This window comes from Neofelis nebulosa, chromosome 12 (assembly GCF_028018385.1).
Source record: "Neofelis nebulosa isolate mNeoNeb1 chromosome 12, mNeoNeb1.pri, whole genome shotgun sequence".
NCBI lineage: Eukaryota > Metazoa > Chordata > Mammalia > Carnivora > Felidae > Neofelis > Neofelis nebulosa.
The window spans coordinates 6,357,598-6,496,633 of record NC_080793.1 but is presented as its reverse complement, the minus strand read 5'-3'; the positions used below and the strand labels follow the sequence as shown (position 1 = coordinate 6,496,633).

Here is a 139,036-nt window from a genome sequence, read left to right as displayed (position 1 = left end):
GCGTAATTACCCATTTGCGTAGCTGAATTACTCTTGTCCCTCCTTTTAGACCAACAGAGTGAAGCGCCAGTTTGGCTTGAGCACATGCCGTGCTGTGGTTCGTGGGCCTGGCCAAAAGGCAGCGGGTTCCCGTTTCGTTTGGGCTTGGGTAATGCGAACATACGGACTGATCCGCGTCCCGTCCTCATTTTTCATACGTTCTCCTGCCTACTTTCATGCACCGAAGCGGAACGGTCTATAACACTCGGAAGGTTCTTTTAACACCGGTACCTGGCATTTTTAATTAGCCTCCTAACTTCAGTGTATGCTTTAAATGGCTTCTGTTTGTTTGTCTGTTTTTAATGTTTATTTTCGAGGGGAGCCAGAGAGTGCGTGGGGGAGGGGCAGAGAGACCGAGAGGGAATCAAGAGAATCTGAAATAGGTTCCAGGCGCTGAGCTGTCAGCACAGAGCCCGACGCGGGCTCGAACGTGCTAACTGCACGATCGTGACCTGAGCCGAAGTCACACGCTTAACCGTCGAGCCGCCCAGGCGCCCCTTTAAATGGTCTCTCACACGCGCCTCTCAGGGTTTCATCCCTTTTAAGTACAACGATCTATTGAGTATCTGTTCCTCGGTATGTGTGTATATGAGCACATAAGGTGCCCTTTTGCAGTGACTGTTGTCACTGCACGTGTGCTGGTTTGCTTTCTTCCGAGAATACTAGCACGGAAGAATCAAGTATTTGATCGGTAGAGTTTCTTAATAAGACAGCCCTGGAAAATTCTAGTGACCGCTTTGTCTTTTTTCCACTTTTCGTGCCCCTGCCCCTTCCACGGCTGCTGTTACACATTTTTGCTTCCTCTTCTTCGTCTTCGTCTTCGTCTTCGTCTTCGTCTTCTTCTTTTTGATCTCCCCCCAGTGCACCCTCACATGTAGTTTACTACTTTTTTAGCTTGTAGAAAAAAAGCTGGGGTCAAAAAATACTCTCTGGACTAGCCAGCAGGTTTTCTTTTCCTTCACCTCTTTACTTGAAGGATGACATCTACATGGGCCAGGTAAGTAGGCGCTGAAACACTTCACTGTGAATGATTAGGAAGATGGATAGATGTGCTGCGGTGACAAGTGTCCCTCCAGAATGAACGTCTACCTGGAACCTCAGAATGTGGCCTTGTCTGGAAATGGGGTGTTCGCAGAAGTGAGTGGTTCAGATTAGGTCATGCTGGCTTAGGATGGGCCCTAATTCCAGCACGACTGGTGTCCTTACAGGAAGAGGGGACACACACACAGAAGGAAGAAGGCCATGTGAAGACAGAACAGAGATTGCGGTGAGGTATCTGTAAACCAGGAAACTCTAGGGCTTGCCAGCAGCCTCCAGAAGCACAGAAGACACGGGGAGGATTTTTTTTCTTAGAGCCTTTCCAGGGAGAACAGCCATGCCCAGGCCTTGATTTTGGACTTGTAGCCTCCAGAACTGTAGGAGTAGAAGTTTCTGTTGTTTTAAGCCGCCCAGTCTGTGGGTATCCTGACAGCAGCTCTCGAAAGTAATCAATATGTAGCAACCTTACTTCAAAACTCTACCTTCGTGGCAATGTGTTATTACTTTGTGTGTGTGTGTGTGCGCGCGCGCGCGCGTGTGTGTGTGTGTGTTTAATTTTTATTTATTTTGAGAGAGAGAGAGAGAATCCGAGTGCAAGCACGGGAGGGGCAGAGAGAGGGGAAGACAACAGAATCCGAAACAGGCCCCAGGATCTGAGCTGTCAGGACAGAGCCCGACCGCGCGGCTCGAACCCACGAGCCATGAGATCATGACCTGAGCTGAAGGTGGACACTCAACTGACTGAGCCACCCAGGGGCCCCACGTTATTACTCTGTTTTTGAGTAATAACTTTCAGAGAACATCTTTAGCAGTTTGACGTAGCGGTGATCCCCGGTACGTAAGTCCAGTCCCTCTCTGTACAAATACTCGAGAACCTGATCACATTAGCCTTCTATGGTGGATTTTCCTTAAGCCAGTGGCTACAGCCCCACTGCACAGACTGCTTTGTGAGGCCCCCTCACCCCCAAGAGTTTCTGAAGAGTTTTGGGAAATTAAGAGAGCATCTTCCTCCTCCGTGCCATGCCCCATCTCAGGGCGGGGCCGTCCCGGTAAACCTCAGACCCTTCCCGGGCAGCCTCCGGAACCGTGATCAGTATGTAAAATGAATGTGGGTAGCCTTGTCTGTCCGGAGTATTGATCAGGGCGGTATAGAAAAGGATGCAGTGTGTTCTTGCAACAGCAGTGTGAGGTCAGACCCGTTACGTGGGCCTTGTGAGCGTTGCAGAGAGCTTGGTCGAGGCAGCGACAGCCCATCCAAGGCAACGCAGAGCGAGACACGAAGGAGCTGGGACGAACGTGACACTGAGGTAGATGCCGTTGGCACGTTCATTGTTGTGTTAAATCTTTTTTTTTTTTTTAAATGGTTATTTATTTTGAAAGAGAGAGAGCAAAGTGAGCAGGGGAGGTACAGAAAGAGGGAGAGACAGAATCCCAAGCAGGCTCCACACTGTCCGCACAGAGCCTGACACAGGGCTCGAACCCACGAACCGTGGGATCATGACCTGAGCCGAAACCATGAGTCGGACGCTTAGCCGACCGAGCCCCCCGGGCACCCCATGTCCCTCTTCAATGTGCCTCCAGGGCTCTAGTATGTGAGACTGCCGTGTTCACAAGACGGTGGACCCTGCTCCAGTGTCCAGTGTTCTAGGCTCACTTGGAAATGAGGTGTTCTACAGAATCTAAGTTTGAAGTGGCGGTGATAGCAGCTTGTTATTAAAGTACCCCCCGTAAGCCAAAGACTGGGCTGAATATTGGATGTTTTTACTCATTGACTCCTCATGACAGCCCTTTGAGGTAAGCGGAAAACAGAACTTGGGTGACAGAATTTGAACCCAAGACCGGGGCTCCTCCCGTCTTCCCCCTTGCACTGGGTGAGCAGCCCTCAGTGACTGTCCCCGAGGAAAGCCCTGGTTGCCAAGACCCCAGATTTCTGTGTTTCTGTGTTTCTGTTTTGCATTCTCTTTCAGCTTTTTGTGGTTTTTCTCTCGTGTATGCTTAGCTGTCACAATTTTGCTTCTTTGAGGAAATTGGACCGCATTCCTTTTGTGAGTTGCTGCCTAAATACAGTGAGCCAAACATTCAGATATTAAGCTTCTTACGGGAATGTTTCCTAGCATTAATAGCAGGCAGGCAAGGGACGGGATGATAGATGGTGTTATTCTTGTTTTTCTCTGGAGTAGAGAAATTGATTGTGGGTGCCTTTTGCTGAAAGGCACTGTTGCTTACCTTTGACATGTGATGTTTCTTTTAATCTGAGGTCCCCGATTTAGATGCTGCTGGAAGCCAGCTAGAAACTGTGAGCAGGCTGGCTCCAGGGGACCCCGGGGGGCACGGCCGGCTGAGGGGCACCTGTTCCTTCTACAGGGGGCTGCTTCTCTGCTTTTGCTGCACTGGAATGTGGCCCAGACATAGTGGGTCTTGTGGGTTTTCTCCCCCCGCCCCCAAGAAAACCTAGAAATTTCGCCTTTTATGTGAAATTAGCCAGCAACTAATTAAAGTTAAAAAACCAAAACCACCATTTTAGCCAAATAGAACACATTTACGGGCCCACACAGTCTCACTGCCAGTTGGTGAGCTGTTTAAAACGAAGTGGCCAGGTAGGTGACCTTGAGCTAGCTCAGTCAAGTGTTACTGTACTTACCCTCTCAAGTTCGGTTCATGAGAACAACTAAACTGAAGCATCATTATTCTACTTGCTTTATATGTGAAAACAATTTAACGTGAAATTGTTGAGGAAGTTAAAGCAAAAACACTGCTTATATCCTGATATTTAGTCCAAAGAACGGGATCGTCCGTAGAAAACAATTATTGTTACAGGGAGGAAAAAAGGAGAAAGCACACCAACATAGTAGTTTTCATTAGGGATTATGAGTGGCTTTTTTTTTTTTTTTTTTTTTTTTTTTTTTTACGTTCATTTGTTTTTGAGAGAGAGAGAGAGTGCTTGAGTGTGTGAGCAGGGGAGGGGCAGAAAGAGAGGGCGACCCAGAATCTGAAGCACACTCCTGTTTCAGATTCTGTGTCTCTCTTTCTCTCTGCCTCTCTCTCTCTAAAATAAACATTAAAAAAAAAATTTTGTTTTTAATAAAAAAAGAAACAGGTGCCCCAAATTCCTGAAGTATCAGGAAATGCAGCTGAATTAGTGTCCGCAAAATGGAATGCCTGACGTCAAGGTTCGGTGAGGATGTAAGGAGGAAGCTCTCCTATACCTTGGAGATCCCTTTGGCAGTTTCTGGCAAATTGAAAATGTGCACATTCTGTGTCCCAGAATGTTCACGCCTGGGCGTACGCATGTACTCCCGATCTCTGCACAGATAGGTGTAAGAAGGCACGTACAGGGATGTTCACGACAGCATCGTGATGGCAAAAGGTTGGAAATTCCCTGAATGTACGCGGATGGGGAAATGGATATACCGATGTTCCTCGACTTACGATCGAGCTATGTCCCGATAAACCCACTGTAAGTTGAAAATGCCTTGATACGCCTACCCTCCTGATCATCAGAGCCTAGCCTGGCCCACCTTCAACTCCCGGAACACTTACATTCGCCTACATGTGGGCAGAATCACCTCACACCGAGCCTGTTTTATACCAAAGTGCCGAATGCCTCGTGTAACGTACCGAATACCGTCCTGAAAGCGACAAACGGAACGGTCGTCCGTGTAGGGGTCGGTTACGCTTGTGACCGCGGGGCTGCCTGAGAGCCGCGGCCGCTGCCACCGCCCAGCATCCCGAGAGAGGATCGTGCACACCTCTAGCCTGGGAAGAGAGCCAAATCCAAACCTCAAAGTCCGGTTTCTACCGCGTATGTATTCCTTCTGCACCATCGAAAGGCCAGAAAATTTGAAGCTGGACCGGTCTTCCTGTGATGTACGTGTGGTGAAATATAAGCCGGTAAAGTGGGACCCGGAGCATGATAAATGTATCAACACAGATGGGTCCTCAAAAACAGTGTTGTCTGAAAATGCAAGTTACAGATGTGCTTCGACGTTATGACACCGTGTATCCAAAGTTTTAAAACAATGATACTGTATGATGTTTACGGATATGGATAGATATATCTAGTAAAGGTACTGTTGTTATTTTTTTTTTAAACGTTTATTTATTTTTGAGAGCCAGAGAGAAACAGAACGAGCAGGGGGGTGGGGGGTGGAGAGACAGGGAGACACAGAATCGGAAGCAGGCTCCAGGCTCGGAGCTGTCAGCACAGAGCCCGATGCGGGGCCGGAACTCGAGCTGTGAGACCATGACCTGAGCCGAAGTCGCACGCCTGATGACTGAGCCACCCAGGCGCCCCCGTAGTAAAAGTACTTTCAAAGGGAGAGCAGGAAGGCACCTAATCAGTTCATGAGCACAGGGAGGGGGGGATGAGAGGGGACGAGGGTTCGACAGAGGGACGAAGGCATTTTTCTTTGTCACCAGTGTTTTATTTTCCCTTCTTCACACCCTCCCTTCCTGTGAATCCAAAGCAGCTGCAACATAGGCATCTAATAAGCCTGGGGAGAGCGGGGGAACTGGGTATTTGTTGTTACTCCTTTTACTTTTCTACAACTAGGAGGATGGGGAGGCCCCGGAGGCCGCAGGCTCGCTTGTCCGGCTGACCGCTGACGCCCAGTGCCCGACACGCGGTGGGGCTTCAGCAGGCGTTTGTCGAATGACGGAATGAGTGCATTTCTGTGTCCCAGTTTTTCTCAAGTGAACACTTGTTGCTAGAAAAGGTATCGTTGCCATGTTGGTTAAAGTAGAAGTTCTCTGGGTCGCCTGGGTGGCTCGGTCGGTTGAGTGTCCAACTTCTGCTCAGGTCATGATCTCGTGGATCATGGGTTCGACTGCTCAGTGCCTGGAGCCTGCCCCTCCCCTGTTCGCGCTTTGTCTCTCTCTCAAAAATAAACAAACATTAAGAAAAAAAATTTTTTTTAAAGTAGGAATTCCCTGAACCTGGGTGGTGGGCTTGTGAGTGCTCAGTCCTACACGCCTGATCTTGTTATGGATGCCACCAAACAGCAAGATTATACATTGTGGCTGTGCTTATACCTTTCTGACATGTGTGCGTGTGTGTGTGTGTGTGTGTGTGTGTGCCTACACACACACACACACAGAAGATTTGAAGCGGGCTCCACGCTGACAGCAACGAGCTCCGATATAGAGCTCGAACTCACAAACCATGAGACCCAGTTGGTTTATTTATTTTTAGTAACCTCTACACCCAGTGTGAGGCTCAAACTCTCCACCCCAAGATCAGGAGTTGTACCTCTTCCAACCCAGCCAGCCGGGCGCTCCTCTAACATGGTATTTGGTTGCTGAGTACCAGTTCAGAGCTCTGATACCTGAAGTACGTGTTTTACATTTTCTTAGATCAAAAGGAAAACTCCGAACCGTTATCATGACTTATCCCTGAGTGGTAAGGTTGCAGCTACTTTTCTACACGGTTCACTTACGTTTTCTCTGACCACGTACAGGCTTTATAATTCCCAATAACTGATGGTAAAGTAGGTGAGGAGCTTCCGGGGTGGCAGGCCTGTGGGGGTGAGGGGGGAGTGGTGGGGAAGCTTTGCGCCCCTTCCTTCCCGCATTTCTTTCATCTGACTCTGAGTTCTAGTCTTTTGTAATAACTCTGTCCTGCGGGGCGCCTGGGTGGCTCAGTTGGCTAAGCGTCCGCCTCTTGATTTCAGCTCAGGTCATGATCTCACGGTTTGTGAGATCGAGCCCTGTGCCGGGTTCTGTGCTGACCATTGAGAGCCTGCTTAGGATTCTGTCTCTCTCTCTCTCTCTGTCCCTCCTTCCTTGCACGTGCTCGCTTGCTCTATCTCCCTCTAAAAACTAAACTGAAAACAATTTTAAAAACCAGTGAACTTGGGGCGCCTGGGTGGCGCAGTCGGTTAAGCGTCCGACTTCAGCCAGGTCACGATCTCGCGGTCTGTGAGTTCGAGCCCCGCGTCGGGCTCTGGGCTGATGGCTCAGAGCCTGGAGCCTGCTTCCGATTCTGTGTCTCCCTCTCTCTCTGACCCTCCCCCGTTCATGCTCTGTCTCTCTCTGTCCCAAAAATAAATAAAAAACGTTAAAAAAAAAAAATTAAAAAAAAAATAAAAACCAGTGAACTAGTGAAGTAACAGTACATTAAATTCCATTAAAATAGATTAGAGGAGGGGCGCCTGGGTGGCGCAGTCGGTTAAGCGTCCGACTTCAGCCAGGTCACGATCTCGCGGTCCGTGAGTTCGAGCCCCGCGTCGGGCTCTGGGCTGATGGCTCGGAGCCTGGAGCCTGTTTCCGATTCTGTGTCTCCCTCTCTCTCTGCCCCTCCCCCGTTCATGCTCTGTCTCTCTGTCCCAAAAATAAATAAATAAAAAAAAAAAAAGTTGAAAAAAAAAATTAAAAAAAAAAAAATAGATTAGAGGAAAATCTCCAAATTCTGAATGGTTTTCACACATTGGTGAAACGGAGGTACCTTTTTTTCCTTTGGCTTTGGCTCTTTTTTTCCCTAATGTAGGGGAAATTTTTATATTTTTAAAAATATATTATTAATTAAAACAGTTGTTTTTAAATTTTAAGTAGGCTCCACACCCAACAGGAGGCTCGTACTCACAACCCCAAGATTGAGAGTCGCACACTCTGCCAGCTGAGCCAGCCAGGCACCCCTGTCATTTATAATTTTTAAAAGTTACATTTGAGTGTAGAAACGATCCTAAGTCTCACTCAAAGGTAAAATAAAAATGATTTTTTGAATATAACGCTTCATTTTCGGAGGCATAGTTTATAGAAAACCAGATTTTCATTTGGGTGAGTACACATTAGAACAGCACAAGTTACAATTACCTTTCGTAAAGCATTTGAAAGAGGGAAATAGTTTTTAGCATGTGACAGGTGACCTTTTCCTTTTTGCTGATCCAAAAGCTTGTCTAACACAAGAGGATGACGGGCGTGGTGAAGAGTCCTCTCTTCTCCCCATCCCTGTGGGCGGGTTCCTCAGACTTAACCACTCTCACCGTCCGTGCGTCCTTCCACGTTTTTCTACATAACTTTAAAGATCTTCGTCTGCACATTCCCCACTTGTAGGTTTCTTTTTTTTCTTTTCTTTTCTTTTCTTTGTTTTTTTTTTTTTTTTTTTGGCATAATCACACTTTATAAAAATCTAAGGTCAGGGGGCTCCTGGGTGGCTCAGTCGGTTAAGTGTCTGACTTCAGCTCTGGTCATGATCTCACGGTTTGTGGGCTCAAGCCCCACGTCGGGCTCTCTGCTGTCAGCACAGAGCCTGGAGCCTGCTTGGGATTCTGTGTCTCCCTCTCTCTCTCTCTCTCTGCCCCTGCCCTGCTCACACTCTGTCTCTGTCTCTCAAAAAGTGAATAAACATTTAAAAAAAAAATTTTTTTTTTTTTACTTTTTAGAAATGTATTTATTTTGAGATAGCATGAGTAGGGGAGAGGCAGAAAGAGAGGGGGAAGAAAGAATCCCCAACAGGCTCCATGCTGTCAACACAGAGCCCGATGCGGGGCTCGAACTCTCATGAACCGCGAGATCATGACCCGAACTGAAGTCAAAAGTCAGATGCCCAACTGACTGAGCCACCCAGGCGCCCTGCCCTGCCTTTTGGTGACTTCTAAGCCAAAGTCCAGCCACAGCGGTGTCTTGTTGTCCTCAGTCCACCGAGCTCCGTGCCAAGGTCCAGAACATCCTTCCCGCTGACATCTGCATGGCCTGTGCCCTCACCACGGTGCCTTCTCAGTGAAGCTCTCCAGGACCACCTTCCTCCAGGTGGCCTGCCCTGCCCCCCACCCAGTGCTGTTTGCTGGTGCACTCCTCACGGACTGATAGACCGTGGCCTTCACAGTGCATGTGTTCTCATCTCCTCTCTCCACTAGACTTGAAGCTCAACAAGGCAGGACTTTCTGTTCACCTCACTCAGTGCTCCATTCTCACAGCCTAGGGCAGTGCCTGTTCAATGAATGAATGGCCTTGGCTCTTTTTTTTTTTTTTTTTTTTTTTTTAATGTTTACTTACTTATTTGCGGGGGGGGGGTGGGGGGTTGCAGGCAGAGAGAGGGAGACAAAGAATCCCAAGCAGGTTTCCACGCTTAGCCCGGAGCCCGATGCGGGGCTTGATCCCACAACCCGAGGATCATGACCTGAGCCAAAATCAAGAGTCAGACTCTTAACCAACTGAACCACCTAGGCACCCCATCTTTTTCTTTATTATATTACAGGCTCGCTTTATTTATTTATTTATTTATTTATTTATTTATTTATTTATTTATTTATTATGTATGTATGTATGTATGTATGTATGTATGTAGGCTCCCTGCCCAACAGGGGGCTTGAACTCACCACCCGATGCGGGGCTTGATCCCACAACCCGAGGATCATGACCTGAGCCAAAATCAAGAGTCAGACTCTTAACCAACTGAACCACCTAGGCACCCCATCTTTTTCTTTATTATATTACAGGCTCGCTTTATTTATTTATTTATTTATTTATTTATTTATTTATTTATTTATTTATTATGTATGTATGTATGTATGTATGTATGTATGTAGGCTCCCTGCCCAACAGGGGGCTTGAACTCACCACCCTGAGATCAAGTGTTTGCTCTACTGAATAAGCCAGCCAAGCGCCCCTCTCTTGCAGTCTTTTCTCAAATGTTGGGATACGCGGGCCTACATCCTTCTTTTTAACCACTATGATAATTCTTCATTGTAAAGAGGACTCAGCATTGATAGAAATCATTTGTTTGCTGACAGAAATTTATACTGCATTTTGACTGCTTGATTTTAGCTATTGTAAACAGAGCTGCTTTGAATATTCTTGTAGAAATATCTTTATATTTCAGCTCTAGTATTTCTGTGGGGGTAGATTCCTAGGCATGGGATTACTTAAATGGAAGGTACCAAAGAGCCCTGTATGTACAAGGTTCTGTCAGTTCACGCTACCGCCAAGTGGCGTGTAAGTGTTTGGTGTTCATTTGCACACGTACGTCACAAGGCATCACGTTGTAGGTCTTAACTTCTACCAACCTGATAAGAGAAAGGTGCCATTTCGTGTTGACTCCAAGCGTGTTTATTGTCTTTTAGTTTCAGACTTTCTCTGTAAGCCAGAAATTTTAGGAAAACTTATTTCAATACGAGTTTACTTCTCGGCGTGTATATACTCTTAAATGCGAGGAAAACTTTGGTGGTGGTAAAAATAAAGGTGTGTGCAAACAGAAAACAGGAAGAAGAGGGGAAACGTATGCATCCATAATCATGCCCTGAAACCGCACATTTTAAAGTGTACTTTTTGGGTAAAGTTTTGGTTTAGAACTTTGATAGCGATACGATGAAGTTTTAATTTTACAAGTAGTTTATTGAAAATAGAGACGACCCATTTAGAATAATCTGAAATAACTCAGAATAATCGGCCGGTGCCACATTTTCTCTAATTGGATCCTCTGTAACAAATTAACTACCCGTTTTTGTAGATTGTTTCTTCATCACTGTCATCAGAGTAATGCTTAGGTCCTTATTTGCTTTAGTGCCTTGGAGATTGTAATTGTGTTTCCACTGATTTCAGATAATAAAAGTCGACTAGGAGAGCAGGAGTTTACAACCAGCCATAGAGATAAGTACCTGAGAACAGTCCTGTGTTTTATGTCCCTGTAAACGTCTTGTGGGTGAACAGTCTTGTTTACCTAACTTGATAAGCAGTTTATTGTGGTTAGGAATATGCCATATTATCATGGTTATGTTTTTTAAAGACGTTCTCATCAAACATACACTGAAATATTAATGGATGAAATGATAGCACATCTAGGATTTGATTCTGTTGAATCCAATCTATTGATTGGAGTGAGATCCTATTTAGATGAGATTGGGGGTGGGGAGAAGTACAGAACAACACAGTGGACCGTGAGTCGATGGTTTGAAATTTCCTATAATAAAAAATGCAAAACAAACAAAAGATAGACTGGTTGGTTGGTTGTAATAAGTATGAGGTGGCCAAAACCATAGGTTGGGGTTTAAACAAACCTGAGTTTGAATACTGGCTCTGTCGCCTCCTGACGTTATGACTTTAAGCAAGTTTTGCCACTCCGAGCCTCTATTTCCTCATCCATAAAACGGACATAATAACACCTGCCTTGTAGTGTTGGCGATAAGAATGAGTGGCGGTAGGGGTGCCCGGGTGGCTCAGTTGGTTGAGTATCTGACTCTTGGTTTCAGCTCTGGTCATAATTTCAGGGTTTGTGGGATCGAGCCCTGTGTCAGGCTCTGTGCTGACAGCGGAGGCCTGCTTGCGATTCCCTGCCCCTCCCTCCATGCTCGCTCATTCTCTCTCTTTCAAAATGAACAGATAAACCTAAAAAAAGAAAAAATGAGTGCTGGTAGATAAAGCTCTTAGCATAGTACTGGCTACAAGGTCAAGTGTTTGCAGTCTCTGAAATCCTTGGGGAAACAGACATTACTGCTGTGTCAGTGCTAACAGAATTAATGGCGGCGGGTGCTTCTGGCTGCCTTAGCTGGAGCACGAGACTCTTGATCTCAGGGTTGTGAGTTCGAGCCCCATGTTGGGTGTAGAGCTTACCTTAAAATCTTACCAGAAAAAAAAGTGTGGTTGTTGAAAGTGTAATTAAATCTTCTTTGTGTCTGATATTGTCATTCTCACCCTACTCTGGCACCCGCCCTGCCTTGTGTCTCCTGTTTGCTTCCTCATCCAGTCGGACTGACCTCACTGCTCCTCCTAGGAGAGTGTCTGGAGGGAGAAATGTCACGATTCTGACTCACTCCTACCTCCTCCCCAGACGCCGGCTGGAGCACTCTGGCATAGGAGTTACGGAACAGATGGGGCATTTGTCCCAGAGTACCCAGGTCTGGAAGGAGCGTTTTTTTTTTGTATCCCTCTGCACTCAGAACTGACTATTGGCAGTTTTTTCTGGGACTGAGTATTTTTCACGTTTGGGGCCTCAGCCATTAGTGGCATCATGTGAATGTTGGTTTATTTACACTGCATCGAATCAAATGAAGTTGAATGAACAATTAGAATGGATGACCTTCCTGGTTCCTTCCAGTTTCAAAGTGTCCATGTGTCTACGGTTTGTATAGTAAAATAGGGTTTGCACAATGCCTTCCACACACACCATATTTGACACAGTGACGCGATAACTTAACACAGATGGGGGTTAGGTTAGGTGCAGGTCGTACAGATGATACTGGCAAATGGTAATACTGAACATTTTTTTTTTTTTTAATTTTTTTTGTGTTTATTTTTGAGAGAGAGAGAGAGGGAGAGAGGAAGAGAGAGAGCATGAGCAGGGGAGGGGCAGAGAGGGGGGAGACACCGAATCGGAAGCAGGCTCCAGTCTTCGAGCTGTCAGCACAGAGCCCGATGCGGGGCTCGAACTCCAAGAACCATGAGATCATGACCTGAGCCGAAGTCTGACGCTTAACTGACTGAGCCCCGCCAGGCGCCCTGATCCTTTGCCCATTTTTAAGTCAGGTTATTCGGGTTTTTTGGGGTTTTTTTTTGTTTTGCTGTTGAGTTGAGTTCCTCATGTATTTTGGGTATTAGCCCAGTATCAGATATATGATTCGCAAATATTTTCTCTCCTTTCAAAATGTTGTCTCTTCACTCTCTTGTTTTCTTTCCTGTGCAGAAGCTTTTCAGTTTGATGCCATCCCCATTTGTCTGTTTTTGCTGTTTTTTTGGTTGCCTGAGCTTTGGGTTTTACCCAATAAGTCATTGCCCAGACCAGCATCAAGAAGTTTTTTCATATGTTTTCTTCTACTAGTAGTTTTACAGTTTATAATCTTACGTTTAAGTCTTCAGTCCATTTTGAACTGATGTGTGTGCATGGAGTGGGAAAGGGTCCGGTTTATTCTTGTGTGTGAAGAGATCTAGTTTTCCCAACGCCATTTGCGGTGGGGACTGTCCTCCACTTGGTCAAAGATCCGTTGGACATACGTGTGTGGATTTATTTCTGGGCCCCTTGGGTCCTGTTCCGTCGGCCTCTGTTTTCGTGCCAGTGTCACACTGTTTGGATCACGGTGGCTTCGCAGTAGACTTTGAAACCAGGCAGTGTGATGCCTCCAGCTTTGTTCTACTCAAGAGTGCTTTGGTTATTTGGGGTCTTCTCTGGTCCCATAGGAGTTTGGGGTTGTTTGGTCTACTTCTATGAAAAATGCCGTTGGCATTTTAGTAGGGTTGACGTTGAATGCGTAAGTTGCTTTGGATAGCATTGACATTTTTACAATCGTAAGTCTTCCGATCCATGAACACAGATTATTTTTCCATTGATTTCTGTCTTCAGTTTCGCTCATCATTGTCTTTATGGTGTTCAGGGTATATATAGATCGCTCACTTCCTTTGCTAAACTTATGCCTAAGTATTTTATTGCTTTTGATGCTTGTAAAATCTTTTTTCTCTCTGTCTCTCAGATGCTTTGTTGCTAGTGTATGGAGATGCCACTGATTTTTTTTTTTTAAGTTTATTTATTTTGAGAGAGACAGAGACAGTATGAGTGGGGGAGGGGCAGAGAGAGAGAGAGAGAGAGACGCCGAGCATCCCAAGTAGGCTCCGAGATGCCAGCACAGAGCCCGATGCGGGGCTCAAATGCACGAACCGTGAGATCGTGACCTGAGCCGAAACCAAGAGTCAGACGCTTGACCAACCTCAGTGCTATTGATTTTTGTATTCTGCAGCTTCAAGGAATTCACGTATTCGTTCTAACAGCGGAAGCTTATTGTTTTCTATATAAAATAGCATGCCGTCTGTAAATAGTGACAGTTTTACATCTTCCTTTGTAGTTCGATGCCTGTTATTTGTTTTTCATGCCTGATCGCTCTGGCCAGGACTGCCAGTACTGTGTTGAATAAGCATGGTAACAGTGGGGAACCTTATTTTGTTCCCGAGCTTAGAGGACAGATCTTCTGCTTTTCACTGTTAAGGATGATGTTAGCTCTGGGCTTGTCATTTATACGGCCTTTTTTATACTGAGGTGCGTTCCTTCTGCACCTGATTTGTTGAGGGTCTTTATCACGAAATGATGTTGTATTTTTGTTGACTACTTTTTCTGCATTTATTGAGGTGATCATAGGATTTTTTTCTCCCTTCATTTTGTTATTGTGATGTATCACATTTATTGATTTGCATATATTCAGCCATCCTTGCAATCCTAGGGGTGAATCCCACTTGCTCATGGCGGATGATCCTTCCGTGTGCTGTTGAGTTCAGTTTGGCGGTCTCGTGTTACGGAGTTTCTCGTCTGCGTTCATCAGGGATATTGGCCTCTACTGTTCTTGTCTTGTAGTGTCCTTATATGGCTTTGGTTTCAGGATAAAGCTGGCCTTGTAAAATGGCTTTGGACATGCTCCTGCCTCTTCGGTTTGTTTGGAAGAAGTTGAGAGGGTTTGCTATTAATTTTGCCTTAACTCTCTTTCCTGTTTGATTGGTCTCCTTACTCATTATTAGTTTGTTCAGATTTTCTCTTTCTTTAGGAGTCAGCCTTGGGAAGTTGTGTGTTTTTAGGAATTTGTCCATTTCTTCTAGGTTGTCCAGTTTGCATTTAATATCATGTCGTGATTACCTTTGCATACTGGGAGGCAGTAGGGTGAAAATGGCTTTCGTGTCAGATCTGTGTTGCAATCCCAGCTTTACCACTGATAGTCTCTGTTGTCTTGGGCCACGATTTCACCCCTGAACCTGTGTCTGCGTCTCTACCGTGGAGCTGCCGCCCTGAATTACACTGGGCTGGGTGAGGATGGGATGCCCTGGGAAAGCCCTCGGCCCGTAACCCGTTTCTCGAAAGGTGTGGAAAATGTGGAGTTATGATGCTGTAACGAATGTTTGAAAGGAAACTTGGAGATTTTAGAGGAGTATTTCTCAAAATGTGGTTTCTGCATTATAAGTAGCCATAGTGTATGTTAAATATGATGATTTGTGTATTTTTACCATAATTTAAAAAATAATGGTACCAGGGGCACCTGGCTGGTTCAGTCGGTTAAGCGTCCGGCTCTTGATTTCGGCTCAGGTCACGATCTCGCAGTTCATGGAATCGAGCCCCGTGTTAGGCTCTGCGCTGATAGCGTGGAGCCCGCTTGGGATGCTCTCCCTCCCTCCCTCTGGCCCTCTTCCACTCGCGCGTGCACACGCACGCTCTCTCTCTAAATAAAAAGCAAAGATAAAATTATTCAAAAACATGTATTTTGTGGCAGTGTTTTATCAAGTGAAATGCTAATATAAAAGTGAGAAAAAACAATAAAGGAATGTAATGTTTAAATAGAAAAATAACTGTTCTAAGCTTGCTATTGAAACATTTTCCCCCAAACACGCAGAAAATATCTTTGGTGGACTGGATGAGTTAAGCATTTTTTTTTTTTTTTTTTAACCAGTCTTCCATTTTGCCACGTAGCATCTAAATGCTGGATAAATTAGAACAAGCATACTTGTAGGACTTAAACCTTCGTGTATAATACACATGCTAAAAAATAGTCATTATTGGCTCATAACTTGGTGAATTTCCACAACGTAAATAAACACACTTGTGCAACCACAAGAGTGTCACCAAGCACTTCCGGAAGCTCCTTCCGACCCCCTCCTGTAGCCACTGAAGTCTCTTCCTCCCAAGGATCCCCCTCACCTGACTCTATTCCCGTAGACAATTGCCCCGTGTTTGAATGGATCGTACCTACGTCGGCCTCGTTTAGCTTAGTGTTCTGTTGTGAGGCTCCGCTCGGGGCAGGAATTTGTTTATTCATTCTGTCTCTGGGGATCCTGCCAGAGCCTGAAACCGCAGTGTCCTGAGGCGTCCGTCATATGGAGTTGAATTGATTTCTCTCCCGTGCATCTAGGACTGTGCTAGTCTTGTGCCTTCGGGAGCATTGAGAAAAGAGGCACTCACATCATTCTCTTAGAATCCTGAAAAAGGATGTGAGCTTTGGCATTTTGGGTTTTGTGGTCGAGCCTTCCAGCGGATGACTTCTAATATCTTCTCTGCTTCTCTTGTCCTCCCTGGGAGTTCCCGTGTGCCGCAGGCTACTCTGTCCCACCCGGGAGTGGGAGTCCAGCGACGTTCTCTAAATGCACAGCTGGCTCCTAGGAAAATTAGGGAAACTCCTAGAGGCCAAAAAAAAAAAAAAAAAAAAAAAGACAGTGGGGGTGGGGAAGCTGCAACCTCTGGAGCCAAAGCCTTGGGTGCAAGGAGGCAGAGGGCGTGGGGTGGTCAGGGTGTGGCTGGAGCTGTGTCCCTCTCCTTAGCCCCTAATATTATAGGACCCTCAGAGCTATAGTCCTTGAATTGATGAGTGGGCTAGGAAACATAACCCTCCTAATGGCAGTAAAGTAAGTGTTTTAGCTATCGTGTAGGGGGTTACAGTTTATGATTTTTTGAAAAAAATGTTAATGTTTATTTATCTTTGAGAGAGTGCAAGCAGGGGAGGGGCAGAGAGAGAGGGAGACACAGAATCCAAAGCGGGCTCCAGGCTCCGAGCCGTCCGCACAGAGCCCGACGCGGGGCCCGAACTCACGAATGGCGAGATCGTGACCCGGGCCGAAGTCCGACGTTCAACCGACCCAGCCACCCAGACGCCCCCAGTTCCTGATTTGAATGCTATAGACTGATCCACAGCCTCTCCTCCGAGGCCTTTGGGGTTTGCGATTTTAGACTCCCTCTGATGTCCGGGAGACCCAAGTCTAGAGAGAAAATTAGCACTCACGCGAAGAAAGAGCCGGCTGTGAAAGCCAACAGAGAACACCGGAAGCAGAATTAGAGCCCCCAGAGCATCTCAGTGGATTGTAACGTAGTTTATGTTTAAAACTGGAAGAGACAAAGGGTAGAACTAAAAAACATGAGCCAGAAGCAAACAGTAACGAAAAGGACTGTGCAGATTGGAGGAAGAACCAAATGCAGGATTTAGAAAAGTGCTCGGCTTAGTGCCTTGCATCTAGAAGCTTCCTAATTAATAACTGTTAGCTTCTGAAGGTGCTCAGATTTAGGCACGTGATTCTCAACATAAAACTCCTGACTTACCCAATATGCACTGTCTTCATGGAGCCTCCGTTTTAGAAGTGTTCCCTAGAGCTTTTGTTCTTTTGGCCTTAAAATGTATTGACTTGGTTGAGATTGGAATCCCAACTTTGAGATGGCTTCAGGCGGCCGTGGTAGCACCTGACCACGTGTCGCAGTTGCAGCAGATCTCAGGGCTGTCCTGTGTCCGAGACATCGCCCTCCACCCGGCTAGTGTCTGGATTCCTGCTGCATAAGGCTTTGCTTCCTGAAACCCCATCGTGTGTGACATCATTTTAGATGCAGATGTTAAAAAATTGTATCGTAGGTCAGAAAAATAATGTCAGGTGTCCTTCATCGCCCCGCAGTGGGAGGAGCCGGGTAGGTGCATAAAACTCTCATAGGAAGATTTATATAAATGAGTGTATTCTCGGAGCACCTTTGGCCACTTTTCCCCTCCCCCCTCCCGTCCCCTCCCCCATCACGTTTTGAGTGCCTCCTGATGCCAGGCCTTGTGCCAGCGGGAAGCTTGTGAGGATGACTAAAACATTGTTCCTCCTTCCCGGGCAGTCACATTCCGCTTGACCACCAAGTCTGCCCCTGGGGCCCTTACAAATGCACGGGGATGAATGGAATCTATTGTATGCCTCTTTCTGCAAAACTGTTGCTATCTTATGAATTTCTGATGAGTCTGCTTCAGCTTTTGGAGCAGGAAGGTATATGTATTGTACATATTGCCAAATACATGGAAACGTGAGCTAGCTAGCTAGATACTGTAGTTTTTCAGGCAATAAATCGGTTAAATAAATCAAGTTAACTTCTCCCTTTGACTCATTCCACCACGGCAAATCTTTCTAGGACGATGTGAGGCATAAGGTTCATCTGAACACCTTTGGATTCTTCAAGGACGGGTACATGGTGGTTAATGTCAGTAGCCTTTCAGTGAATGAACCTGAAGGAGCCACAGACAAGGACACAACCGTAAGTGCCTTCCAGGAGGTCAAGGGCTTTACCCGTTTCTGTGGTGTAGATGAGAGCTTCACCCCCCCCCCCCCACTTAAATATGAAGTATCCCAATGTAGAGAAAATTAAACTTGGGGGCGGGCATCAGATAGTTTTATTTTTTAACACTTAAGTTGTGATTCTTGAATAATTTTTCGTAACTGGGGTTGCTTCTTACAAAATGAATGCTCAGAAGACCAAGAGAAGGCTGGGCCAAAGAAGCGCCTTTTCTGCTCCTTGAGTAAGAGAGGTGTGGATGCCAAAGCTCCGCGTGGACACTTACCTCTGCCCTTTCCACCCCCTCTTAGATTGGATTCAGCCTGGACCGTACAAAGAACGACGGGTTTTCTTCCTACCTGGTGAGCATCCCTTGCGTGACCCGGTTCCCCTCATCACTTTGAGCCCAAGACGCTGGGCGGGAGCCTCCTGCTTTTGTCACTGCTGTGTTCCTGGCGGTGGGGGCTGCTTTGACTCCCTGGCATCTCTGAGCACCCACAGCTGTGTGGTCTGGGGCGGAGCACGGGTCACTTGCTTGCCTTGGTCCTGAAAACTTTCTGTTCTTATTCTGACGTGAGTGAATGAGATGATGTACCCCCGGGGCTTCCTTTCTCAGGATGAAGATGTGAATTACTGTATTTTAAAAAAAAAGTCCATCTCCGTCACCCTTCTAATCCTAGACATCTCCAGAAGCGAGTAAGTAATTGCAGTGTTCCTTCAGTCCCATCCTAGAGGAGACTCAGGGGGAGTTGCGTAGCTACGCTGACGTTCGCGGAGCGTCTACCGGATACTGGGCCGAAGGCGGGACGTCAAGAACATGATGAGGGGGACAGAGGCGCCGCCCCCGAGAAGCGTGCAGATTAATGACGGAGACCCAACGGCAATACACGTGGTCACAGCGATATAGACAGGAAGTTGGGCGGAGAAACGGGACTTAGAGAAGAGGAGGGAAGGCTTCAGGCAACCGTTGGCTCCTTGGCAGGACGGGGGTCTGCTGAGCGGGGAGAAGGGAGGGAATGCACGTTCGGCAGGCCGCGCATAGTGCCCGCTGCCCCTCACGTGCCCTCCCAGAGTTCCCTTTAACATCTTACTTGGTGTTTTACCCCTCGCTCCACTTCCCTTGTGCGCCAGTTCGTTGAACACATGGTAGACACTAAGGGGGAAAATACGTTCATCAGAGCCGTGTGGTCGCTGGGAATGTAAGCTTCGGAGTGAGAATGTCAGGTCCTCATCCGGCTGCTTCCGGCCTCACCACTCTTGCTTGGGCAAGTTATTAACCTCCCCGAGCCCCCATTTCAGCAGGTGTACAAAGCAGACAGTAGAATCCACATCAGGGACCTCGTAAGGACTACCTGAGATGATGGGTTTGGACCCCGGGACAGTGTGTAACACGGGGCACTCAAAGGGCCCTAGCATTCCTTTGAACTTGTTTACTTTTCTCTTATTTGAATTTAGGGTGAGAGTAAGATCTCCACCAGACGCTGGTACCCAGCTACCAAAGATCATCTTCAGCAAGGATGAGAAAGTCCTTGGCCAGAGCCAGGAGCCTGGTGTTGACCCTGTTCCGGCGGGCAACCAGACTCAGCAGAAACAAGGTAAACTGTAAGGTGGAGAAGAGCATTTTCTTTACCACCCTGCTTCGTAGATTCTTCTTTGTCCCCAGGTAAAAACCACACACAGTCATAGCATTATTTCATTTTGGAGCTTGTCCAAAAATAAATAACCATCAAAGAAAAAGGTGGAAACTGGGGGAAAGGAGAAACAGAACAGTAATTTCTCTGACCTTGTTGTGTTAGAATTTTAGTATTTCTGTTTTCTTTTTCTTTTCTTTTCTTTTTTTTTTTTTTTAAAGTTTATTTTTGAGAGAGTGAGAGAGAGCCCTTACACAAGTGAGGAAGGGGCAGAGAGAGAGAAAAACCCAAGCAGGCTATGCACCAGCCCAGAGCCCACTGCGGGGTTCGAACTCAGGAACTGTGAGATCATGACAGTTGAAGTTAGAGCTGAAGTTAGAGGCTTAACCGACTGAGCCATTCAGGTGCCCCCATATTTCTGTTTTCTTCTGAGCTGTTTCCTGGGTGGGTCTAGAACATTTGATTTTTATTTCTCGTAAAAATTCTTTTAATGTTTATTCATTTTTGAGAGACAGAGTGCAAGCGGGGGAGGGCCAGAGAGAGAGGGAGACACGGAATCTGAAGCAGACTCCAGGCTCTGAGCAGTCGCACAGAGCCCAATGCAGGACTCGAACCCATGAACCGTGAGATTGTGACCTGAGCCAAAGTCGGAGGCTTAACCGACTGAGCCACCCAGGCGCCCCTGATGTTTAAAAGTCATAGTCATGTTTGTAATTTCCTAAGCGTCCCTGTTCACTCAACTTTAAGATAGTTCATTCTTACCAGCCATCCCATTATATGGATACTGTAACTTGCTCAAGCTTTCCCCTTAAGGAGACGTGTTTCCATTGTCATGCTATTATAAATATTGCTGCACTGGAGGTTCTTTATTTTAGAACTTTGGTCATTTCTAGAACTTTCTTTAGGATGGGTTCCCTGAACTGGAATATTCGGTTCAAAGGATATGAGTACTGAGAGAATATTGGTACTGTTTTCAGCTCCTTTCCAAATGAGTTGTATGAATTGATACTCCTTTGGGAAAATATATAAGAATAGTGCCCACATCACCTTGTCCTAGCCAGGACTGGGATTTTGGTGTGTGTTTGTTTGTTTTGGACCCAAAGTAAAAGGCAAAAAGGACTCCTGTTTGGGTATTTACTCTTAACTACCGAGGTTGCACTTTTCCTCCATATGTTGATTAACCAGTTTATATTTATTGCCTCTTTTATTAACTGTCAGGTTTATCTGATAGTTTAGTTCTTAAAGAGAACTTACTCTTTATTATTGACACTTTTTTTTCTCAGTGTGTCAAAACTCTAATCCCAATTAAAAGACATACAGAAACGTTGCCTTTGCGTGATGGTGCAGTTTAGTGTCTGCGTACATTTCCTCCTCGTGCTGGTTTCTCATGCTCACGTACACATTCGCTGCACGGAAAGTATCCTTTTCCTATTTTTATTTTGAAACTCTCTCCCTATAGCGAGGTTGAGATCCTGTCTTCCCCATGAAGATATCTTAAATAAAAATAAGGCCCAGATGCCCTCTCTGTTCCATGAAAGAAGCCATTAGCAATCTTAACACTCCCTGCTGTCGGGAGAAAGCATCAATTATGCTACTGTTGTTTGCTATGAATTTTTCCGTATGTGTAAATAGATGTCATACACACACACACACACACACACACACACACACACATATTTTGTTGTTGTTTATTTTGAGAGGGAGAGAGTGTGTGTGTGCATGCAGAAACAGGGGAGGGGCAGAGAGAGAGAGAGGGAGAGAGAGAAGATCCCCAAGCAGGCTCCACGCTGTCAGCACAGAGCCTGATGTGGGGCTGGAACTCAGGAACCATGAGATCGTGACCTAAGCCAAAATCAAGAGTCGGATGTTAACCGACTGAGCCACCCAGGCACCCCGTGTGTACGTATTTTGAAACAATGATCTGTTTTTAAATGTGATTACTTAGAAAATGAGGAAGGTCACTCCGTGTGGCATCTCTGGCAATAACATACACTAGATTATTCAGAGATGAGTTTCCCTGTTGGGACTGAATGTTATCCTTTGTTAGAGAGCATTTATGGGGCGCCTGGGCGGCTCAGTCGGTTAAGCGTCCGACTTCGGCTCAGGTCATGATCTCGTGGTTCGTGAGTTTGAGCCCCGCGTCGGGCTCTGTGCTGACAGCTTGGAGCCTGGAGCCTGCTTTGGATCCTGTGTCTCCCTCTCTCTCTGCCCCTCCCCTACTCGTGCTCTCTCTGTCTCTCAACACTAAATACACCTTAAAAAAAATTAGAGAGCATTTATACGCTCCAATTTGCTGCTTCTGCAATTGAAGAATCGTTTTAGAATCTGAGGAGTTGGCATTCTACAAGATACCATACGGCCTCACCTTGTTTGTTTGATTTATTTGATACTAGACAAGCTAGAGCCTTGTAACGTGAAAGTAATATATCTAAGAGCTGAATCATGCAGTAACATCTTTTAAATGTTTCTGCTTCTAGACGGTGGAAAGTCTAAAAGAAGTACGGTAGATTCCAAGGTAAGAACTGACCACCCACTGCTCAGCTTTTCTGCGTGTATTTGTAGCTGTGTGTACATGTGTGTGGCTGTATATGTAAGTGACTGTAGGCGGGGATACGAATGTGGGTATGAACGTCTAGACATACACGTAAGCAGGTACACACAGGTGCGCGTGCCTACCCCACGGGGCGTTGCTCTCTGTCGGGAGAGCTGTTACTACACTGGAAGAATAAGCATGACAGGTGCCGGGCGCCGGCCTGTGGGAAATAGAAGGTGTGCCTTGAGCAGAGAGGGGGATCTTAGTTAATGTAGGTCCAGACAATAGAGGCTGTTTATTGATGCACCCAAAATAGGAAGTCCTCAGGAGTTCTTGGTCAGGAGAGACTGATACGGACGGTGTTTGGGGCAGACGTTGCCCTGCAAGTAATGTGCAGAGGAGCCTGGGAGTGGGGGAGAGTGGAATCAGGAGGACCCGGAAGAGCGCCCGCCGTGATAACACACGGTGCCCTGACAGCGTCGCGAGGGTCTGCAGCCAGAGCAGAACCTTGGAATGGGAAGCAAGGGCTGGGGGCGAGGCAGGGGAGGGAGGTGTGTATCTTCTACTGTTTGTAGTAGACGAAGAGATAGTAGAAATCGCGGAAGGAAAAACCGGCAGCGTTTGGGTTTGGGGTATCTTGAATTTTCCGCGGGGGGGCACCCGGACGGCAGCGCTTCGTCGGAACCGATGCGTTGAAGGGTGACCGTCATACGGTTAAGTGCACACTTTGAAAAGTTTCGCCCTAAGCGTCCACCTGTGAACCCGCCACCACGATCGAGACCGTGCACCCATTCACGGTCCTGCAGGTTCCTCCTCCCACGCCCGGCAACCGCCGATCCGCCTCTGCAGATCAGTAACGCAGAGCTTTGTAGAAGTGCCTTATGCAGCCCGCGCCCCGGTTGTCGTCTTTGACTCCGCGTGACCGTTTTGAGTTCGGCCATGTTGTTGGCTGTATCCGGAGTCCCTTCCTTTCCGGTGCTGAGAACTTGTCGGTTGCGCCGATGGCAGTAGGCCGGTGGTTTGAAATCGGGAATGGCGTCCAGGTGGTGTGTCGGGGTGTGACCTGGGCAGGCATCCGTAGTCTTGCTGAAGCCGTAAGAGCAGAGATGTGCTCCGGGGTGGGGGTGGGGGTGGGGGCGAGATCGGGAGGGCGGGGGCAGGGAGTAGGGGGTTAGCGGGGAGGCAGAAGAGACGGCAGGGAATAGGAAGTAGGTGAGGAGGAATTCCCATTCTCTGGGAAAGGGGATCTCAGACATCTTGAAAGGATGGTGAGTTTTATTTTCAGAGAGCTTTTGAAGGTCAGCCAACTCCGGATTTTTTTAAAAGGATGTGTTTTTGGTTTCGTTTTTCCACTTCCATTTTTATGAGCATACGTTTTTTGCCAGTGTCCTCCTAAAACAGGCGATTGTGTTTCGTTTTTTGTTTTTTAGGCCACGGGAGAAAAATCCTTTTCTGTTCACAATAGCGATGGGGCAGTTTCTTTCCAGGTATGTATTCTCTTGGAGTCATCTCCGTAGGATTTATCCCTACAGCGTAAATGGGTGAATTTGTGAAGGAAGTTTGAGTTTAGGAATGATAGTTTAGGCATGCTACACATCGGTCACTCGAACGCGGTAGCTCTTTCCCTGGCAAACCTGCAAGGTGGACACGGTTACCCACCGCTTGCCAGATCATGTCTCTGAGAATGAGCCACTTTGTGAGTGTCCAGCGTGAGCGACAGGGTCCAGATTCCAGCCCACATCTGCCCGGCTGTCCCCACACCTCTGCCTCTTTAATCCCGTGCTGCCCCCTGTTCAGAGTGTTCTAGAAGCACAGAATTCTGTACCTAGGAAGACCTGTGGTGATCATGGACGATGCTGGTAGGACTTGAGAGATGAATTCACCGGGGCCCTAGGCCTTGAGTGACCGGCCCAGCGGGTCCCGCTGTTCGGTGCACGAGAGCACGTGTGGCAGCCTGACAGCCTTGGGTGGGGTCCAGCGCCCACTTACTTACTAGGTGGTGACCTCAGACAACTCAGTTAACTCCTGAATCTTGCTCTCCAATCATCTGAAAGTGAAACATGATGGAACCTATCTCATAGAGCTCTTGTAAGTATCATTTTTAAAGATATAAAAGTGCTTTGTGAAACACTATGCAAATAATCTTTTATCGTGAATTTGTAAGAATCGCGGTCTCTTTTCTAAGCAGTTTTCATTGATTGAGGTCTAATTTGCTTCGAGTGAAATGCACAGTGCTTACACACGCAATTTGATCAGTTCTGGCAAAGGCACACACCCATGTAACCCACTTTCTGTTGAGATTTCCGGTATTTTTATCACCTCAGCGCCCCCCATCCCTGCATCCACTGTCCTGATTTCTTTCAGCATAGATCATTTTGCCTCTGTAAACAATTTTATATGTTCTTTAAATTTAGTACCCCCAGGTTTTAGTAGCTAATTGAGAGCCCGTGGACGCTCGTCTGCTCAGAACCCTTGGCGGCTTCCCATCTGCCTCAGAGCAAAAGCCTCGAGCCCTTCCCGGCCTGCAAGGCCACGTGGTCTGGCTGCCGTCTTGTCTGTGACCTCGGCTCCTGTTTTCTGCTCCAGCCGCGGAAGCCACCTTGCTGCTCCCTCCCAGAACCGATCAGGCCCGAGCCTCTGCTGTGGCTGTGCCCCTAGTGGGAATGCTTGTCCCTCAGAATCCACATGATTAATTTCTTCCTCTTTCAAGCCTTTGCTCGAACATGATCATCTCACCAAAGCTTCCTGCGTTCGCCCTGTTTTAAACGCGGCTCCCTTCCTCCCCCTGTCCCTGCAGGCTTCCCCTTAGCACTTCACCTTTTTGCAACCTGCCGTGTACTCTGCTTATTTATTATGCTGATGTTCTGTTGCTCCCGTTAGAAGGTAGCCCTAAGGGAGAGGTTCTTTTAAATCTGTTTTATTACTGATGTATGTAAAGTCCCTAACCTCGGGCCCGGCCCATAATAGGCTGTGTCCATTAGTAATCATGGAGCCGAGTAACTGGGTCCCAGGCGTGGCGCTGAGCGCTTACACGTTGTCGTTACCCCAGTTCATCCTTCCAGCACCTCTGTGAGGTAGGCACTGTTACCATTCCCCTTTTACAGATGAGGAGACTGAGGCTCAGAGAGGTTAAGTAACTTGTCCAAGGGGAGGATTCAAACCCAAGTTTGTCTGACTCCAAGGCCCATGTGTTTAACCACTTTGTTCACTGCCTCCTTAAGAAAATACAAAAGGTACTTTCCTTTTTTCCTTCTCTCATTTTAAAATGCTTGCTAATACAGTAAGCTTTTTGAAATTTCTTTAAGCCGTTTCTTTTAAAATCACCAAGGAAAGAAAACGTGGTGGGATTTACACATTTGTCACTTACTGACGCTCTGTGTCAGGGTGGGTGTCGTGGGGAAGCAGCTCGTGTGATGGTTAAGAACGTTGAGATAACCAGTTTGCAGGGTTCTCGGGATCAATGCGACAGGCAGTGGATGGCCAGTCTGCCTTCTCTCTGGCTTCCCTTCTCCTCGTAAAGAAGTCGGTAGATGACCCCTTGCCTTGCTGTTCGCTAATTTTGGACAAGGCAGTCACTGTGAGCCTTTCTACCCCATCCACGGAGCAGGAATGATAGTTTGTCTGCCTAAAGCAGGAAGGGGACCGTTAGGCCTTATTCCTACTCTAGAATGTACATTCGTGCTTGATTTTGTTTGCGGGTCAGGTGCCTCCTGTGATCGGCCATGATATTTCTGCTGACTTTTTTAGAAATTTCTATTTCTTAGAATCTTCATGGGCATCTTACTTTTGGAACTAAAAGTTACCAAGACGTTAAGAGTTTTCTGGCTACCCTGCGTGGACTAAGACATACACTCTGACGTTGACAGCTGAGCTTGGGAGATGATTTGACAAAGGAACGATTCCAGCTTGAATACCTTCGGTCTCTTATTTCCGTCTTCTCGTCAGATACCTGTTTTTTTCCCTATCCTGTCTAAGTGGACCTTTGTAACCACCAGCGGGGGCCAGAAATAGAACAGTGCCAGCACCCCAGAAACCCCGTGTGACCTTCACATCCCTTCCCAACTGTTAGGAGAGATGTTATAGCCCCGTCAGTTCCTCGCTTCTCCTTATGGTTTATCGTGTATCTGTGTAGCCCTCAAGAACGTATCTTAGGCTTGTAGCAAAATGCTTTTGACCAAGGAGTCGTATTTTCTAATCTTATCTACAAAATGTCTTTGGATTTACGTTAAACTCCGTTTGAACACCTGAAACATGCAAGAAACAGGAAAGTGTGCAAATGTAGAAAATACGGCCTGTGTCCCCGTTGTCTGAAATTACAGGTATACGTTTTAACGAGGGAGTGTTGGTCCTCTGCCTTTTCAAGTAGCAGGCGGGCCTCCTTCCTTTTTCGGGAGTTTTTTGTTTGTTTGTTTTTGTTTTTGTTTTTAACCTAAAAGAGCAAGGCGACACGTCGACTGAAAAGTAGGTACCTGCATCGTAGGTCATCCCTGCGGCCCCCAGCCACACCTCCCACAGCTGGGGAGTCTGTGACAAAACCAGGGTGGTGGGGAGCCGACCGTAGACCCTAGGTAGTGGGCACGCGGGTACTCACCAGCCACTTCCGTCCCCTTTCCTGTCGCCTGGACAGAGACCGAATCGCAGAGGAAGAAAACACCTGTTTGGTCTCTGCCCTGGGGGAATTCGGTTAGGTAACTCGTCTGTCTGTGTGTGTTTCCGCCCTTAGCATCCCTGATCTCTTCCTAAGATTGAAACACGTCGCCGGGGATCTGGGCATATTCTGAAATTTCTGTCCTCTCCACTTACAGTTTTTCTTTAACATCAGCACCGATGACCAGGAAGGCCTCTACAGTCTTTATTTTCACAAATGCTCCGGGAACGAACTGCGGTCTAGCGACGAGCTCTCCTTCAGCCTTGATGTGAGTACTGCGCAGAAGGTGTTCCACGTGGGTTTTGTCAGCCCCGTAAAACGTGAGGCGTTTGTTTCTTTGTAAGAGTGGGTTTTAACAACCCTTGAAACGGAGTCGGAGAAAAAAATGGCCGGAATCTCACCTCTGCAGAGGATTCCTAAGCTAGAAAATACAAAGCAGTTTGGGGTGTTTTTACACTTTACGCCGTGCGTTAGGAGTGTGGCTACCTGCCGGTACTTTCTTCGGCCCGAGTGAAGCAGCTGAGGCGACAGACTGCTGGCTGTGGGGTGATCTGTTCTTGAAAAAGAAAAAATTAATCTCACGTTCGTTGCAGATTGAGATCACAGAGAAGAACCCTGACAGCTACCTCTCGGCGGGAGAGATCCCTCTCCCTAAATTATACATCTCTATGGCCTTTTTCTTTTTCGTTTCTGGGACCATCTGGATTCACATCCTTCGAAAACGACGGTAAATTGTTACTTCCTTGAGCCATCCAGCTTAGAGTATGTTGAGATGTGTGTAATTTCACCTTTTGCTGGCTTCTGTGCCTGGGGGGCATTGGCTCTAGCAACCCTGCCCTCCTCAAAGGGCATCTTCCCTGAAACAGGGAGACTTTGCAGTGTGTGGAGGGGCTTGGCATGCCGTGGTGTTTTCTTCCCTTTGCTTTGTTTATTTCTTTATGTTTAAGATTTGTTTTTAACGTTTTCATTTATTTTTGAGAGAGACAGAGCATGAGCAGGGGACGGGAAGAGAGAGAGGGAGACACAGAATCTGAAGCAGGCTCCAGGTTCTGAGCTGTCAGCACAGAGCCCGACGTGGGGCTCAAACCCACAAACCGTGATCTGACGTTCTGAGCCGAAGTGGGGCACTGAACTGACTGAGCCACCCAGGCGCCCCCCCTCCCTCTTTGCTTTGTTTAAACAGCAGGTCCAAGTATTTTGATGATTCAGGGGCTGTTTGTTCATGAGGAGGAGGAGAGTGGCAGGGAGCCACAGCCTGGCTGAGAGCGTAGCATTACTGCCCGGTGCTCGATATTGCCCGTCTACCGGGCAGAGGTGTTGGCTTCCAGAGACTTGTCACTGGAGGAAAAACTTCAAAGCCCACCTGCCCGGCTCTTGGCCTCTCTTCTGAAACCCGAAGGCTTTATCTGCCTGTACTCGGTTCTTGAAGGGAGCAGCTGCACGTGTGTGTGGGACCAGCGTTTAATTCTGTCTCCTTTCCCCCGAAAAACAGAATAAAATACTACTTTTCAGTTAGAGAACAGTATGAGCATTTGTTACATAAGATCTGTAAACTAAGTAAAGGACGGTATATGCTTATGGCATTGTAACGTGGCGTCATTTAAATTCATAAGATAATTAGGCATCCCAAATACCGAATACCTCTTTCTGTGGAGCATTGGGCAGAAATCGAGACCTCTTCAGTCCCCGGGGGCCTGTCTTCTGGCAGACATGCTCAGCTGGGGTAGTGAGCTCGGGCCGGGGCAGTGCAGGCTCTGGTTTGTTTTAAGATTTGGATTGATGGAAAGAGCCACTCGTCTACTTGTGAAGGACCGTGCATGGTTGTGTTTGGGGTAATCAGTCAGGTGGCCATTCATAAGAAAACAAGAATCTTAACCAATTCAGGCTATAAAAAGGTTTTTCAGTGAAGTGTTGATTCTTCCTTTATTAGAAAAACCAGGACTGGGACCCAGAGACCCAATTCCAGGTGTAAACACAGGCCGCTCCCACCTCTGTGTCTCGCTTCACTCCCTGGGCCACAAAACTGGGACGGGGTCATTGCCCTGCCTTCCTCTGAGTGTCTTAGAACCTTAGGTGTGTTGTGTGATTCCCACCCCCCTTCCCCCCAAATCCTGTGCGCCAGAGGACTTTGCAAATCAGGGCACTATGCAAATGCGAGGTGCATACGAAATACCTGAGCAGACAGGTGCTCAGGGGTATTTCAGTTTCTGTTTATTTAGCGATGAGACCGTCCCTGTCGCTGGTCCGCTTACATGAGATGACGGTGAGTTTTAACTGTGGTCAGAAGAGGCGCACCTGCTGCGCGCAGCACGTGTGTAGTTCACGGCACTTCGCGTGGAAGGGGAGGACAGACAGCCGCTCGCTTTCCAGTGCCTGCTCCCTGCCCAGTCCAGCGCTGGATGCGGGTTCTGTCTGCTCACCTTCCACCTCCTGGAGGTGGGCGATGCCCCATCTTCAGCTGAGGTTACTGGGGGCCGAGAGGGGTGAAGGTTGGCAGGGTAGAACCCGTGTCCGAGCCAAGTTACTGGGGCTCTCTTTCGAGCCTCTTATCCCTCCCGTGTCATCACCGCCCCGGCCGCTGGCGCTTCGAGCAGGATTGCAGGTCGAGGGGGCCGGGGTGTGTGAGCGAGCGGTTCTGCGCTCTGGGTAGGTGTCGTCGCCACGCTGGAGTGGCAGACTCGTCTGGCCTTGACTTCCTTTTTGACCTTGGAGTAGGTAGACGTCGGAAGGGAAAGGACGGGGGGGAAATCGGCCGGAAAGGGAGCGTGCGTCAGTTTGTGACACACCCTCCTTATCGGTCTGTGCCAGGCCCCTGTTCTTCATTTCCCCTTCGTCCCGACCCCCGACCCCTCTCTCGTTCCTTCCCGGCTGCTCCGGTGCACGTGATGTGTGTTGTTGGGCGTGGGTGTGTTTACTGTTCCTGCATGTTTGTGACTTTCGTAAACCATGCCAGCTCTAGATTGCCGTTCGTACCGTTTGTCACGCAGTAGTAGCTGTTTCAAGGCCTAGTCACACTGCCGTGTGTCCGTCCGGTTCGTTCATTTTTGGCTACCCCATAGTGCGCATCCCCACGTTTTACTCACCCATCGCTTTGGTGAGGGACCCCTCCCTCGGCCTCCCCCCCCCCCCCCGCCCCGGGCCCCCCAACCGTGTTGTCATGACCTCCCACCCCCTCCCTGGCCTGTCCCCTTATGGCTCCGTGCAGCCTCTGAGGTGCGCTCCCAGAAGGAGGTGTGCTGGGCAGGGGGTAAAGTCTTCCTTGATTTCGTTAAGCGCCCGCCACCAGATGGCCCGTACCAGCTTCTACTCCTGCCAGCGGTGCAAAGGGTCCCTGTTTCCCCAGACACCACTGGCATCTTATTTTTGGGTATAAACTGGAGCTTCATTCTATTTTGCATTTCTCTGACCACTAGTGACGTGAAATCTCCTTCCGGGGCCTTGTTAACCATCTGGGTTCCCCTCCTTGTGACCGTCTCTATGCTTTGCACATTTTCTTTGGGTTTTCTGTCATTTTCTTGTCGCTTTACATGCGTTTCTTGCATAGTTTGGACATCGATCCTTTGTCTGTCCCAGACATGGCAAATTTCTTCCCCCAGTCTGTTAAACCTACCTGTGGTATTCGTTGTTGAACGGAAGTCTTTCATATTAACGGAGTCAAAGCTGTCTAATCTTGGGCGGGGCTTCTTGGAAGAAGCCTTTTCCTACTCCAGGGTCACAAAGGATGTAAGTTATGTTTGGCAGTGAAATCCATCTGGAGTCCTTCTTTATGTAAATGTGAAGTGGGGACACAGCTGCACACACACAGACGCACGCACACGCACACACAGGATTGGGCGGATTTTCCCCATGCCAGTTATTAAATGGTCCATCCTTCTCCAGCCGGTTGGCTGCCCCTCGTCTGTCGTAGGCCAAGCCTCCATACACGCAGGAATCCGTTTCCAAGCTCTCGGTTCTGTTGGCTTATTTGTCGGACGCTGTACCCCTTCCACACTTTTTGCTGCTGTGGCTTCGCAGAATGTCTTGCTGTCTGAGAGCGTGACTTTCCTCCGTAGCTCTTACTCAAGTCTCCGTGTACTTTCATAGTTTTAAATCTGTCTCCAAAAGCGTCTCGTGTCCCATTAGGTTAGTTCCTAGGGTGAGGTCGGAAAGGGTAGAGGAATTGAATGCCTGGCAGCCCGAAGGTGGGCGAGTACCTGTGTAGGCCTGGTGGTGGGAGCGGGCGCTTCTCCCCACTGGCCGGTCCCAGCCCTGAGGGCGAGGGGACGGGGCACCACCCCGGGGCTCTCCCTTCTGCCCTGCCCCACTCCGGGCCGCAGCCCGCCCCTACAGCTGCGCCCGCACCCCTTCTGCTCTCCCAGGGAGAGCTCTCGCCAGGTCCCTAGATCCCGCCGCCTCGTTCTCGCCTCTCCGGCCTTTCCAGGGTGGTTTCTGGGCACGAGGCTGGCCAGCTGTGTGGATTTCCGTCTTCTCGGGAACTGGAACTCGTCCTGTCTGGCTTCGGTGCCTGACGCTGCTGCGGTCACAACAGAGACCTGTGGCCTTGGTGCCTGATGCTGCTGCGGTCACGGCACAGACTTGTGCGCGAGAGGCGACCCTGGGGCTCCGTCGGGTCTGTTTTTGCTGGTGGAAACTAGGTCTCAAAAAAGGCTTCGTGTTTCTGGTTTGCTTAGGTTGTATTTACTGCTTCCTTGTAAATGTATCTGATGCCTGTCTTTTAATTCTTTCTTCTCTGTTTTTATAGGAATGACGTATTTAAAATTCACTGGTTGATGGCAGCCCTTCCTTTCACCAAGTCTCTTTCCCTGGTGTTCCACGCGGTATGTATTAATATTTCGGGTCATTCATGAAATGATGTGCTGTGCCTCTAATCAGGAAAAATGAGTTGGAAGGAAGGGGGGAAACAGTAGATTAAAGAAGTCCTTTTGTCACGGAGCCTCCTTTGGTACGGGAGGGACCATCACAGGGATGAGTCATTACACCCTCCCTGACCTGGCCCGAGACCTCTTCTAATACTGCCTACGTTCCCAGAGTTTTCCTAGAACGCTTCCTTGCTTCCTTGCTTTTATTCCCTTTTTTTTTTTTTTAAGTCCTTTCTTGGGATTAGAGTGCCACCTGCTGAATTGTTTCCGCGATTTTACTTTTCTAAACATCTTTCCATGTTCCTGTTTGATTTGAAGCCCAGCGTTAGCATAACTTCTTCAGGGGGAAATGATGCCCTAAATACTGAGGCGTGTGAATCGAGCTTGCACTTTGCATAGTTAGTCCAGGTGCGAACTGAAGCGATCCTGCCCGAGGGAGGAGTGCCACAGCCTGCCGGGTTTCTAGGCCTATGAGGCTCCCGCGGCTGCACCTTTGAGGGCGACAGCATCCAGACATGCGCTCTCCTGCAAGTACAAGGGTTGTCGTAGGCGTCGTGATGTGTCCACTTACAGTCTCTAGAAACGACAGTCGTTTGGATAATTTCCCATTTGGATCTAAGTTAAAAGACTCTGGGGCACCTGGGGGGCTCAGCCGGTGAAGCGTCCGACTTCAGCTCAGGTCATGATCTCATGGTTTGTGAGTTTGAGCCCCGCGTCGGACTCTGTGCTGACAGCTCGGAGCCTGGAGCCTGCTTGGTATTCTGTGTCTCCTCCTCTCTCTGCCCCTCTCCCGCTCGTGCTCTGTCTCTCTCTCTCTCTCTCTCTCTCTCTCAAAAGTAAACATTAAAAAAATTTTTAAAAATTCTTTCTGGAACCTTCTAGATGATGAATGGCAGGATCCTTGAGTCACTTTAGTATCTAAGCTGCCATTTGTGATAGAATGAAGAAATTGCTGTCAGCGTTTGTGAGTTGTGCCAGGAAGCATTTTGGGTGTGCTTCTGAAACCTGCCACTTTATTTACTTAAAAAAAAAATTTTTTTTAATGTCATTTATTTTTAAGAGAGAGAATGCAGGCACATGCCAGCTGGGAAGGGGTCAGAGAGAGAGAGGGAGAATCCCAAGAATTGCTAACAGCGCAGAGCCCGACTCGCGGCTCCGCCTTGCGAACCCGTGAGATCATAACCTGAGCTGAAAGCAAGAGTCGTTGCTGAACCGACTGAGCCCCCCGGGCGTCTCTGAAACTTGCCACCTCAATTAACATACATTGGTGGCTTTAAGTAGCTCTAAATTCACAGATTTCTTCCAAACGAAAACAGCTGAACCTAGATAATTCCACATGCCTTTTTTTTGCTGACCGGCTGACTGACGTATGGAATAAGCAGCTGGGGTAGGCAAGGGGAAGTTCTCAGCTGGGATCCCATAAAAACCTGTGGCCTTTGGGCGGTGGAGATTTTAAAGACCAGAACAGGCAGCCGTTTGCCCCCCGTGAATCCCCTGCCCCAGAAGAGGGACCTGGCCTGCGTGTTGGCGTTGAAACCTCGTGGCTGGTTTCTCATGCTTCCTGACGTTCCTGTCCTTAACCGTGGATAGACGAGTGAGGGATCAGGGCGTGAGATGGAGGGGACATCCCCCGTCGTGAGGTCCTGTGATGGCATTTCCTGTTTCACTGTGCACACGAAGACGCGTGGTAGGTGGACCTTTCTGAAAGACCCTTCTCTGGTTGCAGATCGACTATCATTACATCTCCTCCCAGGGCTTTCCGATCGAGGGTTGGGCTGTCGTGTACTACATCACTCACCTGTAAGTACGCAGAGGGACCCGCGAACCCTTGTCGCGTGAGATGATGCGCAGGAGAAGTTGGGGAGGCCGTGGGAGCAAGAGCCCTGCCCTCCCGTGGCGGCCTCTCTGGGTTCCTGCCGCGCCAGGGGTGTGTGTCACGCGGGTGGCTGTGCAGACGACAGCCCGGGGCCGCTGGCCTGCTCCCGGGAGGGGGGGATGGGGGGATGGGCTGCTCAGGTAGTGGGGTGCACAGCGAACTCGAGGCGTTTCCTGAAGTTGGCTGCCTTTCTTTTCCGAGACACGCACGCAGTCGCGAACGAGCTGTGCGGCGGAACCGGCAGAGAAGGTCTGGAGAGACCGTTGACATCTGAAATGCTTTCTTTTCCAGTTTGAAGGGGGCACTGCTGTTCATCACCATCGCGCTCATCGGCACCGGCTGGGCTTTCATTAAGCACATCCTCTCCGACAAAGACAAGAAGATCTTCATGATCGTCATCCCGCTGCAGGTAAAGGGACCCGAGTCCCGCGTGTCCTGGTGGTGTCCTGGCGCTTCTCAGGGCTCAGCTCCCGGCCTGTCCGGGAAGAGGGCGTCGGCTCACCCAGAACCGCAGCTCGGGCCCCTGGGGCTTCTCCCTCTGCCGTCTGGCCGACCCGGGCCTCGGGTCGTTGCCCCGAGAGCTGTCCGCCGTCACTCAGCTGGCGAGCGGTGTGTGGACGCCTGTGCCTTGAGTAGGGAGCTGCTGGGAAGTCCGGGAAGCTGCCGCCTGCCTTCCTGCGCCAGGCTCCCCTCTGACAGAATGGTCCTCTTAGCCTTGCCCAGGCACGTAGTGATTTTATTAACAGTGATTTTAAAACCGTGAACGATACCGGTGAGGCTTCACAAGGTAGAATACTAAGCGGACCTCAGGACAGCTGTTCATCAAGCCCTTCCTGGTTCGGGACCCTGGGCTGAGGCCAGCCTTCCCTGGTCGTGAGCCCCTGGGGACAGGAACCTTGTCGCCTGCGTAACAGTCTTATTGGAGGCAGACACTGGGCTTGGAGAACTCACGAGAAGCAGAGAGGGCCTGGCAGGGGTGCAGGACTGCTCTGCTCGACCGAGGAGCGTGCGTTTGGTGAAACTGTTCTCGGCCGCCCTCCCTGGGGAGCACGGTGTGGGTGTGGCGGGCGAGGGGAGGGCGGGCACCTCCCTGGGCCCCCAGGTCCGCCTCCTCACCCTGGTGACTGGTGCTCTGGCAGCATTTGCCCCAGAGCCACCTCCACGTTGATGACGCGGGACCTGTGTTCGCGCCAGATGAGTGGCGCAGACCAGTTGCTGTAGATTTCCCAGGAGAGACTCATCACCCGAATCGGAACGATCTGGAAGGCTGCAAGGTAGAGAAGGGCCTTGCCTAGACATTTAAGGAAAGACCCGTGGCCGGCGGAAGAGGAGCAGTGGACGCGGGTGGTCGGTTGCCGAGTGAACAGAGAGGCTGAGGATCTGTGTGGGTCTCGGCTGTGGAGCTCCCAGGGCCACCTCGCCGGCCCCGGGCCAAGTTGCAAGCGCTGCACGTGGCTTCCCCCCCCCCCCCCCCCCCCCCCCCCCGTCTCCCCGTCTCCCCCCGCCAGACTCCATCCCTCCAGGCGAATTTTGCGTCCTCACCCCACCCGAGCCGGGATGTGACGGGGCGCGGCCTTCTGGCTTTCGCACCCCCAAGGGAGCTGAACACAAGGTTACATGGCCGGCCCGTCTGAGGAAACGGCATTTAAAGAATTGAACATAGGGAAGTTAGGCATCGATAAGCACAGAGGCCAGCCTGGGAAGGCTTTGAACGGCAGCCGGAAAGCTAAGACTCTTTCTTCGTGGCCACGGGGAGCCGGTGCACAGTTCTGAGCGAGAAGGGAGAGGTGCACAAAACGTACGCGCAGACTTTGAGGGACATTTTTGGCACTTTGTGCCACACCAGGGAACGTTGTGTCGCATGTCAAGAGTGTCGGCTGAGGACGGAGGGGAGTTAGGGATTTAAGGTGAGAGAGAAAGCCTTTGTTTCCACTTTGTCTTCAGAGGTGGAGTCCCACGTGCAGGCGCGCAGGATAGAGGAAGGCCCGAATTTCAGAGTAATTTTTGCATTCGTACCAAGTAAAGTATGGCTTCTGCGACCATGTCACTAAAAGCTCCTAGACAGGAAGACCTTACTTTGAGATGTCCCGAATAGCAGCGTGGCAGATTTTGCACTCTTTGTCAAAGTGTGCAGGGTGACCTTTACGGCAGGCGAGCACAGTGTTTGGGACGGAGGACTTGTGATCTGTGCATCCACACCTACCGGAAATCCCCCAGAGAGCATCTCCTAGGTTCTGCAGAGTACTGCCGTCCCAGTGTAGCCAGGCCCTGGGGCCTCTCGCAGCGCACTCGTGCCGGGACTGAACCCCCAGGGCCAAGTGGAGCGGGACGCGGTTGCCAGTGCACCTCAGGGGGAAGAACTGAGCCATGTCCCATGTGGAGGGGACCTGGGTGGGGTTACTTGTAAGGAAGAGCAGCGTGGCCTCTCAGGCACCGGGCCCAAACCTGCCATTCTCGTCGCCCTGGTCTCTGATAACACCCTCTGGTACTTAAAAGCCTGTCTCTGAGAAGCGGCAGCGGCTGCCCTGGGAGAACCCGGGCCTGAGGAAACTGGGCGTCGTGGCTGAGTGCGGTGCCACCGTTCAGGCCACCGCCTGGCCCTGCTCAGGGGGCCTGAAAAGCAAAGCAGAGGGTCCCAGTGGTCTGTGCTGCGTCACAAATTCCCCCCAAACACGGTGGCAATAAGCATGTATTCTCTTCGCGTTCGGTGGGGGTCAGGAACCGAGGCGTGGCGGGTCCGACGGGGGCCCTCGCGCAACAAGTGAGACCGTGGCTGGGGTCACCTCAGTCTTCACCTGCCTCTCCTGGGTCGGGAAGACTCGATGAGGCGGGGCGAGAACAGCAGGGGCTCCTCCGCCTTTTTTCCTCTGCCTGGTCTCTCCACGTTGCCAGCCTCCGGGTTGCCAGAGACAGACTTCCCCCGAGAGGCCCAGCCAGAGGCGGCGTCCTTTGTGCGACCTACCTCGGAAATCACATGGCCTCACTCGCGCCTGACTGTCGCTCAGGGCAGTCGCACGCTCAGCAGGAGGGCACAGACACCGCTCCTGGATGGGAGAGTGGAGTGTTCTGAAAAGCATGTGGCCCTGGAGGGAATGCCGTGGCCGTGGTTGGGGGCCCGCCAGCCCGAGTGCCCACCCCCCTTGGGGCCGCTGTTGGTGGAGGCCTGCCCTTGCCTTAGGGCCTCAGCGACTTCTCGTGTCCGTAGGTTCTGGCAAACGTGGCCTACATCATCATAGAGTCCACCGAGGAGGGCACGACGGAGTATGGCCTGTGGAAGGATTCTCTGTTTCTGGTAGACCTGCTGTGCTGTGGGGCCATCCTCTTCCCCGTGGTGTGGTGAGTACCCGCAGGAAGGGGGGGGGGCCGCGGTGCACCCCGAGGCTCGTGCATCGGCCAAGTCCAGACCCCCGGATCAGCCGTTCCCAAACCAGTCCGAATCACACGGGGCATCGGTTTAACAAATGAGCTTCCTGGGTCCTCAGGCGGACCTGAATCCGCCTCCAGGAGCAGGAGCCTGGAGTTCGGGTGTTGATCTTGTCCCTCCGTGGAATCCGATACAGCTGATCTGGCACCTTGGCTTTTAGCACAGCTTAGATCATAGAGAAGGGTCTGGAAATGAGAACTCAGGGGCGACATAACGGCAGCACGAATTTGGAGGGAGGAGAGTTGAAGAAATCCTGTAAACAGCTTTCTTGCCAGGTAGGCGGAAGGTGAGGAAGTGCGTTGACATAAACCAGCGAGAGTTCCCAACGTGTTCTCATGTCAGAGGTCTTCAGAATGGCGGGCTTCAGACGCGCGTGTTGTGCTTTGATTATGTGTGAAGAAATGTTAGTGCCAGTGGCTGGTGAGAGAAGATATCCTCATTAAATCTTAATGCCACGTGAAGGAAATTACCGGTTCAGTAGGAAGCAAGGAGAGGAAAAAAGGCTAGCAAAAATTAAACACCCTTACAGTGATCTAGGTCCGTGGCTGTTTGAAAGCGGTTACTCCTTTTGGAATAAAGTCTTAAAAAGTGGACTTACCTGTGTTGTGTTAAAGGTAAAGTGGTCCACGCTGCAGTAAACTCCTATTTTTCTTTTTTTTTTTTTAATTTTTTTTCAACGTTTTTTATTTATTTTGGGACAGAGAGAGACAGAGCATGAACGGGGGAGGGGCAGAGAGAGAGGGAGACACAGAATCGGAAGCAGGCTCCAGGCTCTGAGCGGTCAGCACAGAGCCTGACGTGGGGCTCGAACTCTCGGACCGCGAGATCGTGACCTGGCTGAAGTCGGACGCCTAACCGACTGCGCCACCCAGGCGCCCCTAAACTCCTATTTTTCAAGATCCTGGGGCTTATCAGCTTATTCTGTCACTCCGATTACTTAGAATATGGTACCAGCAGAGGGTCATCCTCATTCCAGCCGGTCAGACTCACTCTTGACCCTTATTCCATCGTACGTGACACGTTGTGCCTACATCAGTGTAGCCGGCAGCTTCCAGAAGATGGGGGGGGGTCTCCCCGATCTCCCCCACCTCCCTGCGTCGTGCCCGGGACCAGGTAGCCCAGGCATCCGTAGCGGGATGACCAGCACCGTCTTCGGGTAGAAAGAAGCGTCTTTCTGTCCGGAACAGAGTGCAAGCCCTCCTCTTCGTCTGCCGCCTTCGGCAGAAAGAAAGGACCTGGAGGTTTGGGAAGACGCAGGGGAGCGATAGGGCTGCGGGTGGTCATTTCCCTCGCCTCCTTCGTTGTGGCGCGAAGGGGCAGATGTCACACGGCGATACTCTCGAGAGTGCGTCTTCTGCAAGTTGCCGTAAAACGAAAAGCGTCGAGCACTAGAGGTAGCTTCAGGAGCGGCACCGATGACTTGGGGGCCGGCTTTGTGCTGGCTCACTTTTGAGTGGTGTGCCATTCAGATCTCCCAGGTGGGCAGGTGAGGGGGCGGGCGCGGGGCTCTCGGGAGAAAGCCCTCAGCCGGGGTCAGGTGGAGGGTGGGTGGCCCCATCTGTGAGCCCCCACCGCCCGCCTCTCCCCCCAGGCCGTCCTCATCCTTTGGAGACAGACCTTCCCGTAGCGCCTTTAATAATGTTCGTGTTCCCGTCTGAACAGCGATGATGGTGATTAGTTACCTGGCACATCGCAGCAAGAGAAGAGGCTCCCTGGAGGCTGCCACTTGGCAGCAGAATTCCAGACAGTGAAATACTGAGTTTGCGGGAAGCCATGTGCTCACAGGCTCCTAGACCTAGACCTAGACCTGAGAAATCAGCCTCCGGCCTCCGTGTGCGGGGGTCCGTGTTCTGTGGGCAGCGGGTGCGCTCCAGTGCGGTGTCAGGGAGTGGGGGTAGCTGGGGAAGTGAGAGATTTTAGGTGGAGAGAGAGGTCAAGAGCGTCGAAATGATCGCATTTTGCTTTTTCTCCTCACACCCAGGCCCCTGGCAGACCTTTCTCAGCCATTAGAGGGCGTCCTTAACGCTCGGGCTCGAGTACCGTACGCGGCCAGGTGCTGGGTGGAGAGGTCACGTTGATTCGGGAGAGCGCTCCGAAACCGTCTAGTCCAGCCCGTCAGCTCATGACTGAGGAATTCAGGGCCTTGAGTTACTAGTGTTGGAAACACAGAAGAGTGCGGATTGGTGTGAGCTAACCTTTTGTTCTCCACATGTTCATTTTTAGGTCAATCAGGCATTTACAAGAAGCGTCAGCCACAGATGGAAAAGGCAAGTTTCCTTGTGCCCCTTTGTGCTGCTGGGCCTTCCCTGAAGCCCCTGCCCGGGCGCTCCCGGGAGGCGGAGGGGCCGCTGTCTCTTGGGGAGGAGTCTGGGGGAGCCCCGGGGGCTTTATGAGAGCAGCCGTTGGCGGGGGGGGTTGTTTGCTGGAGAGGCAGGTGGTGAACGTTGCGGAGGTCAGTTGTGTAAGGAGGCGTGGGGGCGATTGCTGCTTGCTGAGATGATTCATTGCGTTTCCACGTGTGAATGTGGTTTTCACCTTTTCCGAACTGAGTCAGGAAGAGAAAATCTCGTCTGGGAAGGACCGGATAGCACTTCGCTGTGAGAACAGGAGGTATGATGGATTGGGGATGGCTCTGTGTAAAGCACCCCTTCCTGCTGATTTAACGCGCTTTCAAAATAGACGTGTCGGTATTAATTTAAAAGGAGGCCGATGCCAGAGAGAAGCTCTGAAGCTCTCTGGCTTTTAAACGGCTGTGCCATCAGAGCCTTCTGTAGCTCCTCGCTTTTCCAACCGAGCCTCCTAAGGAAAGAAGCCACAAAGAAAATGTTTTGTGTGGTTCTGCGCGTATGTGAATAGTACCCGGCCACAGGCCGCTGTGGTGTAAAGGGGGAACCTCAGGCCACGGGGACCACGGAGCAGTGCTTTCTCTGCTCTGAGCTGCCTCCGGGTCTGGGAAATCGTGTTCTTGAAGGCAGATCATTCCTTTGGTGGCGTTCGTGAAGTTTTGTCGCCGATCTGTGTTTCTTTTATTATAAAAATAACGTGGATGCATCTCAGGAAAATTGGAAATCAAGTGATAGGTACAAATCTTATTTCATACTTGCCATAAAATTAATACCGTGTTATTTTCTTTAAGTTGAACTAGACCCGATTTCAGGGCTTCAGCCCCGGGTCCAGAGAGATCCCGGGTTCTTCTGTGGAGCACGGCCCCCAGGGCATCTGTGGCTCCTGCAGTTTGGGCCCACAGTGGTTGCTGGGGAGACTCCCGCCATCCGGCCCGCGTAGCGCTCTGGCTCTGGGCGGCCTGGCGTGTGGGGGTCCTGCCTCGGCTGGGAGCCCCAGTCAGTGCGGAGTCCAGCCTCCCCAGGCCCGCCCGGCCTCTCAGTGGGTGCAGGCTCCACTCGCAGAACATGCCAGCTCGTGTTTTCTTTCTAGGCCCGGGAAGTAGCTCTGATTTTCTCCCCTTTTTTCTTCAGAGGAACTGGGTTCCCTTCTCCCTCTGGGACAGATTCTTGCTAGTGAGTTTCAGCTTGAACTTTGCCTAAATGTGTCGCTTTCAGCCTGACTGCAGCGCCTTGCCCTGAGCCAAGGAGCTCAGAGAGCGCTCTGCCTTCTTGGAGTGGGGGAAAGGGAAATTACAGAGAACAAAGCACAAACTAGAATCTTCCTAAAGCGCCCGCCGTAGACGGAAAAACCCAAAGTAGAAAATGAAAACTCACCTTCTGGGAATAACTGTTGTTTGGGGATAGCCTTGTCTTTTTCTCCTTTTTCTGTGCCTGTCATAGCAAAAGGTGGCTTTGTTATTATTTTTATAACAGCAAATTGGTCGTTCTCTTCTTTTTAACACATTGAGGGCACCTGGCTGGCTTGGTCTGCGGGGAAGCGACTCCTGATCCCAGGGTTGTGGGTTCGTACCCCACATCAGGTTGTGGGCAGTACTCAGAATTTTTTTTTATACACTGAGATGAGACATTCTACTTTTTCATCTTGATGCCTTTCAGTATTTCTGAATTTGTTTTTCTTACTCCTTGGCTGAAATATGTAAAAATTCCAAGGGTGATGTCTTTTCGGTTGATGAGTTTTGTTAATACTTTTCTTCCTAGTCTCGCCTTTTCCCCTTGTGGGTTCCTCTGGCCCTTCCTCACCAGCTCCCTTCCCCCCACCCCCCCCCCCCCATCATCCTGCATCATCCTGATCCCTCCAACTGCCTCTCTGCCTTCTGCGCCCAGCTCTTACCCCCAGTTTGGGGGTAACCGTGGTAATGAATTGCATCTGTGACCGTTTATTCCCCGAGCTCTTCATCAGATATTTTGCCTGGGGTGGATAGCACAGCAGGTGACGCCCAAGATGGGGTTGGAATTGTCCCCAAGGAAGCATCTGTAGTAAAGGGAAACCATCGAACTGGAATGCTCTCGTCATCGCCTGGTTCACACGCAGTTTCTTGTTTTTTCCACCAGGTGACAGCATGGGACCTCTTCAGCAGAGAGCGGTCCCATGAGCACACCAGGGCTCTCCTTCTTGGGATGACAGACTGTTGAGAAAGCACCCATTTCTCATCAGCAAACATCACAAACCCTTTGAGGGGGGACAGAGTAGGTTAGATGGGGGGGGTGCCTTGATCCACGTTCTTTCCCGGAGTTGATCTGTAGGCCGTGGCTGCTTTTTTGGCTAATCTGCAATTGTGTATTTCATTCAGTACTTTGAGAAATGGTTACACCTGTAACAGTTCTGGAGTCAAGGCGGCCACGTTCCCACGGTGAAGTCCCCCCTGCAGAGAACTCTCAGGAATAGCACCCCCCCCCCCACCCCTCCCTGGCACGCCGCCCAGGTGTGACTGCAGAGCAGGCCAGGTCAGAGCGGGGCAGAAGCTGGAGTGGGGACACGGGCCACCGCCCGACCGCAGCTTCCCGGGTGCTCTGAGTGACCCCCCGTGCTCCTCAGTCTGCCCTTCTGAGATCTAGCCCGTCCCAGAGGCAGCTGGCAAAGTGAAGGCCACGGGCAGTAATGTCTCCTGCTAGATTTGGAAGCATTTTTGCTGGATGGAGGCTGAGGCTCCGGGTCCTGTTTATAGGCTCGTTAGGCCATTGACTCAGCACACAACCTTGACAGTGACTTGGGCGTAAGACTGTCCGAGTAAGTGCAGTTCGGGCCGACTTCGGCGGGGGGAGCGCTGCGTGTGGGCCAGTGGGTGGCTTTCGGAGTGCTTGTTTGGGTGGTGGTTACTTCTTCGTCTCTGGAGTCCTCCTGACTGAACCGGGGGGGGGGAAGCGTTAAGGATGCAGTCGCCCGCTGGCCTTCAGCTGTGTCTTTGTCTCCTCTGTCACACGCTGGTGCTTCTCTCCACTCCCGTGTCATTTAGAGCCACTGCCGCGCTGCTGCGCTCCCCGAGAGGAAGCTTAATTGAGTCGCACGCAGACACCCGAGCTCGGGTTCTACTGTGTTCTGCCTGCCAACATTGACTGGCTGTCACTGCCCTTGAGCCTGGACCTGCTTCCTTCTTTCTCCAGCGTCCTTCCCTTAGGGGACTGGCCTGGGGGTAGATGTTGTTCACTGAATTAACAGTCTCTGCTGCTACTGCTCTTATCCGCACCCCTCCCCCCCCCACCCCAGGTTTCTAAGGAAGATTCAGAGGAAGTTTTCTGAGGCCTCTGGGCTTTTATGTGAGCTTCAGAGGCCTTTAAACAAATGGTGATGGGCTAGCTGTAGGGCTTGTAGAGGAATGGCTTCATCCTGAGCTGCTGCCATGTTCGGGAAGTTGCTGTGACCGTGGGAAGTGTTTTTCAGGGCAGCCGTCCTCAAGAGGGCCCTCAGGGTCAAAACAGTTTTCATCACTGGACGCGGTCATCCTTTTTTGCTGTCGATGTTTGCACTTGATGGTACAGGAGGGACGGTGGGTGAGACAGCTGGTGCCTTAGCGCGACTCAAGGCGGTAGCACAGGACTGTGTTAGTGGCCGTTGCTCTCGGCATCAGTGCTGCTCGCAGGGGGTGGGAGAGGCTCGTTCCACTTAAGAGCGGCCTCGATGAAATAGTAAAAACGACTGGTGTTATTAAACCTCAACCCTTAGGGACGCCTTGGTTCAGTCGGTTGAGCATCCAACTCTTGATTTTGGCTCAGGTCATGATCCCAGGGTCATGGGATCAAGACCCACATTGGGCTCCACAGGAGTGCGGAGCCTGCTTAAGAAAGGTTCTCTCCCTGCGGCGCCTGGGTGGCTCAGTCGGTGAAGCGGCCGACTTCGGCTCAGGTCATGGTCTCGCGGTCTGTGAGTTCGAGCCCCGCGTCGGGCTCTGTGCTGACAACTTGGAGCCTGGAGCCTGGTTCAGATTCTGTGTCTCCCTCTCTCTCTGACCCTCCCCAATTCGTGCTCTGTCTCTTTCTGTCTCAAAAATAAATAAAGGTTTAAAAAAAATTTTTTTTTTTTTAAAAAGAAGCTACTACTTGTCAAGTTTTCATGTGGAATCAAAGACTATTCACAGTTATCTGGAAAGGCCCACGTCTGCACAAGGCCGTATTTTCTTCACACACTTCAACCAAAACAGCTCTTGGACAGCACATTGACTGCAGAAGCAAATACCAGAGTCCAGCTGTGTTCCATTAAGCCAGACCCTAAAGAGATTTACAAAAACAGAACACGGTTCCACTCTCCTCGTAAATTGTTTTTGAGTGAGTTATTTTTTATTAAAAAGATATTTAATATGAGGGGCGCCTGGGTGGCGCCGTCGGTTAAGCGTCCGACTTCAGCCAGGTCACGATCTCGCGGTCCGTGAGTTCGAGCCCCGCGTCAGGCTCTGGGCTGACGGCTCAGAGCCTGGAGCCTGTTTCTGATTCTGTGTCTCCCTCTCTCTCTGCCCCTCCCCCGTTCATGCTCTGTCTCTCTCTGTCCCAAAAATAAATAAAAAACGTTGAAAAAAAAAAAAAAAAAAGATATTTAATATGAACATGTAGTGGATTCCTTCTTTCGCTTTTGCATCGATTATGAAATACTTCCGAAATTTGTTTCATTTTCTAATTTGGTGAATAATGACAGACGTTACCAAAAACAAACGTTCTTTGAGGTCCTCAATAATTTTTAAAAGCGTGAAGGAACCCTGAGGTCAAAAGTTTGAGAACCGTGTGTTAGAGATGAGGCTTGTTGAATCTCTCGTCACGACAGTCACGACCGAAAAGTCTGCCTGGTTCTTTTTTCCTGTGCCTACAGAGTTTATTTCAGGCATGGCCAGATTCTTCGTTCTGGGCCTCTTGTGCCAAAAAAAAAAAAAAAAAAAAAGTTTTGTGTTCATGTAAACAGACCTAATGAAAAACCCATTGGTGAGAAAGGAAGAATTCCCCTCGCCTGTTTTTGTAAATAAAGTTTTATTGGAATGCCCCGTGCCCACTTGTGGAAGCATCGCCCGTGGCCGCTCCCTGTGCTTCAGTGGCAGGGTTGAGTGGTTGGGGCAGAGATCATCTGGCCCACGAGGGTGCTCTCCAGCCCTCTGCAGGAAAAGTTGGCCATCTCCTGGCTGTTGTGGACATTGAAGAGACACCATTTTTAAAAATCCTAGGTGTAATACGATGACGTTGATACACTGACTGCTCACCCTTTACTGGGTGCTGTGAGAGCTATAGAGCTCGCAGAGGTCTAAGAAATTACTGTTTTTAAGTATTTACCAAACTCCGTCTTTGTGTCCAGAACGGTGTTCTTTGTTACTTGGGGCAGTAGGTTTTGCATCATTATCCACTGTGATCTTTTACCTTATTACTCTGATGGGAATCTGTGCTTTTCTTTAACAAGATGGCTTTTAACATCAATCACCCTCAGTTCACCAGCAGGGCTTTGGGTTAGACGTTTCGGCCTGGGCTGATGTTTACGAGCACTGTCTTCCCTGACTGCTTTGACCCGGTTCCTGGTTATAACTTCAGGTGCGTCCGATCTTTATTTACATTTTCCAAGCAGAAACCAAGGTGCCCTGTGGCCCACTGATGCTCCAGGCAGTGACGATTACTATTAGGTTAGACCTGGGGACCCTAGGTCAGAAGCCCTAGGCTGAGGAAGGAGGTCGGGAGAAAGGGGAACTTCCCAGCTGCACTGTGATCTCCCTTCCCCAGCATGCGGGGACGGCTCTAGGACCGGGTGCAGCCTGGGAAGGAAGGAGTTCCCCTGGAATTACACTATGCTGTTGTCCGCACTGCTGTTGAGGACGGCATGGGGATTACCCCCCCTCCGGAGCACTCTTTCAAGATGATAAGAGTGGAGAGGCAGAAAAAAATGAGACGTCCTTTATCTGGTTGCTCCGAAGTTTCATCCTTCCCTTTGTCCCTGGGTACGTAGCTAGAACATAAGCTCGTAATCGTCTCCTGTCCCCGAAGCTGCAGCAAGAGTGTACCGTAAGCAAGTCTTCTGCTCCAGGAAGGCGCCTTGCTGGCAGGCGGAGAGCGCTCTCTCTCTGGCTGGTGTGGTGCAGGGGCTTAGAGAGCTCATGCATCTCAGGAGTGAAATAAAATCAGATAAAAACAGAGAGGGAGGCAAGCCGTAAGAGACTCTTGACTATAGAGAACAAACGGGGGGTTGCTGGAGGGAAGGTGCACAGGGGGATGGGCTAAATGGGTGATGGGGATTAAGGAGGCTCCTTGTTGGGATGGATGAGCGCTGGGTGGTATATGTAAGTGATGAATCACTAAATTCTACTCCAGAAACCAAAAAGAGAAGGAGAGGGGGAGGGAGAGAGGGAGGGAAGCTTGTGCATCTCCTAGGGCACGAGGTAGGGCGGCATTCTGTCCTGCACTCAGGGCCACCTTAGGTCACGTATGTGTGTGGCCAGCCATCTAATTGGCATGTTTTTCACGGGGCATTTGTGAGTGCGTCACAGGAGGGGGTGTGTGGTCGCCAGAAACTTGGTGAGATTTTGTGCCTGTGTGCATTTACCCAGGCAGAGGGTTCATGGCCTTCAGCAAATTCTCAAAGCTGTCTGTGACCCTAGAAAGGCTAAAACCACACCTAAATAGACTATTAGGAAGAAATAAAGAGAGAGAGAAAGGATCTGATTAGACTGGCTTAATGCAATGATTTTTCATTTCTTTTAATCACCAGATTCCCTCTCTTCATTACTTTCCCCTCACAGATCACCCCAGATCACCCCTTTAATGTCATCAACATCACAGCTTCAGCTCAACATTTCAAAAGAATCAATCTTTGTCACCACCCCGAGTTAGTAGAATCTATAACCAAAAGCAATGAGGCCTCTATACGCCCTGGCCTGAGAAACAGCCACATCATGGACACATGCCATTTTTTAAAATTAGGACTTTAAAACATTCGGCACCTTACTGTCTGGAGAGGCCCTTGGCCGTCCAGCAGGCTGGTTTGCGATCTCAGTTGGTGTGCCCTCCCTGCTTCTGGACGTGGTTCTCCTGCCTCGTGGCCTTGGCTTGCGTTTGACCTCCGTGAGTCCTGAGACAGCAGTGGAAACCACCTCTTCCTGGCTGATGACTGCAGTATTTAGGGAGACCCGGGGCCCTTAGGGAGAAGGTGTTGTCTGCTGTTGACCAGGCTGTGGCATTAAGCAGTGGGACGTCGGGCCTTCTTCCTCGCCCAGCTCATTGCCGGCCGCGAGTCTGTGCCGTGGGCAGCTGGGGACAGCCGGGGGCAGCGGTGTGCTCCTTGGCCGGGCCCAGCCTCAGCCGTGACGTCAGACTAGCGAGGCTCCCGGTATCGCGCAGGCTGCAGGCTGGCCGAGAGACGGGAGGGGAGTCAGATCAGCGCGGGTCTTCAGCACCCCACCCCCCGCCCCCACAGGGCCTCTGATGTGGTTCTAGAGCCCACGGGCAAAAGCAGAGGCTCAGCAGATGGGACAGCAGAAATCTTAGAGTTGTTAGCCTTCCCCTAGAGCGCCGTGGTGGTCGGCCAGTCCGTTGGGCCGTTTCTGCTTCTTTCTTTTTGCTGTTGCTGTACGATAACATTTGCTTCCAGTAGGACGCAGAGCCCTTAACCGTGCAGTCTGGTGAGCTTTGCCCACTCCTGGATCACGGTTTTAAATGCATATTGGAAGCATGTCTTGTACCACTTCTCACGTGACCCTCAACAGTTTGAAAATCAGGGTGTCCTTCTCTGCAGTGTTCTTGTCTTATCACGGCCGTCCCCATACTTGCTCCCGATACCGTCTGAGACAGATTCGTGGGATCTCCTCTTAGGGCAGGCCACGGGGCGCCTGGGGAGCCGCTCTCTCCCCCAGACGGATGCTTTCAGACCAGTGTGGGCCCGGCTCAACGTGCAGCCTGGCTTTCGGGCCTGGGAGCGACCACGAAGATGGGGGCCGCTGCTGTGCCCTCCCCTGCAGAGGGACTTGAGCTCGGAGCTGAGGCAGACTGTGGAAATGCTGAGCTCGAGGGTGAGTCAGAGCGACGCCGACACCATCCAGGCTTCGCCATCATCCTTATTTCTTTAATTTTTATGTTTGACTCAGAATCCGTCCCCCCCCCCCCCCCCCCCGAAAGCACTCCAGGGAGGAAGCAGGAGAAAAGGGCGTGGGGCAGGCGGGGATGGTTTTAAGCCTCACGGTTCTCCTTATACCCAGGGAAGGGTCGTTTGGGAAATTTTTCACCCTTTAAGAGACTGTCATGGGCCTTTGCATCTGTGTGTCTCATAAATCCTCTGGCATTAAGTTCTTGAGATGGACTGCTGCGGTTCCTGGGCGTTGCCGGGCATTTTGAGCCGTGGGCTGCCAGGGGATCCCAAAACTGTGAATTGCCTTTCTCTCGGTACAGAGCGTAGGCACGGAGAGCACGGTCTCTTGAGAAAAGTAGACTGGGTTGGGAGTCCTGGCCTCTTCACCTACGAGCTGGGTGACCTCGGTAATTTGCTGGACTTCTCCAGGCCCCGAGGCTTTTCCTCTGTGAGGCAGTGGTAACGGCAGCTCTTCCTTCGTGGAGGCCGTCGTGAGGTTTGCATCAGGCGAAGCGAGAGAGGTGCCTGGTGTGTCTGTGATTCCCTCTCGGTCGATGGTGACGACCAGTGTTACGGTTCCACGATCCCCCAGGGGAGTCCCCTGGGAAGGAAGGGGACCGTCTGTCTCCTTGCCGGCCTCTTAATTCCTCTTGGGTGTACAGAGGCGAGGTAAGAGTCTAGGGAAGGGACAGCACCTCCTCGAGCCGGGCACATTTGCTCTCGTTCCTGGTCACAGAGGTGGCTGCCTTGGTGAGCGTTTCAGACAGCTGGGTGCTTCCTGTCTCCTGGCACCTGTTCCAGTCTCATCAGTAGAAAGTAGTTGCCAGCATCAGGTCCCTGGTCCTCCGTCCCCGGGAGGTCCTTCGGAGTCCTTCCGGCCAAGCCCTGTTCCGTAATAGGGGCGGCCGGGCCTGGGCACCGGGAGAAGCCCTCAGGGTGATTCCGATGCTCGCCCCGGCGAGAACCCCTGCCACGAAGACCTCCTCCTGCCCGTGAGCAGACCGGGGCCCGGGAACGGAGGGATGGGCCACGGAGGTGCAGGGGCCGGAACGCAGGTCCCTGGACTCCCGTCCGAGGCTTTTTTCCTCCCGCCGGGCTCGCTCTCTGACCGTCTCTGCCGTTTGTCGCGGTGGGGCCGGAAATGGCCAGCCCGGGCTTGAGGAGCCCCAACTCCCAGGGAGCCCGGCCTGCTGCGGCCGCTGAGTGGTAGGCTCAGCAGCCTGCTCCGCTCCAGGGGACAGCTCGTTTGGAGCAGAGCAGGAGGCGACTTGGGAGTCGGGGCTGTGACCTGTGCCTCTCTGCTTGTTGCGCAATTGCTGGTGAGGTTTCGCCATCCGGGGCCGGCCCCTCCCCGCTCGGTCCACTTGTACCCACCGGGGCCCGGGCTCCTGGCAGCCGCCGCAACCCCGCCGACGGCCCGCTTGGTATCGGGTCGATACTCCGTAATCCTAATCCTGGGACCTCAGACATTGAGTGCTTGCCGGCTGCTCTTTGCTTTCCGACGGCTGCCTCGTCAGTTCTGCCGACAACCCTAGGAGTAGGTGTGGTTATCCCCGTTTTACAGACGAGGAAACTGAGGCCTGGCAGCTCTTTTCAGCCCACGGGTCCTGCCCCCGTGCTGTGATAAAGCCACCTTTTTGTGCCAAAAGGAAAAAAAAAAAAAAGGGCAAAAAGAAATGGAGGCCCAGAGAGGCTAGGAGGCTCATCTGAGGTCACACAGCCAGGACGCAGCACAGTTGGGATTTGAACCCAGATGTTCAGAGCTGCACTGCCCTCGCTTCTGTCTCCCTGCCTTCGCCGCCTCGGCTGTGACTAGAGCACGCACGGGGGGGCCGGCAGACTTTGTCACCAAATGTCTCCCGTGTGACTGGCAGTGGTGTCCGTCGTGACCGTGGGTTTTGCAAACAGCCTCGAGCTTCGCTTTCTGTGGCTGCATTCCCTATCGCCGCTTGTCCCCAGGTCTGTTTGTCCGTCCTAGCAAGTGTCCTGCTGTGGAACAGTGCCTGGGCACGGGCTCATCTCTGAAGCACCTCGTGGCCTGCCTCGGCCCAGGGTGTCTTAGGCGGCAGGGGGGACGTTAGAGCGGCGTCTTCCGCGCCCTTCTCACACGAGGGTCCTCGCCCTGCAGCGTCCTTCCCCCTGTGCTGCCTCTCACCCGACCCCAGACTCTTCACCCTGCTGGGAGGGAGGGGTCGTCAGACTTCCCTTGTCCCTCCCAGGCGGGATCTGCCTCCCCCCTCTCAGGGAGACCTCCACCAACTCGAGGGTTTGGGCCTCAGTTGGGCTCTCTTTCTTGGTTCTTAACATCCTTTCTCCAGAGAAGTTGTTCTCGAATGTGGATGTGACCAAGGCAGCCGCTGCTCCAGACCCTTCAGGGGCTCCCCGAGGCCCTCGCCACTGCCAGGGAGGAGAGCCGGTGGTGTCTCTTTTCGGCTCTCCCCACGGCCCAGCCCCCGGCCCCCAGCCTCTCCACAGTGCGGCCTGCTTCCTCCTCCCCGCGTGGTGCTCTCCCCCCTGAGCAGTCGTATCTGTTCTTCCCGAGCACTCTGCCCGCTGGCTTCTCCGCTCTTGCTCCCCCCAAGCCCCGCTCAGACCTCTGCTGCGACACCAGCTCCTGTGGGAACCCTCTCTCTCGCCCTCGTGCCCCTGGTCTAAGTTGGGAGCCCTTCCTTAGGCGGGGCCTCCACAGCCATGGCCTGTCGTGGCCCCTTGGAATCTAGGACTCAAATCTTGATGCTTCTGTCCATCTGGCCGATGGTTCTTGCCGAAGTGAAGGCAGGAGTTTCATTTGTAGGATTTCTTTCAGCCAAGGAAATTCGCAAGACACTTTGCAAGCGTTCTTACTTAAGTGGTCTCCTTGTTAATACTGTCCTTTCTCAGTGATTCCCAAGGAGAATCGAGTGTTCGTATTCCAGAACTAGTTGGCTGGTTTGGGAGGGGGGCCATCCCCTTGCCCACGTGAAAAAGAAATACAGAAGCAATCCTCGTTCACACAGACGTGCGAGGCTTTAAATTCGTGGTGGTTTAGCCTTCTGACACTTCTCAGTCCTAACGCTTGGTCCTTAGCGAAGCTCTGCTAGCCTCCAGCCAGGCAGGGGCACCTGCTTGCGTCACAGGCTCGCATCACTCTCGCTGCCCTCGACGCGCCTCGCATCGAGTGTGGAGCTCCTCTGTGCTGCGAGAGGCTCGGGGCCTCTCTTTCCCTGAGGGACAGCAGCCGCCCTGGGGACAAAGGCCACAGCCGCCCCGACTTGGCCTGGCCCAGAGACAGAGTGAATGGCAGAGTGGGTAAGATTTGATTTTAAAAACAAGACTGCCAGATAGGTTGCTAGATAAGAAAGCTTTTGCTGATCAGCCTGCTTTAATGTAGCTTCTTTAAAGGTTGAGTGCATACGTGAGTCCATCCCAGCTCGAGACGTGGATGTCATGGCCGCTCAAATCTAACGTGGGGTTAGATTTTCTGTAAAGATTTTCTGATGCTCCCGTGAGGGAGGCATTCGGTTCCTCCCAGGAGGTTCTCGCAGATACTGTTCGTTGGTAATCGTGTTGAAGGTTAGGATTCCAGGGATTTCTGTTGGAACCCTAAGCTTGACTGCCCCCCACTAATCATGAGCCAGAGGAGGGGGGAGGGGAAGGGGAGCCTCCTCCACCCACGGTGCCATTGTTAAACGGAACCAGTAATTGAATGCTATTAAGCCAAATTAATTTGCCTCCTGCAGGAAGGTCTATGATGAATGAAAGGCTTGCTAATCAGGGAGGGAGCCAGGCTACCCTCTGCGGTCATCAATATTTCATGGCCGTGGGCGGTGGCAGGAAGTTAGCTGTCCTGGCTCCCTGACCTTGAGCGATCCAAAGGTAGGACACGGCCAGCAGGGTTGTATTTAAAGGGCTTGTTACAAGTGAAATTTGCAATATGCGCCCGTGGGTTCATGGAATTTATACCCTCAGCTAGTGGGAGGTGCGGGGACCCACCCGAGACAGGCCCTGGTCCCTAGTGGGGAGTGCAGCCGTGTCGACCACGGTGGCAGAGCCGAAATGTTGAGCAACGGCTTTGGGGGGTAGGGGCCGATCTGTAGTGTCTGCCGATTTCTGTGGTGTCCGCACACCCCCAGCATGGCGAGTTCAAAGCTGCTGAACCCAGACTGGGGAGATGTACACCAGCAGACTGCCGGAGCTGGGGACCCCAGCCTGCTGCTCCCACAACTCCCTGATCCTCCCTGGGGACCGGGGGGAGAGCCTCCCAGGCTGTTGCGGCTGCAGAAATGTAGATGTGCCCCCGGCAGCACTCACCTGCATTGGGTTTGGCCTCTTGACAGAGAACGCTTAAATGTCACTTGCTTTTAAAGATGAGAAAAGAAGTTAACGTGCCTTTCATTTTGTTCTTTCTTCTCCCTAGCTGCTATTAACTTAGCAAAGCTGAAACTTTTCAGACACTATTACGTTTTGGTGAGTAAAAAAAAAAAAAAAAATCCTAGATCTGTAAATAAGCCCAGGACAAGGAGTAGAGCAAACAGACTTCCCAAGAATTGGCAAAAGCCCAAGAAGTGCTACCTGGAGCCGTGTGGGTTTCATTTTATCCGACCGAACTGTGTCTTTTGAGAAGAGAAATTGAACAGCTGAGTCACTTCTTTTTAAATGTTAGTTTTCGGGGCGCCTGGGTGGCTCAGTCGGTTGGGCAACTGACTTCGGCTCAAGTCATGGTCTCACGGTTTGTGAGTTCGAGCCCCGCATCGGGCTCTGTGCTGACAGCTCAGAGCCTGGAGCCTACTTCGGATTCTGTCTCCCCCCTCTCTCTAACCCTCCCCTGCTCACGCTCTGTGTCTCTCTGTCTCTCAATAATAAATAAACATAAAAAAAAATTTTTTTTTAAATAAATGTTAGTTTTAAATTTGGCTTTAAATACTCAGAGAAGTAACACATGCTTGATGTTTTCCTACAATGCAGGGACTATAGAGACAGAGCAAAAGCCCTTTCTGACCCTGACCTTCTCTCCCTCCCCTCCCCTCCCCGTAGGTCATGACTGGTCCCAGTTTGGTGGTCATTCCTCTAGCTGCTCTTCAGGCATATGCCATACACGGCCGTCCTTTGGCTTGCTCGTTTTATCCGTTTACAAAAACGAGATCACGCCTAAAATCTGGACGTGAGAAGTCCCTATGAGCGGACGCCACAGGCGGGAGTTGCTGTAACTTCTTAGGATAATAATTTGTTGGAATATACGAGGCGTAAGCTCGCCCGGTGTTCGCTTCCTGACTCGGAAAAGAAAGTTTCTGAGTCGTCTTCCACCTGTGGTTGGACCTTTCCTTCCCTGCAAGCGCAGCCACCCCGGGCGAGGTCCCAGTGGCCATCTCGGTGAATCCTTGACCTCGCTCTCCCTCACTAGAGTACTTAGTGTTACTTAGTGTCGTTGGTACTTCCTCTCCGCGTGGGCCTCAGGCGCTCACAGCGTCTGCTCAGGAGGCTAAAGCAGCGTTGCCATTACTCCTCAGAAACATTCCTCAGAGCCTGGGAATAAAAAAAATACTGACCTTCGGGGATGGAGATCAATGGGGTGTGTGTGTAGAAAAGGCGAGGGAAGGGTGACTGGAGAGTTCAGAGCAGCCACACCAAATGTTTTGTCCCCCCAGCGTTGGGTGGGCACCTGGCGATGAGAAGCCATCTCTGCCCACGTGTTTCTTGGTTTTGGTTTTGGTTTTTTTTTTTTAATGTTCATTGATTTATTGTGAGAGCGAGTGAGCGGAGGAGGGGCCCAGAGAGGGGGAGACAGAGGATCCCGAGCAGGCTTTCTGCCGCTGGGGCAGAGCCCGATACCGGACTCAGTCTCACGAGCCGTGAGATCGTGACCCGAGCCGAAATCAAGAGTCGGACGCTTAAGCGACTGAGCCACCCAGGCGCCCCTCTGCCACGTTTATTAATTAGCCTCAAATGGTTGTGCTCGGGTAATTCTGTTTCTCCTCTCTGGTTCCTTTGCGAAAGCCAGTTGCTGGAAGAAGTGCCGTGATTTCTGTGTTGATTTGATTGCTTATTTCTTTTTTCTCCTCCTAGATCGTATGTTACATATACTTCACCAGGATCATTGCGTTTCTCCTCAAACTGGCCGTTCCGTTCCAGTGGAAGTGGCTGTACCAGGTGGGTGCACGACACGGTGACGTGGAGACTTCCTAGAGCCACTCGGTGCCAAAGGGCGCTGTAGGAAGCGCAGGGATGTGAGGGGCTCTGAAAAGATACCTGTGACGACAGGTTGAAACAGGGCGTCGTACGCGCCCTCTTGGGGCAGCGTGCTCCTAGCTGGGGCGCGGCACACCTTCCGGGGAGACCCTGCCCTGGCGTTTGAGCGGCCGGTGAGCCGGGGGTCGTGGGGGGGCTGGGCTGGTTCGTTTCTAGTTCCACGGCCTTCCGAAGAGCAGCGTGCTGATCCCTTTGTGGGGGTGGGTTTTGATTTGCAGCTCCTGGACGAAATGGCCACGCTGGTGTTCTTTGTCCTAACGGGATGTAAATTCCGTCCGGCCTCAGACAACCCCTACCTGCAGCTCTCTCAGGAGGACGACCTGGAAATGGAATCAGTGTAAGACATCTCCTTTCTCACGCCTCCTCCTTTGCCCGGGGACCCGACGTAGCGCAGAGCAGTGCGGTGTGACCTGGGGCAGCTTCTCCGTGCGTCGTGTTGCCCCAGAGACGGTGCCTCTGTATTTAGCAGAAGGACGTGGACGCCTAAGCCCCGGGCTCTCCCACTCCTTGCTTGTTGACCGTCGAGCTGTGATGGGCCAGGTCCCTTGAGGTGTTTGATGATTAGCCTGAGGCCGAGTTTCAGGGGTGCTCCCTCCAGCAAGACAGGTGGCCTTTCGACTTGTCCCGGTTCAAAGGCTGAGCCTCTGCCCGTGCTGGGCCCTGCTGGGCCGTCAGGCAGCGTAGGACCGCTGTGTGTGCTCAGCCCCGCTGCGGGAACAGTGACCGGAAGGCAGATCCCAGAAGGGCCCCAGACAACAGCTCTCTGTGGAAGAAGAAATACCTTTTTACAGATAGCAGAGGGGAAAACGGTAGGACCATCAGACGTTCTAGGAAGAGCAGAATCTGAGCAAATAACTTGGTCGAAGGGGCCCAGATGAAAGTCCCGTGAGCGGCTGCGTGACCAGCAGGCCGTGGTGGATTCATCCGTTCCCCTCACGGCAGGGCTTCCCTGGGGGCCACAGCTAGAAGCTGAATGGCTGGGTCATTTGATGTCCCCCATATCCTTTCCATCAGCCATTGCAATCGGAAGCAAGGATGCACCGTGAAGGTATTTTTGTCTCGTGGCAAAAAAAAAATTTTGAGAGAGAGAGAAAGAGAGAAAGTGCACGTGCAAGCAAGGGAGAGACAAAGAGAGAGGGACACACAGAATCGGAAGCAGGCTCCGGGCTCCGAGCCGTCAGCACAGAGCCCAAGGCGGGGCCCGAACCCACGAACCGCGAGACCATGACCTGAGCCGAAGTCGGACGTTTAACCGACCGAGCCACCCAGGTGCCCCACATGGTGGACATTTTTTAAATTTTTTTTTTTTAATGTTTTATTTATTTTTGAGACAGAGAGAGACAGAGCATGAATGGGGGAGGGTCAGAGAGAGAGGTAGACACAGAATCCAAAGCAGGCTCCGGGCTCTGAGCTGTCAGCACAGAGCCCGACGCGGGGCTCGAACTCACGGACCGCGAGATCATGACCTGAGCCGAAGTCGGCCGCTTAACCGATTCAGCCACCCAGGCGCCCCACATGGCGGACGTTTTTTTAATTTTGTTTTAGGTTTTGTTCCTCTGTGGCAACACGTGATGGCGGTGGTGACCGTTTTGGCAGAGGGGTCTGTGTGTGTTCAAGTCGGGGCAGGGTAGTGGGGACAGGGGGCACGAGTCAGGTGGAGCCTGGAGAGGGTGTGGCCTTTATCCTGGCGGCTTTGGGAAAGTCGGGATGTCGAGGGTTGTCCGTTGGTTGCCTCAGCTGCCGCTGGCGTTCTGAGAGAGGACCACTCTGATGGCGCCGTCTTCTGTGGCCGGCCAAGCGTGAGCCGTCCTGTCGTCGTGAAGGGGGCTGCTCTTCGGTGGCCGAAAAGCCAAGTATGTACCAGCCAGAGAGACCACAGAGGGAGGTTTCGTTCAGGGTGGTGCCCCTGGAAAGGAAGTCGGGGAGCCGAGTGAGGCCAAGTGCCTTTAAGTCAGCGGAGAAATTGTCCTGGGGCTTCCCTTTGGCTGAGAGAAAGTTCTGCCGGAGAGAAAGCCCCGTGGGCTTAACACGATGTGACAGAGCGGAACGGGCCCGAGGTGGAGGGACGCTGCCGTGACAGCCTGCCGTCCGCACTCACCCGCAGCTGGGTGTGAGGGCCGATGGCAGCTTCTCGGGGACACCACCGCGCCCCAGGCTGCCCGCTCCCTCTTCTGCTTGGAGCTGCTGTTCTGAACGGCACCTCTTGAGTCTTCCAGAAACAACCGAAGCCAGAGGCGAGCAGAGCCACTGTGTTTTCTAGAAGGTCGGGAGCTCTCTGCCATCCCCCTCGGAGGGTGTTTCCTCAAGAAAGGAGCTTGCTCTGATCCTCACCACAGAACAGATATCTCTTCCTCTTGGTGGGAGGGACTACTCCCTAGGCCTCACACACCGGAAACCAATCCTCCTGACGAGTCTTACCCCCTGGTGGCACACGAACTCTGCCCTGGGCCACTCACCGACCTTATTGACTTGCGATTCCGGGTAGTTTCTTTTCTTCCTGTTTTCGCTTCCTTTCTCTGAAGTGCGGTACATCTGGGAGGTGAGTCTTGACGGTTGAGCCCAGGACAGGCCGTGCTCCTCCCGGGGTCGAGTACTCCCACCCTTCCTCCGGCTCAGGCCTCGTCCGGCTTCTCCCGCTGAGCCTGCAGAGTGAGGGTGCAGTGAGAAGTAGCCGACTTTCTGTCTTTTTCTCCTTTTACTTCTGTGCACACCTCTCACTGGGCTAACCAGAGCCTTGCCCATTTTGATAAGAGAATTTATCCTAAAAAACTCAGGTTAGAAAGAATGGCGTGCGTGCGGTTTTCAGCGTTCAGACTTGGCCACAGCCCCCTGTGCTTTGCATGTCCTTGAAGATCTGAATTATTTTCTGCTGTCTTGAGAAGTCAGAACGGAAGAAACATTTGGTGTGGGTTCCAGGGCCGGGAAGCTGCCTCTCTGGGGTTCCCGTTGCAGAATGCTGGCCTCAGGGTTGCGGCCAACCTTTTCCCACTCAAGTGGGTATGTAACAAAAGTGGAAATGGGAATTCGAGACTAGTAGAATTGTTTCTCGACCAGTCCTCCCCACGTTTCAAGTCCAGAAAAGAATTTTCAGTTGGGTTGTACTTTACAGTTGGGTTCCAGAAACAGATGTGTCCAGGGGCCACTTAGGCCCAGGATCGCGGTCTGGTGCAGCAGAAGGGGCAGCCGGTGCCCGGGGCTCCCTCTTTTATCTTGCCTGTGTCCAGTAGGCCTGTTCCGCTGCGAACGCAGATAGGGTTCTGCTAGGAAAGGAGATGTAGAAGGGAAGTGGGAGGCGGCCGTGGGACCATCTGCTGTCTCCAGCTCTGTTACACTCCCCTGCTCCTTCTCTCAGGCACATCCCTGCCCCACTTTCCTCTCTGTCCTCCACGCCTCTCCTGATCCCGCAGGGAGCACATCAGCTGGGCTCCACACCTGCCACCGTCACTCGGGCCTTGAGGCCGGTGGCCTCCCCGAGTCAGGAGTGGCCACTTGGGCTCGAGGAAGTGCTTCCCCGAGCAGGCACCGGAGGCCACGACAGCTCCGGGTGGCTCCGTCAGCCCCGCAGGCGGTTTGGAGCCCTGCCCCCAGGGAGCTCCCGGTGTCCCTCGGGAACAGTGTGCCGGGGCGCAGACCGCACCGCCACAGGGGGGTGTGCCCGGAGCCCAGAGCAAGGGCGACGAGGAGCTAGTGAGGCAGAGAAAGAGTGAGCAGAGGTGAGAAGGACAGAGCCCGCCCTCTCCCGACCTCACTGTCCCCGTTTGGGAAGTGAAAGGTTACGGCCGCGCGGCAGCCCCGGAGGCTGAGCCTGCCTTCCCAGAGCTGCCGTTGGGGCTGGAAGTCACTGCGGCCCGTTGCCTGACCTGAGCTCGGAGGGGCCTCTCCACGCCGTGCACCGCGTCGCCGAGCTCTGCCGGCTGTGCTGCGGGTACTGCTCCGGGGGCCGGTCACCTGGTGGCTTTTCTGCCGTTGTCCCCCCCTTCGGCATTTGCGTTCAAAGTGGGACCCGCAGGGAGGTGCCCGCGGAGCCCCGAGGTGGCCGGAGCCTCACCTCCCGTCCCTGCGTGCGGGGCTTTCGGGCGCCTCCTTTCTCCTGCCGCAGCGTCTGAGCCCCAGTCGGTGGGGGCCGGCCAGTCTCGCCTGCCGCACCTGGGCACCAGATGTCCTTCTTGCTTCCCAGCGGTTTGCTGTGCGACAGGACACGGAGGCCCGCCGGCGTCACTGCCATCCACTGTCTTGACCTGCTTCCGCCCGCCTCCCGTCACCTGCTCTCGTTCCCCCTGTGCCGGCACACACCCCGATTCCTCCGGCCTTGGGGCCTTTGCCCTCTTCTCGGCGGGTGGGCGCACCCGAGCCCAGGGTCGCCTCGGCCGTCTCCCCACTGACCACTCCCCAGTCCCTGGCCCCGGCCACGTGCCTCTGGCCGTCTGCCCCCCCATCACCCAGGCTTGCGTCCCCTGCATCCCTTAAGGGCCTCAGCGGCACAGCCGGCCACCCGGTCACCACCGGCAGAATATGGCGGTTGACCTCAGCACCTACCTCTTCTCGGCCCACCTGGAGTGAGTGGCCACTTCGCGGGGACCCGATGTCGTGTCTCCTCCCCCCGCCCCCGCTTACCCCAGCGGCCCCGCCTTCCTCCGGCCCGCACGACAGAGCAAGGGTTTTCTCGGCTGGTTCACCAGCCAGAAAGCTGCATCTGATGAGGAAAAGACAGGGGGCAGGTGTGTGTCCCAGGCCGCAGCCCGAGCCCCACTCGGGTCCCGCGAACGGGCTGTGCTCTCTCTGCAGCCAGGGCCGTAGCCCCACGCGGCTGCTGTCACCTCGAGCAGCTCTGGGAGACACGAGGCTGCGTTTCTCGTCAGACCTCCGGCGTTTGGAAAGGCCGTGCTGGGTGTGGAAAGCCTCTGGTTCCCCTGGGCCTGCAGCCACTCCCCCCGTCCGTCCCAAGCAGAGACAGCCGGTCCCTTGAGGAGCAGCCGTGCGTGCGCACGCCTGTTGCCGGGGAGAGCCGTGCCCTGCCTCCCCGGCCGACGGGCAGTGACGCTGGGTCACGTGGCCAAGTGAGCCGGTTTCCCTTGTCCGGGGGCCGCGTGTACACTCACCGACCGCCTCCGCGGGAACCCCCCGGTTCCCCCGAGGTCTGCGTCTTGGCGGCCCGCCTTGTCCTGACTTTGCCAGAAGTACAGCCAACCCGTGAGTCTGAAGGACTCTTGTCTGAGAAAAGTCCCAACTCTGGGGACGACTGGATGGCTTTGCGGCTCGGTCACAGCAGCAACATGGTGGCAGGAATGAAGGGTGGGAAAGGGTGGAAATTTTCCCTTCCCCCGTAAAATCATTTATTTGCCTTTAGCTCCAGCTGGACCGACTCTAGAAATGCCACGTATAGGGCCACCGAGTTACCATTTGTAGGTGAGAGGATTTGCTGGCTGGTGGAGGGGGGTGGGGACGAGAGTCCTCGGACAGACTGAGTTGCCCGAATTTATTTTACTCACTGGGAAATTCTCGTTGGTCTGGGCACATAGGTGCCTCGTTGTTTTCTAGAGTTCCCCTAGTTTCTTTAGCTTCCAGAGGTTTCTATGTGCTCCTTGCCCCCCACACGTAGCCTCCTGGGTTACCAGCATCCCCCTCTGGAGCGGTAGGTACGTTTGTGATAGTTGATGAACTTCAGCCTGACGTGTCGTCGTCACCCAGAGTCTGTCACTTACCTCAGGGTTCTCTCCTGGTGGTGTGCATCCCGTGGGTTTGGACAAACGTGTCATGCCATGTATCGGTCTGACGGACTTCGAGTGGTTTCACTGCCCCGTGACCCCTCTGAGCTGTGCCTGCCACACGGAGCCGTGTCTCTGCGTGATGTCTCCTGCTCCGAAGCCGCCCGGTCCCTTCCTGGGTCCAGAGGGCATCAGAACCTGTCCAGCTCACAGACTGTGAGGCGGGGGGTTGTCCTGTCGTTGACCCCACCCTCTCGAGAGATGCCGTGACCCAGTCCCTGGAAAGGGCCGCTGTGCTTGGCTCGTCACGCTCCCGAAGCTGATGTTCTTGCGTGTCTGACCTGTGCATTCGGCACAGGGCTCCGTGGCGCCTGCTCGCCTCTAGGCACCGGCAGAGATGAGGCCCCTGTCCTGGGGTCACAGCGGGGAAGCAGAGCCACGTGCTTGTTGAGAGCCGCGCAGCCTGGCCCCCCAGGTTTGTAGGCAGCCGCCGGTTCCCCATCTCTGACGGCCAAAGAACCTTTGGGCCAGAAGGTGCCTCTGCACCCGTGGTTGTGTCTCATGACTCAGAAAGGATCCGCGTGGCCGGTTGTTCCGAATGACGACACCTGATGAGCTCTGTGTTCGCAAAGTTCTGATACAGACGTTGCTCTCGTCATCCGTGTAGATCTGCAACATAAAAACTCGTGGAGGCCGCGACAGGGAGAGAGAAGGAGAGAGGCCGTCACTGACCGTAGTAATAACAGCTGGTGTGCCTTGATTGGGTGCTTTGGACAATCTCGTCCTTCTCTGATGACGGTTCTGAGAAGCGTGAGTCATTTATTATACTTGAGAATAGGGAGGTCAGATGACTTGGCAGAGGTCACACAGCTAGCCCGGAGCGGGGTCAGGACCCAAACCCAGGCCGGTCTGTTTCTAGAGCCGACACACGTAAACCACCCGGCTGTGCTGTGGTGACGATGGCCTTTTGCTCCAAGACTGAGATTTTCCCAATTTTTTTTGTTCTCCTCATTCAGAGTGACGACGTCAGGGGTGATGGAGAATATGAAGAAAGTCAAGAAGGTGACCAATGGCTCGGTGGAGACCCCAGGCGACTGGGAAGGCACCGCGTGATGGAGCAGCCTGGCGGCGGGGACTGTCGAAGAGAACATTTAATTTATTAATAGTCCTAGTGGTGACCGGGGGCGGTCGGCACCTCCCGACGGTGACACCACAGAGCACGTGGCCGGGAACAAAGCGCCACGGAAACCTAATTTTTTACTCTCTTCTATGGAAACTGGACCTGTGGCTGGTTATAGGCAGCTAGAAATCTCCTTCAGGTGGGAATGGTTGCGGGGGGCAGTGTAGCCAGGAGGAGGATAAAAGGAAGACTCTGTTTTTAATTTATATTTCTTTCTTTTTTTCACTGGGAACTCTCCGGAAATAGGTAGTCACGCCCCAGGTGTGTCACGGCAGAGACCTTGGGGGAGGGGGCAGGGGGGCGGCGGTGCGAGGCCCGAGCTGGTCACGGCTCAGGAGCAGGGTCGCAGGAGCTGAGCACGGGCTGAGGATACAGGGACAGAGAAGGGAAAGAGAACGTATCGTCGCAGCTTTGGGGGACAAAAAGGAATGAAGTTAGGTTATTTTAGAAAGCAAAGCCCAAGCCCAGTTTAGTTATATGGAGCCTGCCCCAGGATTCCTGGCCCTGAGTGTCACCCCAGACCTTGATCCCAGATTCTGAAAGTGACCAGGAACCAGCAGCTCTAGAGGCCCGGTGGTCGTCTTCCCAAAGGGGCTCTGTCGTCTGAGGGCTGAGTGTCACTGTTAGAGTCACGGCTCTGGGACCGTGGTGGGAAGTGCTTTTCTTGATTGAAGGGTATTTAGTGTTGTTTGACGGGTGGGCAGAAATGTATTTTTCAGCTCAAGAAGCATCATCCAGTAGGGTTTCCTCAAACAGCTGGCTCCTCTGACCGCCCAGAGCAGGGCCACCTCGCTTCCCTCTGTGCTTGTGTTCGCGTCTGTCTCGTGTCATCAGAACCCGGGGAGAAATGGGGAGGAATCTTCCTTAAGGAGCAGCTGGGGGCAGAAAATGTAGTGTTTAAGCAAGTACTTAAGTACAACTCAGTCGTCATCATTAAAAAGCTTTTGCTATAAACCGGGTAGGCTTTCCAACAGGAACGGAACAGACTCGTGCCTGTATCCCCGGAGCGTGCATGCGAAGAGAGCAGGTGTGGTTGAGCAGAGCTTTACCCTCAGGGACTGGCGATGGCGACGGCGAGTTCTTCCTCAGACCCCGCAGAGGGCCCCTCCCAACTCCCAGAGCCTAGAGATGGACACAGGTAGCCGCTTCCCGGGGGGACCGGTGGTGCAGCTGGTAGCCGAAGTCATTTGGATAACGGGACAAGCTCGGAACGTCCGCTGTGACGCAGGGAAGGTGGGCTTGGCAGTGATTTCCCAACGTGGTTTCGGTCGCACGGGCCTGGGGCAGGAGGCTGAAGCGCGGCCTCGTCGGGAATGCTCCCGGGGTACCGGGACCCCTTGCCTGCCTGGGCCTCTCGGGGGTGGACAGCGGCCGTCTGCTGGGGTGGTTTTCTCACCCCTGGCTTGGGGGAGTCCATCAGAAGCCTCAGGACTTGGGGGTGGCACTCAGGACCCCAGGCTTGGGCACCTGAGCAGAGTCCTCAGAAAGCGGTTGTTTTCCATCTCCTGGGCCGCTTTCTCTCCCGGATGAAGGGGCAGGAGAGTTTTCACGTGCTCACCTTAGTCCCCTCTGTGGTCTGTGAGGCTCTTCCTGCTCGAAGTTCTGTCGTGGCCAGGCCTGTGGTGCAAGGAGGCTCCTTCCCGGGCCGCTGCCGCTGCTGACCCTGCCACAGATTATAGGGAAGGGGCCATGTGTCTCCCCACCTTCAGGAGTGAAGAAATCTGCCCAAAGTATTTACTTAAGGGAACTTTTCTCTTTTCCTCCCTCCCTTCCTCCCTCCCTCCCTCCCTCCCTCCCTCCCTCCCTCCCTCCCTCCTTTTCTTTCTGTCTCTGTAGTCAGGTTGGGGCTACAGGACAGAAGAAGCAAGTTGCAGGGAGGACGGGAACATTAAGACTTTGCTTTCGTGGCATAAACACGGTTCCAGTGCTTCTGAAATGTGTCTTGTGCTGTGGCCCAAACCCCCGTAGGCGCTTCCCTCTGAGGGACGCGTCCGCTGTTTGTCCTGCGAGCAGGTGTTCTGGAGCAGGCCGTCGTAGACTTCTTGGCAGGACCCAAACGTGCAATGAAAGCTTCCCCCTGGAAGGGTCCCCGTGGAAGTGAAGCAATGAGGGAGCGAGGGAGGAGGAGAGCGGCCGTGGGCACCGCCGACCTGACGGCCGTCCCGGAGCCGGCCGTGGCGCCCGCCTCCCTCTGGCAGAGCTCGAGCCTCAGCCACCACGGCGCGGCGTGAGCCAGCACGTCGGGCTTCTCTGTGCGACACGTGTGCCTCTCGGCTCGTGCACACCGCAGCTGAGTGGCCGCACGTGACCACCTGACCCCTCCGGAACCGGAAGGTGCAGGCGAGATAAGGCAGTGATTTAGGAATAAAGGCTGACAAGCGGGTCGTCTGCCCGCAGCCCATGTTGTAACTGGCAGGTGTGAAGTGAGGCCAGGGATCAAGAAGAATCAGAACCCCCGCCCAAGATCGGGAAAACTGGTTCTCCCGCATTTTTACAAGTCATTTGTGCTCTCCATCCTGTTCTGTAAAAATATCCTGTCTTTGTCCGTCTCGTCACGTAGTAGCTGTGGCCGGCGTTCAGCTCTGCCCCCGAGGGAAGGGCACCGACCCGACCGATGGGTTCCAAGCCAGGCAGGTGCACCGGCCCCTCCAGCAGCCCGGTATTGACAGCTACGCCGGCTCCCTGGGACTCGGGGCTGCAGCGGTTAAGCCCTTCAGTATTCCCGGGATCGGGCCGGAGGGACTGGGTGCACATCGTGGAGTGATCGGCAGTATTTATAGCTTTGTTTTGTGCTCCCGCTGCCCATTTCTGCCTACGCGTGCTACCCGTGCTTCCTTTGAGAGCTCTGCTGTGGACGGGAAGTGCGGCCGGCGGCGAAAGTTCAGGAAGTAAGGGGGTCTGTTTTCCTCCAATGAGATGTGTGCGTTTTGCTAGAAAGCTACTACTTCGACGATAAGAACAGTCATCGATCTCTTAATCCTGGCTCTTAACAGTGGCCGGGGACTCCACCAGCCTCCTTGTCGGTTCCTTGCTGCTTTAAAATTTCAGTAGCAGCGCACTTGAACCTGCCGAATGCAACTCGGGTGACTCGGAGGCCCGTTCTCCCCTTAGGAGGTGCTTCCTCTAGTGTAAAAATGGTTTCTCAGGTCATAGCCTGAGTCCGTTCCGTTTTCTTCCAAGAAACCACTTTGGAGTAAACTATCCAGGTTTGGTTTGCTTTCGCCCGGACACAGCCGGCCAGCCAGCCCCAGCAGCGCCGTCGCGTCGTAAGTCTGCTCCGGGCGCCTGTCGAGGCGAGATTTCTGCGCCTGCCTTACGATCTCATCGGGATATCTGCTCTGTCCTGTTCCACAGCTGCCCTCCTTCCTCCCCCTCCGCCTCCCACTCCTCCTCCTCCTCCTCCTCCTCCCCACACCTCTCTTCATCCCCCCTCAGCCCACGGCTATCAATTCCACGGAGGCTCCGTCTGGGAATACGGGCCAAAGGCTTTGGTGCATTGCAGCATTTGCTCCCAGTAGCTGTGTGAAGGATGTACTTCCTGAGCTAAGGAGAATTTTGTCCAGAGCGTGGGTACTATGCTGTGTTTTATGCTTTGGACCCCTGCACTCAAATGTATGCTTATTTAATGCTGAAGAGTCTGTTACCAGGAGCCAGTCCTTACGGACCAGGAAGAGTGTGAAAGATGCCTGTTTGAACTGCGAGTGGCGTTCTGGCCGTCTCCCACATCCTGTGGCATCGTCTCCGAGGAAGGTCCTTAGCACGTTTGGCGGTCCGATGACGTGGTTGTGGTCCTGCTCCACAGCGCCCGTGGAACAGCGGAACCAGTTATGGCTCGTGCTCACAAGGCGCCGAATTTCACGGGAGGCAGACCCCAGCCCCCTCCTCGGCCCGTTCCCACGCTCCATGCTCCCCGCTTTGCTTCCCCCTGACCCGCCCCGGCCTTCTCACAGACTGAGGGTGTGCTGAGTGCACGGCGCCCCTGGCCTCCTGCCTGTTCCTCCTGTTCAGGATTCCGTAAACGAGTAGCTTCCGCACGAAAGACGTTAGGCTTTGACTTGCTCCTTCTTGGTCTGTCGGGAAGGTATTCATCTGGAACATACCATATGTTCCAAAAGATCGCTCTTTACTCCAGGTTTCTCCAGGGTGTCTTGGGCTGGAGGTCTTTAAAAGAGACCCTCCTGAGTTGATGCTAATACTTGGCATGCCTGGAATGTGGTTCCTGATTGGCGTACTGACCACTCCAGGGTCCGCAGGGCCCTTCTCTTATAGCCTGGCGTTGCAGCTGTGCCCCGCTGTAGGGTTTGTGCTTGAAAAATGCTTCTCGGTGGTTCTCTGCTAGGGTGTGGGACATGTACATCCCCTGAGGCACCGTGTGAGGGAAGCAGGCTGGCAGAGAGGGACCAGGCGTTCTGGGAGCAGGGATCTGGTCGGGCTGCACCAGGGACTGTTGGAATTCTGGGGGCAGGAAGTCTGCAGGCAGGCCACCTGGGAAGGAGGAGTGCTGGACCAAGTCAGCAAGGGTCAAAGTGAGACAGAAAAGCTAACTCACTTCCAAAACAGTAAGCTGATTTCGAGGCAAGCCTTGAGGTTTTGCGGTGGACAGCCAAGTCAGACGGGCGGGGGGCGGGGCAGAGAGTCAACCTTCTTAGCATTTAAGACACTTAATACAAAAGGATCCCCAAATCTTGTCCACGTGGGGGCGGTTCTTGACGCCCTAAGCAGCTTTTGCCCACCGTAATTTGGATTTGCCTGGTCACGTGACCTCCAAAGAAGTCAGACACATCCAGTCCAGAAGTAAGTTTCATTTGGGGGACAAAATGTCTGTAAATATCATTTGCTTTTCAGGTTAGATTGGGATGCAGGAGTTTGCAGTATTTTTTTTTTTTTTTTTTAACACTGCTGATCACGGAAAAGTATTTATGTAAACACGTAACGGGTGGGGCTTCCAATCAGGGTGACGTCTGGGATGGATTCTCTTGCTGTGATGCAAACATAGTACAATAAAGATTCTCTGACGGAAAGGTACGTTTGTAATCCTGGAGGGAGTCGCTGACTCCTGGCTGCTGTCTCTCTTCCTCCCCCTCCCTCTCATCATCATTTTTTGGGATTCTTGTTCATTAAATTAGTTAACTGCCTCCCACCTGCTCGCACTGCCAACAGTGACTCCTACCAAGAGAAGTTCCATGCGCCTCAGCAGACCCCGCGGCTGTGGTGAGACGCAGACGTGTGACTGCAACCCCAGGGGCTCGGTTTCGGAACAGACTAGAAATCCCTTGTAGTTTCCGGGATGCCCCTGCCTCCCGGGGGCCCGTGAGCGCCTTCCAAATCGGGCCCTGCGGCTGCTGCCACTGGAGGGGAGGGGACCGCGCAGCCTGGGGGCAGATCCCTCACCGCGACGGCCTCCGGTTCGCCCTTCCCCGCACAAGTTATCCCACGGCAGGATCCCAGAAATCCAAGAGTTTAGACTCAAAGTGTTTTTGTAGAAGTCGTGCCCTTAGTTAACCACAAATGTTCTACGTTGAGGCGTGACTTAGAGTAAAATTCACCCTTCAAGCGTATGGTTGGAGGGATTTTGACAAGTGTGTATTCTGGCCTCCACTGTAATCGGGATGGAACGTTCCCTTGTGCCCCTTCTCGGCCGGAAGCGCCTCGTCTTGGCCACTGCCACACCACGGCTTTGCCGGTCCTGGAGCTTCGTGTGAATGGGGTGCGTCCGTCTGTCCTTCGTGTCTGGCTTCTCCACGTGGCACACTGTGTTGTGATTTATCCATCCAGTGCCCTGGCTTTAAAGCCACAAGAATTGGGGCCAGAGAAGGCTGTGCCCCCTCCCCACGCCTCCTGGCTCCGGCCTCGTTGGGGTGGTGAGGATCACGTCGAGGGCTCGGCCCAGTAATGGCTCTGTTGGTTTCTGTTTACAGGAACGTGAGAGTGGTCCTCATTCACCTCGGCGGAGACAGAGACAGGGGCCTTAGAATCAGTGTCATTGGCCTCGGTTTTCCAGTTAGCGGCCACACTTCCCTCCCCGCTCTCGTGCCTGATCCCCTGGGGGGCTTGGCTCACCAACAGCGGGATGAGCAGTAGAATGGGGCCTCTAATGGGGATCCCAGGAATCGGGCAAGACTCTCAAGGATGAGCGATGCCGGGGCCACCCGGGAAGGGGCAGCCGAGGGGAGGCGTGGCAAGGACCTCAGGGACCACCCAATCCAGGCTTCTCATGCTTGAGCAAACATCAGAGTCCCGGGGTGGGGAGGAGGGCGGGGGGCAGAGTGTCCCGTGGGACCTGAGAAGTAACTGCTGGCAAGCTCCCAGGTGAGGCTGCCTCCGCCGGTCCCAGATCACACGTCGAGAACCACCACGGCAAGCCAGCCAGCTCCCTCCTGGAGACCTGCCTCCGCCACGTGTAGGAGCAGCTCTCGCACACAGCCCCGGCTGCAGGTGCAGTCAGCAGCCAGAGCGCCCCGGGCCCGGGCCTGCCGGTGGGGCCGCGGCGGTGAGCACGGAGGGGTACCGGCAGGGACTGACAGCCGTCAGCTGGGCAACATCGGCTTCCTCCTCCCCGGCAGCCAGGCTGGGGCTTTCCCGGTTGGAAAAGCAGCCGTCTAGGCCGGAAGCCGCAGAGCCTGCAGCTCGGGACCTGGGCTCGGCTCAGGAAGGCCTGTGCCCGTGCCCTGTTCTGATGAGCCGCGGAGCAGGCTAAATCAAGAGCCTCCTCGCTGCCTCCCGGGCCCGGGACCCTGGCGAAGCCCTCCCAGGGCCCAGGTGGGCCGCCTCCCCGCTGCAGCTGCCGGTGGGTGACCTGTTCTTCCCGGGGAGTCGGTCGGGCCCTCGGATGGATAGCCACACATGCCCTCCAGCCGTGGAACGATGAGGCAGGTAACAGGTGTAAGGAAAGTGCGGACTTCCCTCCTGCAGACCTGCTTCTCCTGGCATCACGCGCGCGCACTGGGGCACTCCTGAGAATTCGCAGAGCCCCCGGGGGCACCCGCCCGCCCCCACCTGCCAGGAAGCCGAGTTCAGGGGGCTGGGGTGACCTGCTCAGGACCGTGCCTTATACGGGGGGACGCTGACCTTCACGGAACGAGGAATCCGCTCATTAGAACGGATGTGCAGGGACGGAGCCCGAGGCTCCCAGGCTGTGCACCGAGAGCAGCGTGAACGACCCTCGGGGCTGAGAGTCGTTCTCCCCACACCGCTGTTTGCAGGACACCCACGGGGAGAAGCGTGGGCCGCGCCGGGAGCCCCCCCCCCCCCCCGCTTCCTCCCTGTCCTTTGGGACAGGCCCCTTCCAGTCTGCAGCACAGCTCAGGCTGAAGTCTCTCCACCCAAAACGCGTCTCCAGCTCGAAGGCCGAACCGCTCAGGCGTGCCTCACCTTCCAGTTCTCCCAACTCCCCGCAGGCCCGTTTCCACTGGCCTAAGTCACCTACAACCCCTTGGGGCTCTGCTACTCTCTGCAGCGACTTGAGCAGCCAGTGAAAGGTAGGACTCCTCCCCTCTTGAGCTGCACCCTCGGCTCCCTGTGCACCTGCCAGGTTTGACCTCCTGCCGGTTCCCTTCTCCCTCCAGCTGGGCGCCCACAGCACTCTGGGGTCCTCAGCCTGTCCCCGAGCTCCCCCTGGCCATCTCCTCTGCGCTTCTGCTCTCCGGCGCCCAGGAGGTTGTCTCCAGCCTGGAGCTGCTCTGGGCCCCTGGTGGCTTGTCCTGCTGTCTCCCGGGCTGTTTTAAAGGCACCTCACGGCCACACGTTCCAAATGAAATTGCCACACCTCTTCCTCAGTCCAGGCCCAAAACCCGGGCCTGACCCTTGGCCCTTCCCTATCCCCCAACCCATTCCTGCATCCACTTGTCTCCCCACTGCCCCCGCAGGGCCCCCTCACCCGCCCCCGGATTACACCACCAGCCGCTGCCTTCCAGCTGGAGGCCTGGCCTCCAGTCTGGCCCCACTTGGCTGCCAGCCCTGTGCCATGCCACAGCCCAGCGACCTTTTAAAAAGTGCCCGCCTACTGGTTCAGCAGAGAGACACAAGCCAGCGAGGAGGATACAAGATCAATATAAAAAAGTTAACCACATTTCTATGCACTTGTAGCGAACAACCCCAAAGTGAAATTAAAACCATCCCACTGGGGCGCCTGGGTGGCTCAGTCGGTTGAACGTCCGACTTCGGCTCAGGTCATGATCTCACGGTCCGTGAGTTCGAGCCCCACGTCGGGCTCTGGGCTGACAGCTCGGAGCCTGGAGCCTGCTTCAGATTCTGTGTCTCCCTCTCTCTCTGGCCCTTCCCCGTTCATGCTCTGTCTCTCTCTGTCTCAAAAATAAATAAACGTTAAAAAAAAAAATTAAAAAAAAAACTGTTCCATTGACATGGGCGCTTGGGTGGCCCAGCCGGTTGAGCATCTGACTCTCGGTTTCAGCTCAGGTCATGATCACACAGTTCATGGGTTTGAGCCCCATGTTGGGCTCCACACTCACAGTGTGGAGCCTGCTTGAGATTCTCTCTCTCCCTGCCTCTCCCCTGCTCACATGCTCTCTCCCCTCAAAGAAAGAAAGAGAGGGAGGGAGGGAGGGAAAGGAAAAGAGTCGTATAAAAAACCAGTTCCTTTTATAGTAGCATTGGAGAGAGTAAAATACTTAGGAATACATTTAACAGAAGTGCAAAACTTAAACTCTGAAAACTGAAACATTGAAAGAAATTCAAGAAGATCCAAATACATGCAAAGCCGTCTATATCCGTGGATCAGAAGACAATATTGTTGGGGCACCTGGCTGGCTCGGTCAGTTGAGCATCTGACTTCGGCTCGGGTCGTGATCTCACGGCTCGTGAGTTCAAGCCTCGCGTCAGGCTCTGTGCTGACAGCTCAGAGCCTGGAGCTGCTTTAAATTCTGTGTCTCCCTCTCTCTCTGCCCCTCCCCCGCTCTCTCTCTCTCTCTCTCAAAAATAAACATTAAAAAATGAGAAAAAAAAAAAAAGATGTTCAACCTCACTGGTCATTAGGGATATGCAAATCAGAACCACAATGATACCAAATCACAGCCATTTGGAGAAATTGCAACCCTTGTGCACTCACTCCTGGGGGGATTATAAAATGGTGCACCCGCTATGGAAAATGGTTATGGCGGTTCCTCAAAAAATTAAACACAAAACTACCATATTATCCAGCAATTCCACTTCTGGGTATATATACCCAAAAGAACTGAAAGCAGAGACTCGGATAGATATTTGTACCCTCATGTTCACAACAGCGTAATTCACACCAAAAAGGGGAAGTGATCCAAGTGTCCATCGGTGGATGGATGAATAAACAATGTGGTCTATACGTCCAATGGGATATTACTCAGCCTTCAAAAGGAATGAAATTCTCGTACATGTTGCAACATGGATGAACCCTGAATATGACGCTAAGTGAAATGCCTTTTCAGATCTTTTGCCCATTAAAAAAAAAAGGTTTATTTTTGAAAGGGACAGCGGGGGTAGAGGAGGAGCAGAGAGAGAGGGAGACAGAGGATCCAAATTGGATCTCAAGTGTGCCGACAGCAGAGAGACGGATGCAGGGCTCACACTCACAAATGGTGGGATCATGACCTGAGCCAAAGTCAGATACTCAACCAACGGTGCCACCCAGGCTCCCCCCTGTTGCCCATTTTTATGGGTTATCCTTTTATTGAGTTGTAACATATCTTTACGTATTCTAGAAATTTGACCCTTATCACATACGTGATTTCCAAATAATCGGGTTGTCCTTGCACTTTGTTGATATGTGCTTGAAGCACATAAGCTTTAATTTTGATCAAGTCCAGTTTATCTATTTTCTTCTTTTATTGCTTATGCTTCAGTGTCATATCTAAAAAACCTTGCCTAAATACAAGGTAGTGAAAGCTTAGTCACTTCCTTCTTAGAGTTTTATAGTTTTACGTGTATGATCCATTTTGAGGTAATTTTAGTATATGGTGTGAGGTAGGGCTACATACTTACCTTCTGCATGTGGATATCCAGTTATCCCTGCACCGTTGGTTGAATAAAAAGATGATTCTTTCCCCACTGAATTGTTTTGGCATCCTTGCCAAATATGAATTGACCATGAACGTGTGGGTCTTTTTTGGACTTCAATTCTATTACATTGAATAGAATTTTATTCAATTCTATTACATTGAATACTATACATCTCTACTTATGTCAGTACCACATTCTCTCTCTCTCTCTCTCTTTTTTTTTTAATGTTTATTTTTGAGAGAGAGAGCCAGAGCATGAGCAGGGGAGGGGCAGAGAGAGAGGGAGACACAGGCTCTGAAGCAGGCTCCAGGCTCTGAGCTGTCAGCACAGAGCCTGATGCGAGGCTCGAACCCACAAACCGTGAGATCATGACCTGAGCTGAAGGCGGGTGCTCAGCCGATTGGTGCCCCTTGAGGTTGCATATCTTTTTGCATGCTTATTGGCCATCTGTATATCTTCTTCAGACACATGAATATTAAAATTCTTGGCCCATTTTTATTTTAGTTCAGTTTGACTTTAATTATGGCAAAATACCCATAACATAAAATTTACTATCTTAACTATTTTTTACTGTGGATTCAGTAGTGTTCAGTACATTTGCATTGTTGTACAACCAATCTCTAGAACTTTTCATCTTGCAAAACTGATACTCTACACCCATTGATCAACAACTCTCCATTTTTGCCCCGCCTCCCCCCCCCCCCCAAACCCTGGAAACCACCATTCCAGGTTTTGGCTGTATGAATTTGACAACTAGGGGTACCTCCTATAAATAGAACTCTACAGTGTCTGTCACGTTGTGACTGGCATGTTTCACTCAGCATGATGTCGTGCCTTTGCCCATTTTTTAATTAATTAAAAAAAAATTTTAAGTAGGCTTCACGCCCACCGTGGAGCCCAACACAAGGCTTGAACTCACGACCCTGAGATCAAGACCTGAGCTAAGATCAAGAGTTGGACACTTAACCGACTGAGTCGCCTGGGCGCCCTTGAACTGGATTTTTTATTACTGTTGAGTTGTAAGAGTTCTTTATATATTCTGGTTATTAATCCCTTATCAGATAGAGAATTTGCAAATATTTTCTCCCACTCTGTGGGTTGCCATTCATTTTCGATAGTTTCTTTGATGCACAAAAGTTTTAAATTTTGATGAAGCCTAATCTATTTGTTTTTTCTTAAATTGCCTGCGCTTTTGACATCATATACAAGAAATCACCACCAAATCCATCAGGAAGCTTTTCCTCTACGTTTTCTTCTAAGAGTTTTATAGTTTCGGCTCCTGGGTTAGGTCTTTGATTCATTTTCAGTTAATTTTTGCATGTAGTGTGAGACAAAGGCCCAACTTCACTCTTTTGCATGTGGAGATCCACTTTTCCCAGCACTGCTGGTTGGAAGAACCATCCTTTCCCCACCAGATGGTCTCGGCATCTGAATTGGCGGCCGGCAAGCACAAGAAAAGATGCTCCACATCATTACTCACCAGGGAAATGTAAGTCAAAATTAGTGAGACACTGACTCACACCCACTGGTGTGGCTATTAAAAAAAAAAAAAAACGAAAAACATAAGAACAGGCACTGAGGAGGATGTGGAGAAGTTGGAGCTCTCATCCATGGCTGATGGGGACATAACATGATGCTCTGGAAAAATCTGACAGTTCCTCAAAAGATTAAGCATAGTCACCGTGTGACTATTCCACTCCTGGGTACACAGTCAAGAGAAATGAAAACAGATGTCTACCCAGAAACTTCTACATAGTTGTCCATAGCAGGATGATTCCTAGCAGCCAGAAAGTAGAAATCACCCAAATGTCCATCACTGATGAGTGGATAAAAAGAAGTGGTCTACCCAAAGGATTATATTATTCATCCATAAAAAGGAACGAAGATGTGACATCTGCTACAACTTGGATGAGCCCTGATAGCATTATACGAAGCAGAAACAAGCCAGACGCAAAAGGCTACCTCCTGTATGATTCCATTTATATAATACATTATATATCTCTCAGTCTGTAGAGATAGAAAATACGGGGGAGGGTTTTGTTTTTTAGTTTATTTATTTTTTAATGTTTTGTTTTTGAGAGAGGGGCGGGGCAGGGAGGGGCAGAGAGAGAGGGAGACACAGACTCCGAAGCGGGCTCCAGGCTCTGAGCCATCAGCACAGAGCCCGATGCAGGGCTCAAACTCACAGACTGTGAGATCACGAAGCTGAAGTTGGATGCTTAACCAACTGAGCCACCCAGGCACCCCTAGTTTAGTTATTTTTGAGAGAGAGAGCATAAACGGGAGGGGCGTAGAGAAAGAGGGAGAGTGAGAAGCCCAAGTAGATTCTGTGCTGTCAGCACAGAGCCCGATGTGGTGCTCGAACCCATGAACGATGAGATGACCTGGGCTGAAACCAAGAGTCAGACGCTTAACCGACTGAGGCACCCAGGTGCCCCTGAGACAGAAAATAGGTTAGTGGTTGCCAGGGAGAGGGGGTTGTGAGGGGTAACTGCTAAAGAGTACAAGATTTCTTTTGGAAAGCGATGAAAATGCCCTAAAATTGTGACACTTGTGCAACTCTATGAATTTACTAAAAACCATTAAATGTACACTTTACATGGATGGATTGTATGTGACTTATATCTCACAAAAGCTATTAAAAAATACAAGGGGGGGCACCTGGGTGGCTCAGTTGGTTGAGCATCCGACTCTTGATTTCTGCTCAGGTCATGATTCATGGTTCCTGGGTTCAAGCCCTGCGTCAGGCTCAGCACTGACAGTGCGGAGCCTGCTTGGGATTCTCTCTCTCTCTCTCTCTCTCTCTCTCTCTCTCTCTCTCTCTGTCCCTCCTGGACACTTTCATTCTGTCTCTCTAAATAAATAAACTAAAAAAAAAAATACAGTGGGGGCTCCTGCCTGGATGGCTCAGTTGGTTAAGCACCCAACTCTCTCTTTTTTTTTTTTAACATTTATTTTTGAGACAGAGGGCACGAGCTGGGCAGGGGCAGGGAGACAGGGAGACATAGAATCAGAAGCAAGCTCAAGGCTCTGAGCTGTTAGCACAGAGCCCAACGTGGGGCTCGAACTCATGAACTGAGAGATCGTGACCTAAGCCGAAGTCGGACGCTTAACCAACTGAGCCACTCCGGTGCCCCAAGCCTCCAACTCTTGATTTTGGCTTAGGTCACGATCTCACCGTTTGAGGGATCGAGCACCAAGTCTCGGGCTCCTTGGGATTCTCTCTGCCCCTCTCTGCCCCTACCTCTGCTCATGTTCTCTCTCTCTCTCTCTCTCTCTCTCTCTCTCTGAAAATAAATATTAAAAAAAAAAACAAAACAACAATGATCCAAGCTGAGAGGTGTCTGGCGACACAGAGCCTGGGTCCCCAACCCCGGCTAGGTCAAGCAGAGCTTCAGGGAGGAAGTACCATCCTGTATAGAATGAATTAGCTCCATGAAGCCCGTGGTGGTGGACAGGTGTTCAGGCAGGGGGAACAGCATGTGCTAAGGCCCGTGATGAGAGAGAGCCTGGCCCATTTGGACAAATCCAGTAGAGCTGGAACCATGAGTGGGAAGTAGGGAGCCAAGAGGTGAGGCTAGAAAAGCAGGCGTGGCTTGACCGCAGTAGGCTGCTCTCTGCTGGAGTTTGGACTTACCCCAAGGGCAGTAGGAAGGCACTAGGAAGCTTTAACAGGGAACGGACGGGGTCAGACGGCACCGTGACGGGCACCCTGGGAACTATAGCACCAAGGAGAGATGTGGGGGGACATCTCTTGGCTGCCTCTCTGGCTCCTATCCCCACTTCTTTATCCCAGACTGGACTCCTCCTTTCTCAGGATTCTGGGTTGGGGGGGGACTGACCCCACATTCCTGGCTTTAGACTTGAGCCCTGATTGGTTTAAATGGATCAGTATATATCCCTTGTCCCCCTGCCCCACTACCTTGATTGGAGACTAGACCCATGACCTCCTTCCAGCCATCTGAGACCATGAGGCATCATCTTAGGGTCGTGGTTGGCAGGGTGAGGAGGAAACGGGTCACTTTTACCAGGATGTCCTTAGAATGGCCCCTGTGCTGAGGAAGCAGAGCCAGACATGGAGAAAGGAAACCCAGTTCCCGTCGTAGCTGAAGCCTGGATCGAGCCTTGCCTGAAAGCAGAGACTGCTGGACTCCTGAGTTACACGAGTCAACTGAGTGACACGAGTCAATAAAGTTCTCTTTTGCATTCGTTTAGGTAGGTTTTCTGTTACTACAAAGCACTGGACAGAAGAGACTCACAAGGCACAGGTTGCCCTGGAAAGTCCCAGAAGACTGCCCGGAAATGCTAGGGCAGAATTCTGAAAGAAGAGAAGGAGGTAATTAGCAAAGGAGGTGGAAAGGCTGTCATGGAGAGGAATGGATCATTTGTACGGTGTCTTTCCTGAGAATCTGCTAATGACATTCATTCATCATCAATACCCGGAAGGCAGGTGGCCGGGGGTGGATGTCATCAGCCGGTCAGAGGGGGGGCCCTCACCCCCGACCCACACGGAGCCACCGAATTAGCTCATCCTCCCTCGCTGCTCCTCCCCATCCAAGGCGAGGCCCCAGGGGGCAGATGATCGGCCCACGGCCACACAGCAAGTGCTCGGACCTGGAGCCCAGGCGTGCTGTCCCCTGGGCTGAGTCCTTTCCACTCACCAGTCCGGAAGCCACGAACCTTCCAGGGCCGAGTCTGGGAACAGCTGATGTCATTGCTTTTGAGACAAAGCTCATTTACCCCATCTGGAATTCACACGCAGGCTCCTTTGCCCGGCTCCTTACCCGTGGGGCCCCTGGCTGTGGCTCCTGCCTTTTCACTGTCGCGGCCTCATCAAACCCGTCAGTGGGTGGCCTCGCTGACTCCCAGCCGGGTTTGACCTCCACGTAATGCTCTCCGGGCCCCTAGGAACTACTCTTAACGCGGATCATCCAGAGGTTCCTGCACCAGGCTCATTCAGAGTTATTAACAAGGCTGTGTTTACTCCTCCGGAGGGGCTGGCTGGGGACCGTGACCTTGCCGCAGAGCAGGCGAATCGGGGGCCACTCGGGCAGTAAAGGGCCTAGTTATTACAGGGCTTCCCCACCCGCAGCCTCAGAGACCAGGCGGAGACAACCCGGAAGGGGCAGGGTGGGGCGGGGGGGCTTGGCCTCCCCCAGGCCATGAGTTCACGGGGAAGGAGCCCAAGTTGCACCTGCCCCTCCCTCCGCGCGTGTCTTGCGTCTCTTCCCCGGCCCGTGAGGGTCACCGAAGGGCCCCCCGGGCGGGCTGCTCGGCGTTGGTGGGCTTCCTTCCAGGGGAGCCGGGAGCAAAAGTGGCTGGGGCAGGAAGCCCCAGGGAGATGGGGGCTGTGAGTCCAGGAAAGACGTTTCGGGAACTCCACCCCCAAACTCAGCCCTGTGCCTCCCACCTACCGGTGGAGCTTTGCCTACGTCCTCGTCATCGACAACATTCCCGGGACCCACGGGAAGGCCCAGTCTGAGCCCCCGCAGCGGGCGGGTCGTTAGAGGGCGGGAATCCTGTGCTTGGCACGGACTTCCCTGGGCCGGGGGTGGGGTGGGGGCGATGGGGTGCCCACCGTCAGCATGTCAGGATATTCCTGACGTCCCGAGGCCACCGAGAACGAGGGCTTTAAAGATCCACTTTAAAGTCCTGTTTGCTGGGCTGTCGGGCCCCATCTGCAAAACTTCAGGAGGCGAAGAGCAGTCCCCACCCCCAGCTCCCCCAGGGCTCACTCATCTACACAGCAGTAAGTCCTTGGTAGCCCCGGATCGTGCGGACCCCCTGCCTTCTGCCAGCTGTGAAACCGGAGTAACACAAACTCAGCAGAGCCCACGTCTCTCCGTAGCCAGATTCCGGGATGTCTCTGTGCTACAGAGTGAGCTCCCAGGCTGCGGGTCAGACAAGCCTGACTTGAATCCCTAGGGCCGGTCAGCAGCTGTGTGGCCCAGGCTCGGCCGCTCAACCTCTCTGGGCCTCACTGCTTAATTCACAGGATCCTGCGAGAGCTCCGGGGCTGATGGCACGAGAAGCCCTCGGCCCGCCGCCAGGCACCCTGCGAGGGTGCCGGTGAGTGGTGGCTGTGGTGGTTCCCCGGGGACCTGCTCTTTACCAAGTTCAAGTCTGAAAGCAAGACAAGCTGAGGGACTGCAAGGGAAGGAAGGTGTCCTGCTTCCATCCCGGTCGGTTCTGACCCTTCGAGACTGGACCCCGACCCAGAACCGTTACAGCACCCAGTGGCCCAGCTGGAAGGAACCTCAGAGCCCCGCACTGTACAGACAGGGAAACTGAGGTCCAGCGGGTGACAACAGCTGTCTAGGTCTGCCCTGGAAGTTAGTGGACCTGGGATATTATGGGATTCTGTATGTGGCTGACCTCAAGGGGGTGGATGGACTTCACGTCATGGCCAATGAGGAGGTGAGGGGCTGGGGGGTCACCCCCGACCCACTTATCGCTGTTGTCTGAGCTTCCCGTCTGGGTTGGGCCCAACAGGGTGCGTGTGGTCCAGCCTTCCTGGGGCCCCTGCGTTGGCTCAGGGGTAACTGACGTATGGGGGACCAGCCCCCTACATCGGGGGCTCTTCGAGGAGCCACCCCTTGGATCTGCCCAGGGGAGCCCATATCCTGTTCCCTGGCCCCGGCACCCCCTGGGATGAGGAGGGGCTGGGCCCGGCTCAGAAACCAACAGGCATCTCGCTGATGCCCTGGGGACAGGCCAAGTGGCGGGCAGCTCCCTGGCACTGAGGGTGGTGATGGGCTGCTGGCCTTGGGCCTCCAGAAGAGCTGCTCCTCCGCCCCCGCCTCCCCTCCCCGCTCTGATCATCTCTGAGCTTGACCCTGGGGGAGCCCGCTGCTTCCCGGAGGCTTCACCCTGCATCTGGCAGAAGCCACGGGAGGTGGCATCTCCTCTCTGCCATCTGGAAGGGGGGCACGTTGAGGCTTCCCGAATTGTGTGGTTGGTGATATTTGGCGGGTCAACCCAGCTCCCCTCTCCTGAGCGCAGACCTCGGAAGCGCTGAGCATGTGACCTGCCCCTCGTTGGCCAGGGCTCGTCGGACCCGGGCGAACACCTGACTCGCGTGGGCCAATCAGACCCTCTGTCCCAGAACCGGGCCCTGTGACTCACCAGTCGGTCTGGTGGGCAGGTGCTGGAGAGAACACGAGACCCAGGCTGGGGCAGGAGGCGCCGGGGAGGCTGTCTGCAGACAGAGAAAGTGCCCGGGTGTTTTATCGGATCCCACCCCAACGCCCCAACCGTCCCTCCCCATCCTTCTGGAAAAAGCACCCGGTTCCTGGGGGGAATTTCCCACCCCACGTCCGGTGTGGTCCCGAGACCCCGGCACAGCCCAGACAGTCTCTCTCAGGACTGCACTTTGAGCACAGACAGGGCCGCAGAGGGGGAGGCAGGGACCCGAGCTGATGGCTGCCTGAAGACACTGTTTTGCCTCGTTTTTGCCGGCGGGTCCCACATCCTGGAGATCGGGGGGACCTGCCCCTCAGTCCCCTGACGCTCCTGTGTGCCCCTTCTGCTGCCATCAGCTGCTTTGGTCTCTGTTCCCTCCCAGGGGTGCCCTGACCCTCGGGTGCCCTGGCTTGTCTCCTGTCCTTCTGATGAATTGGCCCACGCTGAGACAGCAGGCGACGGGTGGCCAGCCGTCCACTTGTAGGAAGAGCCTCACTTTGAGAGCCTCGCCGAAGGCTGCAGTGGGGAAGGTGAAGTTCAGAGAGGGTACGTGCCCCCGGGCTCACGGGGCAGAGAGACTGTGAGGACCGGAACAGTCTGCCTGTTAGGGGTTGTCCTTCGGCAGGATGGCCGCGAACTCCCGGAGTGAAGAGACCTCCTCTCTCTTCCGGGGCATCCGAGAGAACCGAGGCGGGGAGGCCTTTACCCCCAGGCCAGATGGGCTCGGCACCTGTTTCTCGTTCCCGAATGTGCCCGCTCAGCTGTTCCACGCCTCCTGCCACCAGAGAAAGCGGCTCCGACCCGGGGCACCGCGGTCCCCGCTCACACATGAGGACACCGAGGCCCAGAAAGGCCACGTGCCTGAGCCCGGGTCCCACAGGCAGGACCAGCACGCGGGCTGCTGGTTTCCTCCATTAAAGCATTGCTTTTCCCCCTTTGTCTATCACAGTGTGGATATTATTCAAATAAAATATTAGTCATCAGTAACAACAGCCGATCTTTACTGAGTAGTACGAAGTATTTTACACACATCACCTGACTTGATTCTTTTGTCAAAACTTTAAAAATTTTTGTTTTGAGAGGGAGAGCGGGCACGCCTGAACGTGCCAGCAGAGGAGGGGCAGAGAGAGAGGGAGAGAGAGAATCCCAAGCAGGCTCTGCACCGCCAGCATGGAGCCGGACGCGGGGCTCGAACCCACGAGGCGCACGATCATGACCCGAGCTGAAGTCGGACGCTTAACAGACTGGGCCACCTCGGCCTCCCCGACGCTTGATTCTGATAATGGCTTTGTGGGGGAGGTGGTATCTTTGTCACGCCCATTTTCCAGGTGTGGAAACTAAGGCTTAAGGAGTTTAAACAACTCGCCTCAGGCCACATCACCAGTAAGTGGCTTCGGGGCTGTGCCAACTGCTTCCCTCAACGGAGAGGAAGTGATTGGCCCCTTCCCCTAAAACACGAGGCTGGCCAGAGGGCCCTCTGACACGGGTGGATGGTCCTTCCTCTCTGAGCCCAGAGTCCCCTGGTCCTCTCCGACTGCCATTTTCCCTGAGTGGGTATTTACTTAGGACTAATGAGGCAGCAGCTCCCCGGCAGGCAAGATGGGCGGGTCAGACCAGAGAATTCTCCCGAGGGAACATCGGGAGGCTCGAGGCCCAGGCTGACCCTTCCTCCCGTGACCGTGACCCACAGCACGAGGGTTCACGCCACTCTCTCCAGCCACGCCCGAGCTTGCCTCGACTCCTCCCGACACAGTGCTCCAGCAGCCACCGTATGGGCATGAAGCATGTTGTAGGGACAGGGCGGATCCGCTCAGTGGAGCCCAGTGCAAGGTGATGGAGCTCCGGGGGGGTGGGGGGGGGGCTCTCTCTAGCCCCGCCCACCCTGTGAACACACCTTCTGAAGGTTGACTGCTTTACCTCCATCCGTCTAACCCTCTTCGAGGCTCAGTGTTGCCCCACTTACCTTGAGGGCATGCTCTCCCCATCATGTCTCCCAGGGGGGTCGGACCCATAAAGCAGTGGGTTCCTCGTGGTTATTTATTCCACAGGACACCAATTTTTCAAATGCTAATGGGAGTTAAGGGGGGGGGGGACAAAAAGGTGTGCTGGCCAAATAAGTTTAGAAAATACTTCAATAGAATGGATTCCTTCTCTGCAGGACTTCTCAGAGCCTTTATGGTACTAACATACACCCTGACTTCTGGAGGGAGGGGGTTTATAGCATGGCGATTCCCCACAAGCAGGGCAACCCTCCTCTTCCCGTGGGACACATATACCGCACAGACTGGTGTTTTAGGAGGCACTGAATTACATACATTTAACAATTCTTTTTTACTGGAGAAAAATATGTTAAAAACTACTTAATTAAAATACTCAATGACGTACATACTTTTTTTTCCCCTCACATAGTTGGGATCATCCTATAAGTTTTTGAAATCTTTGTGTGTGTGTGTGTGTGTGTGTGTGCTGTAAACAGATCTACACCATGTGAATAGCTTCCCAGCCGTGCTATAATATGGTGTAGAATTCCACGGTTTGGTAGGTGAATCCCTCCTTTGGGATATGCAGATGACTTCCGTTTTTTTACTGTCGTTATTATAAACGCTGCTGCAGTCACATCTTTAAGGCTTGACATTTGTACAGATCTCTAATTGGTGGCTGAGGATAACTTCCTAGAAATGGAAGTGCTGAGTCAGAGAATATGGATATTTATTGTCAGACTGTTCTTTAACAGGACGTACCAACTTGCACCCTGCTTGGCGATGTCCGGATGCCCATTTTCTGGCTCCTTTGCCAACACTGGGTATGATTATTAACTTTTTGTTTGTGTGTCTTGGCTGATTTGTATTGTGCTTCTTTGATGGCTTGTAAGGGACAGCTTTCCTGTGGACTGGCCACTTGCATTTGCTTTTGTGTTGTCTAACCGGGTTCTTTCCCCAACTTTCTAATGAGGGCTCATCTTTTTCTTGGTGGCTTAGAAAGTTTTTTTTTTTTTTTTATTTATTTTTAAGACAGAGACAGAGACACAATGCGAGCAGGGGAGGGGCAGACACACACACACACACACACACACACACACGCAGAATCTGAAGCAGGCTCCGGGCTCTGAGCTGTCAGCACAGAGCCCGACGCGGGGGCTCGAACTCACAAACCTCGAGACCATGACCTGAACCGAAGTGGGAGGCTTAACCGACTGAGCCACCCAGGCGCCCCAGCAAGTTCTTAATAGGTTGAAGGTATTAACTCTGCGCCCTGTGCTTGTGCAAAGCATTTTTGATCATCATAAACTCACCCCCCCCCATGAGAAGACCAGATTAGCTTATGAGATAGGAAGTGATCTCCCAAAAGCCACATGGTGCTTGAGGGACAGGACCAGGCTGGGGGGGAGGGTGTTACGTTCCACGCTGGAGGTTCAGTGGGACCCCTCCTCCTCCCCGATCCCCCCTTCCACTGGGTCAAATTTCAGCACCCCCACCCCCCGCAGCTGACACTGCCCTGGGCACCCTCCCCATTTGCATCCCCAAACCACCCCAGGCCTGTGGAAAGGAAAGGATTTCCCCGGACACACCTCTTTGTCATATAAAGTGCCCGCAACCCCAAGGACCAGGGGGGCTGGAGTTCACCCGGGGAAGCCAAGGAGTCTCCACGGAGGTCATGTTTACGTGGAGACCTGAAGGGACATCAAGGAGCACTGCTCATCACGTGCAACTTTTAAGTTTCTAGTAGGCACTTAAAAGTTAAGATACCGAGGGGCTCCCGGGTGGCTCAGTTGGCTGAGCGTCCAACTGTGGCTCAGGTCATGATCTCGTGGTTCGTGAGTTCGAGCCCCGCATCCGGCTTACTGCTGTCAGCGTGGAGTCCTCTCTACTTTGGATCTTCTGTCCCCTGGTCCTCCCCCGCGCCTGCTCTCTCTCTCTCTCTCTCTCTCTCTCTCTCAGAAATAAATAAAGCATTAAAAAAAAATTAAGATAGTGAAACTTTATATCCAAAGTATTACCAGTTCGATATGCAATTACCTTTTGAAAAATAGGAACGAGATATTTTTCATTCTTTTTATTTTGTACGCACTTTCAAATCTCCTTGGGATCTGGCGACCTTTCACGTGCTCAGTGGCATTTGCATGGGAGGGGTCTCTGTGTTGGACACTGCACGTCTAGGCGGTCGCTACAGCACGGGAGGGGACAACAGCCCTGGCGGAGCAAAGTCGATGAGCGGCGAGTCAGGAGAGAAGGCGGCTCAGAGAGGGCAGTGGCTGGATTAGCCTGGCTGGGGGTGGGGGATGGAATAAAGTGTTCAGCCTTGAGGTCTATTTAGGGAGTGACATCCAATGGCCGAGGTGCATTGGACGGATCTAGAGAGTGGGGTCCCTGGGAGGGCAGGGGGTCTAAGATGTTGTACATTTCTGGCTAGAGCCAGAGTATAGGAGAAGCCATTTGCCCCAGGAGAGAAGATCCTTTTCTGGGGGTGGGGCGATAAGTTATGTTTCTGGCCTGGTGGATTTGGGGGACACTCAAATGGACACGCCCTGTGGCACATCAGATACGCAGGCTAAGGCTCGGAAGAGACTGGGCCGGAGCCGGGAAGGTCACCGTCGCCCAAGATGCAGTGACGTAGGGAATATCTGATCCAGCCTCTGCCTACCCCATGTACGTCATTTTTGTTCCCCGAGGGCTTTCTGGAAGAACTACTGAGCAAGCTTCTGGGGTCACACTCCCAGGCCAGCTTATAAAACAAGACAAGGGATTTTCTGCTGAAAGGCAGGGGGAGATCTAGAGGCTGGGTTAAGATGCGGATTCTCAGGCCACGCCCCCATCTCGTTCAGTCCCGCCCCTGTCTGGATGGCGTCTGGGCATCTGGGTCATCGATAGACTCTGGCAGGTGACTCGGGAAGGCACCTTCCCTGGGCCACCTGCACGTGAGGAAAATGACTTGACCAAATGTTTGTCTTATTCAAAAGCAGTGTGTTTAATTGCAGAAAACAATCTGTCTAAAATACAGAGGAGTTTCTGAATTTAGTAGTGGCGATGGTCGCACAACCCAGCAAATATGCTGAGACCACACAACTGTGTGCTTTAGAATAGTGAATCATATGTTATGTGAGTTACATCCAAGTTTTTATTTTATATACTTTATTTTTATTTTATTAAAAAAAATTTTTTTTAATGTTTTTATTTATTTTTGAGACAGGGAGAGACAGAGCATGAGCAGGGGAGGGGTAGAGAGAGAGGGAGACACACAATCCCAAGCAGGCTCCAGGCTCTGAGCCGTCAGCACAGAGCCCGACGCGGGGCTCGAACTCACAGACTGTGAGATCATGACCTGAGCTGAAGTCGGACGCCTAACCGGCGGAGCCACCCAGGCGCCCCGTTTATATACTTTATTTTTAAAGAACGTGAGCAGGGGAGCGGGGCAGAGGGAGGGGGAGAGAGAGAACCCTAAGCAGGCCCCCACGCTCAGCGCGGAGCCCATCGGGGGTACTCGATCAACCCTGGGATCATGACCTGAGCCGAGATCAACAGTCGGCCGCTCAACCGACGGAGCCCCCCAGGCGCCCCCAATTTTTTAAAATACAAGGAAAAATACAGAAGAGAACAGAAAACAAAGTGATCTGCATTCCCACCTGTGCTGGTAACAACTGAGACAACACCCAGGGGGTGTAGCCTTCAGACTGCTTTTCACAGGGGTACGTAGTTAATTCGATTATACTATACGCACGGGTTTATAACCCTCAGGGAGCCGCCCTTGACCCCCTTCCCCACCCAGGGACCCATCCCTGTTTCTGAGGGCTCAGTCCTCATGCTCCCTCCTTAGCGACCTTATCCTGCCACACAGCTCTTGATTCCATCTGTCCCAGGACGACTCCCCAGCTTATCGCCACAGCCTCCGTGACCCTGAACTCCAGGTGCCGGCATCACCTGCTTCCTCAGCATCTCATCCAACGCGCATCCATGCTTCACACGGCCAGAGCCGGACTCCTGCTCTGGCCGCCTCCACACCTGTCCACTCCCCACCCGAGCAACGGACAACCTGTCCTAACAGTGGCTCGGGCTCAAATCCTTGGCATTGACCTTGACTCCCTTTCTCCTTGTCCCCCACCCAGTCCATCAGGCGATCCTACCGTCTCTCCTCTCAAAATATAACCTGAGTCTTAACTAGTCGACCCCATGTCCTCACCTGCCTCACCGGACCGGCCACCGCCACCCTGGCTGGCCATGCGGCGCCCTCCCGTGGGTCCTGCCTCTGCCCAGGCCTGCCGGGAATCGGTGCCCTGAGCAGCAGCCAAGGAATCCGGTTAAACGTCCACAGATCCGGGGTCGGACTCCCCTCCCACCTCCCCCAGGCTCTCTAAGCCCCACCTCGGCCGTCACCTCCTCCTTGCCTCTTCCTCCCGCGCTGTCCACCCCCAGGCCCCCGGCACCTTCTCATCACAGAGGTTTGCTGAGTGACCACTGCAGAGTCAGGTGCCTTGTCGTTGGAGCTGCAACTACACAGATGAAACAAGAACGCTGCCCCCGAGGGGCCTGGCGCTACGGGGGAGGGGACACACGCGACAGAAATACAACCACCCAGTGACACAGACAGTCTGTGATGGTTGCTAGGGCGTAAAAGGATAAAGCTGGTCAAGGGACAGGAAAGGTCCCAACATGTTGATATTGTAGCTGGTGTGGCCAGGGACGGCCTTGTGGACTCTCTTCTCTTGCCTCTGTCCGTCCAGGTGGAGCCCTGGCCACTGGCCTCAGCCTCAGCTCCCACCCGGAGCGCCCCTCCACAGGGGGGCCACCCCTCTGCGCGGAGGCTGGAGATCTGACCCTGTCCCCCCTCTGCTTAAAGCCCAGAGGCCCAGCTCTTTGAGGAGGGGTCAGGCCTGACCCCACGGGCCCTGGTCCTGGTCTCGGGCATCAGCTCGTACCCCGCCTGCGCCTGGGGCCCTGTGCCCCGAGAGGAGCGCTCCCTGGGGTTCAGGCCTCCCCACCTCCAGGTTTTCGGGGCCTGGAACGCGGTCCCAACCACCCACCCCTCCCTCCCCTGGCCTCGGAGGTCACCTTCCCCCGGGCCGCGGCAGGTATCCCCCATCATACATGTGACATCCCGCAGTGGCCCCCCCCCCCCCCCCCCCCCCGGCGAGGGCTGGGACCGCGCCCGTCCCGTTCCACGGCGCGTCCCCAGCGCCCGACAAATCCGCGTCGAATGAATGAGTTTCGCCGCGCAGAGAGACTCGGCCTCATTCGCGTCAGATCTTCCGGGCCCTCCCCCACCCCCCACCCCGGCCGCGCCGCGGGGGTGGGGTGGGGGGCCGGAGCGCGGGAGGGGGGCGGGGTGACCGCCCCCCTCCCGCCGCGGGCCCGGCGAGGCCGGGGTGGGGGTGGGGGCGCCCCGGCCGCCGGCCGCCTCCGTGGCCGCGGGGCCGCCGTTCCGCGGGCGCAGGCCCGGCCGGGCGGGTGCGGGGCGGGAGGTGGCGCCGGGCGCTGAGTGGCGGCTCCGGGTCCACCCCTGGCGCGCCGGTGCGAGCGGGAGGCGGGAGGCGGGAGGCGGGGAGCGCAGGGGCGGCGGCGAGAGGGAGCGCAGCAGCGAGCATGTGCCGCGGAGCCCAGTAACCAGGGACGACCGCGGCCACCCCGCGGCCCGCGTCGGCGCCCAGCCCAGCGCAGCTCCGCGCCGCGGCGCCCGGAGAGGGCGGCGGCCGGACGGCCCGGGCCTGCGAGCGGCCCGCCCCGCGCCCCCCGGCCCCGCGCCGCACCCAGGGGCGGGGTGGGGGCCGAGGCGCCGCCAGCCGCGCCGCGCCGCGCCGCGCGCCGGAGCCCCCGCGCCCGGGCCCACGCGGGCCCGGCGCAGACAAAGGCGCGGCCCCGGCCCCGGCCCTCCGCGCGCCCCGCCCGCCGCCCGCCCCGGCCCGCGCCGGCCGAGCCGCTCCCGCCGGGCGCCCCGACGGGGTCCGGCCGGGGGGCGGGGGGCCGCGGCCGCCGAGGATGGGGAAATCCAACAGCAAGTTGAAGCCCGAAGTTGTGGAGGAGCTGACCAGGAAGACCTACTGTGAGTGCGCGCGCTCGGACCCCCGCCCCGCGCTCCGCCTCCGCCCGCTGGCGCCCCTCCCCCCGCGCGCGGCCCCCTCCCCCCCCCCCCCCCGACCTCTCCCCGGACCCCCGCGGCCCTCCCCCCTCCCGGCCACTCCCCGCCCGGCCTCGGCGCGCGCCCCTCCGCAGCCCCCGGCCGCGCCCCCCGGCCCCACACCTGGGCCTATTGTTCTAGGGCACCCCTCCCCCCGCTTGCCACCCCCCCCCCCCCCGCGCCCGGGACCGGTGCCGCCTGGCCGCGCGCGCGGGGCCACCCCCGGGCCGGGAGGGCCGGCTCCAGCCCACCCGCCGCCCCCCTGTCTGCAGAGCTGTCCCGAAGAGCCGGGGTGTGCCCGGGCGAGGGGCGGTGGTCGGGGAGGGGGCTCCCGGTTGCGCGGTGGCTCGGACTGGCACGGGCGCAGCGGGGTGGGTGATTCATGCATCACGATGCCTCTGCCGTTGCCGCCGCCGCCGCCGCCGCCGCTGCTGCTGCGAGGTTGGCCTGTCGCCCCCTCCCTGGCCCGGATCGTGTGTGTTGGGGTGGGGGGGGGGGGGAGCGAGGCTTGTCAGAGAGCTCCAGGCGGCGGCGCGGGGTCCTGGGTGCCCTGTGGGCTGCAGGCTTTACGGGGGTGAATTCTCCCCTGGCCCTGATCCCACCTCCCGCCCCCCCCCCTTTTTATCCCTTGTCTGCCACACCGGAAAATGGGTTTATACAGCGGGGGAGGGTGGGTGATCTGGGCGATCTCCACAGGTAAGCATTCGGGGCATCCCTGGGACCCCCCTGTCTGCCGATTTCGGACTTCTCTAGAGCTGTCTCCGTGTCTCTCCACTTGGCCCAACTTCACAAGTGTCCTGTACCCTCGGATCTTCGGTGTCTCCATGACAGACCTGTCCCTTCTCTGCAGCCTTCCCACCCCCCCCAGGGGGGGGACACCCCATCTTGCCAGGGGTTAATGGTGCTGGGTCCTGACCGCTTGCTCTTTCATTTTGGGGACGGGGAGAAGAACCATTACATGGTCTGGAAGGGCTTCTGCCTGGGTGTCTGACTCGGAAGGGGGCCCTGGCCCTGGGTATGGGTTGCAATTCGGAGCGGGCACCTGGGCAGCAGCGAGGGTCTAGCCCCTCTGCACTCTTCCGGGAGGCAGCAGATTGACTGCCAGGCTCCTGCGTTGATGGAGGCCGGGGAGGCAGCTTCTGGTGGTGCATTGCACAACTTCTGCCCCCCTCCCCCCTCCATCGGTCTTCTGGGCACGTTTGCAGGTCTGGCCAAGCCCACGGTTCAGCTCCATGCCCCTCGCCCCCGTGTGCTGGGAACAAAGGGGGCTCTCCTGAGTGGGTGCTAGTCCGCTGAGAGGCACGGGTCCTTCTCCGGTGGAATTCTCCAGCAAAGAGCTCACATCCCAGTAGCTTCTCCTTGAAGCGTGGAGGCTCTGGGGACCGAGACTCAGTCCCTTACTGCTCTTACCCTCTTTCCTGGGGTGTGTGTGTCTGGGGGGGGGGGGTGCTTTCCAGTTTGGCTACTGTTTTGTGACATTCGCTGGGCCTTCCCTCAGGCTCTGTGCAGGTGTGGGCCGCAGCTCTCCGCAGGCAGGCGGCAGGTGGGGCTTCCCAGGTTCCTGTGCCCAGGGAGGCAGAGGGCACCACAGGCTTTGCCAGGAGTGGTGGGCTTGGGTTGCACCGAGGCGTCCCCGTCGTGGTGGAGCCTGAGAGCCACCTGCGAGCTGAATGAAGCCAGGTTGCCCGCTATGGAGCATGTGACATGCCAGCCTCTTTGCGTCACCAGCTCATAGGATCGTCAACCGCCCTACACACGGTGGGCACTGTTACCAACCTCATTTACCGATAAGGAAACTAAGGCTCCCAGGGGTGAAGTCACGTGCCTGGGATCCACCAGGGACCGCGGGTGGCGGCAGGACTTTCAAAGTCCAGTCTGTCTCCAAAGTTCTGCCCCTTAAAAGACCTCACAGCTCAGGCCGAGAAGTCCGGAGGGGGTCTTCTTCTGTGTGTCCCTGCCCGGTGGCCGCCATCGGGCAGTGATGGTGGATTGTGGATGGGAAGGGGCGTGGGGCGGTCATTTTGTCCACCACCCCCCCCCCTCCCTGGGGACATCCGTCAACTTTGGGAGAAGTTGAGTCAACAAGGCTTTGTTAGGAAGGGGTCTGGTGCTGCTGGGCTGGCCTGGGCTATTTTTAAAGGCCTTTGGAGACGTGGAACAGTTTTGATCGGAGAGAGCGAGCGGAGGAGTCCTTTCCTTGGTAGAGCCCTTATTAGGCGTGGACTGGGGGAGGTGGCGGTGGGTTCATTTGCCTCCTGTCCGTCTCGCTCGCCGATGCTTGGGTGTGCTGGCACTTAGTAGGTCCACAGATATTTGCTGATGAAAGGCCTCCCAGCAGGAAGAGCAGAGAAAGCCTCCAGCTTGTTCTAGGGCCCTAGATGGACTTCCTTCTGATGGGGACTGGAGTCATCTGCTCTTTGTTCCAGCGGGGGGGGGGGGGGGGGGTGGGGGGAGGAGGGAGGGTTCTATGTGTGAGGTCAAGAGAGGAGCACTTAGCAAGGGCCGTCAAATGTCAGAGTCTCCTGGAGAGCCCGTTATTACCAAGCGCCCGTAGCTTCGCTCTGAGTTCTCGCGCTTAAGGTCTGGGCCGGGTCCAGGGCCTTGCATCCTGACGGGTGTTTGTCATGCGGATCTGGGTTCCCAGGAGCCCCAGTTGGAGCCCGGTACTGGTTCTGGGGGTCCTGGCATGCGTAAGCATCGCCTGGTGTCCTAGGCCACCTCGGGATACCGCAGCTGGCCACAGCGCCCGGAGGGGAGCCCAGATGTTCGCACCTGAGTCATTGCTGGCTGTCGCCCTTGGTGGTCATTCTCCTGTGCCCTGGGAAGGACTGTCCTGGTGGGGTGTGTGTGTGTGTGTGTGTGTGTGTGTGTGTGTGTGAGGAAGTCAGAGAAAGTCTACGAACACATCTGGATTCAGCCTAGCTAAAACCCTCCGTCTTTCAGGCTGAACACTGCAGAGGCTTTTTTCCGCCTCTGCAGATAAGATTTTGTAAATCATCCTGCTCCATAACCCAGTCCTCACCCTTCCTGGCACGGCGCGTATCCAGAAGCAGCAGGAGGGGCTTCGACACTGGTGGGGGCCCCCCTGCCCAGAGCAGCAGTCAGCCGGCAGCCCGGTTTCTTTGAGGTCCGGCCCGCTTTCTTCCGGCTCGTCGGTGGGGATGATCCCTGCGTGCCCAGGCTGTGGCACAGGCCGGCCCCTCTCCGAACCGCACCTCACTTGCCTCAGCTGCCAAATGGGTATGTCATGGCTCCTGGCTCCCCAGGGGATGTAAGGCGGCAACAGGACAATTCCCTTAGAGCCTGATTCGCGGCCTGTGGCCTAAAGGGTCCTCCTGAATGCACGACGGCAGTTGTCAAGGAGGCACGGGGGCCGTCATTACTGAGGTTTTGACTACACAATTCAACTTCATCTTGAATTGGGCTTAGAGGTATCTTGCGGGCAAAGTTCGTCTCTCCCCAGAGGAATCCTCCCTCGGCCCTGGACTTGGTGTCTAACACACAGGAGGCATGGAGAGGAAGGGGGGGGATCTTTGGTTCTCCCGAATTTCAGCAGCTTCCTGTTTTACCTGCAGTGGTCTCCCCACACCCCCGCTTGTTAATTCTCGGTCTGCCCGGACCTGCCGTCCCCTGAGCGCTTGCTCCGTGCCGGGCGCCGACGCTGAAACGTGGGGAGAGATGTGGTTCTTGCCTTCGGATGGAAACCAGCCAGATGGCCCCAAACACCAGGCTTACGGGGCTCGAGGCGTTGGTTGTGGCCTGAGATGCATTGGTTTAAAGGCTTCTGGGCCCCAGCCAGGCAGCCCCAAGAGGCAGACCCCTCCACCCTGCCTCCCTTATCCTCCCCAGGGGAGGCCGTCCCCTGGGACCCTCTGCCCAGGGCCCAGAGGAGGTCACCTGCTCCTCGCCGCTCTCGGTCAGCCCAGGCTCTGCCTTGACCTTGCTTGCCAACCTTGAGTCTCTGCAGCCTTTTTCCTGATGCCCAGAATGGTGCCCGACACGCGGCAGCTTGTGGAGGGGAGGGGCCTCCAAATGGGAGGTCCGGGGAGCCGGCGGCTACAGCCTCTGCCACCTGGGGCAGAGAAGGGGACCCTCGTTCACGGTCAGGAGCCTGGGGTGATGCTGGGTGTCACCATGACCCTGTGGCTTTGGGAAGCGTCCCTTCGCGTGAGATGAGGAGTATTCTCTGATGATCACTCCCCCCACTCAGTGCCGCTCAGCCAGAGGGGGCGAGACATCGCCGTGGGCGGGGGCGGTATCTGGTACCCAGTTTGGGACAAATAAGGGGCTTGGGGTGTGAAGGGCCCCACGGCCAGGCTAGGAATCAGCCACCCAGGAGAGGGAGGGCCCAGAGGGAGGAAGGCGGCTTCTGTGATCCCTACGCGTCCTGGGTACAAGAGGGGAGGACCGAGGAGCTTGGCTCCCTCTCTGTCCCGAGGGTGAGACACAGCGGCAGCCACAATTGAGATCGGAGTCTTTACGCCAAGGTGGGCATCTGGGCGAGAAACGCCAAGTCCGCTGTTAGGAAAGAACTCAGCATCCTGGAGAATGGAGCTGGGGCCTCAGTTGGGCTCTGTGACCTTGGGCAAGTCACTGACCCTCTCTGAGGCCCAGCTGGCTCGTCTGTAATCCCTGCTCACGTGACTCCGCGGGTCCAAACGGGAGGGTGCTTTGAGGTCCAGAGCGTGGGCCAGAAAGGGAAAGGGGGTTGTTCAGCGGCAGGGTCTCGGGGCGGGGGTGGGGGGTGGGGGTGGAAGGCCTCTGGGACCAGATGTGTGGGTGTTCTAGCGCCTGTCTCCTGCAAGCTTTCTCCCAGAGTTTTCCTTTCCTCCCGGGGAAGACGGGCATCACAGAGGCCCCAGAGTTGGATTCACGGCCATGTGAAGGGTTTAGCCCGGTACCTGCTTCTGAGGGGACCCTTGAAACTTCTGGTGGCACTTGGTCCTGGGGATACATGTCCTCTGTCTTCTAGAACAGGACACGCCGAGTGGGGGGTCTGCAGCCTGCCCCCTTGTTGTGCAGAGAGAAGCAGAAGAAGCCAGGGAAGGACGGGACTTGCTGGGGGTCCCAGAGCCCAGGCCGCCTCCTCACACCTGTTCTGGCACTTTCTTTTTTTTTTTTTTTTTTAATTTTCTTAACGTTTATTCATTTGTGAGAGAGAGAGAAACGGAGTGCAGCCGGGGGAGGGGCAGAGAGAGAGGGAGACACAGAATCCGAAGCAGGCTCCAGGCTCCGAGCTGTCAGCACAGAGCCCGACACGGGCTCGAACTCATGAACTGTGAGATCGTGACCTGAGCTGAAGTCAGACGCTTAACTGACTGAGCCACCCAGGCGCCCCCCTGAAAACATTATTTTTTAGTGGTGTACCATGTGAATGCAACATTTCATTTGATCCCCGGCCATTGGACAGTTAGGTTGCTTCCTTCCTTCCTCCCTCCCTTCCTTCCTTCCTTCTTCCTTCCTCCCTTCCTTCCTTCCTTCCTTCCTTCCTTCCTTCCTTCCTTCCCTTCCTTCCTTCCTTCCTTCCTTCCTTCCTTCCTTCCTTCCTTCCTTCCTTCCTTCCTCCCCCCTTCTTCCCTTCCTTCCCTCCTTTTGCCAATATCAACAGTGCTGTGATGAACATTCTTGTACTAAATCTTTGTAAGAACAGCTTTGCAATAAATTTTGCACCAACTCTTCCTGAAGTTAATGCCCCAGAATGAAGCTGGCATTAAAGCCTGGGGACATCTTAAAAGGCTTCTGATGGAAAAATTGTTAAATCACTCTCCGGAGAGTATGTTCCCATTTACATTTGCAGGGAACATGGACGAGAGGTGCCTGTTTGCTTGCATTCTTGCCAGCACTGAGTCTTGCTGCTTTTCTGGATTATTGCTGATTTTGTGGGGGAAGAAAGGAGTGGCTCGCTGTTTCAGTGTTCATTCCCTTGATTAGGGGAGGGGCAGAGAGAAAGAGGGGGACGGAGGATCCGAAGCAGGCTCCGTGCCGACCGCGCAGAGCCCGACGCGGGGCTCGAACTCACAAACCGTAAGATCGTGACCCGAGCCCAAGTCGGACGCTTAACCCACGGAGCCCCCGAGGCGCCCTTGATTACTGTTCGATAGAATTCTGGAATCTCTGAGCTAGAGGGCACTTTGGGGTCATGTAGTCCAGTGCCCTTTTTTACAAATGGAAAACCCTAGTCTCAGAGAGGCGAGGTGTCTTTCCCAAGGTTATGTGGCAAATACCAGGCAGAAACCCAGGACGGCTGGCTCTCGTTGGGGGCGCCTCTGGTGAGGTCTTGCTTTTTTCTGAGATGGTTCGTCTTGTCCTAAATATCTCTTACTCTCGGGTAAGGAGAAAACCGGCATCCATTAAAAAGAGCATCCTTTTTACTGGCATCGTGAGATGAAATGCTTCGCACGTCCTGGGTGTGGTCTATTTACCAGGGCACAGAACCTCATAAATTAATGTGCCAAGTTTCCAGGTAGCTTGAAATCGGGGTCAGATTCCCGGCTGAGGGCAGGACAGCAGTGTGTTGAGGGCTTGTGGGCCAGCTTGCTGTCTTGTGGCCGTGGCCGTCCAGCCCCTGACCCCTCTGAGTTCTGGGTGTGCGTCTGGTGTGTGACACGGGGATGGGCCGCAGGGTTCTTCCCAGCGGGAGGACACAGGGAGCGGCATGTACTAAGTGCTCAGTAAATACTGTCGCAGGAAAGAGGCCGCATAGCTGTTGGTGTCAGGGGACCGCGGTCCTCGGCCCCTCCCCTGGGCGGTCACAAGCCCTCTGCTAAATTGGGAGGGAGTGGCCAATAGGAGGGCCTCTGGATTTGGCCTCGCTGGCTGGTGGCAGGATCATTCTGAGTCGGGGAGGGAAGGCCTGCTCGGAGACGCTGGCCTTTCGATCCCTTGCATGGACGTGGCCTTGGAGGGCCGGAGAGACACCTGCCTGGGCTCCAGTCCCAGAACCCTCGCAGCCTGGACAGTGACTGTGGAGTCACCAGCGCCCCCTGGGACTCAGTTTCCCCTTCTGTGCAATGTTCACATTGCCAGCTGGCGAGACTCTTGTGGGGCGGCTACACCGGGGCCCCCGGGGACGGAGCGCGCCCCGTGTCTGCCTCTGGTGTCTGCCTGGGAGAACGTGCTGTCGCGGCCACAGGCACAGTTCTTAGTTTCTCGTGCCTTGGTTTTCCCATCTGCGGGTTGGGTCCGCTGTGGGTGAGGTTAGGGATAGCGGAGGCGTGAATTTGGTGGCTCATCAGCGAGGGGGGAGGACCCGTAATCAACAACGCACGAGGATCAGTGGCCGTCTCTGCAGTAGGTTCGTGTGGGGCGGGGGGGGCGACTCAGGGCTCCCATGTGCCCATCACCAGCTCCTCCCAGGAGTCCCTGGGGCGGGGGGGAGGGGGTCCTCGCTTACAGATGAGAAACCGAGGCTCACAGGGGATCAGGGTTGGCCCCAGGCCTCCCGTCTGCCGAGTGAGGCAGGTGGCCCTTGATCCCGGGCCAAGTGCGGGCCCTCGTGGGCGGGGGTGCCGCGAAGCTGCCGTGGCCGCGTGTGCGGGCGACCGTGAGCAAGCGTGGGCGCCTGGCGTGGGTGTGCGGCAGGGCGGGGGCTGGGATCACATGCGCCAGCCCCGGTCCCCGTGGGCGTGCTCTGGGTGTGAGTGACGGGGTCGTGGCGCGTGTCAGGAGTGGGCGGGCCGGCTCATTTGGGCACGCACGTGTGCATGCTGGTGTGCGTGAGGGCAGCTCCGTGCAGGTCGTAGATGTGGATGTGCACTGGCGCGGGGCGGGGGGGGCAGCCTGGGAGCCTGAGTCACAAGCTGATTGTGCAGTTGCCGGCCCTGGGACCTGGCGACCTGGCTGTCCCTTCTTGGCCTCCTTCTGCCCTCCCCACCGTGGTCTGTGGGGGCCCGTCTGTCCTGGGGCATTGGGGGGGGGGGAGGGACGTGAGAAGAATAACAAAGGTGACATCCCCTGTTTACCAAGGGAGCATGCGGTGCCCTGAATCCCGAGTACAGATTTATCCCCGCTGTGGTGTCACCGCGACCCGGGGAGGAGGGACTGTTGTGCCCACTTTACAGGTGAAGAAATAGAGAGGCCCGGGCAGATTCAGAGACATGCCCAGGGCCTCCCCGCCGGCCAGTGGCCAAACTGGGGCTCAGGCTCGGCTCTTCGTCTGACAAAACAATGCCCCCCACCACGTGCCTGCCTCCCACGGTCTCTGTGAGCCTTACGACCTTGGAGCTGCTGAGGAGGGTGGTGAACACCCCAGCACCAGAGGCATTCAAGCAGCTGTTGGACATCAGATGCTGGCCGGGCATCCCAGCTTCCCGGGCCGGATGTGAGCTCGGACAGCGGGTGGGATCCTTCTGGTTCCGTAGCCTCACGCACGGCCCTGCTGGTTCCAGATGTTTCGCCTCCTGCAAGGGATTTGGGGCAGCCTCGGCCTTGGCTGCCCCTGGGAGTCGGGCCCCTCTCTCGGCCTCTGCCCATCCCCGCGGAGGCTCTGGTGCTCGCTAGGTGCCCAGCGCTGTGCTCGCCTCACGGAGTCCTCCCGGCCCGTGAGCTCAGGAGCGGCGTGTCCCCTGGTGCGGTGCTGGCCCCATCCCTGCTCCCGGGGAGCCTGCGGGCTGGGGCCGGGAAGCAAGAGGCCGCCCAAGGATACGGCCGGCCGTGGAGACCAGTGGTACCCCTGGAGCGCCCCCAGCTGTCCTGACCTGCCAGTGCCTGGTGCGGCCTGGGTACCTCGAGAAAGGTCTGTTGGGCGAAGGAGGAGACCACAGGTGCAGTGTGAGGCTCGGGGACATAGCAACAGAGGGGACCTCAGAGGCCAGAGGTCTGGTAAGCTCCTTGAACGTTGGGACAACGTGCGGTGGAATTGTTTTTGTGCAGTGCCCAGCCTGGAGCCACGCACAGGGCAGGCCTGTGAACACCTCCGCGTAAGGCTTTGGGCTTCCCAGAGTGTCCGTGTGTTGCTTTGTTTCGGTCGTCCCCGGCCAGGGTGGGACCCGACTGTGCTCCTGACCCACAATCAGACGAGGCCCGGGGAACCTCCAAGGGAGTCGGGGTCTGGGGTCCTGGTTCCAGCCAGACTTGCTGTGGCTTTTGGCTACCCCCTCAGGGTCTCCATTTCTCCAGCGTCCTGCTGTCTGTGTGATGGGATGTCACCTTTTCTTTTAATTTTTTAAAACGTTTATTCCATTTTTGAGAGACAGAGTGCATCCGGGGGAGGGGCAAAGAGAGAGAGGGAGACACAGAATCCGAAGCGGGCTCCAGGCTCCGAGCCGTCAGCACAGAGCCCGACGCGGGGCTCGAACCCATGGACCGCGAGATCGTGACCTGAGCCGAAGTCGGACGCTTGACCCACTGAGCCACCCGGATGCCCCTGGATGTCACCTTTTCTTAGCCCAAGGGTATCCTGGTGGGGCCACCTAGGGGGCAGTACTCCCCAGGTTGGGGGTGCCCAGAAAGGGGTGCAGGGGAGCTAAGGGCTGTGGCACTCCTGGTCTCATGCGGTGGCACCGGGAAGCTGGCGGGGCGTCCAGGCCACCAGGCCACCGTGCTCTGGATTCCCTGGCAGGGGAGAAGGAGGAGGGCGGGAGGAATGTGGCTTTGAGGAATGTTTAACCCAAAGCAGAAATAGCACTCTGCTTTTTTTATTTCAGGCTTGGGTTTTCAGCTAGGAAGTGGGCTCAGAGTGCGTCTCTCTCTCTCTCTCTCTCTCTCTCTCTCTTTCTCTCTCTCCACCCTCCCCCGGCTTCCCTACTGCTCTGGCCTTTTGGGGACAGAAGGTGGCCTCTTTTCTTTTCTTTTTTTTTTTTTTAAACGACGAAGCTTCTGCGGGAACCAGAAAGGGCCCTGGATCTGGCGGCACCCAGAGCCGGGTTCACTTCCCATCCCTCCTTCTCCACCTCCCAGCCCCGACTCCTGACTCCGCTTTCTCTTCTGCGGAGCAGGGGTGGGAGGGGTGGGGGTAGGGGGGTGGTGGGGGAGGACGACGGGAGCTGAGATGGCTTGTGCGCAGTGGGGCGTCAGGCGCTCCCGGGCAGAGTCCTGCCGGGCCTGCGGGCGAACCCCGGCTCCTCTCGTGAGCTCTGGGACCCGCGGCCAAGCTCGTTCCCTCGAGCCTCCTTACTTCACCTGTGAAATGGGCAGATGATGACAGTCCCACTTCCCAGGATTGTGGCCCGAACGAGTGTGAAAATACTGGCAAAGGGGCCTGGCCGGTCCCAAGTTCGCGTACCCCTTCCTCTGAGCCCCGGCGGCCTCAGGGGATGGGAGATGCCTCTTGTAGGCTCGCTGCCAGGTTGAATGAGGGTCCGTGCCCCGGGCGAGGGGTCGCTCTGAGGCGCTTTTCACCCTCCCCTCCCCTCTGGTTCACCCTCTGCTTGTGCTAGCACCCAGCGGCCCCTTTACGGCAGGTGCCCAGAGACCGGCCAGTGGCCTCCCCGGATCGGGTGGCGGGGACACCTTCAGCTCGGCCCCTTCTCACTCAGCGATGAGCACCGTGAGCACGGACTCGTCTGGTCACGGGGGTCACCGCTGTCCGCCCCCCCCCCACCCCCCCGGCTCCCGGAAAGAAAGGAGCCCGGCGCGTAACTGTTGGAAGAAATGAACAAACAGGAAAACACACAAGCTAACAAGTGAACGGAGCTGCTTGTCCCCCGCATCGAGTCTTCACCCTCCATTCCTGTGTGGCCCCCTCCGACCTCCTGGGCTGGGGCTGGGGGGCTGACCCTGTCTGGGGGGTGGGGGCCCTGAGAAGGCAGGCCTGGCGAGGACCTGGCCCCCCTCTCCTTCTGGGGCCGGGAGACGAGGAAGGGGTCCAGCCGGCCCACAGGGCTGCTCCTTTCAGCAACCCCCCCCCCCACCCCGCTCCTGTCTCTTTGTTAGGAACCGAGAGATTCCTGTTCAAAGGCAGGAGATGGGGCTATTTTTGGCACTGTGGGGGAAAAAGCAAATGCTTCCCTTCTGTTCAAAAATACATGGTGTGTGTGCTGGGCAGACGAGGCTCGACAGAGCTCAAAGCCCGTGCTGCCTGGGCCTCTGCCCCCGCGGCCCCCAGGGTCCTGCCTCCCTCCCGTCCCTGGCTCAGTAGCCCCCACGGCCCCATGGGGAGGCAGTTATTTCCAGACATGAGGACGCCCTTGCTGGGCCGGAGCGCAACACGATCTTAATTAAAACTAACAGCAGCCGTCAAAATACAGAAGAGGGGCCTACGAGCCGCCCTTACCTGGATTTGTGTTTCCTTGGCCCTGGCTCTGTGGAGCCGGGGGCGGTCGTGAGAAGTGTTCTGGGCGCATCTCAGGAGAAGGAGGCCCAGCCAGCTGGGAGGGAGCGGCTGGAGGGCCTGGGTGCCCGTGCGGGGCGAGTTTGGCCAAGGGTATCCCCGGGCCACCTTGCCACCCTTCGCTTCAGAGGCAGAACACCTCTGCGGATCCGCTGTCTCATGCCAGGTCCTGGGGGCGCCAGGACGCAGGGCAGTTGGATGGACGGATGGATTTCTGGTCTTCCGGCATTCGGAGCCGGCCGGAGAAACACGAGGCTAGGATAAGCGTCAAGACAGGACGTTCTGCAATGCTATGGGAGGCTACCAGGTCTGGGGTGGGGTGGGGAGGGGCATCTGGGAGGGCTTCCTGGAAGAGGTGATGTTTCAGTTGAACCCTGGGGATAGGGTTGCCAGCCATCCTAAACAGTTGGTCGTTGTTCACCTGAAATCTAATTTTAATCAGGCATGCTATATTTTTATATGCTGAATTTGGTGGCCCTACCTGAGGGAGAAGTGGAGAAGGCACAAAGAGGTCTTGGGGGGATTGGTTTATGGGGGGGGGGTGTCGAGAGTGTTTCGGGCAGAAGGAGCGGCGTGTTCCAGGTCTGGAGGCATCTGGGTATGGCAGCTCTGAGGGGCTAGGGAAGGTGTAGGGGCCAGAGTGGAGGGGAGGCATGTGGGAGGGCAGAGGCCTGCCTGGTTAGCCCTGTGGAGGGGGGCCGACCCCACCTGGGGGGAGCGCTGCTGGGGGCCGGTATGGGGACCGAGGTGAGCCACGCGAGGCCCCAGGCACGCCTGGGGAGGTGGGCGCCCGTCTGGCCTCCGGTGGGTTCTGGCCAGGCCGACAGATGTGTGGCTATGCTTCTCTGTGCCCCATGACTTCTTGGAGTCCCAGTGCTGGGGTCCTCCTCCTGCCTGGGACCAGGAGAAGGACCGGGGTGGGTCACTTCTGTGAGGAGGGCCCGTCAGGGTCAACCTCTGCCCTCGGTTCTTTTATTTTATTTTATTCGTTGTTTTTTTTTTTTTAATATTTTATTTATTTTTGAGACAGAGACAGAGCATGAGCAGGGGAGGGGCAGAGAGAGAGGGAGACACAGAATCCGAAGCAGGCTCCGGGCTCCGAGCCGTCGGCACAGAGCCCGACGCGGGGCTCGAACTCACAGACCGCGAGATCACGACCGGAGCCGAAGCCGGATGCTCAACCGACTGAGCCCCTAGTTTTTTTCTTTTGTTATTTTTTGAGCGCGAGCTGGGAAGGGGCAGAGGGTAAGTGTCTGAAGCAGGCTCCACGCTGGGGCTCGATCCCATGAGCGTGAGATCATGACCTGAGCCGAAATCGAGAGTCAGACCCTCAACCTTAACCGCCTAACTGAGCCACCCAGGCACCCCAGCCCTTGGTTCTTAAAGGGCCAGAGCCAGAGCTCGCAGCGCTGCTGACCCCGGGGTGCCTGGTTCCCATTCATGGTACAGCCCCTGCTTAGTCTCAGTATCCCTGCCAGTGCTGCCTTCAGCGACCTGGTACGTGAGGGGGGGTGGGGTGGGGGCTGTCACCTTCCCTGGGTCTCTCAGCCCGCCCCCCTCCCCCCCCCCCATCTGGGTTGGGCTCCGTTTACACAGATCATTAGATGGCTGTGCTGTCGTGTGCTTTAGGTCCGTCTCTCCTGTTACATCGGAGACTCGCGGGGCAAGGACCTGTGTCTGGGGGCCAGTGCCGTGTTCCAGCTCAGGGCCTGGCCCATACGCTGCTCAGCAATTCGTTATCGAATGCGTGAAGGGGGGGAAAAAACAAATCCCATTTGTTCTAACTACCCTGTTAGGAAGGTTATCGTTGCCACCATCGCCCCCGTTTTACAGACGAGGACACTGAGGCCCAGAGAGGTGAATTCCGTTTCCCAAGGTCACAGAGAGGCTAACGAATGATTTCGCTCAGGGGCGCCCCGGGGGTGGCTCGGCCGGTTCAGCGTCCGACTCTTAGTGTCGGCTCAGGTCACGGTCTCGCAGTTCGTGGGTTCGAGCCCCACGTCGGGCTCCACGGAGCCTGCTTGGGATTCTCTGTCTCCCTCTCTCTGCCCCTCCCCGCCTCAAAATAAATACATAAACATTAAAAACAACAAAAAAGAGAAGGATACAGTGCAGAAAAAGACCCCTCCTGCCGACCAAGCACCCCGGTGCCTCCCACAGCCTCCGGTCTCAGCAAGTGCTTGGAAGAGGTTAGTGGAGTTGGGCCGAACTGAGTCCCTAAGCACTTGGTTTGGTCCTCCACGGGGAGTCCTGAGAAGACCCTGTCCGCCGACCTTCCCCCAAGGCCTCGAAGGAAGCAGGAGAAGGCGTGTGGTTCACCTCCTTCAGGACCGACTCCCGTGGGAGATTCAGAGATCCCGGGTCTCCTGACGAGGAAACCGACGCTCAGAGAGGTTAACTGACGTGTCTGAGGTCGCCCGGCTGGAACGCAGGGGAGCTGGGGTTGGTGGCTGCGAGCGGGCCTTGGTCTGGATCGCTCAGCCAAAGCGAGCTGTTAATAGATCAGCAGATTTCGAGGACCTTTACTTCCCAGCCCGGGTGGGGAGTCAGAGAAGCCGGGGACTCGGGGCCTCTTTTGAGGAGCACCAGATGAGGCAGTTCAGGAGTCAGGCGGGAAGTGAAGAAGGGGACCGACCCCCCGAAGGCATTCGTGGGATGATTGCAAAGCTGTACTTCTCCGGCAAGTTCGGGGAGTCACGCGGACCCTGCTTCTGGTCCCAGCCTCCCTGCAGACTGACTTTGGTCCTTGGGCAGGTGGCTTCACCTGTTTGTGCCTCAGTCTCCTGATCTGTAGAAGGGGGGTACGAAGTCCTTGTCGGGCGGTGTCGTTCGGGCACTGCTTGTGTTTAATGCCTGCCAGGTGTTTAGTGCGGGTGGGTTCGCGGAAAATGCTAACAAATGGAGACGTTCCGCACGAGACAAAGTACATCTTCCTGCAGTTTTGACAGTTTGTGGGGGGAGGGGGAGTTATTTAACTTATATAGAAATTGATATATTTTATGACTTTATTTTTAGGGTAAAATAACTATTTATAAATGATGACGCAGAATGCAGACCTTGTGGAAATAGCTGAGCTGGAAAGTAAGATTTGTTTTTTTTTAATGTTTATTTTTTTGAGAGACAGAGACAGAGCACAAGCAGGGGAGGGGCGGAGAGAGAGAGAGGGAGACACAGAATCCGAAGCAGGCTCCAGGCTCCGAGCTGTCAGCACAGAGCCCGACGCGGGGCTCGAACCCATGAACCAGGAGACCGTGACCTGAGCCGAAGTCGGACGCTTAACCGACTGAACCACCCAGGTGCCCGTGGAACGTAAGATTTGAGCCACACCTTGCTTTTGGTGGCTGCCCTCAGAGGCTCTGGCGAGGGTGCCTTCGGGGAGCCCCTGGACGCCTCCGGCAGGCGGCCCTGCTCCGGGGACCAAGCACTTTCACCCCACGTGAGCCGGTTGGAGCACACATTCTCACCCCGTTTGTCAGACGAGAAAACAGACGTGAGAGGCATGACACAAACTGAGCTTTATCTGGAGGATCTAAATGTGGGGAGGGTCTCAGTGCCCAGGAGAAAGATGGAGCCGGGAGCCTGGTTCTCAGGGGAGGGAGCGGCACGGGCCGCTGTGGCGGTCGGGAGCCCCTGCTCCCTGCAGGACCATGGAGCTCACACTCCGTGCACCCCGTGCCTGGCCCGCCGCAGGTGCTCGGTGAGTGCTGACCTCAGCGGGTGGCCCCCTCCCTGGGGTCAACCGTCTCCAGGCTGAAGCCTCTTTGAGCACGCGGGCGACCAAGCTGGAGGGACCTGGGTGCCAGCCTCTACTCCTCCGCCACTGACTGTGACCTTGGCCGATTACCTTTGCTTCTGTGAAGCCTCAGTTTCTTCACCAGCTCGGTGGGCCGGCAGGGACCCCCACGTGTCAGCACGGGGCCTGTGGCAGCGGGAGGGCTCAGCCAACCGAGCCGGAGCCTCAGCCACCTGGGGCTCGGGAGGATCCTGAAGAGCCGGGAGGGAACAAGGGGCATCTGAACTGGGATTTGAGCGGCCCTGAGCAGCCTCTCCTCCCACACCTCGGTTCCCTTGAGGGCTTGGCTCCTCTCTGTCTGGGTCCCATCAGCCCTGCCCCATCTTCTGCCGCTGCCTCCACGGCAGTGAGACCCCGGACGTCTTATTCTGATACCATGGCCGTCATCGTGACGGTCCGTGTCCCCGTGTCCCTCGTCACGTGCCGGGCCCGGTGCTTTTGGCCTGCACCCTCTTTTTTGGCTCTAACGGCGGCTCCATGAGGGAGGGGGGACCAAGGATCAGAGAGGGGAGGCCGTTGGCGGAGGTCACGCAGCCGCGAGAGTGTGGTGGGCCTGTCTGTGCGAGGCCCGTGGTGGGGGACAGCCTCCCTGCTAGGGCTACGGGCAGGTCAGCCAGAGGCGGTCCCAGCAGCGGGGGGAGGAGGAGGGCCTCGAAGGGGGGGGGCAACTCACCTAGTGCTGGCCAGAGCTGTGACCCCTGGAGCTTTGTGAGGCTTTACAAAATCCTGGGTGCAAAGGGCTTGGTGAGGGGCTAGACAGCTCGCAGATCTGGCCGCGGTGGGCCTGCGGATGCCCGTGGGTCCCCGCAGGCGAGCTGGCACCGAAGGTCCGGGGTCCGGTGTGAACGCGTCCCCGCAGGGGGCCGTGGGCCCCAGCCCACGCGGGTGGGGATAATGCAGAGGAGGCTGGGCGTCCGTCACCGTCACCCCACCACCAGTGGGGAGAGGGGACCCAGAGGGGCGGGCTGGGGGTGGGGGGGAAGGCGGGGGGCCCAGGGCTCGGGGGGAACTTGCTCCTTCTGGGTCAGCTAGAGGGGCTTCCGGCTCAGCCTGGAATGCCCTGGAATTCTGGGCGGGAGGCCAGGCGCCTTTCTGATGAACTCAGGCTGGCTCCCTCCAGCTGGGCATTTATGGAAGCCAGGAGAGGGGCGGGTGGGGGGCTGGCGGTCTGTCTCCCCGGCCTGGAGGAGGCGTGGAGCGAGGGTCAGCACCAGTGACCTGTGCGTGTTGTTGGCTTATAGCTGATCTCTGAGGCAGCCCCCTCTTACAGATGAGCCCCCCCCCCCCCTCCGCCGCCCCGGCCAAAGGCACCTAGCACCGTGCCTCCGGGACCTGGCCCGGGTCATCTGGCCCCGGGCATGTGCCCCCCTCCCATTTCCGTCACGCTCCTGGTGGGTGTCCACAGCCTTCTCCCCGGGACACGGGGCCTGTGGGGTCCGCCGTCATTGGCTTACTGCCTGCGGGTCACTTCATGGGGTGCGGAAGCCGGCGACTGGAGGTCTCTGGAGACTGTGTGGCTGAGGGCGGCCGAGTCCCCTGCCCCCGCAGGAACACGAGTGTATTTCCATGCTGTCGTCTGAGCGCAGGGGCGGTGGGAAATGACTTGGGGCTGCGGGGAGGGGGGGAGTTGAGGCACCTGGACGCTTGGGGAGTGTGGGTGTCTGCTCACCCTGCCCTCGGGTGTGGCCGGACCCCAGGGAGGGCGACTCCCAACCATTTAACTCTTTCTTGTCTCCCCACCTGCGTGTGTGTGGCCAATGTGCGGGTGGTCCCGTGTTTTCTGCCAGGTAGAGCTGGAAGAGGGGTGTCCCCAGGAAGGGGAGGTCCAGGGGGAGGTGCGGGTCCTTATGGGCCACGTGGAGCGTGAGGGGCCCCTGGACCACCGTGAGGAGCATAGACAGGGGCTGAACTAGAGGGGGGTGCGGGGTGCACAGGCTGTGCCCCCGGACAGCCGTGTGAAGAAGGGACTCAGACGGACCCCGGTACTCGGAGGTTGAGCAAAGGAGAGGCCGGGGGCCCGTGGGCAGGGTGCCGCCCTTCTGGAAGCTGTCCTTCACTTCTGAGCGCTCTGTTTGTCCGAGTGCTCAGAGGCGTCAGGACGGACGGAGTGTCAGATTTAGTGACAAGGGGCTGCCGGTGGCCAGGCCCGAATTTCCCCACTTCCTCTTTTTTGCGTGAATCGAACCAGAGAGGCCTTCTGGCTGCCCTGGAGGTGGGAGGTGCGGGTGACCCTGGCCCTTGATCCAGCCTCTGTCCCTGGAGAAGAAAACGGAGCCTGGGGCGGTCACAAGACGGTGGCCGAAGGGGCCCAGGGGAGCGTGGTCCACCCGCCATCCCTCCAGGGCCTCTGTGGGGGCCGCCAGCCCCTGCTTTCCGTTCCCACCGTGTTTGAGCTGAGCCTCAATCAGCTGAGAGGTATTCTGCTTTAGGGAAATCAAAATCAGACTCAACATTTATCCTGGGCTCCAGGGACCAGCTCTCTTGCGTTCATTCCTGGCAGACAAGAGCTTCGTGCAGGGGGAGGAGGTGCAGGGAGCCGCCTCGGGAGCGGGGGGGCTGTTCCTGCTCTTCCTCCTGGGTGTGGCAAGGAGAGGTCTCTGTCTGCACCCCTGCTGCAGGGCGTGCGGGCTTAGTGGCAGCGAGCCAGCTGGGGGAGAGCTGGGCAGCGGGCAGTGGCTGGGCCCCTCCCCAGTCGGGGCCATTGAGCCACCCACAGGCCTTCTCCCCGCCACTCCCCCTTCTCAGGGAGGTCCGTGGGAGGGGAGGGGAGTGGAGGGGACACCCAGCCCCTCTCCTCCTGGCTCTCTGCCCTCTCTAGGCTGGGACTTTTCTTTCTCTTGTTTTCTTTTAAGATGTCTCTATACCCTACGTGGGGCTCAAACTTACAACCCCGAGGTCAAGAGTCACATGCTCCAGTAACCGAGCCAGCCAGGTGCCCCTAAGCTGGGAGTTTTCTCTCCACCTTTTAAGAAGCCCTCCCAACGGCCGTGTCGAGTAGAAGTTTATGTAAACCCCATCTTTCAGATGAGGAATCAGAGGCTCAGAGAGGTTAAGTAACCTGTTCAGAACAACACAGCCTACAAATGGCCAAGACAGGACGCTGACCCCGAGCCTCCCAACGCCTCAGCCTTGGGGTTGTCAATACTGGTCTCCTATCGAGTCCGGGCTCCCCCCCACCCCCCCCACCCCCCACCCCCACCCCCCGGCCTGCCGGCAAGAGCGAGCTGGAGAAAGACAGTCACAGGTTTCGTGAAGGTAAACCTGTACGTGAGAAACATAGTGTAGGATGTGTCCCAAATGCAGCCGGGTGGCTGGGTGACGGTGGGAAATCACCCGGGGTTTGTTCTCTGCCTCCGGTGTGCAGGAGGCTGGGCCGGGTGCCGAGGGCGATGCTAGGGTATGCCTCGGTCTCTGAGGGCTTGGCATCCAGCCGGGCAGAGGAGAAAACTGCTTCTGTTGAACACCTGCTAGATGGCAGACGTCGTGCCACGTGCTTTAAGGACACCCTCCTCTGATAAGACAGAGGCTGTCAGTTGTCCCATTTTCAGATGAGCAAACCAAGGCTCCAAGGTGTGGAGTCATTGTTCAAGGCCACACAAGCAAAGCCCTGGCCTGGAGTGCTGGCCGAGCCGACCCCAGAGTCCTCTCTGTGGACCTCGCCACTTCACCGCTGTCCCCCTCGCCGACTTGGCCCCGGGCGGTCAGACAGACCGCGTGGCAAGCAGGGATTGCCATGGATCGGGGCGTTTCAGAGGGGGCCGTGGCAGTCGGGAGGGCTCTGTAGGAAAGGGGCATCCCAGAGGGGACCAGAAAGGTACATAGGGCTACCGAGGTGAAAGAGGTGAGGACGAGTGTCCTGGGCAGAGGGACAGTACGCGCAAGAGCCAGGAGGCGGGAGGATGGTTAAAGGGGCTTGGAGGCAGTGGTCCCGGGGCAGACAGCCCTGAGGACAGCCTTCCTTCCTGCTGGGCCCTGAGCCCTGAACTCCAGCCTTGAGCACGGACCCGCCCGTTACAAGTGCGGTGTGAGCGACGCCTGTTCATTTCTCACTTGGATGCAGGTTCCCCGGGGGGGGGGGGGGGGGGGGGGGAGACGAGCCTGGGAATGTCGCTCTGGTATCTGGGTGGGGCGTGGATCAGGGGGACCCCATGATGTCCCCCCAGCCCCCTCCTCCCGCCCTCCCAGTGTCTGTGGTAGTCAGAGCTCCAGGACCCCCGGCCCTTCTGGCGCTGTGGGTGGGGTTGCGCACCCAGGCTGTGGACCCGAGGACTCTAAAAATCTCTCCCCCGCCCGCCGCCCCAGCTTTTTATTTTGAAAAATCAAGAGAAGCAATTGAGAGGACAGCGCAGCGAGCACCTGTGTGTCCTTCCTCTAGAGTTGCCGGTGTCGACGTTTTTGCCAGGGTTTGCTTCTCTTTCTGTGTGTGTGTGTTTCTGAACCTCGTCCAAGAAGCTGCCGGTATCGCCTCTGGATCCTTCAGGGCACATCTGCGATGAAAAGGGACATTCTCCCACATAACCTGGGTGTCACTCCTAAGAAGATTGGCTGCGAGTCCATCAGGGCATCTAGTGTCCCCCCCCCGCCCCGGTGGAGTTTCCCCAGCGCTCCGAATAAGGTTTGCTATTGCTGGTCTTTAACGCCAGATCCAGGACCCCATCCAGGCTTTGTGAGTTGCATTTGACGGCCTTGTCTCTTTTTCTGGAACAATCCCCTGCCTTGTTGTACCTTTCACGGCGGCCCACTTACTCAAGTGTCCCGGCCAGCTGTCTTGTAGACTTGTCCCGCCTTCTGGATTTGTCTGCTGCTGTCCTCATGATTAGACTATTCTAATAGTCTATTAGAGTCTAATAGCCTAATAGGTTGACTGTTTCTGGCAGGAGAACTCCGTGGGCACCACGTCCTTCCACAGCACCAGATTCGGTGGGGGGGGGGGGGGGGGACACATGTTGCCGGCGTGTTTCCCTATCGGCGAGGCCGGGTTTGATCAAGGACAGTCATCTTCATGGTGATACTTCTGTTGTGTGTTAGAAAAGATACGACCAGCACACGTCACGGGTGATTTTACGGCTGTTAGTGCTGAGGCTGAGGCTAGATGAGGCAATGAGTGAGCTGAGTTAGAGAAACGTCCCGAGTGAATCATCAGACAGGTGGTTAGGGAGGACTCAAGAAGGTGGTGCCGGGACGGCTGAGCTCCGGGAAACCCAGACAGAGTGGTCTTGGCATCGGGCGGACCTGGGCAGTGACATCCTGCCGTGCCTCCTTCTGGCCGTGGCCTTGGGTCCCTTCCTCGGGTCCCCAGCCCAGCTTCCTCGCCTGAACAGTGAGGTTCACCCTGGTCACCTCCAGGACTCCTGACCCTGGTGGAGGGGCCGGGGGCAGGTGGCTGGGCGCCCGGAGGGCTGCCTGATGCCTGCCCCCACTCAAGACCCTCCATGGTGCCAAGGGGACACCTCATGGCTTCCTCTGTTCCCTAAAGTTTAATTGGCTCCTTAAAGCATCGGCAGGGCCCATCGCCCCAAGCCCCCCGGTTCGCATCCCCTGGGGCTTGGCTGCCTGCCCGACAACCAGTGTTCTGTGTTGAGGACCATTCTGATGGTCCTCGTTAGCTGCCCCTCCCCCACCATAGCTGCTACATCCTGGAGACAGGGGCGACGGGGTGGGGGGTGGGAGGGGACTTCTGAGATAAGGGATATTCCAGGGGAGCCTCCTCTTGTGAGGACAGAGGCCAGCCCTGGGTCTGCTACCCGGCTCCTGCCGTTTCTGTCATGTGATGCCGAGGCCACACCTTGTGAGGTCACACGAGGTCAGGCAGCTCGTCGGCACCCGTCCCCATTGTGCGCTCATCCCGGGCTCCGAAGGCCGTCGCGGCCCTGCCCTTTCCTGGCAAGGTGCCCTTGGGTGGCTTCAGGCCAAGTACGCGGACTTGTCTCGAACCTCAGCCTTGTTCGGGAAAATGGAACCACCACCTGCCTGTGGGATTCTTGTGCAGGTAAAGAACACCAAGCCAGTTAAGTCTTTGCAACGGCCCGTTTTACAGATGAGGGAATTGAGGCCCAGAGAGAGGAAGTACTTCCCCCCCCAAGGACACAGGGCTAGAAAGCTGTGGCTCTGGATTTGAATCCAGGGGGTCTCGTCTGGCTCCAGAGCGCGGACCCGTAAGCTCCCGCCTGTGCCCTGGTGGGTTTCCTGTGTCTCTCCAGGTTTGGGTTTTGCACATCAACCCCTCCCCGCCCCTGCCGCCCCCCACCCCCACCCCAGGCGTGCGTGGCAGTCCAGGACAGCTCAGCTCGGGTTCGACCAAGGTCTGCTTCCCTCTCCACCCCCCTCCCCTGCCTGACCCCCTTCCCTCCTTCCACCCTCTGCCCGAACTCTCTTGGAAAATTGCATTCTCTAACACCGGGTCTGGCCGGTCCAGGTAATCGGCACCTCCCGCCCTTGTCATGCCTTCCGTGCACCAGCTGTCTGCTCTGGGACGGGCGCCTGGGATTTGGGCTTGTGGGGGGAGGGCTCTGGCAGCGGCCTCCAGGCTTCCCCGGGAGTCTGACCACCCGATTCCAGGCTGTGGGGCAGGCGGCCGAGCCACACGCCCCAGTTCAGACCCTCACCCCATCACTTCAGGTCCTGGCCCCTTCGTGCCTCAGTTTCCCCATCTGGAGCCAGGGCAGAGTCACGCTGTCTTCCCTCGGAGCTGTGGTCAGGGCAGCTGAGCCAAAGCACGGAGGCCCGGCCCTGGCACAGAGCCGGGCTTCCAGTGGCCCCTTGGTATCTGGCACTTCGTACAGGCTCCCTTGGAGCGGTTTTTGGAAAGCGGCCTCCTCGTGTCCAATCAGCCACAGCAATTCAGGGACACCCCCTTGGGCCTCCCTTCCCTTTTCCCTGGGAAGAGATCGCAGTTCCTTTTCTCAGCTGACCTCCCCCTAACACCCACTTTCCTGTCTGTCCCTTCCTTTCTTCCTTCCTTCCTTCCTTCCTTCCCTCCCTCCCTCCCTCCCTCCCTCCCTCCTTCCTTCTTCCTTCCTTCCTTCCTTCCTTCCTTCCTTCCTTCCTTCCTTCCTTCCTTCCTTCTTCCTTCCTTCCTTCCTTCCTTCCTTCCTTCCTTCCCTCCCTCCTTCCTCCTTCCTACCTTCTTCCTTCCTTCCTTCCTTCCTTCCTTCCTTCCTTCCTTCCTTCCTTCCTTCCTTCTTCCTTCCCTCCCTCCCTCCCTCCCTCCCTCCCTCCTTCCTTCCTTCTTCCTTCCTTCCTTCCTCCTTCCTTCCTTCCTTCCTTCCTTCCTTCCTTCCTTCCTTCCTCCTTCCTTCCTTCCCTCCTTCCTTCCTTCCTCCTTCCTTCCTTCTTCCTTCCTTCCTTCCTTCCTTCCTTCCTTCCTTCCTTCCTTCTTTCCTTCCTTCCTCCTTCCTTCCTTCTTCCTTCCTTCTTCCTTCCTTCCTTCCTTCCCTCCACAAGCCTGGACTGAGTCAGTGTCTGTGCCAGGGAATCAGGAGCTCTCACACCGGTTTTGATTGAATTCCCAGGACAGCTCCCCTGGCAGCTACCATTACTGTTATTCCCGCTTTACAAATGAGGAAACTGAGGCACAGCTTGCTGGACGCAGTCTCCCAAGGCCACCCCCAGGGAGAGTGAGTGCGGCCTTGGAGGTGGTTCGACGTGCTCATTCAGTGATTGTAGGGAGAGCGCTGGTTTGCCTCCAACCCGAGCCAATGTAGTACTTTTCAGAAAAAAAGAGATTTTGTTTGTTTGTTTCATGGTTCAATAAAGAATGACTCTTTGGGGGCGCCTGGGTGGCGCAGTCGGTTAAGCGTCCGACTTCAGCCAGGTCACAATCTCGCGGTCCGTGAGTTCGAGCCCCGCGTCGGGCTCTGGGCCGATGGCTCGGAGCCTGGAGCCTGTTTCCGATTCTGTGTCTCCCTCTCTCTCTGCCCCTGCCCCGTTCATGCTTTGTCTCTCTCTGTCCCAAAATAAATAAAAAACGTTGAAAAAAAAATTTAAAAAAAGAATGACTCTTTGGGCTTGGCTGGATGTTCGACCACATTATGTGGCTTGTCCCAGGTTTTCGTTCTGGGCGCTGTTCTCGTACTGCCTGTAAAAGAACCTGGGACTGACCGCTGTAAGGAGCTGGAGGGGGCAGGCCGAGGAGGGAGGGCGGGGAGGGGGGTGCGCAGCCTTTCGGTCCTGGGATCCCCCCGCCTCCCGTACACAGACAGGGCAGCCGGGTGCCCTCTCTGACTCCGCTGCGCTGTGCCAGGACTGCGAGGCGGGGAACAGCGTATCTTAAATGTTGGCCTGGGGGTGACGCTCCTTCCTGCACCCCTGCATGTGGGAGGCTGCTCTCGCCGGTCCTCGTGGACGCCCAGTGGGCGTCAGGAGGGATAGGCCAGGGCGGCCCCCGTGGGGGTGGCTGGACACGGAGCTCCTGACTGGGATTGGTCACCCCTGGGGCAAGCTCTTACTCAGAGCCGGCAGGTGCCCCAACATGGGGGGCAGGGGCGCCGCAGGGCGGGCTGGGGAGGGCGGGAAGGGGGCTCCCCCGGGGCAGCCCATCCCCCTGAGACACCTCCCAGAGCTAAAAGGCTGCTTCTCTTTTCTCTTGCAGTTACCGAGAAGGAAGTCCAGCAGTGGTGAGTGACTGCTTTTCCCCAAACTGTCGGCGGGGAGGCCTGGGGGCGTTGGCGTTGGCCTGATGGGACGGCAGTCTAGCTGCCCAGGACGGGGGCCCGCGGAGGGGCTTCTGAGAGTGGCTCAGCCACCATCCAAGGGGTTGGATTCCTCTGTTCCCAAGGGACTGACGGAAAGCCACTTGATCCGGGGCGGGGAGGGGTCGTTGGTGAGTCCTTGCTTTCTGCGGCGTCTCTAAGGACCACGGGACCCCGCTCACCAGAAACGAGTCAGGAGGCTGGGTCTCAGGCCTGGCTTTGTCACTAAATCGCTGGTGGCCGTGACGAGTCTCTTCCCATTTCCGGGGTTCAGTCACCCCTTCTATTAAGTGATGGGTGAGACTGGACCAGGGATGGCCGATAGGTGTCCTCTGGGATGCCAGCTCTAATCAACCCATAGCGGCTGCCCAGAGTGCCAGGTTAAGAAGGATTCTGAGGCTGCGTGCAGTGGAGCAAATGGAAAGTATGCCAGTGGGGGATTAATGGGGGGCGGTGCCAGCTTACTGATGCCCGCCTGGGCTGGCGAGAGGGGAGTGGCATATTGTCTTATCACCTGTGGAACGTGGAGCTGACAGCGGAGGTCACACACTAAGGCAGACCTGAGGTCGGGGCAGGGGGTGGGGGGCGGTGAGGGAGGGGACGAGGCAAGCTTGGACAACTTCCAGAAAAGTCTGGCGGTTTAGAAACGGACTGGAGAATCCTGACTTGGCCTTTCCTATCCGAGTGACCGAGGGTGACTCTCTGAGCCTCAGTTTCCCCATGTGTATGGCGGGAACGATAAAGCACTCGGAAGACATTCCCTGCAAAGGTCGTAGCACGGGGCCCAGGGGACGATGGCCACTGCCAGTGGCCTTCTGTGCACCGTTCAGGGGGAGCCTAGAGATGCGCCCCCCCCACCCCCCATTGACAGCCAGGCCGTGAGGCTCCCGGGCAGCTGTGCGGTGCAGGGCCAGCCTCCCCCAGGGGCCACTCCGTGAGCCCAGGCTGCAGAGGGTGGGAGCTGTGGTTGACCTGCCCAACCCTGCCAGCCCTGCGCTGGACGCCCGGCCGGTTGCTCCCACAGGGGGAGCGGATGTGGGGGGAACAGCCGCCGCCACCTCCCTCCCCCCCCCCCCCCCACATCCGAGGACCAATGCGTGGATCCGATCTGCCTCCGACCTCATTTTCACTTTCCTGCTTCCCCAGGTGAGCGTTCCAGAAAGGATCCTACTTCTCGGTCTTTATCTCCAAGGCTTTCCCTTCCAGAACTCGCCTGCCCTTCCTTCCTGGGCCTTTGTCTACCCCTATCTCCCTTCTAGAACTCCCCGCCCTTCTGGCCTTCCTTCCTGGGCTCTCTGAGCTCTCTTCTCCCAAAGCTCACCTAAGTCACCTCCTCCAGGAAGCCTTCTGGGGTCCCCCATCTGTACATAATCTCCCTCCTTCCCACCTGGCAGCCAGAGGGGCTTTTGCCTAAACCCTCCCTGGAGCTCAGGTGAAGTCCATGCCTCCGGCATGGCTATGTGGGTATGAGAACTGGTTTGGGCTGGCCCTGTTGACCCCTCCAGTCTCACTGCAAACTCCTTTCGCCCTCTGGCCTGCCTGAATTGCTGTCTGTTCCCGAACCCACCTCGCCCTCTGGGGCTTCCTGACCTTTGCTCGGACTGTCCCCCCTGTTGGGGACACCCCTCCCCCTCTTTGCTTGGCTCCTATCTCCCCACCCTCAAGGCTTCCTCCCTGAAACCCCTGGGCCCTCCGGTTAGCTTCGGGGCCCCCACCACAGCCGGGGACACAGCAGGCAGCAGTCACTGCCTCTTTTCCTGGCCCTGAAGGCTGGCCCTGCCCTCTTCACGCCTGTGTCCCCAGAGCCTGGCCATAGTGGGTGCTCAGGCCCCAAGAAGCACACCCCATGTGCTTCCCATACATGGCTCTTGACCCCTGGGAGCTGCCCTGGGGGCCGACACGGTTTATTGTCTTTATGGCAGCTGAGGAAACGAAACAGAGGTGCAGAGAAGGGCCGGGCAGGGAGGAGGGTGGGGTCTGTCCCCTGGCGCCACTGTGTGCCCTGCAAGCTCTCAGACGCGGCCTCATTTTCCTCCTCACCGTCACCCAGAGGAGTGTGCCATCGTGGCATTTCCTAGACAAGGCCCTGAGCCCCCCGGGAATGCAGGGCCAGGTGGGCTCCAGAACCAGGGCGCTGGGCTTGAGCGCCCGTGCCCCGCATTCTGTTTGAGCAACCTTGAACAACTTCCTGGGCTTCTCGGTGCCTCAGTTTCCCCGCCTGGAAAATGAGGGTAATGATAGTCACGCTTTATAGGAATACCGCAGAGAGGAGGTGATCTGATTCACGTGAGACGTCCGGAACAGAGCCTCGTAACCTCCTCTCCGTTAGCGGTGTTGGTGATAATGCTGACGTCGTCACCAAGTATAACCCACAGAGCAATCCGGAGACTCAAGGCCCCCTGCTCGTTATGAAGACGGGGAAACTGAGGCCCAGGCAGACGGAATGACTTTCGCTCACTCGCCAAGCTGGTGTGTCAGCTGCCCCCTGCACAAGGGCTCGGCTACGGGAGAGAGTTCCAGGCACAGGGCTTAGCAAGCACAGAGGCTCAGGGGGCTTAGGCTCCGTGTGTTTGAGGAAGCACAGAGAGCCCTGGAGGCTGGCCCGTGGAGAGCAGTTCTTGGGACTCCCGTGACAGAACTGGGGCCTGAGGCCTGGTGACACCCAGTCCTTGTGAGAAGGGGGTTCTCTCTAAAGAGCTTACAAAGACCAGAATGGATCTTGCTTTGTCGGAAAGTTCTGTGGGCCTCAAACACATGTCCTTCAGTTCATTTTGGTGGCGCCTTCGAGGTTAGGAGGTAGGTGAATCGGTGCCTTTCTCTGGCCCTCCTGGGCCAGCCCACTACCCACCCCACTGTTGTGTTCTAGAATGGCTCTATCCCTTGGGGCGAAGCTAGACCAGGGAGGGTTAAACAGGGACACTCCTGCCACCACTCTCTCCACCCGTGCCCACAGCAGACATTGGTAATGGATCACAGATCCCGGCACTCTGGGTCGTCTCCTGCAGTGCCCAGGGCCATCAGTGTCCTTGTTGCGGGCACACAAAACGAACGCATGTTATTATCCCTCGATTGCCCTGAACGTCACTGGTTCGCTGGGGCCGTGGGTGACCCACTGTTCCCTCTGTCTTTTGCTCAGGAAACAGGTAGGATCCCAAGCGCCCCGGCCCATCTTCAGAGGACCTTTGTCACCAAGCCCCCAGCCAGCACCTTCCTATTCCAAACAGCTCTCAGGGCCCCCAACATCTGGGGAATGTGCCGATGCCCTGCCCTCCCTGGGAAAACAGGGGGTTCCCAGGCCTAGTCCACCAGCGGCAGCAAACAGTTTAGGGCTGGACCGTCTGGGTGGGGGTGGGGAAGCAGGGAGAGGGGCATGCAGAGACCCGCAGGGCCACCGCAGACACTTCCTGTCCCACCTGCAAAGTGCCTGCACGGATCCAGCCAGGACAGCGGCTCCGGCTTCCTCCATCTGTCTGTCTGTCTCTCTACACCCCACCCTCTCACTTAAAGCCCCTTAGGGCCTCCCACCGCCCTCGAAATAAAGCCCCAGCCCCTTCCCTGGCCCTTGGGGCTCCCCAGGGTCTCTCACCCCACCTTCTCCCCCGGCTTCACCAGGCACTTCCTGCACTTGCTGTCCGTCAGCCACACCAAACTCATTCCTACCTCAGAGCCGCCGTCCTTGCTGTTCCCTCTGCCCCCAGATCTTGACGTCTCTTCGGAGAGGCCCGCACTGACCACCGAGTCCCTGTTTCTCCAGCATTGTACAGGATCACCTTGTTTTGTGTTGACTTTCAGCAGCCGCTAGGCAGCGAGAGAACCCAGGGCCAGGCTTTTTTTTTTGAGTTTATTTCTTCATTTTCAGAGAGAGAAAGAGAACATGAGTAGGGGAAGGGCAGAGAGGCTCTGCCCAGCACAGAGCCTGATGTAAGGCTCGATCTCACAACTGTGAGATCACGACCTGAGCCGAAACCAAGAATCAGAGGCTTAACCGACCGAGCCACCCAGGTGCCCCAAGATTTTATTTTTTAAGTAATCTCTACGCCCAGTATGGGACTTGAACCACAACCCCGAGGTCTAGAATCGCACGCTTCACCCGCGGAGCCAGCCGGGTGCCCCAAGGCCCAGGGCTCGAAAGTGATTGTGTGATGGGCCCTGGGCCGGCCAAGGAGAGGAAACAGAGCCGAGAGTAGCACTCGACCTCGGCGCCGGTCGGGCCCAGGTTGTCAGGAGCGCAGGCCAGGCCACAGCAATGGGTGCCCGGACTAGCGTCCTCTGGGCTCTCAGCCGGCACCAGGCTCCCGCTGCCCTCGGGGGTCAACTCTGCACAGCCCTGCGCTGCTGTGCCGCGATCTGTACCTGGAGGGAGGGGGTTGGAGGCTGAGCGGTGAGGCCAGCGTCAGGGTCCACGGCCAGCCTGGGTCCCTGCCCCTTGCTCTTGACTGTCTCCGTTCCCATGCTGAGCATGATTTGTCCCCGTGGACGATCAGGAACCGCACTGGGGGCTAAGAAACCGCAGCGGGTCCCAGGCCCTTCCAGATGATTGTGAAATTGCAGCCCCCTCGGAGAGCAGAGAGGCAGCAGGGCACACATCACCCCCTCCCCCCCCCCCCCCCAGCCCGGCCCCAGGCCCTGACCGACAGCACAAGACGGGAGGGAAGCCGGCTGGAAGCTGGCGGTAGGTGCGTGGGTACCTTGGGTGCCAGCATCGTGGGTTGCGGTAGCTTTTTCTCTCGCATTTTCTATTTTCCAAATTTCCCCAAGAAACTAAAGCTCCAAAGGGCAGAGACGCTGGGCCCAGGTGGCCCAGGGCTGGGTGTATGTATGTGGAGTCTGGGTCCAGCCCTTTCCACCTCCGTGGCTCAGGCCGTGGGGGCTCAATCCTGCCGGCTCTTGCCTGGGCAGCCCCCCCAAAGCCGAAGACAGCGGGGGCTGGTGGGGGAGGAGAGCAAGGAGGAGAGACGTCATCCTCAGGGGGCGCTGGGACGGGGGTGCCAATGGGAGGGGTTGTTTGCAAAGATCACGGGCGCCGCGGAGACAGCTGGGGCTCGGGGCTGATTGCCGCTGGGGGTGACGCTTCGTCGTTAACCCACCTGTTCCCTGCCTTTCCACGACAGCAGGCAGCGCTGTACCCTGGACAGGGAGGGACGGGCATGCAGGGAGTTGCGGCCAGCCTCCCACAGGGCCAAGTTCATGGCAACTGAGAGCAGTGAGTTCGGAAAGTCCCAGCAGCCTGGGGCCTTCGGGTCTCACTCGGGGGTCTCAGAGAACAAGAAGCTGAATGGGAAAGGGATCCCCGTGTCAGGGCGAGCAGTCATTCATTCATTCATTCCTTCACTCACTCACTCACTCAGTCGTTTGTTTAGCACCTACTAGGTGCCAGGCCAGTGCTGGGGGGGCTGAAGGCAGCTGGGACTGAAGGAGAGTCCCCAAGGGGACACAGGCGTTGGCCCAGGCTGGTGGCGCTGGGGAAGTGTTTTTGTTAAGTGACACGCAGCCTCCCTCGCTCTATGGAATGACACGTTTCTTTTTTTCCCTTTCCCTTTCAAAGAAGCGTAAGAATGCAGTTGTCACATCTGCGACTCTCTCTTTTCGTCCCCGCCCTGTGTCCCAAACACAGCCAACCCTGTCAGACACCCGTGTGGCCGAAGCTGCCCGCATGGCGTTCGGGGACGGTGCCTGTCTCCCAGGCTCAGTCCCGTAGCTCTCCGTCTGATTCCCAGAGGGGTCCCTGGCCCCCAGAGAGTTAAGAGCCCTGTTCTCGAACACGATTTCAAGACTAGTGACAGGTACAGAGAGAATTGATTTAATGAAATGTCTTCTTTGTACGTTGGTAAAAAGAAACAAAATAGCATCCACCAGGTCCTGGTAACTAACGATGGTTTTTAAAAGACAAAGGCAAACCTAGGTGGAGATGGGATGGTAGTTTGGTTCGGTTTTTATTTTTTTTATTATTTGTTTAACGTTTATTTCCTTTTGAGAGAGAGAGAGAGAGAGGGAGGGGCAGGGCGAGAGGGAGACAGAGAATCCCAAGCAGGCTCCACACTGTCAGCGTGGAGCCCGAACTGGGGCTCGAACCCACGAACTGTGAGATCGTGACCTGAGCCGAAGTCAGATGCTTAACCGTCAGAGCCACCCAGGCGCCCCCTCCCGCAATAGCTTGTAAAAAGTCGCTCATTTTTTGGTGGATAACGGCCGATCGATTTCATGCTTCACTGATGTATCTGGATATAAACAACTCTTAGTATCTCCGATTTGTCGTGTTACAGCCGACACATGTTGCTACAGCACATGTGTTTCAGCCGACCGTACCCTGTGTCTGATATTTTTATGCCTGATCTAGAACATTCTGTAATGCTTTTAATTACATTTTTTTCACGCGGTGAGATACACACAATGTGAAATTTACTGGCCTAACCGTTAAGGGCCTCCCTGTATGTGCCCCGGGCTAAGTGGCTGGATGCGGCAGGTGCATCAGGGGTCTTTGGTCTGCTGGAAACTCCCCCTTGGGACGGCTGGCCGCTCCGGGCAGCCGGGGCAGGGATGGTGGTGGGATCCAGCCAGGCCCGGTGGGGAAGCCTGAGCCCTTCCTTGTGTTGTGTTTACACTCCAACACAAAAATTTAACTTCTTTACATTACAGAATCCCTGCGTGCTCCATGCGACCAAAGGGAACCATAAGCACAGAGCTTAGTCATGATAAGTACAAGCCAAAGATGTGTCCCCAACTCCTTTCTGCCCCACGCGTGGGGCCCTTGTCTGAGGCGGGTGGCCCGTCACAGTGGGTTTTTGCGCGGTAGGCCCCCAGGGCCGTCCGTCCTCGGTGGTGCCTGGGGATTCTGGGGCTGGGCCCCAAGATCCTGCCCTGAGGTCCAGCCTGGGCTGGGCGCCCCCAGTTGCCGGTTGGTGGAGGTAACTGACAGCAGCACAGGTTTTGTGTCTGACGTGTGCCGGCGGCAACGCCGGGACCGCTGTGGCTTCCACCCTGGGCCTGGAAGCAAACAGAAGGCACCAAGGAAAGCAGGCCGACTGAGCGCGGCGGGCCTCGAAGGGCAGGATGCCCCATCCCGGCCCCCTCCCCCCCATCCGACGCAAGCCCAGACGTGTGGCAGAGGGCTCTAGCGCCGGCTGCCTCATTTGCTGGCTGTGCGACTCCGTGCAGCATTTACTGAGCACCTACTGTGTGCCAGGCACGGGGCTGGGCCCCGCAGACTCAGGGCCGGGTGAGGAGACGTGGTCCCTGTCTCGATGCCCGGGTAACCGCCACACGGGTTACACGAGCCAGTCACCAGGCACAGCTGTACGAGGCGCCACCGAGGCCCGGGCCAGGGGCAGGGGGCTGGGAGTATGGCTCCGTCCGCGGTGGCCAGAGAGGGCTTCTCTAAGGCACACACCGAAACCAACAATGAAAGGGTAAGTGGGAGTCAGCAGGGGAGGGAGGGGAAGAGTGGGCCGAGCAGAAAGTGTCCTGAGTGAAGGCCCTGTGCCTGGGCCAGAGGGAACCTTCCCCAGCCTCCATTTCCCCACCCGTAAAGTGGGCATAATAGTCCTTGCCTCCTGGCTCAGTGGGACCATTGCGTGAAATTGTGCCTGGAAAGCGCATAGCCGTATGCCTGGCTCTCAGTAGGTCCCCAGTGGTAGTTGTTTTGCAGAATCACAGACACCGGAAGGGCAGACGCTTGTGTAGACCCCCTCAAGTTCATGGGCTTCCCACAGGCCATCTAGTTCGGTATTTCTCCGCTGGAGTGGTTCTGCTCCCGGGGGGGATACGTGGCCTTGTCTGGGGACACTTTTGGTCGTCCTCACTTGGGAGCAGGTGCTACGGACACCTAGCAGACGGAGGCCTACGTCGTACGGTGCGCAGAATCACCCAACCCCCCGCAAGAATCACCCAACCCCAAATGTCGGTGGTGCTGGGGTGGAGAAACCCTGAGCTGGTCTAAGCCACTTACACCAGCAGGGGACCTGAGGGGCACTGCAGGGGAGGGGTACACGGGACTGGCATACAAGGCCCTGGCCTCCTGGAACGGGTTTTCTGGCGGCAGCATGTCTCAAGGGGAGGCGGGGGGGTGGGGGGCCCGGGCCTGTCGGAACCTGAGGCCGGGGGCCCTGGGTGGGGGCTGGAGTCATGTCTCTCAGTGACCTTGGAGCCGTGACGGCTCACAGGGTGGGGTGACCGGGGTGTCTGGGACAGCAGATCCCCCCATCTCTGCTCTGGCGAGGCAGGGTGCCCCCAACCTTCCCACGATGAACGGCGCTGCGCAGCGTTTGGGGAAGCAGGGCTCCAGCACGCGTTTGCACGGGGCGGTTTCTGCCTGGCCGGAGCTCTGATCCTGCTGCTGTGTGACCCTGAGCCGGTCTGTCTCCCTCTCAGGGCCCCCTGCCAATCCACCGAGGGCTGGGAGTCCATCAGTGGTTCTCTTGCCACCTGCAGGAAGCTCTCAAGTGCTGGCCAGGGTCCTCGGGGCTTAGGAAGAAGGCACTGGATACCTGGGTCTCACTCCGTCCTTGTCTGGCAGTTTGTGTGTTCATGCATTCGTCTGTCTGTCCGTCCATCCGTCCATCCGTCCATCCATCCATCTCCTCGGACAAACATTTACTGAGCCCCCCATCATACACCAGGGCCCACCCCCCGCAAGGGGCTCTGCAGTGCCAGAGAGGTTACAGTGGGATGTCCCTCCAGGGATACGACCTGGAAGCAAACGGGATATAGCGTGCTGGGGATCTCCAAGGGGTGAGGGAGCAGAGGAACCTGTCAGGCTCTGGGGCGGGTCGGCGGGGGAGCCTGGGCAGCATTTCCGGGAAGCGACGTCAAAACTGGGACGAGGTAGGCGAGTGGCTGAGCCCAGTGAAGAGAAAAAAGATGTGTTTTTGCGGCCAGAGGGGCCTACGGGTACCAAGGCCTGGAGGCCGGAGATAGTATGGCACGTTCTAGAAAGTGTGGCTGGTGTGGAATATGGAGGTGGTTGGCAAGAGGAGGCTGGGCCCGGGGTTGCTTCCTGGGGATGGGCTTCCTGGGGCCCTCTGCAGGGGTACCTGGACGGTCCCCCTACCCCAGAAAGGCTCCCCATGGAGCCTGGCCTCCCCGCGTCCCCCGCCTACCCCCAGCTATCACTGCAGGCCCCCCACTGCTGGCTCTCTGCAGCTGCTCTCAGCGCTGGGGGTTCCTGCAGCCAAGCAAACCGCCCCCCCCCACTCAGGAGCCACTCGCAGGGACCCCTCTAGAAGCGGCTTTTGTCTTCTCTCCATTGTTTTTAACAGGCTTTCAGGATCACTTAAATACCACACATCCATCGTGGGGCAGTGAGAAGCCTGCGGGGGCCCCCCATCCCGCCCCCGAGTGATCTGGTGGCTGGAGCGTGCCCCCGCAAGGCCCCCACATGGGCACCAGGCCCGTCCCCCTCCTCCTGCCCAGGGACCTGTCTTGGCCAGGAGGCCTGGAGTCACGGATCAAGTCTTGTCCCTAAAACGCCCCTTCTCCCTGGCCGTGCGTCCTGCCCGGGTATGAAGTTGGGGCCCAGAGCACCCAGCTGGGAAGGAGGCTTTAGGGGAGGGTCCTGCGGGAGGCCGGGTCCCTTCCTGGTACCTGCGGTGGGAGGGGCACCTGACCTCTTGCCTCCGCGCCTTCATCTGTGAACCCCGCATCTCTGAGCTCAGCGCCCAGCATGGGGCAGAGGGCGAGATGGGGCAGCCGTCCCGTTCCTGAGCAGGGACCTGGCCTCCCTGGGCCTCTGCTCCCTGCAGGTGTCCGGTGGGAGATGGGGAGGGGTGCGGAGGCCTGGCCTCCTTCACGGCCTCCTGCTGGCTGTGGGCGTCCACCCCGGCCCGACCCCCCTCCCCTGTTCCATCTTCCCGCCCTCCCCCCTCACCCAGCAACCCCCATCCTGTTAACATCTGGCGTCCGTCGTGCAGGCTGACGATTCCCGAGTGTCCTGTGGGTCCCTTTAGGTCCTTGTATGTGCAGCACCCACCCAGGCCCCTCAGATTGTGCCCTGTGGGTGGGAGGGCAGCGGCCTCTCCACGTGCGACCTCTATGAATGGGGCCCCCGCCACGGTGCCACTTCCCAGGGCCGGGCACAGGGTGCCCGGAGTCCTCTCCCTAGACATGAGGGGAGAAGGGCGCCTTCACAAGGTCTCAGGACAGAGCAGTGGGGCAGGTGGTAGTCTCGGCGACCCCGTGGCTCGGAGCAACTGGCCTCAGCCCCGGTCTGGGTTGCGAGGACGTGCAAGTCGGCCCCTCCCCGGGCCTCAGCTTCCTCATCCCCCAAATGGGCTTCCTCGCAGCCCTTGCTCGCTGGCCATCGTGGGCGTTCCGGGAGAGTGGGTTTGCAGAGAGTGGCCCAGCGAGGTAAGGGCTGGGAACAGAGAATAGCTGATGCCCTGCTGGCTTCCCTTCCTGCTAGGAATCTTCCTCCTCCAAGGAATCCTCCTCCAGCTGGGTTGCTAAGCTACGCCCAGGCGCCGACTCGCCAACTGGTTTACGACAGCCCGTCTGAGTTCATAATGCAAAAGATCATGCTACTGATGGCTTTTTTTTGTGCCCAGCCCTATGTTAAGGATGCCACATCATCCTCTCATCTGAGGCCAACAAGACAGACGTGGCAGCCGTCCCTTTTTAGGGACGAGGGAGACAGGGGTCAGGGGGGGTAAAGACACTTGGCCAAGGTTGCACAGCCAGCAAATGGCAAAGCCGGGGTTTGGGCTCCAGAGCCGTGCGGCGGTCAGCTGGCTGCTTAGCTGCAGAATCCTGGGCGGGGGCGCTGGGAATACGTGGGGGGCGGGCGGGGGGGGGGGGGGGGGGACAAACCAGGGGTGCCCTCTGAGCTTGCTGCCCCGCTCCTGTGTCTCTTAGCACCGATCCCCCGCGAACAGACGTGGGGGAGAGGGGGTGTGCGTAGTGGGGGGCGGGGTGCAAGCATGTGGGAGGAGCCGGCTGCTGGCCCCATATGGTGGCTCTGCCCACCACCCGGCACCGCCAGCCTGCCCCCGCTCTGTGGTGCCAGCAGGGGCTCAGCGGAGACGGTGGGGGAGGCAGGGGGTGCCCCGGTGTAAGAGCGTGACTTTAGGGGAGCTTGTTCGGGTGAGTTTTGTTTCAGCCCCGTTGTGTGGAGTGCAGGGCTGCGGGGGTAGGGGGGGTGGCAGGTGCTCTGTGCACGGTGTGCAGGTTAATTCTCACGGCGACCCTTATCCCCCTGGTACGGACGAGGCTCAGAGAGGTGCCGTCACCCGTCCCAGGTCACATAGCTAGCCAGAGGCAGAGGGGGGATGAGCCCGTGCTGCACAGTGTCCAGGCCTGTGCCCCCCCCCCCCCACGTGGCACTGTCTTCCTGAACAGGATTCACAGCCTTCCGTGGACGCTGGCAGGTGGGTGGGTGATGGTGGCGCCTCTTTGACCCTCTCTTGCCCGGTCTGCCGCCTCCAGGTACAAAGGCTTCATCAAGGACTGCCCCAGCGGGCAGCTGGATGCCGCAGGCTTCCAGAAAATCTACAAGCAATTCTTCCCATTCGGAGATCCCACCAAGTTTGCTACGTTTGTTTTCAACGTCTTTGACGAAAACAAGGTGAGCCAGGGATTGACGGGGGCCTGCGCTGGGGGGGGGGGGGGGGGGGGGGGCTCAGCTTCCCCTCCCCCTCTTCCCCCTTCCCCTCCCTCTCCCCCCCCCCCCCCCCCCCTCCCCCCCCGCTCGGCTCCCCGCAGGCATCCGCAGCGTCTCCACACCCACACTCCGGCTGCCGATGTTCCCTTCTGGAGGAGGAACACACATACGTGTGCACACTGCGCGCGCACACACACACAAACGCACTGACGCACGCACATGCACACCAATGCGCGCGCGTGTCCCGGGTGCACGCACTTCCACCTGCGCCGCGCGGGAGACGGGTACGCACGCCCGTACCGCGCACGCGCGCGCACGTACACACAGACGCACACTGCACACGCACGCACGCCTTGCCCTTGCTCACTGCGAGCACAAAATGCAGATCCCTACAGGGACCGTAGCAGGATTTAGAGCCGTAACTGACACTTACTGAATATTTACCACGGGCTCAGCTTTTCCCGTGGATCGTTTTGAGTGAGGTTTTACAACCAAGCACCTCTGGGGCTACGTCCTTTGAATACCACCCCGTTTTGCAGATGGGGAAACTGAGGCTCTGAGGCATCATACAGCGTGGGATCTTTTGTGCCTGGCTCCTTTCGCGGAGCGTCATGTTTTCAAGGCTTCTCTGTGTCGGGAGCGTGTGTCCCCTCCCGGCGATGGCCGTGCTGACCTGTGGCGTATCCGCTGTGGGGCGCCCGCCGTCCTCAGCACCCTGGCCCACGCCTGCATTTTTCCAGGCTCCCTCCTGTTCACGGGGCACTTACCGGAGCTCGATTTCACACTCTGGACTTCGGGCCCTCGGATGGTTTCCGTTCTGTCGTGCCCTGGCTTTCTCCTCCAGGTGCCCTCAGGTGGACAGTCACACTGCTTGGCCCTGGGAAGAGCTCTGCCCTCTCCGGGCCTCAGTTTCCCTATTGGCAAAACAAACAGGATTAAACAGTTGAGGGCCCCTGCGCTCCTCAGAAGCCTCTGAGCCTGTAGTTTGAAGCGAGGAGAAGGGGTTTCCAGACTCTTGCCCAGAGAGGGTGTGTGTGTGTGTGTGTGTTAGTGATGACTTCTGGCTTTTTCTCCCATCACATGTGGAGTTGGGCTCTGCCTTGAGCCTCAGTCCTTCTTCTGTCCTTCCTACCTGACCTGACCCATCTGTAATCATCCCCCCCTCCCCGCATCGCTTGTCCCTTCTCCTCCACCCTCCCCGTTTGGGTGTCCCTTAGTCGTGGGGTATTTGGTACCTGCCACTGCCCATCAGGCGCCCGAGGTCAAGCCTGACGGGTGACCCGGTGCTGACTGCGGCCGCCCCACCCCTCTCTCCTGTCAGGACGGGCGGATTGAATTCTCCGAGTTCATCCAGGCACTGTCGGTGACCTCGAGGGGCACCCTGGACGAGAAGCTGCGGTGTAAGTCCTGTCCCCGGGTTCCGTCAGGCGCACACTGGCTGGTCCCAGGCTGGAGGGAAGCCAAAGAAGCGGGCCAGGCCATTTGTCCAGGGCTGAGGGAGCGGCACAGATGTCCTGCCTTTCCAGGTCAAAGGAACTTTCCTGGAGGTGGCCGTGTAGGAGGAACGTTGGCTTAGCGAGGCGCGGTGGACAGACGGGGCAGGCAACAGGTGCAGACACGGGCCACGGGCAGCTTAGCGTCGAGTTAAAAGGCCCGATTCCAGCGCTGGCCGCACCACTTGGGACTTCACTGTTTTGACGACTGGTCTCACTCATTCACTTCATTCATTCATTCACCCAAGAGATACACAGCAACGTGTGCTGGCCAGGAGGCGGGGACTCCACAGGGGAATCTGATAGGCAGGCACCTGCTCTCACCAGTGTCAGTCTGGCATGGGGACTTTATTTTTAAAAATCCCATAAAACTGCAGCTGAGGCAGGAAGGAGTAGGTGAGCCGACAGGAGAGGAACTGTTAAGAGTCAGGGGCTGAGGGACGCCTGGGTGGCTCAGTCGGTTAAGCATCCGACTTCGGCTCGGGTCACAATCTCGTGGTCTGTGAGTTCGAGCCCCACCTGGGCTCTGTGCTGACAGCTCGGAGCCTGGAGGCCGCTTGGGATTCTGTGTCTCCCTCTCTCTCTGCGCCCCCCCCCCCCCCCGCTCATGCTCTGTCTCTCTCTCTCAAAAATAAATAAACATTAAATTTTTTTTTTTTTAAAAGATCAGGGGCTGAGCTGGGGCCAGGGGAGAGCTGGCTGGGGTGGGAGGAAGGGAGAGGGTTGCAGGCAGGGGAAGAGCATGTCCGAGGCCCCAGGGGGGAGAGAGTTCCAAGCTGGAACACGGGGTGCAAAAGGGAGTCTGGACAGAGGATGGGAACAGCTGAGCCAGAACTCCCTGCTCTCCTGGACCTTGACACTGCGTTGCGTTGGTAACAAGAAATGCCTGCAGTTTCTTTCTCTCTCTCTCTCTCTTTTTTTTTTTTTTTTTTTTTAGGAATAAAGGAGGATTTTATTCATGTAAAAGCTACACCCCGCCCCCATCCTGGGGGTATTCTTTGATTTTCTGAGTCAACCATAGCAGGAAGCAGCATGATTGTGGATGGGCCGTGGGTGGAGAGGAGGGCGCGTCATTAGGGGGTCCTCCTGGTCCCTACCCCACTCAGCCCCGGCCTCAGCCTCCACTCTAGCAGACCCAGAGCCCCCTTCCTTTCTACTTTTGGTTTCTTTCTTTCCTTCTTTTTTCTTTTTTCTTTTTTTTTAGTTTATTTATTTATTTGAGAGAGAAAGATAGAGAACAAGCAGGGGAGGGGCAGAGAACGGGAGACAGAGGATCCAAAGAGGGCTCAGCGCTGACAGCAGAGAGCCTGATGTGGGGCTCGAACTTACCCACGGAACCATTTGATTGCGGCCTGAGCGGAAGTCAGACGCTCGACCGGCTGAGCCACCCAGGCGCCCCTGGTTTCTTTTTTGGTTTTAAACCCTAGTCGAAATGGTGTGTATGTCAATGCGCGTGTGCCTGTCTGTCCATCCGTTTGGGCTGATGTGAATCCTCGTGGCCGATGAGTGTCGGGGCCCTCGGTCTCCCCTGTGGGCTGAGGGGCGGGAGGAAGGGGCGTGGCCCAGCCTGCCCTGCTCCCGGGTGACCCCGCCCCGGCCGCTTGCTCCCAGGGGCCTTCAAGCTCTATGATCTGGATAACGACGGCTACATCACCAGGAACGAGATGCTAGACATTGTGGACGCCATTTACCAGATGGTGGTGAGGCCTGGGCCCGACGGGGTGGGAGCGGCAGGAGGGGCGTCGCATGTAGGGACAGGGCCTGGCCGCACAGCTGCGCTCCTGCCCGGGGTGAGAGTTGGCCGGGGGAGGGGCGGCGGGCAGGGGCCACCGCCGCGGTGGGGCCGGAGGGGGGCGAGTGTTCTAGAGCCAGACTGCAGAGAGGGTGGAGGTGTGGGGAGGGGGAGCAGTCGGCGTCCAGAAGCAGCCCAGATCTGGGAGGCAGATTTCTGGCCGGGAACCCACCGCCCACCTTGTCTCTCCCTGGCAGGGGAACACCGTGGAACTCCCCGAGGAGGAGAACACCCCCGAGAAGAGGGTGGACCGGATCTTCGCCATGATGGACAAGGTGAGCCCGGGGCGGGGGGGAGACCGGTCCTCGGCCAAGTAAGGCGTGGGCCGGCAGTAGAGACCCTTATAAATGCACGGATGTTCAGGAGAGTGGCTTGGCCTGCCGAGATATCCACTGGTCGCCTGCTGTCCCCATCAAATGCCCAGAGTGTTAAATAAGTTTGCCTGACACTTTTTCCTCTCTCAATTAAGAGAGGGGCAGCTTTTTTTTTGTTTTGTTTTTTAAGTTTATTTATTTTTGGCAGAGAAAGAAAGAGAGAGAGCACAGACAGGAGAGGGGCAAAGAGAAAGGGAGACACAGGATCCGAAATGGGCTCTGCTCTGAGTGCGGAGAGCCCAATTCGGGGCTTGAACTCACAGACTGTGCGATCGTGGCCTGAGCCAAAGTCGGGCGCTTAACGGACTTGTGTCGCCCAGGCGCCCCAGCCTCAACTAAGATTCTTAACCTTTTTTACTTCTTGCCATGGGCCCCTCTGACATATTGGAGATGTCTGTGGGCGTCTGAGAATAATGTTTTTCAGTGTATCCAATCAAATCCATGGGGTTGAAAAGGAAGGGAATGATTTGGGAATATAGCCATCAAAATATTATTTTATTTTATTTTACTTATTTATTATTTTTTTTATTTACCTTGGAGACAGAGAGAGAGTGTGAGTGGGGGAGGGGCATAGAGAGAGGGAGACCCAGAATCCAAAGCAGCTCCAGGCTCCGAGCTGTCAGCACAGAGCCCGACGCGGGGCTTGAACTCATGGGCTGTGAGATCATGACCTGAGCCGAAGTCGGTCGCTCAACTGACTGAGCCACTCAGGTGCCCCTTTATTTTTTTAATGTTTATTTTAGAGAGCGAAAGGGAGAGAGAGAGAGAGAGAGAGAGAGAGAGGGAGCGAGCGCTGAGCGGGGGGAGGGGCAGAGAGAGAGGGAGACAGAGGATCCAAAGCGGGCTCTGCATTGTCAACACAGACCCCCGTGTGGGTCTCAGACTCACAGATCTCCGAGACCGTGACCTGAGCTGAGTTCAGATGCTCAACTGACAGGCGCCCCTCTGGGAGTCGTTTAAATGCCCTTCCTAGAGTGACTCCAGAGAAATGCATTCGGCTCTCAGCCCTTTGGAATTAACTGCCATTTATGGGATTTAATGGCCGTGATAGCAGGTATGGAGTTAGGGGCGCTCGCAGGCTGCTGAGCACTTTGCACATCTTAGGCTCCCAGAGCCGTCACCCCGGTGCCCTGAGGAAGCCACGTAGTAGTTATCTCTCGTGCCCAGGTGAGGAAACCGGGGCCCGGGGAGGTGGAACACGTGCCCAAGGTCACCCTGCCGGCAAGCGCCCAGGTCTGTCTGATGCCCGAGCCCTCTTACCTAGTGAGCGACAGACACCGCCTCCCTCCTGACCTGACTTTGTTTCAAAGCTGTCTCTCGGCCAGTCCCGGGCCGGGCTTGGGGAGGGGATGTTCGGGGTCCGGCCCAGAGGCCCCTCTCCTAAGAGGCTGGTCGTCCCTCCACCTTTAGCTGTCTGTCTTTCTCTCTCTGCTTGCAGAACGCCGACGGGAAGCTGACCCTACAGGAGTTCCAGGAGGGATCCAAGGCAGACCCCTCCATTGTGCAGGCGCTGTCCCTCTATGACGGGCTGGTATAGTCCACGGCCCAGAGCCGGGGTGAGTGGAGGGGCACCTGGGGTCTAGGGTGGGGGGTGGGGCAGGATACCTCCGTTCTGGAAGAGAACTGTCTCCCTTTTTCTTCCTCATTCTCTCCTTCCTCTTCTCTCTGCCTCTCCTCTGTTATGCGTCGTAGAGAGAATCCCAGGCAGGCTCCGTGCTGAGTGCAGAGCCCGACGCCGGGCTCGATCCCATGACCTGAGCCAAAATCAAGAGTCAAACGCTCAACCAACTGAGCCACCCAGGCGCCCTGAAATTCACAGGGGTTTTGTAGATTAACCATATATCTATGATCCTGCTAATGTCATTTATCAAATCTAAGAGTCTGCCTTTGATTCTTTGGGATTTTTCTATGCTTTCTTTCTTTCCCTGCTTTCTTTCCGTCATCTGTTTCTTTGCCCTGCTTCCTTGCACTGGCTGGGCCTGCAGCACAGTGCCCCCTAGGAGTAGACAAGATGAGCATTCCTGTCTCACTCTTGGTCTTGGGGGAAAAGTTTCAAGAATTGACTATTAGATTAGTTAATTTAGAATTAATCCGGTAATTATTATTAGGATGTCTGGTATAGGTCTTCTGCTGGAAGGTTTTATCAGATTTAGAAAGTTTCCCTTTCTAGCTCGCCAGGAGTTATTTTTTATTTTATTTTATTATTTTTTACTTTTTTTTAAACGTTTATTCATTTCTTTTTCTTTTTTTTTTTTAATTTTTTTTTTTTTAACGTTTATTTATTTTTGAGACAGAGAGAGACAGAGCATGAACGGGGGAGGGGCAGAGAGAGAGGGAGACACAGAACCGGAAGCAGGCTCCAGGCTCTGAGCCATCAGCCCAGAGCCCGACGCGGGGCTCGAACTCACAGACCGCGAGATTGTGACCTGAGCTGAAGTCGGCGTTTAACCGACTGAGCCACCCAGGCGCCCCTAAACGTTTATTCATTTCTAAGAGACAGAGAGAACAGAGCGTGAGCAGGGGAGGGGTCCATGAGACAGAATCCAAAGCAGGCTCCGGGCTCTGTCTGAGCGGTCAGCACAGAGCCCGAAGCAGGGCTCAAACTCACGGACCTCGAGACCATGACCTGAGCCGAAGTCGGCCGCTCAACCGACTGAGCCACCCAGGCGCCCCGTGGTTTTTGAATGCCAGGTCACCCTTGCATTCTCAGAATGAAACTCCACTTCCGGAGGTGTGCTAATCCTTTTGATGTATTGTCAGATTTGGTTTGCTGATGCTTTCTTCCGGAGGCTTGTGCCATTCCGAAGCTTTTCTGATGATGAGGGTGGTGACTGTTTTACACCAGAAATCCTTTTCCACTGAAGAGACGTCACAGAACAGGTTGAGGGGCTCCTGGCTGGCTCAGTCCGGTGGAACACGTGACTCTTGATCTCAGGGTCGTGAGTCTGAGCCTCGCGCTGGGTATACCTAAAAATAAGATCTTAAAAAAAAAAAAAAAATGTTGAAGAAGAACGCCTGCCTACAAAAAGTTTATTTTTACAAGCCTTCATGTATTCCCCAGATAGAACCGCTGGGCGCGTTTTTGTGTCCGGGGTGATTCAAAAAGAATTGAACGCTCACAAAAACTGAATCCTCGGTAACTGGGTCAGCATGGGGATAGGTAATCAAACCGGTTTCTAAAGGAATCATCACAGTCCCTTCTCTAATCTCAGAAGAGCCCAGTGTGTGCCTCTGGATCCCACGGTGCGTATGATCCTCTGTCACATCTCCCAGAGGCTCCTTTTTTTTTCTTTTTTAAATTTTTTTTAACGTTTATTTATTTTTGAGACAGGGAGAGACAACGTGAATGGGGGAGGGTCAGAGAGAGAGGGAGACACAGAATCTGAAACAGGCTCCGGGCTCCGAGCGGTCCGCACAGAGCCCGACGCGGGGCTCGAACTCACGGACCGCGAGATCGTGACCTGAGCCGAAGTCGGCCGCTTAACCGACTGAGCCACCCAGGTGCCCCTCCCAGAGGCTCCTTTTGTGTGGTATCTGTCACCAGTGGCCTCCGTGGCAGCTGTCACGTGACAGTGTTGCTTGGTCTCCTGCAGGCCGTGGAAGAAGCCGTATGCACAGAGGTTCTTGATGTTTCTGTCCCCCAGAAAAAGTCACATGGCGTCATTAGTCTCTTTACAGCAGGTGATTATTTTGGAATCACCCTAATTGTTTCCGTCTCACGGTTTTCTGTGAACACATATGGGTCTGTATTTCCCCAGCAGCAATGAGCTCGTAACCATATGTTGGCGGTTGTTTTTTTTGTTTTTTGTTTTTAATGAACAACTTATAGGGAATGTTTCTGTTTTCTTTTGGCAACTTAACAGTAGGAAAAGAGATTTTCTTAATAGTTTTTTTTTATGTTTATTTTTGAGAGAGAGAGAGAGAGAGAGAGAGAGCGAGAGAGCAAGGGAGGGGCAGAGAGACAGGGAGAGGGGACCTGAAGTGGGTTCTGTGCTAACAGCAGAGAGCCCGACACGGGACGCGAACTCATGAGATCACGACCTGAGCCCGAAGTCAGACGCTTAACCGACTGAGCCACCCAGGTGCCCCAAGAAAAGAAATTAAAAAAATAATTTTTTTTAATGTTTATTTATTCTTGAGAGTCAGAGAGAGAGAGAGAGAGAGAGAAACAGAGCATGACTAGGGGAGGGGCAGAGAGAGAGGGAGAGAGGGAGACCCAGAATATGAAGCAGGCTCCAGGCTCTGAGCGGTCAGCACAGAGCCCGACGTGAGGCTTGAAGTCATGAACCGCAAGATCATGACCTGAGCCAAAGTCAGACGCTCAGCCGACTGAGCCACCCAGGCGCCTCCAAAGAAAAGAGATTTTTAACATATTTTACCCAACTTGGCACAAAGTCCACTTCATGCTGTGTCTACACTGGCTTTCCTTCACACCATTTATGGAGACACCCATCTTACCCTCACCGGCAACATGGCGGCCGAAAACATGCTCCTTTATTTTCATGACAAACTTTTCACACAACCTTCCTATAAGCTCGCCCTGAAAATTGCCTTCCTCCTTTTCTTAGGCTTGTCCTCAAACCTACTGGATGGTAATTATATCCAACTTGTGTTCCATCGTTTCATATTTATTCACAGATTCCTGATGTATCATAATTGTTAGATAAGCTCCTGTTACATAATTCACTGAACCACTGAGGAACTGAGATCCTGTATATTTCCTGCATCGGTAAAAATGTTCGAGGCCATCATTTCTAATAGCTGCGTAGTATTCTGTTGTGTGGCTGGGCCATACTTGACCTAGGCCTGTGCTTGGGACACGTAGGTTGTTGGAAATCTCAAGGTGGATTTTGTTGTTGTTGTTGTTGTTGTTTATTTATTTATTTTGAGAGAGAGAGAGCGCGCGCTTGTGAGCAGGGGAGGGGCAGAGAGAGAGAATCCCAAGCAGGCTCCGCGTTGTCAGCACAGATCCCAGTGCGGGACTCGAACCCGTGAACCTATGAGATCATGAGTAGAGCTGAAATCAAGAGTCAGACATTTAACTGACTGAGCCACCCAGGTGCCCCATGAGGTGGATTTTTTAAAAACTTCTGTTGTTGTTTTTTTTTTTATTTATGAGAGTGAGAGAGACAGAGTGCAAGCAGGGAAGGGACAGAGAGAGAGGGAGACACAGAATCCGAAGCAGGCTCCGGGCTCCGAGCCATCAGCACAGAGCCCGACGCGGGGCTCGAACCCACGAACCGCGAGATCATGACCTGAGCCGAAGCCGGATGCTCAATCGACTGAGCCCCCCAGGCGCCCCAAGATAACATTTCTTTATAGAGAGTCCATAATAGCGAAAAAAAAAAACCCCAGAACTAATTCCCTGATACCCCCCAGTCTGCAGCTAAGCTAGTCTTCCCATTTCCTGTGGCCTCGCAATGTTTTGTTTTTTGGAAACAGAATCAGAATGAATTCCACCTATTGTAATTGGCTGATAGGTCTCTCACGTTCATTTTAATGTCTCCCCCTCCCCTTTCTTTTGCTTTGCTATTTGTCGAGAAATACATTCCGTGGAGTCTCCTACCTCGCGGTTTGCTGATTGTGCCCCCGTGGGTCGTTTTAACACGTTCTTCAGTTTCCTGTTCTTCCTGGAAATGGGCACTTAGATGGGCAGGCTTGCCCGGCACTCGCTTTGACCCACTTCTGACGAGAGCACGTCCCGAGGGGGGCTTTGTGTGTCCAGCAGGCATCACGTGAGGTCTGGTGACGTCAGCAGCCACTGGTGACGAGCCCTTCATTCATTCGTTCATTCACGCATGCATGCATGCATTCATTCATTCATTCAGTAGGTGGTGTCCCAGAGCTGTGCGTCCTTCTTTGTGGTTAGCTCGGTTGTTTACTCTACTGGGAAGCTTCCCCCTCATCGACCGTGTGGTTACTGCAGCCTCATTTCTAAAGGAAAGGCCGGATAGAGACTCGATTCTTCCTGGCTTCCAGCTTTTCAAAAAGAGGTGGGTTTCTAACATCGTTCAGAGGGGACCAATCACGGATTTATGGATTTAAACGCATTTGATGGGTTCCATCGTGTTTGCGGTTTGAAGCAGCAGGTCCAGTGCTGGGGATCACAGGGGTTCACAGATTTGCCACAGAAGGCGGGGCACGGGATTGGAAACTCAGCCAAGCGCCCCGGGGTCGGCACAGGGAGGACCCTTCCCTTCACCTGCACCCCGGCGGCCACCCCAACTCTGCTCCCGTGGGGCCTGCCTGCTCCTTCGGGTCACCACCGCGTAGCTGCTGACTAGCCCGGCCCAGCCGATGCTTTCTGGTCATGTCACACAGATCTGGGAAATGACCCCTTTTGGATCAGACGCCTACCCTGTGCGTTCGGGGCAGCAGGGACTTGGGATTTAAGTGGAGCAGGGTTACGGGAAGGATCTGTGGATCGCGCAGACGGTAGCAGGCAGCCCGGTCCTCCGTGCTGCTTTTTTCAAAAACATACTGAGGCGTTGGGGCGCCTGGGTGGCGCAGTCGGTTACGCGTCCGACTTCAGCCAGGTCACGATCTCGCGGTCCGTGAGTTCGAGCCCCGCGTCAGGCTCTGGGCTGATGGCTCGGAGCCTGGAGCCTGTTTCCGATTCTGTGTCTCCCTCTCTCTCTGCCCCTCCCCCGTTCATGCTCTGTCTCTCTCTGTCCCAAAAATAAATAAAAAAAAAAAAAAAACGTTGAAAAACATACTGAGGCGCAAGTCGCATGACATAAAATTAACCATTGCATTAAAAAAATGTTTTTTAAGATTTTTTTTTTTTTTTTTTTTTAAGTAACCTGGGGCTTGAACTTACAACCCTGAGATCAGGAGTCACACGTTCTACTGACTGAGCCAGCCAGGCACCCCCAAATTAACCATTTGATTTTATTTATTTAAAGGAGGCTCCATACCCTCGCGGGGCTTCAGACTTGACCCTGAGATCAAGACCTGAGCTGAGATCGAGAGTCAGACGCTGGGCGCGCCTGGGCGGCTCAGTCAGTTAAGGCATCCGACTTCGGCTCGGGTCGTGATCTCACAGTCCGCGAGTTCGAGCCCCGCATCGGGCTCTGTGCTGACAGTGTGGAGCCTGCTCGGGATCCTCTTTTTCTCCCTCCCTCTGTTCCATCCCCGCTTGTGTGCTCTCTCTCTCTCTCTCAAAAGAAAGAAAGGAAGCAAAAACCCACCTTCATATCCATTAAGCACTTTCGCCCCATCCCGCCTCCAACCCAGCCCCCGGCAGGCAGCCTCAGCCTGCCTTCTGTCTCTATGGATTTGCCTACTTGGGACGTGTCATCGGAACGCAGTCTCTCACATAAAAGCAATACGCGGCTTTTGGCGTGCGGTACCTTTCACTTAGCGTAACGTCTTCGAGGCTCCTTGTCGGAGCGGGTATCAGGACCTCGTTCCTTTTTTACCTGGGAGTGAAATTGCTGGGTCCCACGGTAACTGTGTTGAGCCTTTTGGGTGACATCTTTTGCACTGCCACCAGCAAGGGTGAGGGTCCTAACTTCTCCACGCCCTGGCCAACACTTGTGACTTCCCCGCGTGTTGAGGATAGCCATCCCGGCGGGTGTGGGGTGGTGTCTCACTGTGGGGTTTATTTGTGTGTCCCCGGTGACGAAGCCGGTTGAACATCTTCTGTGCCTGTCAGCCACGCCGCGCCTCGGCCTTCGTGGCTGCAAATTATCTGATCCTAGGGCTGCGCCCTCATTTATCCGACCGGCTCCCTAGCTCGCTCCCTCCCTTTGTATGTCGCTGTCGCAGATGATACTGTGGGAAACGCCTCCTTTGCCTCTTAAGGAGACATGCGAAGCGCCAAACAGGTGGATCCGAGGGCGCGCACGTTGAATTTTAGGACTTCTGATGGAATGCCCCCCGGCCCTCCAGCTGGCTCCCCTGCCGGCTCCGTGGGCGTGGGTCCCTGGCAGCCAGCCAGCTCCGCACCTGTCTCACCTCCTTGTGTCTTCCAGATGCCTGGGAACCACTCACCTCCTCCCGTGCCATGAGGCCACCTCCGCCCCCAACGCCACCCTCCTGTGTTCCCCCAGCCTCTCTCCGCATCTACACCCAGCCGGGCGGCCCTGGAGCCGCGGGGCCCGGCTCTCCTCCCCCCTGCCCTGCACCCACCGCCGCCTGAAGCCACTGGCTCCAATCGCCAACAACCTCTGCTTGTCCAGAAACCGACACGAAACGGAAAAGGCTACAGCCCCCTGCAAAACCAAGGCCTCGGCTGCTTCGCGGGCAGCCTCTGGGTCCTTCCTGCTCTCCTGTGCGTGTGCTTTTTTTTTTTTTTTTTTTTAATTTCAAACAGACATTGACAAAGGGAAAAAAAAAAAAAGAAAAAAACAACCACCTTCTGTCCTAGAAGATACAGACTGACAGATGGGGAGAAGGCTGCCGTGGACCTCAGAGAAGACTGCCTCCCGCCTCGGCTGTCCTTCGGCAGCCGGAGAGGCCACGGGGAGTCACGGCCTCGGCCACGGTGTGCTCGGGGGCATTGGGGGAGGCCTGCCCGATTCGCGTTATTTGTCGTCCCATCCTCGAGCAGCCAGACCACCTGCGTGGCAAGGATGATGAATTATGATGATGATGATGATTTTTTTTTTTTTTTGTGATAACAGTATTGTGCTTTTTGTGGGGAAAGTGAGGTGTTTTTTTTTTTTTTATACATATATAATTGATACCTTTTATTTATTGGTTGTTAACTGTTGCTGCTGCCTCGTGTGTCCAAAGTTCCCAGGGATGCGGGGCCTACCGTTTATATGCGCACGCCCCCGCCCACCTGCGCCGGAGAGAATGGTGGCCTGAAGCGGCCAAGAAGCCAAAAACCTTTTTTTTCTTTTTCTCTTCTTCTTCTTCTTCTTTTTTTTTTTTTTTTTTTTTTTCAGATACTGTGCTTGATGTTTGGAGAGGGGAAGGGTGGGTTTCTTAAATGGCTAACGCACTGTTCCCCCAGCCCGAATGCCTCCTTCTTGAACCCCTTTTCTCCGCTTCCTGTCCATACTCTCCCTTCTGTTCCTCTTCTGGGTCCAGAGCATCTTTTCTGAGGACAAACAGGGGACGTCTTTGGCTTCTCCACTCTTGCTTGGCGCTTGCAGCAGCCTGGGGACTGGGGGAGCCCGGAAGGTGGGATGGGGTGCGTAAGGAAAGGCGGCGGGGGAGGACGCTGTTGGCAAGCCGGTGAGCAGAGGAAAGTTTCCTTCTCCCTCCTTGGTGGGTTTTGAAGAGAGTCCTTCAGTTCTCTCCCACTTGCTTTTCTGCCTGCCCGCCTGCCTTGTCCCGTAGATCACGTGGCCTCCCCCTTCCCTTTCCTCTCTCAGCTTAAACGCTGGGAGGGAGGGCAGGAGGGAAGGGCCGCAGACGGTCCAGTCTGATAGTGGCTGTCCCTTGGGGCTGCAGCCCATACGTGCTCATAGGAAGCTTGGAACGCTGCCTGCCACTGAGCCCGGGTGGCCCCGGAACCGCCACCAGGGAAGTCAGAGGCCAGGGAGCCTCTCCGGGAACCTGCGGCCGGCCCTTGCTCTGCGATCGCAGGCAGCCCCCTGCCCTCTCTGGGCCCCAGCTACCCCAGCGGCAGAACCAGGAGGCTTGGACTGGTCGATCTGGAAGTTTCCTGTACCCACACCGACGCCGTGTCATTGTGAGCCTGGGTTTCTTGCATTTATGATTCTGCGGTCTTCGGCTGTTTGCCAGGCCCCAGCAGGCACGGGCACGGTGTGCGGCCCTCTCCTGTCTCTTGGCACAAGTCTTCAGGGACATGGAAGCCACTGGTGGTTGTGTGCGGGATCAGATGACCTACCTTGTTCTCTCTTCAGCTCTTCCTGGTCCCTCCTGGACTCTCGGGCTGTCTTTTTTTTTTTTTTGGCCCAGAACTAGTCCTCTTCCAGGGAAGGCTCCCGGACTGAGAAGCAGCCTCCCAGACTATTTAGGGCCAGGCCTGAGTCTCGAATTCCTGCTTCTTGGCGAACTCAGCAGCCTGTCCTCTTCCTTGCTTGCCCCTTACCCGGGAGAGAAAAAGCTGGCCCTCGGTTCTCACTTTGAATTGCCCTTGGTTCTCACTTTGCACTTTCCCGGGAGGCCAGAGCGTCTGCCAATTAACCCTCAGCCGACAGACCCTCCGCCAGAGAGCGGCGCTGCTGGGGCGGGCCTTGTGTGTCCCTTCCCGCTGGCCGGACCGCTCAGCTCGTCCCAGACTCCTTTCTTGCTCAGCAGAGCCTCGGGCTGTGCTCTGCATCCACTGTAAGCCCCCAGATCACGCAGGCACGGGGAGCGCTTCAGCTCTCACAGGCGACTTTGCAGGTCGGGATGAACTTGGTGGCTTGGGGTTGCATGGGGGGGGTGGTTCCCCGCGTGGCATTCCTCCCCTGCCTTCTGCCTGAGCCTCGATGTGCATCTCTGGCCCAGTGGGAAGGAGCAGTCGCACAGCCCAGTGCTAGAGGCACCATCTCGGTGAGGGACTCGTAACCCAGGACCACCCAGGGTCAGGAGTGACGGATCCCGCCAGCTCCGGCATGGGCATCGATTCCCGGGTGTCTGTGGAGCAGGTGTCTGCGAGGCCTTCCTTCTCCCTTCTTGCCCTTTGGCCGTTTAGTTTGGAGCCACAGGTGGGGCTTTTGGCCTTAGCAGGCGGGACCGTGGACCTGTGGCTCAGGCGCACCTCGGGTCCGTGTCCTGGGGACGGCCCAGAGCTGCAGGGAAGGGCCGCCCTTCTTGTTGGGCAAGGCGCTGGATACTGGCCATTTGTGCCCGAGGTGGCCGGGCAGGGACAGTTGTGTCCCCTCCTCTCACCAGGCCTCCAGATATGGAACCTGAGCAGCTGTGGGCCTCTGTCCCCGGCACCGATTCACCCCTCTCCCCCCCCGCAGGCCCAGGTGGGTCACATGCTGCTCTCTGGGGATTCCAGACCCACCGAAGGCCAGGCTCTCAGTCCCTCTGCCGGTCCTCGCTCCTCGCTCCTCGCTCCCTGGCCCAGGAGCAGCGGCCCTGGCCTCTCCCCCACAGTGTCCGCTCCCCACTCTGTTGATGGCATTGACCAGAATGACTGACTTCCTGATATTTAACCAGGCAACGTTCAATGTCAAGGCAAACGCGTGTGTCCTCCTTTCCCCGAGATGCTTTTCACTTTGACAGCCAACTTCCCAGACGACACCTGGGCTTTCGGGAACGCGTCTCTTCTCTGAGGGGAGGAAAGTGGGGGGGGGGTGCCCTAGATCTCCCCCGGGAGAGACACCCTCTCCCTGGAGAGAGGCCCTCTGCGGACCCAGCGAAAAGCCACCCGGTTCCCCGCGGCGCCTCCGGGGTCCGAGGGAACGCGGGCGCGCCCCCTGGTGGCCGGGAGCTGCAAAGGCATGTGGGGACCCCCTCAGGCCCAACCGGAGCTTGGAGGGGGGACAGCGGGAGGTGCCCTGGGCCCCAGCCTCCCGTGGCTGGCGGTGTGTGTCCGAGGTGCCCCTCTTCTAGGTCTCCCCCAGGGCTAGCAAGTTAATGAGCATAAGGGCGCCGTGATGGGAAGCCTTGCCCTCCCCCCCTTTTTTTAATATCTGCGGAATAAACCCAATGGTTGATTTTTGAATGAATAAAAAGGCTTTTGTTGAATAAACAGCTGGTCCCATCTTCTGTCTTGGCCTCCAGGCTCAGGCTCCTGTCTACTGCCCAGGCCTGGGACAAACGCAGAATCTGCCTCGCCTCGCCCCACAGCCTGTGCCGTTCTGTTTTTCCCGCATCTTGACGGTGGCCCCAGCCCATGGCTCCGGGGACAGCCACCTGCTCCCAGTTGGACTCAGTGACCAGCTTTCTCTGAGGCTCGGGGCAAGTGGCTCCCGCTCAGTTCCTCTGTCCCTCAGATGGGAGCAAGTGTCTGTCCCTCACAGGGCGAAGGGGGAAGTGGGGAGTGGGCGTGGGCGTGGGCGTCGCGGTCACCTTGCAGAGCTCGAAGGCCAGTGGGGCAGGGCAGTCTGAGTGGTCACATTCCCCCCCACCCCCCCCCCCCGACCCCCCACCCGGGGCCTGCAACTTTGTAAAGGAATTTGGACAACTCTTACCAAAAAACAAAACAAAACAAAACAAAACAAAAGCAACGTTTCCTGGCTATGGTTGTGTTCTTTCTGTTTGCCTCTTTGCCTTTCCAACCCCCTCGGGGCCTCTTTTGGGGGCCGCTGTCCTGTCTGAATCCGCTGGTGTCTGTCTCTGGGGACGAAGCAGGCCCTTGTCCTGGAGGTGCCGGTGGGGGCGGGGCGAGGCCCCGGGGCGGACAGGGGCCCCGCAGTGTGCCCAGGCCTCCTCTCGTGCTCCTGATGTATGTCTTCTGTGCCATGCCAATTAAACACGCTTCCTGACTTGTCCTTGCCTCCCTTGTGTGGACCTGTTGCTTTGTCTGTTTCTGTTCTTTTTTTTTTTTCGTTTCATCGCAGGCTTCTTCCTCCCCCCCACCCCGTGACCCCCTTTCTCTCGCTTCGGGGGTTGTCTGCCCAGGTTCCCCAAGACAAAGACTGTGCCAAGTGAGAGGCGTGGGCGTAACGGTTAAACCAGCGCATCGCAAGGAGTGTCGTGGGAAGCCCAGGCGTCCTCAGGGTGGGCCCCGACCCCACGTCTCACCCCCGGCCAGCGTGTCCATTCCTGCCTGTGTCCTCTCCTGGGGGTCCCTAAAGCGTTCCTCTAAAGATTGTTAAAGGTTTGAAAACAAAGGCTAGGGCCTTCGCTAGGCCCTCCTGCAACCTGGGATCTTGGAGGGGCCCCCTCTTGCCCTCAGGCGAGGAACCAGCCCTTTCTCAATACAACAGGGGCCCTCCCACATGCTGGGTGATTGGGGGAGAGGAGGAATTAGAGGAAGCGATGGCCCCTTCCAGAACTTGCCTCGAAAGCATTAGTTTGCAGAACAATAGAAGGTGATGTCCCTACAGGGATGTCCCTGTTGGTTGAAAATCCGTTATTGCTCTGGGCCAAAGGCTCTTGGGAAAAACGCTTACGTTGATGAGATCCAACGGCCAACATGAGAACGAGCCCCCTCCCCCGCCGCCATGCGGACACGGGTTATGTTTCAGAGTTGGTTTTGTGAAAGGAATCATCCCACCGTCGCCACCGCCAGACGCAGCCCGAGAGCCCCACGTCGTTTCCGCTTGGGGGCTACAGCGGCCACTGAAAGGGGGCACCCAAAGATGGCACCCTTTGTGGTCGCTTTGGGGACCCAGCATAGTGCCTCAGCCTGGCAGGGTCTAGAGTAAAGGCTAGAACTCTAGACACGTGGGAGCGAGTCGAAGGCAATGTGGGAGGGCAGTGTGGGTTGGTGGTTAAGGGCGCAGGTGCCAGGATCAGACCTAGTTCCCAGCCAGGCTCCACCACTTGCCATTGGGCATGTATTCTAACTGGCCGGGTTTTCTGGTACAAATGTGGACCCCTAGTTAGAGGCACATGATGGCTTCCTAGACCCGCTACCCCAACAGCCTTGCCACCAGATGGAATGCTATAACAAAAGCAGGTCTTAACTCCGCCAAATGTCCCAATATTTACTAGCAAACAAATACAAAGGAAGCCAGACCCCCGTGCCTGGCTGTCCAAGGAGCGAGGGGACCAAGACCCCAGGGTCTTGCCCCAGAGCACCCCCGGGGAGGTGCCAGGCTGCCGAGCTCACTGCCGGGAACCTTTTAGACAGTCCGCTTCTCTGACCACCTCACGCTTCTCCTAAGAATAAAGTCATTTCTAACAGTTCTTTGCTAAGGAATAAACTGTGGTATCGATTTTTTTTTTAAGTTTATTCATTTATTTTGAAGGAGAGAGAGAGAGAGAGAGAGAGCAGAAGAGGGGCAGAGAGAGAGAATCCCCAGCAGGCTCCACACCGTCCGCACAGAGCCCAGCGTGGGGCTCGAACCCACGAACTGTGAGATCATGACCCAAGCGTAAGTTGGATGCGTAACCGACTGAGTCACCCGGGCGCCCCCACGTTAGCATTTTAAATATGTACTGTTATTACAATTGGTACCAAAGGGGCTCCTGGGTGGCTCAGTCGGCTACGCATCCGACCAACGCTTGGGTCGTGATCTCACAGTTCGTGGGTTCGAGCCCCACGTCGGGCTCTCTGCTGTCAGTGCAAAGGCTGCTTCAGATCCTCTGTCCACCCCCCTCTCTGCCCCTCCCCTGCTCGCATTCTCGTTCTCTCTCCCCACCCCCCTCCCTCTCTCTCTCAAAAATAAATAAACATTTTTTTAAACGCCTATG

General features: G+C 55.3%; 2 protein-coding genes across 4 annotated transcripts in view; both read left to right on the top strand.

The window, feature by feature from the left end:
* Positions 1-65,564, top strand: part of GPR107 (G protein-coupled receptor 107) — a 70,700-nt gene extending 5,136 nt beyond the window's left edge. For 2 of the 3 annotated variants that reach the window (XM_058693815.1, XM_058693814.1), the window contains exons 2-18: positions 17,897-18,019; positions 18,349-18,399; positions 18,654-18,733; positions 19,493-19,632; positions 22,146-22,183; positions 23,632-23,688; positions 27,007-27,117; positions 27,443-27,576; positions 31,591-31,666; positions 33,435-33,508; positions 33,876-33,993; positions 36,790-36,920; positions 39,232-39,275; positions 51,830-51,879; positions 53,476-53,559; positions 53,877-53,995; positions 60,380-65,564. In XM_058693815.1, coding sequence (XP_058549798.1) covers positions 17,954-18,019; positions 18,349-18,399; positions 18,654-18,733; positions 19,493-19,632; positions 22,146-22,183; positions 23,632-23,688; positions 27,007-27,117; positions 27,443-27,576; positions 31,591-31,666; positions 33,435-33,508; positions 33,876-33,993; positions 36,790-36,920; positions 39,232-39,275; positions 51,830-51,879; positions 53,476-53,559; positions 53,877-53,995; positions 60,380-60,476 — 1,470 coding nt within the window. In that variant the 5' untranslated portion in view covers positions 17,897-17,953 and the 3' untranslated portion in view covers positions 60,477-65,564. Of the gene's footprint in view, positions 1-17,896; positions 18,020-18,348; positions 18,400-18,653; positions 18,734-19,492; positions 19,633-22,145; positions 22,184-23,631; positions 23,689-27,006; positions 27,118-27,442; positions 27,577-31,590; positions 31,667-33,434; positions 33,509-33,875; positions 33,994-36,789; positions 36,921-39,231; positions 39,276-41,465; positions 41,498-51,789; positions 51,880-53,475; positions 53,560-53,876; positions 53,996-60,379 lie in introns of all 3 variants that reach the window. The other variant, XM_058693816.1, reaches the window with a different exon arrangement.
* Positions 65,565-85,236: 19,672 nt separating this feature from the next.
* NCS1 (neuronal calcium sensor 1) lies at positions 85,237-137,171 on the top strand. Its single transcript, XM_058693813.1, has 8 exons — positions 85,237-85,743; positions 109,471-109,495; positions 120,986-121,124; positions 122,482-122,560; positions 124,265-124,353; positions 124,643-124,720; positions 126,258-126,375; positions 132,796-137,171. Exons 1-7 carry the CDS (start codon positions 85,680-85,682, stop codon positions 126,354-126,356), a joined length of 573 nt encoding a protein of 190 aa, XP_058549796.1. The 5' UTR covers positions 85,237-85,679; the 3' UTR covers positions 126,357-126,375; positions 132,796-137,171.
* The last annotated feature ends 1,865 nt before the right edge of the window (positions 137,172-139,036 follow it).

Bases quoted from the DNA above. Each gene is read 5' to 3' on its own strand.
- NCS1 (XM_058693813.1), top strand. From the start codon at position 85,680: ATGGGGAAATCCAACAGCAAGTTGAAGCCCGAAGTTGTGGAGGAGCTG. The intron at 109,496-120,985 runs GTGAGTGACTGC...TGCCGCCTCCAG, and splicing joins GAGAAGGAAGTCCAGCAGTG to GTACAAAGGCTTCATCAAGG. The intron at 124,354-124,642 runs GTGAGGCCTGGG...TCTCCCTGGCAG, and splicing joins ACGCCATTTACCAGATGGTG to GGGAACACCGTGGAACTCCC.